At 47.6% G+C, this 144,179-nt stretch overlaps 2 protein-coding genes across 5 annotated transcripts; one reads left to right on the top strand and one right to left on the bottom strand.

Moving 5' to 3' along the window:
• Positions 1–35,722: 35,722 nt before the first annotated feature.
• RFX1 (regulatory factor X1) lies at positions 35,723–99,309 on the top strand. 4 transcript variants are annotated; one of them, XM_068274179.1, is made up of 21 exons: positions 35,723–36,031; positions 50,997–51,188; positions 54,365–54,471; positions 63,258–63,353; positions 69,662–69,727; positions 71,629–71,724; positions 74,316–74,573; positions 74,710–74,804; positions 75,880–76,192; positions 77,557–77,738; positions 80,781–80,900; positions 81,714–81,829; positions 81,910–82,028; positions 83,092–83,192; positions 83,339–83,490; positions 84,481–84,578; positions 85,834–85,983; positions 87,096–87,304; positions 88,070–88,223; positions 91,987–92,032; positions 97,478–99,309. In XM_068274179.1, the coding sequence occupies exons 2-21, from the start codon at positions 51,023–51,025 to the stop codon at positions 97,645–97,647; spliced, it is 2,814 nt and encodes a 937-aa protein (XP_068130280.1). In that variant the 5' UTR covers positions 35,723–36,031; positions 50,997–51,022; the 3' UTR covers positions 97,648–99,309. The 4 variants fall into 4 exon arrangements, with proteins under 4 accessions (XP_068130280.1, XP_068130281.1, XP_068130282.1 ...); XM_068274180.1 differs by lacking the exon at positions 69,662–69,727; XM_068274182.1 differs by lacking the exon at positions 74,316–74,573 and having other exon boundaries at positions 35,724–36,031.
• Positions 99,310–108,645: 9,336 nt separating this feature from the next.
• On the bottom strand, positions 108,646–143,665 carry DCAF15 (DDB1 and CUL4 associated factor 15). The gene is made up of 13 exons (XM_068272165.1): positions 143,506–143,665; positions 131,425–131,522; positions 127,958–128,093; positions 122,453–122,559; positions 122,249–122,370; positions 120,162–120,320; positions 117,971–118,399; positions 116,041–116,132; positions 115,822–115,950; positions 114,132–114,217; positions 113,950–114,054; positions 111,559–111,674; positions 108,646–109,158 (listed from the first exon to the last, which is right to left on the bottom strand). Exons 1-13 carry the CDS (start codon positions 143,650–143,652, stop codon positions 109,103–109,105), a joined length of 1,782 nt encoding a protein of 593 aa, XP_068128266.1. The 5' UTR covers positions 143,653–143,665; the 3' UTR covers positions 108,646–109,102.
• Positions 143,666–144,179: the final 514 nt, after the last annotated feature.

The following is a 144,179-nucleotide window of genomic DNA, read 5'->3' as shown; positions in this document are numbered from 1 at the left end:
GAAACTTGCTTGGTTTAATTATTACATTGTCACATGGTTTGGTTGAGAAAAAAAAGACATCCATCAATCAAGTTCAACCAGAAAAAAAAAAAAAAAATAATTGGTACATCGCTGTCCTGGACCCACACATAACCCAACTGATATGTGACAAGGAAGTCGAAAACCCCTTACAAGGCTTGGACCAATTAGCCTTAAAGGAGTTATCAGGCTAAAATGTCCAAAATGAGCTTTAATCACCTGGGGCTTTCTCCAGCACCTTGCAGCCGACTATCCCAGTAGTTCTGCTCCTGCGCAGTTCGCAGCAGCCCACGTGGCCATGATTGACAGCGGTGCTTCGCGCAGCCGCAGTAAGGCCGACCCCGCGGTCGGCCTGAACACCGAGCACGGAGACCGGGATAACGGCGGGGAGCGGAGAGGTCAGCGTGGGTCAGTCGGTTGTAAGGGGCTGGAGAAAGCCCCAGGTGAGTAAAGCTCATTTTGGACATTTTAGCCTGATAACTCCTTTAAAGAGAACCTGAGGTGGGCTTAAAAAAAAAAAAGTAGGCTACCTGATCCACAGGGCTGAGCGGATCAGGTAGCCGCTAAAACTGCCGCTCCCGTATGCCGCAAAAGCCCACTTTCACTTGCATGACCCCTGGGTCACGACGCTGCACTGAGAGACTGTGTGTCTCTCATAGCATGCAGGTAGGCCGGGGGAGCGGGAGGAGGTTAAAGCTGGAAGCTCGCTCCACAGTCTCTGCATTGATCATTAACAGTTAGTGATTGGTCTTTTTGACGGTCCCAAACTCCAGAATAATGTCTTCAGCCTTTTTTGTATTTAATAGCAGGTTATCAATATCACACCATGCAGTAGGTTCTTAACTTTTCCCCAGGAGCTGCTGTACACAAAGTATTCACAGCAGTGGCAGACACAAACGACCGAGTTTCAGTTAGGGTGTGCCAGGGGCTTTAGGGTCCTCTCACTCTCTTTTCTGTACAGGAATTAGGCTGTGTTCCCACTAGAGCAGAGAACAGACTTTTTTTGGTCCGTCCACTATGGCCTCAATTCACTAAGCTTTATCAAACACTTTATCAAACCAGGGCCGTTTCTTGGGCAGTGCGAGCAGGGTGACCGCCCTGGGTGCAGACCGGTAAGTAGTAGAAGGGGGGCGCAGGCAGAAGAACATAATCGCTAGGGAGCTGGTGATGTGCAGTGCAGCCAAATGGAAGAAGATTATCAACACGATCACCTTCCTTGACTCCTCCTAGGCTGCCTACGTCAGACGTCAAGTCATCATCACGTCACCACCGCATAATGATACCTGATGTCCTGTAGCAGTACTACAGGCTGTCAGTGCACGGCACCCATGTGTTTTCCCGGTCCCTGCTTACTCCTGAATGAGCTACTCCTGAATGAGCAGCTAGTCACTAGTAAAGAGTAAGGGTTTGTGAGTCCACGGGGGTGGGAAGGAAGGGGGCACAATTTTTACACTCTTGCCCTGGGTGCAATTTAGCCTAGAAACTGCCCTGTATCAAACGTTTGATAATCTCATGGGTAAAATAGAATTTTGAATTCACTAAGGTGTTACAGATTTATTGAATGTTTTATCAATAAAACATTTGATAAATATATAACACCTTAGTGAATTCAAAATTAGATTTTACCCCATGAGGTAAATTATCAAACGTTTGATAAAGTGTTTGATAAAGCTTAGTGAATTGAGGCCTATGACTGCACAAACATCTTCAACGTTTCTTTCAACGTACCACTGAAGTGATCAAAGATACCTCGGATTGGTCACGACATCACGTGATCGCGAGTCACCTACATTTTCTCACTGAGGGTCTCCATCAGGTCAGTCATGAAACTCCAAGGCCTGATCATTGAGTAACTCAACTAACTTGGCAGAAAACTCCCAACCATATGAAGGTTCTTAGCAGGCCATCATAGTTTCTTCATCCTCCTTCTCTGTTCTGAGGAACACTGCGGAGAAACCTTAACCACCCATTGGCAAATAACATAGAACCAACTGAAGCTGGTTATGTCTGCAACCATACCAGGGTGTTTGCATCATCCATATTGTGGTCTCACCAACCATGCCCCAGTGACCTCATAGAGGGACTTCATATATTCAACATCTGCCCCCTGGATTCAACAGTTACCTAAAACTTTTACCTTTCTGCTGATCAGATCCTCGCTACGCAGCTAATTTTCACTGAGCATGAAGAGGAGCATGGCCCGGATCTTACATAGGGTCCTGACACGCAGCGGCAGGGGTGAGGAAGACACGGGAAGCCTCCACAGGATTCAGAGGTTCCCCTCTTATGTAGGTATGTGTTTTTTGTTTTAGGCCCCTTGCGTTATCCTATTTTGCTGCCAAAGCCTGAGACTTCCACACTTACTGCAGTCCCTTGCGGTGCGCCAGAAGTATCCAAGCCGACACAAGGACAACAGCGAGCTACCGCAAGCACCGCATTTACCGCTTGATGCTTGGGGTAATGGTAGTCTATGGGTGACCCACGTTGCGTAGAGCACGGTGCATCGTGCATGCGCAGGCCCATGGGAATACCAGGGATGAACTTCCTGCCCAGCAGGGAGTACATCACTGAGCGGGACATGGCACTATACATATGACCCTGTCGGTGCACTCTGCTGCAGGGTCAAATGTTTGTCATTTTTTTACGTTTTTACGTTGTAGTGGGATGGGGCAAAAGCATCGTATCCCCACTCCAACACATACATGTAAAACCAGCCTTAAAAAAAAAAAAAACAGGCTTACCATGCAGACTATTGAAATAATTGCAAGTGTGCACTTACTATCGTTTGTGTTTTTAGGAAGCAGTTGCGGGTGGTTTCACCGGAGGAGGTTCAGCCACAAGACAATTCTAAGCAGTTGCCTAGGGCCAGGAGCGCGTTTAAGGGCCTGGCGGATACTAACCCCCACCAAATCTTACTTAAAAAAAAAAAAAGAGCTGGGTGACCATCAGTGGTGGGCAAAAACTGCTATCTTGCCCAGGGCTCCATTTCACTTTTGGGAGAGAGCTGCTTACTCTTCATCGGTCCCCTGGGGGTATAACTTGCGGGTGGTGGTCCCAGGCAGCATGAGCAGCACTTGGGACCCCACCTGTATCGCTTCCCAACGTTTAGGAACTGCAGATAAGTTAGTATAAGTGTCCTCAGATTTACACACCGCCAGACGCACCTATCGCTATGCGGCTGAACTTTATTAATCAGTGTTCCATTAGCCATGCCGCTGGTGACATACGGTAGACTTCTTTGTTTGGTATAATGTCACTGAGCGGACGATAAAATCTTACAGACGCAGATAGCTGCCTCGCCTTGCTCCGCGGCGACCTAACATTTCAATAACAAAGGCTGCTGCTGTCACCTCCGGGATCTGATCTATGATTCCTGCAGCCTCGCGCAGCAGGCGGATGTGTTAACCAGCGCTGCGGAATACAAAGCAGGACAACGCTCTCTTCTAAAGCTGGAGTCATCTTAACACACCGCGGTATGTGCGATATGTTTTACCTGCCAGTAGATATTAAGTGACAGGGATATGGAGGCTGCCATATTTATTTCCTTACAATGTGAGTTACCTGGCTGTCCTGCTGATCCTCTAATGCTGGGAATACACAATGAGATTTTTCAGCAGATTTGATGTCCGATCGATTTTCTGGTCATTTTTCTGATCCTTTTTCATTCACTTCTATGAGAAATCGACCAGAAAAACGATCGAAAATCAGACTGGACCTGTCGGAAATTATCAAACCATCTATCTGCCAAAAAATCTCATGGTGTATTCCCAGCATATTATTCGAGACCCTGAACAAGTATGCAGATCAGGTAATTCTGACTGAAGTCTGATTGGATTAGCCAGCCACATGCTTGTTTCAGGTGTGTGATTCAGACTCTACTGATGCATTAAGGATCATCAGGAAAACCAGGCAACTGGTATTGTTTAAAGGAAATAAATATGGCAGCCATCATACCCCTCTCAGTTTCAGTTCTCTTTAACCTCCCTGATAGTATGAGTATTTCTGAAATTTAGGGTGTTTACAGCACGTTTCAAACCCTAAAATTAGGAAAAAATCATGCAGCCAGAATGCCTGCAGCAGCCCCAGCAATCACTCACCTCCCTAGAATCCAGCGCTGCAATTTTCCCTCCGTCCTCCGGGAGGCGCTGTAAACCCAGAGTGAGATCACCAGCGGCCATCTCACTAGAGGAATCCAGAGCCTCCGAGGACAGGAAAGAGAATGGCTGCTGGCTTCTGCATCCCCTGGGAGATGAGTGAAACCACCTGCTGCGCGCCATTGCTCTGCATTGACCTCATGGCAGAGCACGACCAAGGTTAAAAATGAATAAATGAAATTCATTCATAGATCCAAGTACAGCATTTTGCTACTCCCTCCAATTCTGCATGGTTTATAAAAAAAAATTTTAAAAGCCCTTTTCCTGTTTACCATATTTTTCACCATATAAGGCACTCCAGCCTATAAGACACAAGTAGGTTTAAAGGGCAGAAACCAAGGGTATAAAAAATATTAACCTGGTGTGTCCAGGAGCTTCTTGTTGATGTTCTCCCTCAATTATCGTGTCCCCTTGTACCTCAGGTGTCGTCTTGTGTCCCCTTTTGTCCCCCACTCCCCCTGAATAAATGAAAGTAGTGGCAGCACGGCTCACCTAATCCATTGGAGCCCGCGGTGATCAGACACCTCTCCTCTCCCTCACTGCTCCCCTAGTGTCGGATGACGTGATCAGTAGAAGTGGCATTAGGGGAGCAGTGAGGTAGAGTAGAGGTTTCTGATCGCCACGGGCTCCGATGGAATAGGTGAGCTGTGCTGCCACTGCATACTATCACCAGCCTCTGTGTCTGTACTGTGCCCCCCCCCCTGCTCTGCTGTCCCCCATAAATAAGACCGCCATGCTAGCGACATGCACCATGTCGCTTGCTGGTTGTTTACCGTAATGCTGCCTGTCACCGCTGTCACATGCCCCCTAGTGGCCAGACCGCACAACATCTTCCAATCGGTTCCAGCACACAGACCATGCAATCTGTGGTCACAATCGGTGCGCAGAAACCACTGGAATTCTGGCAGCAGACAGGCTAGAAGGGAGCTTGTGAGTTACAGTAACACAAATTACACAGGGTATAGAGCTGCCACCACTCCTGCAGAAGGGCAGGAGATCTAACCTCACTGATACATTAGTATCAGTGAGGTTACCTACAAATAAAACGGTTAAAACACTCTATTTTGTCTAGCTATCAACAGTAGTAGCGACTCTTCGGAAGGCTAGGATTCGTTTTGTAGCAAAGAAATGAACAGCGCTACTTAAAAACAGATGAGTGCTTACCTGCAAGAAAGTGCACACCCCACTCATGGGATTCAAATACACAATGAGCATACACATGACCTGTCTACCACTTGGAGGATGTTAGTTTCCACTAACACCTTGCATGCAATTTGTTAGGTACTTGTCCCTCCCACTGTCGAAGAAGTCTTTCCTCCATGGGAGGGGACCTAACACTAACTAAATTCTACCTATGCATATGCATAGCCTGGGCGCGCTACCAGTAAAATTAAGAATTAAGAATTGCGCAAAAAAAGTGGGATCAGCGCATCACCAGGCCGCCTCTGAATGGCCTCAGCTCAGAGATGCGCTGAGCCCCCCCAGAAACTACAAACGCACCTTGAACCCAAACAGAGGCTCTGCATATACACCAAAGAAACACTATCAAGTGGGAGCAGCTGACCAGAAATAAATTAGGATTCGTTTTGTGTTGCTGAATAGTAGGGGTAGCCGAAAAATAAATGAGTTTTAGAAGTCTTTTATTATAAATGCAATATAAATAATTAATATATACAGAAAATCATTAAAATCGACAATTATGGAGACAATAGTAGCACAGTATAAAAATAAAAAGGGAAGAAAATACAAATACTTAGGTTCAGGTGAAAATATGTCCTTTCTGGGAAAACACGTGAAGTTCTTTTGTTTCCAGAGTAAAGTTCAGACAAGATGGCCGCTAACCACATGGTCCTCTGGCTAGCAGCAGCATGCTTTCGTGACGATGCAATTTGGAGGACTCAAGGGAGGAGTCCCTGTCGAGTTATTTTGAATGACCCATATTTTTGGGTGGGGTCTCAGGTTCAGCCCAGGGGCTGGACAGGGTGCGGTTAACCTTCTGGGTGGGTTTCTTGTGCCCACCAAATATGACATTTTCCATATCTCAGTTTACGCTTCCCGCACACACATAACAGTCACAGATTCAGAATCCTCAGAACATGACAGTACATATGACATTAAATGTGGTTGGTGTCGCAGGTTCTGTCACAAAGTAGCGGTATACTAATAATAATAAGACTGCAACTATACATGACCTAATAGAGCTCTCTGATTTGACCTTTTTGACAGAGACCTGGCTTGGGAAGCATGCAGGCCCAACTCTTGAAGCAACCGTGCCGGCCAATTATTCAATCTTGCACTGTGAGAGACAAGTCGGCAAGGGTGGGGGGGTTGCCATATGCTTCAGATCCTCCTTGAACATAAGGCCCCTGCCCATAGGCCCCACTGAAACCTTTGAATGTTTTGCAGCTCAACTGTCAGCAGAAGTAAACATCAACATATTGCTCATATACCGCCCCCCAAAAAATGGTCCAGCCTTTCTTAAGGAAATATCTGAACTCTTATCCTGCGTAACAGTGGAACACCCTAGATGGATCATCCTGGGAGACTTCAATGCATGGGTGGATGATCACGACTCCCAGCTAGGAAGTGAACTACTTCTCATAATGAATGAACTGGGTTTCTCTCAGGCTATCAACCTCCCCACCCATACGAAAGGGCACACTCTGGATCTTATATTTCATTCCGGACTTTTAATATCACACATGGATATAAACCCAGTGGTATGGTCAGACCACCACACCATCCACTTCTCTCTGACAGCACCAGCGATGAAACACAGAGGGAAAGAACTCATAAAATACCGTTCACTGAAAGATGTCTCACCCCAGCACGTTCAGAATATCCTCAACTTCGACGCATTAACCAATCATTGTGCAGACCCAGACTCCATGGTCCTGATATACAACCATGCAGTGTCATCTGCCTATGACGCCCTCGCTCCAGTTCGCATCAAACGGTCTACACCACTTCACCATGCACGGTGGTTTGACAGCTCACTAAAGGACCTAAAGAAAGAAGTGCGCAGACTAGAAAGGAAGTGGCGAAAATCTCAGAATTCAAAAGATAAACACACCCTTGTCTCTCACCGGGAAAGCTACCAAAATGCGATCACCAAGAAAAAATCCTCCTACCTATCACAGGAGATCGCAAAGGCCGCCAACAGACCAGCCCAACTATTCCGCACAGTTGATAGACTATGTAATCCATCCTGTCTAAAACCCACTATAACTCCCTCAAAGGAGCTATGTGAGAAATTTGCCTGCTACTTTGCTGACAAAGTATCTTCTATTCGGTCTCTCATTCAGTCCACAGCACCCAAGACTCATGCAACTAATGGAAATAGCTGCAAAAACAACATAACACCCTGGACTGATTTCAAAAGTATTAGTGAGGAAGAGATCTCAGACATCCTCTGTCGTCTCCGCCAGACAACCTGCGACCTGGACCAACTAAACATATGCTGAAATGCCCTGACCTGCTTGGTCCAGCATTTCACAAAATAGTAAATTGCTCTCTGCAAGCAGGGAGGTTTCCTACCTCTCTAAAAGAAGGAATCATCAAGCCCCTTCTTAAAAAACCTTCCATGGATCCAGATGCTATGAGCAGCTACAGACCTGTCTCCAACCTCCCCTTCTTAGGTAAAGTTATTGAAAAGGCTGTCTATCTGCAACTTGAAACCAGGCTGTCAGTAAACAACATCCTGGACCCTCTACAATCTGGCTTTAAGAAACACCACAGCTGCGAAACAGCCCTCATCCAAGTCTGCAACGATCTGCTCATGGCAAGGGACAGAGGGGAATGCTCCATCCTAATCCTGTTGGATCTCTCAGCTGCTTTTGATACAGTTGACCATGAAATCCTGCTTAACAGACTGCAGGAGTACTGTGGCATCAGTGGATCAGTCCTCCAGTGGTTCAGATCATTCCTGACTGACAGAACACAGAGAGTATCCCTAGGACCTATAATGTCCAAACCTGCACCTCTACAATTCGGAGTGCCACAAGGATCAATCCTATCCCCTCTGCTGTTTGCAATCTACATGTTGCCACTCGGTACACTTATCCAACGACATGGCCTGACGTACCACTGCTACGCCGATGACACACAGCTATACCTGTCCTTCAAACCTGGTGGAACAGACCCTACCCCAAAAATAAACTCTTGCTTAGCTGAGCTTCAGGCATGGATGAATGATAACTGGTTGAAACTGAATGCTGACAAAACTGAGGTCCTGTTTGTCCAAAGCCAGTGCTCGCCATCAAAACAGCTCTATCCTAAAGCAACACCAATCAGGATTGGGAATTCAGACATAAACAGCTCCAACCTTGTGCGCAGCCTTGGCGTACTAATCGATGGGGAATTGAGTTTCAGAAACCAAATTTCATCTGTAGTTAAATCTTCCTTCTTTCATCTGAAGAACATTGCAAAGAAAATAAACATCTGATTCCCCCAGAGGATCTTCAAACCCTAGTCCACGCCTTCATCACATCACGGCTGGACTACTGCAATGCCCTTTATGCTGGCCTCCCCAAAAAAGACCTGCGCCGCCTGCAATTAGTGCAGAATGCTGCTGCCAGATTGCTAACAAACCAGCCTCGCCACTGTCACATTACACCGATCCTTCGCTCACTGCACTGGCTACCAGTAGAATGGAGAATACTCTTCAAGATTGGACTGCTGGCATTCAAATCCCTGCACAATCTGGGCCCTGGATACATGAAGGACTTGCTGAAGCTGCACCACACCTCTCACAACCTCAGATCAGCAAGTTCTATAAACTTGGTCACTCCCAGAGTGCACCTCAAAAAATCTGGAGACAGAGCCTTCTGTCATGCTGCCCCTACTCTTTGGAACTCCCTACCACACCCAGTAAAGACAGCACCATCCCTGGAGCTATTCAAATCCAGACTGAAAAGCCACCTGTTTAGCCTGGCATTTCCAGATTTATAAAATTCTTCCCCTGTACCACGATGGTCTGAGCCATGCTTATGCGCTTTGAGTCCCACGGGAGAAAAGCGCTTTACAAATGTTATTTGTTGTTGTTGTTGTTATACCTCGGGTTCTGGGTATGTCAGTGGCATCAATTTAATATTAAAATATTCACCAGATCCGGACCAGCAGAATGATATAACTTTCATACCTCTCATATAAACAGCATTCCTTAAACAGGCTAAAATCATATTCTACATTTATGTTTAATGCTGATGGGATGGCTCCATCGTGGCTTGAGCACTGCTGTGTGGGAAGCTCGCTTTTGCTGGGGTCACCAAATGGCATCCTTTCAAAGGGCATGTTCACACTTGGGTGTCACTAGCCCATGAAAGAACTTCTTTTGATCAAGTTAATTACACTAAAGGTGGCCATACACTGGTCGCTTTGCCAACAGATTCGACCAACAGATAGATCCCTCTCTGATCGAATCTGATCAGAGGGGGATCGTATGGCCACCTTTACTGCGAACAGATTGTGAACCGATTTCAGCCTGAAACCGTTCACAATCTGTGGTGCTGGTGGTGCTGCTGCCGCCGCTCCCCCCCCCCCCCCCCCCCCCGCATACATTACCTGCTCCGCCGGCGCGAGTCCCGCTGTCTTTTCCACTCTGGTCTGGTCTCTGGCATGCTTCACTTCTTCCTGCCCGGCAAGAAGTTTAAACAGTTTAAAGAAGTTTAAACAGTAGAGCGTCCTCTACTGTTTAAACTTCCTGCCGGGCAGGAAGAAGTGAAGCATGCCAGAGACCAGACCAGAGTGGAAAAGACAGCGGTGACAGCGGGACTTGCGCCGGCGGAACAGGTAATGTATTGCTGCTGTATTGCGTCGGTCGTCGGGCATTCAAACGCCGCTATCGACGCACTCCCAACCCGAGAAAAATGTTACGCACGGATGGATCGTCAGCGGTGTGCGCGGCGCTTTCACAGCCGTTTCGATCACTGTGATCGAAACGGCTGTATATCGGCGGGAAAATCGTTTGGTGTATGGGCCCCTTTACAGGTCTTATCAGAGAGCATACTTGGCTCTCATGAAAAGAACTCTGCTAACAGCTATGAAAGGGCAGATTCCCAAAAGAAGACCCCCCAAGGCTCGGCAGCCTGCTATCCCTACAATCTGGGTTGTCAACGACAATCAGTGCAGAAAACCGATTGCATTTTCTCACGGCTCTTCTGTGACAACCGCCACTCCCCTGCCTCCTCTATAGTACCGCTCCACACCTGTGGCGGGGAGTGGCGCTATAGAGGAGGCAGGGGAGTGGCGATGACAGGCAGCATTAAGGTAAACAGCCTGCTAGCGACAAGGTGCATGTCGCTTGTGTGGCAAATTTATTTCTGGGGGACAGCAGAGCGCATGGGGGGGGGCCTGGGGGGACACAGTACAGACACAGAAGCTGGTGATAGTATGCAGAACCTGCCTCTGTGTCCTAATAGCATTCTTCAAACCCACCTCGGGTTTTCTTCGAGTAATGTTAAATTTAACAGTTGTAACAGTAATGCATTATGAAGAGTTTATCTCTATAGAGATAATGTGGAAGTGCGCAGTGAACTTGTGAAGAATATGGGCGTGAGAAAACACATTTTCAAGAAAGTTCTCATTTTTGCAAAAATATTTATCTCATTATATTTTTGCAAAATTTATGAGTAATTATGGAAACTATGCAAATATTTTTTTTCAGTGCAAAATTAGTTTACCGGTGGTTTGAAATCTTACATTGGGATTTTGCAATGTAACTGCGAATTTTGCGAAATTGGAGCACATCAGTAGTATGAACCTATTGTGAGGTGATTAAGTTTGAAAAGAAAAGCATCCATATAGCAAAAAGTAATATAATAAATACATGCAAAAAGCACCGTAAAGTATGAGCAATTTATTAGGGACTTGTCCCTTTAAAAGCAAGTAAAACACATAGTAGGGGATACAGGTCAGATGTCATGATGAGATGACTCATATAATAATGATCAACATCCCAATACAATACATAATCATGATATAATACATCAACTGGAAACCTGGGCAAGCTAAATATGACAACACCAATCTTTCAACACGGTATATATGACTACAGCGTCCTGTTTGTACAGCCACTGCTATACAAGTATATGCATCACCCAAAGAGTAAGGAGATTGGAAGAAAGAAAGGAGGAATGCTTACCACCAGACCAGTGCTGACACCCTACCTGTGCCCCCGCTAGACCTAGGTACCCGGAATCCCCCTCAGACCAGGGTCGGTGCAGTGTCTGGGGACAGGCACAAGTTGGGACACCAGAACATAGAGCAGCAGCATGTGTACAGAGCATGGAGCAGCAGTGAATGTACAGAGCATGGAGAAGCAGCATGTGTACAGAACATGGAGCAGCAGCGTGTGTAGTAAGGGTGGAGCAGCAGCATGTGTACAAAGCATGGAGCAGCAGCGTGTGTACGGAGCATGGAGCAGCAGCGTGTGTACGGAGCATGGAGCAGCAGCGTGTGTACGGAGCATGGAGCAGCAGCGTGTGTACGGAGCATGGAGCAGCAGCGTGTGTACGGAGCATGGAGCAGCAGCGTGTGTACGGAGCATGGAGCAGCAGCGTGTGTACGGAGCATGGATCAGCAGCGTGTGTACAGAGCATGGAGCAGCAGCGTGTGTACGGAGCATGGAGCAGCAGCGTGTGTACAAAGCACGGAGAAGCAGCGTGTGTACAGAGCATGGAAAAGCAGCGTGTGTACAGAGCATGGAGCAGCACTGTGTGTACAGAGTATGGAGCAGCAGCGTGTGTACAGAGCATGGGGCAGCAGCGTGTGTACAGAGCATGGGGCAGCAGCGTGTGTACAGAGCATGGGGCAGCAGCGTGTGTACAGAGCATGGGGCAGCAGCGTGTGTACAGAGCATGGGGCAGCAGCGTGTGTACAGAGCATGGAGCAGCAGTGAATGTACAGAGCATGGAGAAGCAGCATGTGTACAGAGCATGGAGCAGCAGCGTGTGTACAGAGCATGGAGCAGCAGTGTGTGTACAGAGCATGGAGCAGCAGTGTGTGTACAGAGCATGGAGCAGCAGTGTGTGTACAGAGCATGGAGCAGCAGTGTGTGTACAGAGCATGGAGCAGCAGTGTGTGTACAGAGCATGGAGCAGCAGTGTGTGTACAGAGCATGGAGCAGCAGCGTGTGTACAAAGCATGGAGCAGCAGCGTGTGTACAAAGCATGGAGCAGCAGCGTGTGTACGGAGCATGGAGCAGCAGCGTGTGTACAGAGCATGGAGCAGCAGCGTGTGTACAGAGCATGGAGCAGCAGTGTGTGTACAGAGCATGGAGCAGCAGTGTGTGTACAGAGCATGGAGCAGCAGCGTGTGTACAGAGCATGGAGCAGCAGCGTGTGTACAGAGTATGGAGCAGCTCTGGGGAACTTAATAGAGTCAGGTAGGAGCACAGCCCTGTACTCCTACTGGGTGAATGCTTCACTTTCGTTGGCTGTCCTTATTATCTGTATCCAAACTGATCCTGATTGATCCCGTTGTCGATTGGGAGCAGAGCGGACATTTAGGAAATAATCGTCAGATCCTGTCAGTCGGACTGGAAATTGCATTATGTGTACCCAGCATGATATCCTACCATAATATTATACTGTATTGTGTGTGGCTGAGGGAGACCTTTCAGGAATCTACCCCTTGAAAATCCTGGGTTTGCCCCTGCTTATTGGCTGCAGCTCTTGAGCGCTTTGAGTTTAACAGGAGAAAAGCGCTATACAAGTGTTAGGATTATTATTATAATAAATCAGATTGGTCGATCGGGTGCCAAGTTGCTACATGTATGGGTACCTTTACTTCTGTCTTTGTTAGATGCTTCACGCCATGATGTACAACAATAGCATACAAGGTCAGACTATCTACAGTCACAGCGCTCTTCTGTATTGATCGACACGCACAGCTGAATGCCTCATATTTTGGTTCAATTGATTTTCTGTTTTGGAAAATACAGAAAACCTAATTCGTGAGAAAATGAAGAGCCAATCAGCTTCTCACTACAAACACAAGAACTCCTAAGCCAGATGGTATCTTCTGCCTCTACCTCCATTCCCATTATATAAAGACATTGAGGTAAAATAGACCTAAATCTGTTCTGGTGCCTTCCCACCAAATGAAAAAATAAAATAAAAAAAATCTCAATTTAAAAAGGGGCACTATGATGAAAACTGTAAAATGTAAACTACATATAAGATAAGTACATTTGATCCAAAGTGAAATGCACTGTAAATTACTTTTTTTTGTAGCTGTGCCATTCAGTAGTCACCTCCCTGGCGTTTAATTGCAGCACAATTTTTGTACACAAAAAAAATAAATTTTTTAAAATATGCAATATAATTATAAAAAAATAAAAATATAATATTTGTTTTTTTTTTTACTTTAATGTTTTTTGTTTTTTTTTTACACTTACAATTTTTTATATTGAATCCAATAGAGATGTTTTCTATTGCATCCAATACAATTTTTTTTAACATGCAGCGTATGTCCGACACCAGGGTGCGCATGCGGCGTCATCACAGGAACACATCCCGGGATGTGATCGCCAAGGGACAGGAAGAGACGAAGGAGGAAGATCAGAGATCGCCACCGGGGATCGATGAGAAGACGTCAGGAATGCGCTCACAGGGAAGCTGCGAGGTGCCGAGGAGGGGAGAGTGAGGGTGGGGGAGCCCCAAGGTGAGGGAAGGGTGGGGGGGAAAGATGTCCCCCCTTCTCCACCGCTGTGTCCAACGCTCACCCCCCTGCACTGCCTCCCCTCCTGCTGGGGGACACAAACTCCTGGCTACCTATTCTGGGGTCATCTATACACTTGGCTATCTATTTTGGGGGCATCTATACACCTGGCTACCTATTCAGGGGACATCTATACACCTGGCCACCTATACACCTAGCTACCTATTCTGGGGACATCTATACACTTGGCTACCTATTTTGGGGACATCTATACACCTTGCTACCTATTCAGGGGACATCTATACACCTACATGCCTACTTATTCTGTGGACATCTATACACCTGGCTACCTATGGAACATCTATACACCTGGCTACCTATTCTATGGACATCTATACATCTGGCTACCTATGGAACATCTATACACCTGGCTACTTATTCTGTGGACATCTATACACCTGGCTACCTATGGAACATCTATACACCTGGCTACCTATTCTGTGGACATCTATACTCTATACATCTGGCTACCTATGGAACATCTATACACATGGCCACCTATTCTGGGGACATCTATACACCTGACCACCTATTCTGGGAACATCTCTACACTTGGCTACATATCTTGGGGACATCTATACACCTGGCTACCCAATCTGGGAACACTATACACCTTGCTACCTATTCTGGGGACATCTATACACCTGGCTACCTACCTATTCTGGGGACAACTATACACCTGGCTACCTATTCCGGGGACAACTATACACCTGGCTACCTATTCTGGGGACAACTATACTCATGGCTACTTATCCTGTGGACACCTATAGACCTGGCTACCTATGCTAGGGATACCTATTTTGGGGTACTGCTGTCAGATTATCTGTATTTTTGGGGAACCGCTGTTGACAGATTAAGTGTATTTTGGGGAACCGCTGTCAGATTACGTGTATGTTAGGGGAATGGCTGCTGCCAGATTACGTGTATTTTGGGGAACTGCTGCCAGATTGTGTATGTTTGGGGGACCACTGCTGCCAGATTACATGTATTTTGGGTGTTACGTGTATTTTGGGTGATCCGCTGCCAGGTTTCATGTATTTTGGGGAATTGCTTCCAGATTATGTGTATGTTGGGGGAACTGCTGCTGCTGCCAGATTGTCTATTTTGGGGGAACCACTGCCATATTATCTGCATTTTGGAGGAACTTCTGCCAGATTACGTGTCTTTTTGGTGAAATGCTGTCAGATTACATCTATTTTTGGGGGATACACTGCGGCAGAGCTCAAACATGTACAGTATATGTTCTGCTTGACCACACCCATTTTTTGGCTACGTGCGGCGCAGGGGTTTTTGGGGTGAGTCCACTCACCTCTTTTCCCAGGACTAGACCCCTGGTCAATATCTATGTGCACTGCCTGCTGGGTCTCCCCCTTCTATGCCCTGCCTCTTTCCTAGGCCGTGCAGAGTGAAGGGGCAGCAGATCTCCTCTCACCTGTTCTCCAGCGCTCCCTCCTGTGCCTTCTCTCCACCGTTGGGTTTTCTCCTAGTCTCTGCACTCCTGGGGAGCTATGCATCACTAGACAAACACTTGGAGCACCGTGGCACCTACCTTATGTGACCACTAAAGGCCTCTAGTGTTTGTCACGTGGCACACAGCTCCTCGGGGGTGAAGAGACAGAAAGAAGCCTGGGCGGTGGAGAGAAGACAATAGAGGAAGGGGGAGGGGGGGTCGGCACAAAGGTGGGAGTAGCTCTGCTGTCCAAAACTTGAAGTGTAATCACAAGGCAAAAGGTGACTAGTGCAGCGCTCACATGTAATAAAGTCATACGAGAAAGACTGCAAGCTATCTCACCATGTGTAGGTTCTGTCCTCGCTATGCGTCCCGATTGGTGAGCTCTAGCTGAGTAGCTGAAGAAAGGCAAGATATGCTATGCAAAGAAACCGAGAGCGCGCACCATCCAAAGCAAACCATGGGTTATTCGGACAATCCAGCATTGGTATCCAGATGCTTGATCAAAGGCCTTTGATCAAGCGTAATAAAGAGTCAAGGGAGGCGCGAAATGGCCATCGTAGGTCATATCGGTGCCCACCACCACGAATACGGCACAGTGATTCCAGTTTGTACCACAACCGATTTGTATTGCACATCTGCCTGGATACTAATACTGGATTGTCAATATAAACCACAGTTTGCATTGGATGGTGCCCCCTCTCTGTTTCTTTGAAGTGGCACATCTTTTCATCCATACATTAGTCCATGTATTTTTATGGAAAAACGTGTATGACCATGCAGGATGTGTGCTGGAGAAAGCACTATGCGTTTAATAGTGTGTACTAGACCTTTGTCTTTCTGCGTGTTTATTGCCCACCAGCGCCAGTTCTAGACTTCTTGCGACCTGAGGCAAATTTGTCAGTATGTGCTGCTGTCCTGACTGAGGAGCAGGCAATGGGCTCACGAGTCCAGAAGGACTCGAATTCGGTATTCAAATGAAGTCTAATGACTTCACCTGTGACCACAGGCAACGGGGGGTTAAATTACCCAGAAGTCTTCGTTCCCGTCTGCGTTTCATTACATGTCAAAGGCCTAATGAAAGCTGCGTTCCAAAACTCTCTACAACCGCGCTTCCTCCTTCAAGTCGGAAGCGTGTTAGTGAGTCCTGGAATGCGGCTTTCATTACGCCTATGACACGTAATGAAACATAGACGGGACCAAAGACTTCTGGGTAAGTTAACACCCCCCCATTGCCTGTGGTCACAGGTGACGTCATTAGACTTCATTTGAATACTGAAATCGAGTCCTTCTGGACTCGTGAGCCCATGCCTGCTCCTCAGTCAGAACAGTAGTGCCACCTCCTTCTGCTGGGCAAGTTAAATGAAACACTGCTGCTCTCCTGCCTCCCCCCTCACTGTCAGACTCCTCACACAGCACAACAAGCTGCTTTTCCCCAATGATGACCTCTTCACCTCGCTCTCCTATTGCTTCTCCTCTGAATGTATGCTGTTAGTGTAAACACAGTATAAAAATGTTGTCCCTATAATCTCTGCGCCTGATGCAAGTGCTTCACCTTGCTTTATAAGAAAACCGGCCCCGTTTCCCACTGCTGATGGTTCCCTGGCTTTTTTTAGTATGATTTGGTGGGCACTAGCATACACAAGGCCCCTAGACTCTCTCCAGGGCAGGCCCTGGGAATTTGCCTAAATTTGCCTTGTGGATGATCCGGCGCTGCCATTATCAGTTTTACCTGACTGGATTGGAAATGTACACCTTTCATGTGTGAACACAGCCATAGAAACTCATACTAAACTCATACTAAACTGACAGGACCGGAAATGTACAGATTTGTGTGTGATCACAAACATAGAAACACATGCAAAACTGATGTCAACTGTTAGAAACTGACAGGACAGGACTGGACACCTTTTTATGTGTGAGCCAAGCCTTACTGATGACTACTATGCATCTTCCTCATGTTTTTAGTTGTTTTTGGCCATGTTGACCACTCAGCTGCCAGATTCAGCATTCTGCCTTTCCTGTGAGGAGGGAAAAACAAGCATAAAACATTACCGCCCATTCCTGTTCCCTCTTCCGCTGTGTGCTGGAGCCGCGAACAGATTGCAGAATAATGACACCAAGACAGAGCAGGGAGATAGCCTATCTGCAGCATTCCAGTGTCCTTATTCCTGGAGTGACTCAGACATTTACTTTCATGCATTTTTTTACAAGGTGATTTCCACAAGGCACAAAAGGCAGCCATACACTGGTTGATTGCCACTAGATTGACCAACAGATAGATCCCTCTCTGATCGAATCTGATCATAGAGGGATCTAATTGCTGCCCATACACTGCACACAGATTTTGAATCGATTTCAGCATGAAATTGACACACAACCTGTGGAGCTGCCGTTGCCTCGCCGCCCCGATGATATTACCTGTCCGCCGGCGCGAGTCCCCGGGTCCCTGCTGTCTCTCACTTCTTCCGGCGTCCTCCTCCGTTTTCCCTTCACTGCTTGTCTCCAGTCCTGTGACAAGTGTAAGTTAAAACAGTAGAGGGCGCTCTACTGTTTGAACTTCGCCTTCTCACAGGACGAGACAGGAAGTGAAGATGGAGGAGTACGCCGGAAGACGTGGAGACTGCAGGGACCGTGGGCTCGCGCCGTGGATGGGTGATATTACTGCTGTGTTGGTCGTCACCATATCAAACGATGCCAACAATGTGCTCCCGACCCGCAGGTGATTCAGCAAAATTTGCCGCCTGGACAGATCGACTGAATGCATCAATTTCGGATGGAAATCGATCGGTCAACATCTGCGTTAACGATTTCCCAGCAGATTAGATCAAAGTGATCAAATCTGCTGTATTTCCATGGGAAATCGACGTAGAGTATGGGTACCAACACAGGTGGAGAATTCTTTCAGTGGGAATGCATCTATGATGCAACACCTGCGTAAATAACAGACGCAGATATAGATGGTCAGATATGGGGGTTCAAGTTCACCACCAGAAGACTTCTTTTAGGTAAAACTGATTGATTCGGTTGATCGCACTGGATGGAATATAGAGGAGAGAGCTGCCTACTCTGCATCTATTGAAAATCTGTGTACAGTGTATGGGGGGATTGCATCCGATAGAACCCTCTCTCATCAGATAATGATCAGAGAAGGATCTATCTGTTGGGCCTCATTGACCAGTGTATGGCCAGCTTTACAGTGAACAACGGGTCACCCAATCATGCTTGTCTATTTAGGCCTCTTTCAGACGAGAGGCTGACCTGCATGATTGCTGAGCCGTTCAGTCTCACCTGCCGCCTGCCAGTGCTATTCTGGTGCATTTTTCGATTGAGGCGAACATAGTGAAAAAAAAAATAAATCACAAAATATGAAATGCAAAACATATTTGCGATTGTGATTCACAATTTTTGGTGTGAATGAGCCCTCAGTGTGATGAAACACACACTTGTCTCAGTGGAAGAAGCAGCCTGCAGCACATGAGTAGAATTGTAAAAGCAGGTAAAGTTAGTGCTACAAATATTTAAAGAAAACCTGAGGCGGTGCGGCAGATGGGACACAGAGGCATGATCCCTGCCTCATGACATACTTCTGTGTCCTCCCCCACGCTGCTTTTTTCCCCCCTCCCCCCTGCATTATAAACCCCCTTAAATTGGCAACAATAATTGTCGCAATCTTGGAGGGTAAATAGAGGAGAGGGACTCCCTGCTCAAAACACCCACTGGGGGCGTTCCTGCAGACTTTCCAGAGCTGGCATTGGGCATCTGTCTCTCCCTGGCCGCGCCCCCTGCCTCTCCCCCACCTCCCTGCACACTGAGAGAGCAGCTCGCTCTATTTCCCGCGGTGTGATCCCAAAGATCACGAAGGTGAAAGAAAGGACATGCACGGAGAACGGAGGGTATGGCTGCTACCTGATTCACCCAACCCCCCAAATCAGGTAGCCTAGTTTTGTTTTGTTTTTTTAACCCCACATTGTGCTCTTTTTTTGAGGTGGGCTCAAACAATAAAAAAAAAAAAAAAAAAAGTAGGCTACCTGATCCGGGAGGCTGAGCGAATCAGGCAGCCAGAAAAACCACTGCTCCATGCCGCTCCTGTGGGCCACACTGGCCCACTTTCACAACCTATAGGTCACGACACTGAGATGAGAGATTCATTCTCTCATCCAGCATGCAGGGAGGCAGGGATGCGCAAGGGGGCAAGGCCAGGGAGAGAGCAGCCCAATGGCAGCTCTGGAAACTCTGTAAGAACCACCCTGGCAGGAGTTTTGAACAGGGAATCCCTCTCCATGTTTACCTCCAAAATGGGACATAGAGGCATGTTATGAGGCAGAGAACATGCCTCTGTGTCTCATCTGCCCACCTTGGGTTCTCTTTAACATTGCATTTGTTACTGTCTAAAGGGGATTTTTTTTAAAATATATTTTACAAGTATTTATCTTCAGACTACATGTGCTCAGGATGAGATTGAATGCGATGAACGGGGTGGGAAGATTAGGAGTTCAGTCTTTTTCGGGTTGACTTTCAAGAGAAACCTGAAGCATCAGGTGGCCGGCAGTGATTGGCAGGAGACCTGTGATCTGCTGCACAAGTTACTTTAAAGTACTACTGTGGGGGGCCACGGGGGAAAATGAGTTGAACTCACCCGGGGCTTCTAATGGTCCCTCGCAGACGTCATGTGCCTGCGCAGCCAGTCACCGATGCTCCGGTCCCCGCCAACGGTTCACTTCCGGAATTTCCGACTTTAAAGTCGGTAAACCACTCCGCCTGCACGGGCCTGTCCTCGCTCCTGCTGACGTCACCGGGAGTGTACGGCGCCTGCGCAGTACGTTCCTGGTGACGTCAGGGATAGAGAGGACGCGGTCACACAGGCGCAGTGGTTTTCCGACTTTCAAGTCGCAAATTCCAAAAGTGAACCAGAGGCGGGGGATCGGTGAGTGGCTGCGCAGGTACAGAATGTCTGCGGGGGACTATTAGAAGCCCCATGTATGTTCAACTCTTTTTTTCTCCCCTACAGTAGTCCGGAGAGAAAATGTGGGCAGCATGCTACAAACACAGAGCCCTAGTCAGACAATAGTGAGGTAACCGCCAGACGGCTTGCTAACCAGCAGGCCACCAGTTCCGATAATGCTCTGCTGATTTCGGGTTTGTGGTGTGCAGGTGGTTCCTGGCCTGCTTCTCACACATATGTAGGTGAAGTAGCTCAGAGATATGCCGTCTACCTTCCTGCACAGGAAGCACTCTTGGTTTGTGTGACAGTAAAACGAGCGGGCACTAACCGCCATTCTGCCTCAAGCTGACAGATTGGGTTAGTACTGTAGTCATCATGCAACTTGTGGGCAGGTGCACTAATAGATAAAGCAGTATGTAGCAGTCAAGCAAAGCAAAGTCTGCCCACAGCACAAACTAGGGATAATTGTCATTTGCACTTGTGGTGGGGCATACGAGGGATTGTGGCAGCGGAGGAACTTAAAGGACCACTCAAGTCAAGAACGTAAGCAGTTAAAATCTGACAGAACCGACAGCTTTTGGACTAGTCCATCTCCTCATGGGGGTTTCTCACGTTTTTCTTTGTTTTTAAAAGCATTTCCTGAATGGCAGTTGCTAAGTCTAACTGCCAAAATATTTCTGTCTGTCAGACTTGAACTGCTTACATTTTTGCTGGAGTGGTCGTCTAAAGTTTTGCCTAATCCAGCGTCGGACAACGCTGCACAGGGTCTATCCTCCAATCCTTTGTTCAGTGGCCGGAACTCGCTCTCGGTTTCACAAGCCTGCATGCTTCAGGGAAGATTGTTCTTTAAACACCTCCACTGCCACTACTCTATTAGGGGATGGGGGAGTCATTAGACCACCAGGGAAGCTACATGTGAAAGAGAGGAAGGTCACTAGACACCAGGGAATGCTATATACTGCAGTGATGGCTAACCTTGGCACTCCAGCTGTGGTGGAACTACAAGTCCCATGAGGCATTGCAATACACTGACAGCTCTAAGCATAACTCGGGGAGGCAGAGGCATGATGGGATTTGTAGTTTTGTCACATCTGGAGTGCCAAGGTTAGCCATCACTGCTATATAGGGAGGGAAGGGGGGCACTAGACACCAGAAAAATCATATGCTATGTAATATGTTGGCGCTTTATCAATACAATACAAATAAATAGGGGAGAGGGGGCATTCGACACCAGGTAATAGTATATAGGTGGGGCCTCTAGACATGGAATAAAATATAGGGAAGGAAGGCCACTAGACACCTGGTCTGGGAATGCTAAATGTGTGTGCGTGTGTAGGGTGGGGGACACTAGACACCAGGGAATGCTATATAGGGAAAGGGAGGGGGGATATTAGACACCATAAAATTCTGTACTGGGGAAGGAGGGAGGCATTAGACACTAGGGAATGCTATATAGAGGAGGGGGGCCACTATACAGCATGTAAAACTTTATAGAGGAGGGACAGCAATTACTACAATTACTATACATCAGGGAATGCTATAAAAAGGAGAGAAGGGGGCCACAAGACCAACAGGGAAAGCTAAATGGGGGATATAGGATTTCGTTCAGAATATTTTTATTCTAGTTTTCCATCCTCTAAAACAATTTTATGGTCAGGCGCGTCTTCAAGTGTAAAAGGTAAATACAGCGTGAAAATGGACCAATAATATACTGCAGCAACAGCATTTGACTGGCCTGTATTTTTTAAGTTGCTTAAATTAAACAATTATTTGTTCTGAAGATTCGTATCCCATCGCCCATTCCTAGTGCCTAATGAAACTGGAGGTGTATACTGCTAGTGAGTAGAGAAGTGAGACTACCAATCTGTGAGCACACTGGACTCCCATCATACTCGTGATGAAGTGGTAGTCAGCTGATGCTGGATATTCTTAATAGAGAATGTTTGTTGCTATAGTGTCATTGCCATGCAGAGCCGATTCACATACATAACAGATAAAGTTAGTCTATAGTACGAAAAAAACGCAAGGTATATGCTCTAGGGCAGCCTTTCTCAACCTTTCTACCCTGGAGGAACCCTGCAAATAACTTTGGGATATCAGGGAACCCCTGCAAACAATTTTTTGATCTCGAGGAACCCCTGCATTTATTTTGGAGGAGACATGGTCTTTAAAAGTATGTGTGGCTGTTTATTTCACTACCCCTATTACACTACCACGCATTATACTGTCTCCTGACCCCCCAGTTTAGTGCTTCTTGTTGAAGTATCACCTATTATAATGTGCTCTATTATACTACCCCCACGATAGGGGAAAATGCCAAGGAACCCTTGCAGAGTACTCGAGGAACCCTGGGGTTCCAGGGAACCCTGGTTGAGAAAGCCTGCTCTAGGGAATAGCAGAACAGCTCTCGACATTGGCCTCATTTTATGTTTTTTCAAGCACAGTATAATCTTGTTATAGTATATCTGGGATATAGTAGAACTTTGGGTATAATAAATTAAACATCCAGGTCATGGCCTAGCACCATTATAAGTATATGGGAATAACGCCTGGTATAGTAAACCCTGATATAATAAAACTTTGGTTATAGTAAACCTGTTTTTTGGCCCCTGCGGTATTCTGTATCTGGCTATAGTGGAAAGTGGGCGGGACCATGTGTCATACGTTGGAGACCCATAAGCCGTGGTTGGCGGGCGGGCAGGCAGCCACTTGTAGCCTATTTGCTGACTGCACACTACTCTGGACCAGCATGGATCTCCTCAAAAGCACTGGCCAGTGAGACCTAGGTTTCCCTTTTAAATTTTTTTGACAGATTACTAAGGGAATTGCCTGTGACTTGCTTGTGCATGGCTGCAAGGCTACAGTATCATCCAGGCTGCACAAAAATGTGGACAGAGGCAGTGGCGTGGCTAAGGAGCTCTCGGCCGCAAGGCAGTGGCTCCCTATGTCAGATGGCTTTTTTTCTATTTGGCACTGTTATTGGCCTGATGAAGCAGGCTCAGACCCGCAAAACGCGTTGCCTGTGCCAATAAAAATTCTTTGTTCACACAAAGATCTTGTTACAAAGGTAAGCCACCGAATGTTCTCAATTTGATCTGTTTTTAATAGTTTTATCAACATCAGGGTGCCTCTTTCTCACATTTGTGTTTTATACTCCCCCCCCCCCCCCCAGTGTTTGTTGGAGGGGTCCTGGCAGACAAGTGATCTCGACCACAGTGGAAACCTGTTAGCTTTTACCAAGGAGAGCAACTGCAACCTGGTCCGTTTAGGCCACCCCGAGTGGAGTCTGGTGCATGGTCTCCACCTGCTTCCTGTGGTCGGTTGCTCCTCTGCAACCCACCTTTGTGAGTAGAACATTCTTTATACAGCTATTTTTGTTTTCAACATTCTGCACTACTGGACTCCCGTTTTTGTCTTCTGTACTCTTTTTAGGGTGTCAGGACACCCACATCTCTTCAGGTGCAAGAAGGGAATGGGTAACAGTTTGTTAAAGAGGAACTCCAGTGAAAATAATGTAATAAAAAAGTGCTTCAGTTTTACGATAAATTATGTATAAATGATTTAGTCAGTGTTGGCCCATTGTAAAATCTTCCGTTTCCCTGATTTACATTCTGACATTTATCACAAGGTGACATTTTTATTTACTGCTAGCAGCATCTCCTTCAGTGGAAGGAGATGCTGCTTGCTGTTTTGGCAGTTGGAAACAGCTGTAAACAGCTGTTATTTCCCACAATGCAACAAGGCTCACAGACACTGAGGCTCACTGCCTATGGAGCACTGTGCATTGTGATCTAGCTTTGACGCTGCCTGTGCTCGCATGCTGAAGCTTTAAAAGAAAAAATGACTCCCAATTATTAACTGAACAATGATACAGCACAACGGTATACTTTATGACAATTTCTGATATGGTAAACCACTTGGCCCAGTCCCTTGGCATCTACAATAACAGGGTTTCACTGTACCACTTTAAATTAGAAAAAGAAGCACTGGGCATAGCAATATAACAAAAAATGGAATTTTCTTGCGGAGGTAAAGCTGTGACATTTCCCTTCTTGGATTGCGGGGAGGACGGTCATACAGAAAGTGGAATATCTTCACTCCTTGGACATCTGCAATTCTAAGTAAACTGTCAATAAGTATAACAACCCACGTACACCATAAGGAACGGTATTATACATGATGGACGCTTGCGATCCCGCAGAGGATTTACACGAGCAACGTTTCGTGTTGCTGGAAAGGGCAAGTATCTCCCAGGCCTCGCCAGGGACGTCAGTAGTGCGGGGATACTCTTCTAGGTCTGTCAAGCCTTTGCCACGGAGGAATCAGGATATTCTGCATCGCTAGACGTAGGTGTAAAGCCACTTTTCAAGGTGGTTATACACAAGCTAGCGATTTTGCAGGCTGATTGACCATACCCCATAACTTAATAGAATCAGATGAAAATCGCCACCGCAAAGTCTGACGAATTGATGATTCGATCTGTGGGTCAAATGAATCGAATGCATCTATCGGACATGCTGGAGAATCTTGGTCACATGTGGTTGATGCAGACATTACTGCAGCCAAATAGACCAACAGGGTTGCCAGGCAACTGGTATTGCTTAAAACAAAATTTGAAAATATAGCTTCAGTTGTCCTTCAAAGGGAACCTTAACTGAGAGGGATATGGGTGTTTCCTTTTAAACAATACCAGTTGCTTGTCAGCTCTGCTGATCTCTTTGGCTGCAGCAGTGGCTGAATCACACACCTGAAACAAGCATGCAGCTAATCCAGTCTGACTTCAGTCAGAGCACCTGATCTGCATGCTTGTTAAGGGGCTGTGGCTAAAAGTATTAGAGACACAGGATCAGCAGGAGAGTCAGGCAACTGGTATTATTTTACCCTGCCTGGCGTTCTGATTCCATGGGAACGTTTTTTGCACATTTTTTTTTTTATTTATCATGTAGCTAGCCTAGCGCTAGCTACATGATTCCCCCCTCCCTGCGGCGTCCCTTCCTGTTCTCCGATCGCCGCAATCACCCCTCCGGAAATCCTGTTCTGAACGGGATTTCCAGGAGGGCTCCCCCCGTCGCCATGGCGACGAACGTCGTGACGTCATGACGTCACGGAGTCCCGATCCACCCCTCAGTGCTGCCTGGCACTGATTGGCCAGGCAGCGCACGAAGTCTGGGGGGGTTAGGCCCTGCATCGCTGCGGGTAGCGGCGATCAGGTACAACACGCAGCAAGCAAAGTGCTTGCTGCGTGTTTAAAAAAAAAAAAAAAAAAAATTGTTCAAAGCCAGAACGCCAGGGAGGTTAAAAGGAAAAATCCATATCCTTCTCAGTTTAGGCTCCCTTTAAAACCAAGTTAACATCAGGGGCTTGATTCACAAAGAAGTGCTAACTGTTAGCACGCCTGTGAAAACCCCCTTAGCACGTCTAAACAAGCTTTTCGCGCACAAAACTTTACGCACGCACTGCACAGAGCTAGTGTTGGGCGAACAGTGTTCGCCATTGTTCGGGTTGTGCAGAACATCACCCTGTTCGGGTGATGTTCGAGTTCGGCCGAACACCTGATGGTGTTCGGCCAAACTGTTCGGCCATATGGCCGAACTAAGAGCGCATGGCCGAACGTTACCCGAACGTTCGGCTAGCGCTGTGATTTGCCGAACGGGTCACGTGGTTCGGACCCGAACGCGCTCTGATTGGCCGAACGGGTCACGTGGTTCGGGTAAATAAATACCCGATCCACGTCATTTCTCCGCCATTTGTCTGTGGGTTTAGCTTTGGGTAGGCAGGCAGGGTAGTTTTCTCTCCAGCCAGGCTAGCCAGGGTCCCCCGGTCATTGTGTCGCTGCTGGGAATAGTAGTACACCGCTCACCCACACTATATAGCATTGTGTTTACTACCACTCTGTCTCTCTGCTGGGAACAGTAGTACACCGCTCACCCTGTATAGCATTGTGCTCTGTGTCGCTGCTGGGAACAGTAGTACACCGCTCACCCACACTATATAGCATTGTGTTTACTGCCACTCTGTGTCTCTGCTGGGGATAGTAGTACACCGCTTACCCACCACTGTATAGCATTGTGCTCTGTGTCGCTGCTGGGAACAGTAGTACACCGCTCACCCACACTATATAGCATTGTGTTTACTGCCACTCTGTGTCTCTGCTGGGAACAGTAGTACACCGCTCACCCACCACTGTATAGCATTGTGCTCTGTATCGCTGCTGGGAACAGTAGTACACCACTCACCCACCACTGTATACCATTGTGCTCTGTGTCGCTGCTGGGAACAGTAGTACACCACTCAGCCACCACTGTATAGCATTGTGTTTACTGCCACTCTGTGTCTCTGCTGGGAACAGTAGTACACCGCTCACCCACCACTGTATAGCATTGTGCGCTGTGTCGCTGCTGGGAACAGTAGTACACCACTCAGCCACACTATATAGCATTGTGTTTACTGCCACTCTGTGTCTCTGCTGGGAACAGTAGTACACCGCTCACCCACCACTGTATAGCATTGTGCTCTGTATCGCTGCTGGGAACAGTAGTACACCACTCACCCACCACTGTATACCATTGTGCTCTGTGTCGCTGCTGGGAACAGTAGTACACCGCTCAGCCACCACTGTATAGCATTGTGGAGACTTTAGAGAGGAGATTGACATCCTCCCCCTCCTCTAGCCAGTTGTACGCCGACAGACTGACTTCCGCAAACCCAGGACGACCAGGACGGCAGCAAACAACACAAGCCGCAGCTAGTGCCCAAAAGGGAATGGTATCGGCAGTGTGCTTGGAGTGGGAACATTTTCTGACACCCATGCAGCAGCCCACAGAACAGCAAGCGTGCAGATCCACCTCCAACACCGATCGCCTGGAGAAGATGGTCAAGGACTACATGTCAGATGGCGTAGCTGTGTTGAACAATCCATCTGCACCCTTCAACTATTGGGTATCGAAGCTAGACACCTGGCACGAACTGGCAATGTACGCAATAGAGGTGCTGGCTTGCCCGGCAGCCAGCGTTATGTCGGAACGCTGTTTCAGTGCTGCCGGAGGCATCATCACAGATCGGCGTATCCGCCTCTCCACAGAAAATGCAGACCGTCTGACTCAAATTAAAATGAATCAATCCTGGATTGGAAACGACTATGCAACACTCCTGGACCCCAACCAAGTAACATAAACAATGACCATCTGTGATGGGTTAGCGTTTCTGGTCCCTGTTTATTGAACCTCTTATCTGTCTTACATTTATGACTGCATGGCGGTAAAAAGCATGCTATCCACACGCTTCTTGTCCTCATGCAAGGCCTGGGTTGTTGTGTCTCAAAGCATGGCCTTCTCCTCCTGCGCCTCCTCCTGTTCCATCACGTGTGCTGCTGCTGGGTTAGCGTTGCCGGTCCCTGTTTATGGAACCTCTTATCTTTATTACATTTATGACTGCATGGCGGCAAAATGCATGCTATACGCACGCTTCTTGTCCTCATGCAAGGCCTGGGTTGTTGTGTCTGAAAGCGTGGCCTTCTCCTCCTGCGCCTCCTCCTGTTCCATCACGTGTGCTGCTGCTGGGTTAGCGTTGCCGGTCCCTGTTTATGGAACCTCTTATCTTTATTACATTTATGACTGCATGGCGGCAAAATGCATGCTATCCGCACGCTTCTTGTCCTCATGCAAGGCCTGGGTTGTTGTGTCTCAAAGCGTGGCCTTCTCCTCCTGCGCCTCCTCCTGTTCCATCACGTGTGCTGCTGCTGGGTTAGCGTTGCCGGTCCCTGTTTATGGAACCTCTTATCTTTATTACATTTATGACTGCATGGCGGCAAAATGCATGCTACCTGTGCAAAGAAAACAGACATTTCCCGCATTTAAAAGACAGTTTTCCCTTTGAAACTTTAAAATCGATTTTCTCAAAAACTATAAGCTCTTTTTGCTAAATTTTTTTCCCTCTTGTACCCACTCCCAAGGTGCACATACCCTGTAAATTTGGGGTATGTAGCATGTAAGGAGGCTTTACAAAGCACGAAAGTTCGGGTCCCCATTGACTTCCATTATGTTCGGAGTTCGGCGCGAACACCCGAACATCGCAGCCATGTTCGGCGAACGTTTGTGAACTCGAACATCCAGGTGTTCGCCCAACACTACACAGAGTGCAGGGCGCACCGTGCGAAGTGCCCATTAAAGCCTATGGGACTTAGCGCGCGCATAGGACTTTGCGCGCGCAAAACTTTGCACGCGGCACTTAGCGCACGATCTGATTGAGAAAACCGGTACTAACCTACTTAGCACCCTGATTAGCGCGCCTAAAGACTTTAGACGTGCTAAGTAGGTTAGCACCGCATAGTGAATCAAGCCCCATGTTAGTTGTGTAACATACATTCTACAACGCTGGCATAAGGCAAAGCACACTGTGCGCCTTATAACGTGCATGTTATTCTTGTAGCATAGAGAATTGCTATGTTACATGCACGGCCCACACCACGCTGTCCACATGTACAGCCTATGTCAGTGGTTCCCAACCATTTCGAAGTTGTGACTAGGGATGATCAATGAGATGCAAATTTTTTCGAAATTATGCAAATTTGTATGCAAATGTATGCAGTTTGAAAACGGACCGATCCATTTAAACCCAGGTTTAAATGGATTGGTCCATTTTCAATATGCATATATTTGCATACAAACTTGCACCAACTTGGAAAAATTTGCATATCATCCCTAGTTGTGACTTCACACCACTTAGATCTCCGTGACACATCACACCCCAACGATTTGAAATGTTCGCACAGCGACGACAATTTGCACTGCACATTTTTAGCCACGGTGCATGCCCCCCCCCCTCCCGAATAGTACCCTCACTATAGGTAGGCCAAGCATAGGTGACCCCCGTATAGGAAGTCAGATGTAGGTGCCCTCAGTATAGGTATGTAGGGTGCCATAGGTAGCCAAGCATAGGCGTCCCCCGTATAGGAAGTCAGATGTAGGTGCCCTCAGTATAGGTATGTAGGGTGCCATAGGTAGCCAAGCATAGGCGTCCCCAGTTTAGGAAGTCAGGTGTAGGTTGCCAAGCATAGGTGCCCGGTGCCCCACCAAGTAGCATGAGCAGGCTCACTCACCCAGCTCCATGGATTCCAGCGATGATGTCTCTTCAGCGCCCCGCTCTGTCTCCGCTCCATGTAGAATTATAGCAGGGCTACAACAAAATGGTTGCCGACACCCACGGCTGTGGGCATCTGCGGCCATTTTCTTGTAGCCCTGCTCTAATTACATGGAGAGCAGGTGGAGGGAGAGAGAGCGGGGCGGCGACACATACCCGAGGCTGCCACGACACATGAATGTTGCACATGGGTTGGGAAAGGCTGGCCTATGGTGTCCCCACTGCTGGCACTGACGACCCATTCATGCCTTTGTATAGCATCACACATAGCCATTATCTGACACCAGTCTACAATGGAAGTAAAGCCCCGCAGGATCAGATATTTTTTGATGAGAAGAGTAAGGACAATCCACATACTCTCTTTGCATGATAATATTTATGGCTGCCTGTTAATACATTGATGTCTAGGTTTACACTGAGCCTACAAGCGTTCCCCTAGAGTTCTTACTGGTAACATTGCAGTGGGCTGCCTGCGCACGCCAAATGTACCACAGCTATATATATATATATATATATATATATATATATATATATAGCTGTAAGGTAAAAACCAGCCCCTATGGGGTGCTTACTTCAGGATCCCAATGAGGCTTCCCCCTTCCTTTTTAGCCTGGAGGATCCTGTGCTGGTTCCCCTGAAAATTTCCCCGACAAGCACTGCGCAGGTGCAACAGTATTTACCTACCCCGCCTCCAGCACAGGCAGAGTAGCGGCTTTCTGATGGGCTCAGGCATAAACAGACGATCGGGTCCGCTCTACTGCACAGGCGAGCAGAGGGTTTTTTTTATTTTCTTATAGATTTGCTTTAAAGGCTGCATTGTTTTTATCTTGATTATGTGAAAGTCATAATCCTGCATCAACTCAGAATTATTTGCAGATCATCTTGACTGCTATAGTCATCAATTTTCATCTATAGTCTAGGGTTAAAACTCATACGCTACACACATTTAGCTGCCATAGCACATTGTAAACAAGACAGAAAAGCATCTGCTGTATCCAATGTTTCATCGTTACTTCTCCAGGAGTACCACATTTTTCGACATACTGTATAAGATGCACTGTTTACTCCCCCCAAAAAGGGGAGAAAAGTCCCTGCGTCTTATATGCCAAATACAGGGAATCTCCAACTTACAAATGCCCACCGATACGAATCGCCACGATGTCGGGGATTCCCTGCATTGTCCTGTCTACCCTCCGCGTGTATAGTTACAAGCAACGGCAGCACCGGCTCACCTGATCCATCATGATCACAGACCTCTCCTCTCCTGCACTGCTCCCCTAGTGTTGGCTTCTGCTGATGATGCGATCAGCAGAAGCTGGCACTAGGGGAACAGTGAGGGAGAGAAGTTTGTATTTTAGCATCAATGTAATGTTTAGGAGAGTTGACTTCTCTGATCTGACTCCAGAGATCGAGCAATGGATATTTCATACCCGATGCGTTGCGATAGGTCGGAAGTTTCGTATCTGATGCAAAAGCATCAGTGCATTATGGATCAACTTCCGCGGTGACGTGTGTTAAGCGGAAATTATGCAAGTCAGTGGCGACGCAGAGATTTTACAAGAAAGAGAGAGAGGAGAGAGAAAGAAAGAGAGAGAGGAGAGAGAAAGAAAGAGAGAGAGAACGCAAAGAAACACAGATCGGCCACGAACAGATATACATAAAAAAAAAAACCAAAAACTTATAGCAACACACACAGCAGACAGAAAGAGAGAGTACAAGAGAGTCCACATAAAAGAACAAGTAGGGAGGAAAACAAAGACATCCACAGGATAAACAGAGATAGAACCAGAAGGGGAAAATAGAGAGGACAAGGGAACCGAACCCATTGAGACACAGACTATAAGAAGACACACAGAGGTGGAGACAGATTTTTCTCCCCATAATAAGCCCTTCTATTAAAAATATTTATTTGCTATACAGACACATGTGGTCTGGTTTGGGGGAAAAACAAACAAAAACAAACACTACAATGATTGCAACAAAGAAATAAACATTTAGGCTTCTTGCACACCAAGACGTTGCATTAGGTGGCACGTTAAGGTCGCATAACGTGCACCTAACACAACGTTTGGTGCTGCAAGAGCCGACGGTAGAGTGAGCCGCGTTAGGCGGCTCGAGTCCTATAATGTCTCCCAGAGTGGCGCTGATTGGCCAGCGGGACCACGTGATGCGGAGCGAGACACTCCGCATCACGTGGTCCCGCCGGCCAATCAGCGCCCGCCAGTGCAGTGAATATTAAGTAGCCATGTGCGCGGCTACTGTAGCTGGCTCTCCCCGCCTCCTCCCCCCCCCCACTGAGCATGTGCAAACAGTCTAACGCGGCTATAGCCGCTCCAACGCCGTAGCATGCTGCACAGAACGTGCAGCGTTACATGTAACGCAACGTGGGCTGTGTGAACAGCCCACTTGTGTTACATTGCTGTGCGTTGGGGGAGCGTTACAGGCGCACTAACGTGCGCCTGTAACGTCTTGGTGTGTAAGCAGCCTAAATGTTCAACCATATTATTTTTAACAATACAAATAAAGATATAAACTGAAAGATTTCTAACAATTTAAAGAGACTCTGAAGCGAGAATAAATCCCGCTTCAGAGCTCATAGTTAGCAGGGGCACGTGTGCCCCTACTAAAACGCCGCAATAGCGCCGCTAAACGGGGGTCCCTTCACCCCCAACCCCCCCACTGCGACACTTGGTCTTAGACTTGGTCGCTCCTGGAGGCAGGGCTAACGGCTGCAGCCCTGCCTCCAGTCACGTCTATCAGCGGCGCATCGCCGCCTCTCCCCCGCCCCTCTCAGTGAAGGAAGACTGAGAGGGGCGGGGGAGAGGCGGAGATATGCGCTGACAGACGCGCGTGGGGCAGGGCTGCGGCGGTTAGCCCTGCCCCAACCAGGAAGCGCTCCCCCGCTGAAACGAGGGGATTTGGGGGGGGGGGGGGGATCAGGGACCCCCGTTAAGCCGCGGGATAGCGGCGGTTTAGCAGGGGCACACGTGCCCCTGCTATCTATGAGGTCTGAAGCGAGATTTATTCTCGCTTCAGACTCTCTTTAAATCTAATCAGATTTTTCTCAAAAACACGGGATAATCATTCGAATTTCTTGATCTAAAAAAAAAAAAAAAAAAAAGTAATGTTCTAGAAGGACCTTTGCCCATATCGTCTTATTTTTTTCCCCATCTTATATATTATGTATGTTTGAATTTCAAATTTTATTCACCCTTGTGATACGGTCACAATTTGATGCACTTTCAATAGAAGTTTTGAAACTTAAAAATATGATACGGTATTTTAACCCATTGATAAAGGGGGGAAAAAAAAAAACACCACACGAAACACAAATGCATGAAAAATTTATGAAATACACAAACGCATACAAAAACGTAACAAAAAAAACGAAAAACCGCACAATGCAGTGTGCTCCTAGCCTCATGGGTCCCTCCCGTTCCCAAGTCCTCTAAGGGCTCTTTCACACGACAGGCAGTGGTAAAAGGCTAAAATGCTGCGTTTTGACACCAACACATTACTATCAATTGTAATGAGAAACGCCGCGGTCAGCCCTAAAAAAAGCTCCTGGGAGCTTCAAAACGCAACGTTGTGTGAAAGGTAAAATGAAAGTCTATGGACTTTCATTTTACCTTGGAAAACGCCAACTATGGCCGTGGCGTTAAAACGCCGAAAAAGCCCTCTAGTGTGAAAGGGCCCTTAGTTGGGATCCTTCACTAACTTTTCCATGAGATTACCCCAAGTGGCGCTGCAATGACTCAGGACTGCACAAGCGCCAGCTGCACACCACACGTAATCAGCGAAAGTAAAGCAAATTGTCCATGAATGCTTTTTCTCACTGTGGATGGTGCATCTCCAGTTCGGAACTCGCACATGGGGCTTGATTCACTAAACCGTGATAACTCAAATATTACACCTTATCAAAGATATCACACCTTATGAAAAGATATCACACCTTATCAAAGTTAAAGAGAATCTGTATTGTTAAAATCGCACAAAAGTAAACATACCAGTGCGTTAGGGGACATCTCCTATTACCCTCTGTCACAATTTCGCTGCTCCCCGCCGCATTAAACGTGGTTAAAAACAGTTTTAAAAAGTTTGTTTATAAACAAACAAAATGGCCACCAAAACAGGAAGTAAGTTGATGTACAGTATGTCCACACATAGAAAATACAGCCATACACAAGCAGGCTGTATACAGCCTTCCTTTTGAATCTCAAGAGATCATTTGTGTGTTTCTTTCCCCCCTGAGGGGGGAGTGCATAGCAGAACCACAACACTGAAGAACTTGGCAGCCTTCCAGACACAGGCTGACAAGTCTGACAAGGGAAAGATACATTGATTTATTACAGAGACTGTGATAGTACAAAGTGCTGCAGTAAGCCAGAACACATTAGAATAGCTTTTGGAACTTATAGGATGATAAAAAACAGGATGCATTTTTTGTTACGGAGTCTCTTTAACACGCCTAATCAGAGTAGCATAGCATGTGCTACGAACCCGCAGGGGCTCAGGGCAGGACAAGTGCCATTGCCAATTAGCAGGCATAAGTTCGTAGCGCTTGCTAGCTACTCTGATAAGGCGTGTTAACTTTGATAAGGTGTGATATCTTTTCATAAGGTGTGATATTTGAGTTGTCACGGTTTAGTGAATCAAGCCCATGATGCGCAGCTCAGAGTGAACTTCTGGAAGGCTTGGGAGGGACCCCCAAGGACAGCAAGCAGCATCTGTACCGCAATCAGCGGTAACCATTCTACACTGTAGCCTTGACAACGATTTGTTGGTCTTTGGAATGGTTGTGTCACGATTATTGAATAAATAAGACTTGGTAGAAACCGTGACCAAGAATTTAACTTCATTCCAATCAGTAGCTGATATCCCATTTTACTTGAGAAATCTATCCCTTTTCACAAATGGGTCATTAGGGGGCTGTGTATGGCTGATATTGTGGTGAAGCCCCCCCCCCCCCCCCCCCCCAAAGGAGACTGTGGGGACCATTTTCCTGTCTGTGAACCTCATTACATTGTGGGAAATAACAGTTTACAGCTGTTTCCAACTGCCAAAAAAGCGAGCAGCAGCTACTTCCAGTGACATCACCTGCCAGCAGTAAAAATGTCGCCAAGTGATAAATGTCAGAATGTAAATCAGTGAGAGGAACGCTTTTACAATGGGCAAACACTGACTAAATCGTTTATACATAATTATAAAAATGAAGCACTTTTTTTTTTTATTATATTATTTTCACTGGGGTTCCTCTTTAAGAGTGTGCGGACCCTCTGGAATTTCTTTGATTACAATATTGGTCCTGCACCTAATCCGTGGTGGGCGACTCCTTTCTCTGTGTATTCAGCTCCACCACATGACCGACCACACGACCAATCGATTATACGATTTTTATTTTTCACGCAACAATCAAATGAACATCCAGATCATTTGCATACTGTTAGCGCAAGCGGAATGACGGACTGCACGATGTGGCCGCATTCAAAACAAGCACTAGTCTTTCAAACAACGTTGTACACACCCGGCCAACTGCACGATATCAGCCCAACAGCCATGTGAGTTGATCCACTGGTTGGATCGGGCAAACTGCCTGTTATCAGTTGCTGGTCTAGTCGCGTACATTCGCCCAACCAAGTTTGGATGATAGTTGGGCGAAATAGTTGCAAAAGCCTTTTGACTTGGGAAACAGTTTTTACTTCTATGCACTGCACATAAAGAATGATCATTAGCAGCATAAAATCAATGAAAAGCTAACAAGATGAATAAAGGAGGCACCCTATTGGGCTTTGCTGCGGTTGAAACCTCTGCATCCCCTACTGCCACTCCACTGCTTGGCGTTGAAGGGAATATTCACTATAATAACTGATCTAGCTGGAGGCCACAGGTGAGGGTGTTTCCTTTGCACCTGTCCTGTCACATTAGCTGTACTTGAGAAATGAGAAGGCATACGTGGACGACGTGAACCACAACGCCAGAAATTCCTCACGCATGCGCAGTACTGACAGAGCTAAGTGGCAGCTCTCCTCGCCCAGTCACAAGCTGACAGGAATCCAGCACAGGCCTATCAACAACTCAAAGGGTGGCAACAGTTACCATGGAAACACCAGAGGCAAAGCCCAGCACCCATCGATCCAATCAGCAGCGCCCGGCCTTTTACAGACACGGCTGTCGCCAATGAGAACACGAGAAGCGCATGGAGTCCCGCCCACCGTGCTCCAGCTGCCACGCCCTCCTTTACCAGCTAGCCCGCTGTGCTTTGACTGACGCGACCTTCAGCCAATAGGATGCGCTCTTTGGTCTCCCTCCGTTGACGACAAGGAAGAAGGGGGAGGGACGTTAGCAACAGTTGCCCGGGTGAGGGACGGAGCGGCCATAGCCACGGTAGTCGTGGCGACAAGAACCCCGGCAACAGGAATCAACAACAACAACACCGACCTCTCCGGGTCCGGGCCCCCCGCCGCCCCGAGCGGCCCTTTGCGTTACCTGTTGGGTGGGGCCGGTGTCACCCTCCCCCGGCGGCCCCAGTGGTTCAGCCCTGGAGTGAAGCCGGGAGCGCGCGCGGACTGACAGGACACGGCTGTGCCGCGAGGGAGGCGCCGCTAGGTAAGTGCCTAGAGCAGTGTTGGACGCACCGAATAACCGGGCGGCGTTCGGTCGTTATGACGACGTCAAACGGTTCTGTCACCCCTCCCCTTTTTAAAATGGCGGCGCCTGCTGCGAGCGGGAGAGGTGCAGGCCGCGCGTCGCCATAGAAACCTGAGAAGGGAAGGGCGTGACCACACCGGGGAGATGCGTTCTACGGTTCCAGATTGGTGGTCGCTGCTGGGGAGGCGGGACTTCGGGTCTTATCAAGTTGGAGCCTGAGGAGGTGGACGAAACCAACACAAGCATGTGTGGGAATTCCCATGTAGATGCTTGTCAGGGTGGAGACTAGTGAGCCGCTCTGAGGAGACATACGAGCCAGCCTGGAGTGTGAGGGAGGAGACTGACTAACATATGGGAGACGCATTACTACTGGTCCCCTGACTGTTACTACTAGTTATCTGTCTGTTACTACTAGTTAATTGTCTGTTACTAATATTCACCTGGGAATTACTATTAGTTAACTGACTGTTACCTCTGGTCACAAGAGTGTTACTACTACTAGTTATCTGTCTGTTACTACTAGTCACCTGAGTATTACTATCAGTTACCTGACTGTTACTTCTGGGCACAAGCGTGTTACTACTAGTTATCTGTCTGTTACTACTAGTCACCTGGAAATTACTATTAGTTACCTGACTGTTACTTGTCACAAGAGTGTTACTAGAGATGGGAAGTTCGGATCTTTTCAATGATCCGGATGATTCGAATCGGATCATTGATCCGAATCTCGGAGTATTTGACTACGGAAGCATTTCGGGGATGAAATGACTAGCAGGGCAGGAGAAGGAGAGGGGGGTGGACACGCAGAGAAGGGGAGAAGATGGACAGAGGGCAGGGAGTGGACAGAGAAGGGAGGAGCAGAGAGCAGAAATGTTTGTTTGCACACAATACCCACATGCTGCAATCATATGCTTTACATACATTACACCTATATGCTCAAATGTGTACTTTGCATGCAAACGTCGCACAGTGAAAGAAAGCATTCCCCAAAGTAAAGTGCAGCTGTTTAGGAGGATCATATTGCGCTGCAATCACAGTGCCTGCAAAGTTACTGAGCTGTGCTGAGCTGAGCCAAAAGTTTCCAATGTGTTCACTGTGCACAACTACGTAACAGCCAGCCTATAATGGGCAGCACATTGCAGCCAGTATGTGTGCTCTACACATATCTAGCAGTGGCACCCATGTCCCCTCTCTCTCATCTACCTGTCTCCCTGCAAGGCTGCCTCCCATCCAACAGAGCGATCCATCTCTGCTCTGCTTCCAGGACCCCGCTGCCCGCTGAGAGGGGGCGTGTCGCTCCTGGCCCGCCCCTTTTGCGATCCGAATCACTCATTTTGATGATTCGGATGATGCGACTCACAAAATAGATTCGGATCAAAGATCCGAATCGTTCATGATCCGGACAACACTAAGTGTTACTACTAGTCATATGGGTATTACTATTAGGTACCTGACTGTTACTTCTGGTCACAAGAGTGTTACTACTAGTTATCTGTCTGTTACTACTAGTTATCTGTCTGTTATTACTATTCACCTGGGAATTACTATTATAAGTTAACTGACTTACTTCTGGTCACAAAAGTGTTACTACTAGTTATCTGTCTGTTACTACAAGTCACCTGGGTATTGCTATTAGTTACTATTTTGGTCATAAAAGTTTTACTACTAGTTATCTGACTGTTACTACTAGTGTCGAGTGTTTATACTAGTCACCTGGGTATTATTACTAATTATTATGGATTTTTAAAAGTGTCAACATATTCTGTGGCGCTGTACTAAGTAAGAAACAAACATGAGGTACATTATACAAACAATGCTATATAAAAAACAATATACAAAATACAGAACTGGTACAAAATACAGGCGGTAGGGTTGTATACAATAATCATACCTAGATAGCCAACTGTTGCTACTAGTCACCTGGGTATTACTACTAACAACAGCAAAACATTTGTAAACTACTTGTCTCACGTAGGACCAAAAGTTACCTGACTGTTACTAACAGTCACTAGAGCAGTGATGGCTAACCTTGGCACTTCAGCTGTGGTAGAACTACAGTACAGACCAAAAGTTTGGACACGCCTACTTATTCAAAGAGTTTGTAGATTCACACTGAAGGCATCCAAACTATGAATTAACATGTGGAAGTAAAGTACATAACCAAAAAGTGTGAAACAACTGAAAATATGTCATATTCTAGGTTCTTCACAGTAGCCACCTTTTGCTTTGATTACTGCTTTGCACACTTTTGGCATTCTCTTGATGAGCTTCAAGAGGTAGTCACCTGAAATGGTTTTCACTTCACGTGTGCCCTGTCAGGTTTAATAAGTGGGATTTCTTGCCTTATAAATGGGGTTGGGACCATCAATTGCATTGTGGAGAAGTCAGGTGGATACACAGCTGATAGTCCTACTGAATGGACTGTTAGAATTTGTATTATGGCAAGAAAAAAGCAGCGAAGTAAAGAAACAGGAGTGGCAATCATTATTTTAAGAAATGAAGGTCAGTCAGTCCGAAAAATTGGGAAAACTATGAAAGTGTCCCCAAGTGCAGTCTCAAAAACCATCAAATGCTACAAAGAAACTGGCTCACATGCGGACCGCCCCAGGAAAGGAAGACCAAGAGTCACCTCTGCTGCGGAGGATAAGTTCATCCGAGTCACCAGCCTCAGAAATCTCAGGTTAACAGCAGCTCAGATTAGAGACCAGGTCAATGCCACACAGAGTTCTAGCAGCAGACACATCTCTAGGAGACTGTGTGAATCAGGCCTTCATGGTAGAATATGTGCTAGGAAACCACTGATAAGGACAGGCAACAAGCAGAAGAGACTTGTTTGGGCTAAAGAACACAAGGAATGGACATTAGAACAGTGGAAATCTGTACTTTGGTCTGATGAGTCCAAATTTGAGATTTTTGGTTCCAACCACCGGGTCTTTGTGCAACGCAGAAAAAGTGAACGGATGGCCTCTACATGCCTGGTTCCCACTGTGAAGCATGGAGGAGTAGGTGTGATGGTGTTTTGCTGGTGACACTATTGGGGATGTATTCAAAATTGAAGACATACTGAACCGGCATGGCTACCACAGCATCTTGCAGCGGCATGCTATTCCATCTGGTTTGCATTTAGTTGGACCATCATTTATTTTTTAACAGGACAATGACCCCAAACACACCTCCAGGCTGTGTAAGGGCTATTTGACCAGGAAGGAGAGTGATGGGGTGCTGCGCCAGATGACCTGGCCTTCACAGTCACAAGACCTGAACCCAATCGAGATGGTTTGGCGTGAGCTGGACCACAGAGTGAAGGCAAAAGGGCCAACAAGTGCTAAGCATCTCTGGGAACTCCTTCAAGACTGTTGGAAGACCATTTCAGGTGACTACCTCTTGAAGCTCATCAAGAGAATGCCAAGAGTGTGCAAAGCACTAATCAAAGCAAAAGGTGGCTACTTTGAAGAACCTAGAATATGACATATTTTCAGTTGTTTCACACTTTTTTGGTTATGTGCTATACTTCCACATGTGTTACTTCATAGTTTGGATGCATTCAGTGAGAATCTACAATGTTCATAGTCATGAAAATAAAGAAAACTCTTTAAATGAGAAGGTGTGTCCAAACTTTTGATCTGTACTGTACAAGTCCCATGAGGCTTTGCAATACTCTGACAGCTCTAAGCATAACGCAGGGAGGCAGAGGCATGATGGGATTTGTAGTTTTGTCACAGTTTATTTGCCAAGGTTAGCCACCACTGCACTAGTTTTACTATTGGTCACAACAGTGTATGTACATTGAGTGGCCAAACTGCTAGACACACCGTACACGTTAGTTTGGGTGGGTTTGTCAGTGATGCAGGATGACATAACACCACTGAATAAGGAAGGGTTCACACTTGTTAAAATTGCAGGTGTTTTGCTGGAGTTTTATGCAATTCTGTATAGCGGTAAAAATCAATCCTGCCTACTTTTTCGCGCAAAACAGGTGATTCCTCATGGAAATTCACTGGCTACTGTAAAAAAAAAACACCTGGGTTCATTCGCAGACAAAGACACATATCAGGTGGAAAAAGGCAAGGAATCGTCTGAAGTTTCTGCAGACATAAGTGTGATCCCTGCTCCATGTGTATGGCTCAGAACATAGAGAGCAGCCTATCACAGCAGTTATCCCCAACGCCTACCTATGATTCAGCCGCCGGGAGATTTGGACGCAGGGTAAAGCCGATAAATGGCTCACCCTGCTCCTCCACAAGTCCTGGCGGCGTTAATTACTATTCCCCCTCCAGGCTGCTATGGATAGTGGGGAAAGATGTAATTTGGCTTCCAGCACTTGCTGGCGGACAATTTACAGTGTTTTTATTGTAATTTGTGATCCATTTTTTGACGGCGTCCAAATTACTCACCGAGTGTCGCTATTGCCATAATTCTTTCTGCAGCCTATGGTGCCGCTGGCTGCGCCCAAATCTCCTGCGCTGTTTTTACAGCGCTCGATCCCCCGACATGCAGAAAGCAGGGGAATTTAGGCGGGAAGCACACTTGTTAGATTCGTGGCAAAACACACTTGGCCGTTGATGTGCAATTCCCGCTTGGAAATTGCTCATTCGTGTTTATTTGCGTTACTTAAAATTTAGTTGCGTTAGATTTAAAATTGGCCAGCCCTCTTCTTTTTCCCACGAGGTGTGCGCATTCCCAATTTAAATGTAGTGGCATCTGAAAAATTGTGAATGTATGCGTTAAAATTGCATGTGGAAAATGTGAATGCAGAAAATGCCTGCAAAATTCCCACAAATTTGCCCCCTGCCTAAATGATTTTGTAATGGGCAACGTCAGTATTTTTCAATTATAGTGACTGGAACACATAGTCATCAGCCACAGATGTAAAAGCTCCGAAAATAATGAACTGTCTTCCATATTGGTTTTGGGCTGTAGGAAACTATCAGGTGTGCCTTAGCAATCCTAGAGTGACTGCAAAGTGCCCTTCCTGTGTCCCAGGAGCATTGCAAATTGGTCACTTGATGAGTGGAAAATGGCGCAAGCAGCACCATGAACCTGCTTAGCCAAGTGTGAGCACTACAAGTGTGGTGGAGAAATAATAGTCTGGGGAATGCTCTCCTGGGACATACTTCATCCTCTGATAGCCCTGGAAACATCTTTTGAAGTGTAACCGAAGCAAGGTGGGAAAAAAATAGATACTTAAGAAGTGAGAAGCCTCCGGATCCTCCTGACCCCATTGTTGCTGTGTGCGGACCCCTGGTACATATCCGACAAGAGATTGTTGGACATGTTACGTGGCCTCGCTCTTCGTGCACGAGCGAGTACAGACACACCTGTGCAGTTGTCCACAAGTGGCGCCATGCTACTGAGCAGACGTGGCCATGCTCACGCGGGGGTTCCAGGCTGCAGCAGTGGTCTCCAGGAGGACAAGGGAAGCCTCTGGATGATTTAGAACCTTCTCTCTTCTTAGGGAAGCATCTCATTTTTTTCCTTTAGATTGGCTTCTGGGTCTTTTTAAAGAACAACTGTAATGAGAGGCATATGGAGGCTGCTATATTTATTTCCAATTAAACAATCCCAGTTGTCTGGCTGCCCTGCTGATCTATTTGGCTGCAGTAGTGTCTGAATAACACCAGAAACAAGCATGCAGCTCATCTTGTCAGATCTGGCAATAATGTCAGAAACACCTGATATGCTGCATGCTTGTTCAGGGTCTATGGCTAAAAGTATTAGAGGCAGAGGATCAGCAGGACAGCCAGGCAACTGGTATTGATTAAGAGGAAATAAATATGGCAATCTCAAGATCTCTCTCCATTTGAGGTGTCTTTTAAGATTAACTTGTTTATAGATACACTGTTCCCCAACACGGGATGACCACTTTAAACAGGACAATGCACCCTGTCACAGCTCAGCTGCCTTCAGAACACTTGTTTCATTGGCCAGCTTAAAGCAAACCTGAGGTTCTCGTACTGCGTCTGCACGAACGAGGACGCACGCAGCCAGGGCCGCAGACTTGCAAGTCGGCAATTACGAAACTTATCCGCATCGGGAGACCGGAGGATCGTTCTGCGCGGGCGCAGGGTGGCTGCAAGGGGCTGGCGGAAGCCCCAGGTAAGTGAAACTTTTTTTTTTTAAGTTACTTCTGGTTTCCTTTCAGGTGCTTACACACATCCAATCTTGATTGACTAATTTAACCACTTCCATGTAGTATGAAGGGTTTTGTATACTATTCACAGATTGAGTAGGCAAGCTCTCATACTACAGGTAACAGTGATTTAATTGACCAGTGAAGAATGGATGTGTTTTCTGACCCAAAGTCATTTGATCTCCGCCTCATCAAATATTTGTGGGTCGAGGTGAAGAGATACATCTGAAGCCCGGAAATGACACCGTCAGATTTGTACTAACTGAGGGCATGTGTCTTGCAGGAGGCAGGCCAACACTTGAAGTGATGCGAGCATGCATGGCTAGGGATTCGGGTGCGTGGTGCAGAAATCTGAAGCATGCGGCCCAGAATCACAACACAGTGCGAATCGGACGGCAAACAATTGGAAATATAGGCAGCGTTTCTCCGCCCCGACTCAAGTGCGGGGAAACGCTGCAGATTCGGGCCGCATTTGCCCCTGGTGGAAGCAGGCCCCAATGCTAGGTACACGCCATGAGAATTTCTGGCAGATGTACTGGCAGATCGATTATTTCCTACATGTCAGATCTGATTTATGATCGATTTCCCATAGAAGTGAAAGGAAAATAGCAGGGCTGTGGAGTCAGAGCAAATTTGTGTACCTGGAGTCAGAGTCAGGAAAAAATGCACCGAATCCTAATGAATTTAAACTGTAATTAAAATAAACAATATGATAAAATATTCTATTTCTCAGATAATAGTCATCATAAATAATTTATACATACAGTAATAGCTATGCTTAGCCCACAAAAATGAAATAAACCAATCAAAATTAGTTACTTGTGCTGCAGTGCCCGTATTTTTAAAGTCAGATATACATATCTGATTGTGACTGTATATATGATGTGTACACAGAAATCTCTTATATATACTAAATATCATCTATGCTGTAAGAATAAAGCCTGATGTGTAGCTGTGTCACTAATAGAGATGGTCAATGAGATGGAAATAATTCTGCGTTGATGCTGGTTTATGCAAATGTACACAATCCCTTTGCTCATGAAATCTAATAATTTGATATGTTGGTAAAATTTGGTTTGGTGACTACGAATTAAAGGGTACCTGAGACGGGTGAAAAGAAAGTTGTTTTTTATTTATTTATTTTTCTTTTTTTTATACACACCTAGGGCTTCCTCCAGCCCCCTTCAGGCTAATCAGTTCCTTGCTGTCCTCCTCCACCACCTGGATCTTCTGCTATGAGTCCAGGTAAATCAGCCAGTCAGAGCAGTCCGGCCGCATGCCGCTCCCACAGCCAGGAACATTCTGCACCTGCACAATAGTGCTGCACAGGTGTAGTATGCTCCCGGCGGCGGAGTGTGTGCACGCGCACTACGCCAGACTGGCTCAAGTACCTGGACTCATAGCAGAAAATCCAGGTGGAGGAGGACAGCGAGGGACTGATTAGCCTGAAGGGGGCTGGAGGAAGCCCCAGGTATGTGTAAAACTTTCATCTGTCTCAGGTTTACTTTGTTACACAGTAGCACTATACTCTCCATATGCACTCCCCACAGAGCTGCAGGGAATCCACTGAGAATGTTGTGCACATTGAACACAGAGGTGTTGTCTATCACCCATAAACCTGGTTCAGATTGTGCATGAAGACTGTGTAATAGAGGAAGAATCCCCTCATTCCCTTACAGAGTACCTGCACATCATTCTTACATGTACCCACAGTTACATTGCCTAGGGCCTGATAGATGTTCTTTGTTCCGGTCTGTACCTTTTACAAGTACTCTTACCAAGGACTAGTTTTAGTCTACGACTAAAAGTACTAGAGGCAGAAGATCAGCCAAATAGCCAGGTAACTGGTATTGTTTAAAAGGGAATAAATATGGCAGCCTCCATATCCCTCTCACTTCAGTCGTCTTTTAAAATTCCTAAGCGTTGGCAGTTAAGAGATGAATTTTATGTTACATACTTTCAATCAACAAGATTGTAATATGCAAATTCGAGGAGTCGGAGTCTGTGGAATCCTAAACTGAGGAGTCGGAGTCGAGGAGTCTGAGTCGGTGGAATCCTAAACTGAGGAGTCGGTGGATTTTTGTACCGACCCCACAGCCCTGAAAAATAGTCGGAAATCAGATCGGACATGTTGGAAATAATCAATCTGACAAATTCTCATTGTGTGTGTACCTGGCATTAGGGCTGCTATTATGTCAACATTCCTGCGCAGTTGTTCCAACACTTTGTAGAATCTTCCTAGAAGAATCATGTCTGGAGAAGGACCAACTGATTGTTTGAATATGTAAACAAGTCTATACACAACTCCACATCTGTCCTGTATAGCCATTTATCTGAAGCAACACGAGCAGATCTCAATTATAATAGCTGACATTCAAACAGAGCATAAACCAAGCATGATTGGTTTATTGATATTATTACAGGTCTTCCACACCTGAGACAAGCATGCAGCTAATCCAGTCAGACATCTGATGTGCTTGCTTGTTCAGGTTCTGTGGCTAAACGTTGCAGGACAGCCAGGCAACTGCTGGTATTGCTTAAAGTGGGATTGTCAGCAGTTGCCCCCCTTGCCTATAATGCAAGCGCCAGCCCTGCCAGTTGCCTGGCCGTCCTGCAACTTTTAACCTACATACACACGGGGGACAATTGTCCTCCGTTGCATGGCTACAAGGGACCAGGGAGCGACAGCTATCCACACGTCTCGGCAAAAAGGCAGAGACGCAGCGGAAGCTGTCTGTGAATGGAGCATCCCCCGGCCGGATGCTCCATTCACTTGCATTGTGTTTCCTGTCGCTAGTCCGCTAGCAACAGTTGCGGCAACAGCTGTAGCCGGCGATTGAACATGTCAATCGCCTGGCGACAGCTCCGCCGGGCGACGGTTCGGGGCGCGCGCGTCATACACACGGGCGACCTGTCGCCGCAACACGCGCGTGCCACGTGGTTGCGGCGACAGCCGTACCCCGTGTGTATGAGCCATTAGCCATAGTACAAGCTGAACAAGCAAGCACATCAGATGTCTGACTGGATTAGCTGCATGCTTGTCTCAGGTGTGGGATTCAGTCACTACTAGTGTGGCAAACCTGTAATATTATTATACTATGTCTTGTACATAAAATCAAATTCCATTTACCCACTGCTCAGTATGATCTGCATTCCTATATAATCATAAATGTATCTCAGTCAGCCTGGCTCTATTCTGGTACATTACTGGGGAGCGAGAAGCTTGTAATCTCCCATCCCACATTCCAACTCCTTACTGATTGGGTGAGGGCAGTTTAGTGTTTCAAGAGGCTGAGAAGGGAACTACACCTCACCCTTCTGCAGAAGCTGCTGAAATATGATCGATGCTGTGCTCACATGTGTTTATAAAGCAAGCTAGATATGACAGTGAAGTTTTTAGTACAAAACTCAGTGGGGAGAAGGGCGGGCAACGCATACACCATTTCAAGCAGAGGAGAAAAAAAGAGGCAGGAAATGACATCGGAATTGGCTTCAGTCCGAGGCGGTAACAATGGAAAATGCCTGGAACAGTTTTCTCATTATTTACGTTATGAAATTCACTCAAATCAAAAGGGGACAGTACAGTACATCTGTTATGTAATTAGAACATGTATTTATCTACTTATACATGTTTTTATTTCCCTGGGATAGTATGGCTGTCCCTGCTGTTTTCAATGGAAATAAATATAGTAGCCTCCAGATCTCTTTCACGTCAGGTATACTATGACTCCCACTGATCACTAATAACAAGCCAAAAAAACTCTTGCCTGACAGAGATCAACTTTTGAGTTAAAGGGATGCTTAAAGAGGAACTCCAGGGAAAATAATGTAATAAAAAAAATGCTTCATTTTTACAATCATTATGTGTAAATGATTTAGTCAGTGTTTGCCCATTGTAAAATCTTTTAAATCCCTGATTTACATTCTGACATTTATTACATGGTGACATTTTTACTGCTGGCAGGTGATGTAGCTGCTGCATGCTTTTTTGGCAGTTGGAAACTGTAAACAGCTATTTCCCACAATGCAACACGGTTCACAGACAGGAAATTGCCAGGAGTACCACGGTCCTCAGAGTTTCTTGTGGGAGGGGTTTCACCACATTATCAGTCATACTGCGCCCCCTGAAGGTCTGTTTGTGAAAAGGAATAGATTTCTCATGTAAAAGGGGACATCAGCTACTGATTCGGACTCACCTAGGGCTTCTACCAGCCCCCTGCAGCCTTCCTGTGCCCTCACGTCTGCTTCTTTGCATTCCTGGCAGCAATAGCAGGATAGAGGGCGCTATTACGGACAGGAACGCGACGAAGCAGATGCGTGGCCAGGCCTGTCGCCAAATACAAAAGCTGGCGGCGGGGGACAGGAGGATCCGATTGAGACCGCGAGGGCTGCAGGCGGCTTGTAGAAGCCCCAGGTGAGTAAAACTCTTTTTTTTTTTTTTCCCCAGACTTAAGTGTCACTTTAAGGGAATAAATAGTCAAACTGTTTTTGGATTGTTTCTCCAGAACGCCAAGACACGTGGCGGTACTTCCCTGTTGAGTGAGTACGCAGCCAAATCCTGGAAGCTGTGCCATGCATGGCTATGGGATTCGCTGCCACTCACATGGAAAAATGCTGCAATGTTGGCCCAATCGCTATTGCAAGCGTTTCGGATGGCGGCAGCATTATCCCCTATGGCAGATATTCCCCACGCAATTTGCCTGCAGGGAAACTCTGCTTATTTGCCCAGAATTTCCGCTGTAGTGAAAACGGGCTCTAAAAGACAGTCATTCAGCTGAGATAATAAAAACATTAATAATAATGCCAACTTGTGTATAGCGCTTTTCTCCTGTTGGTCTCAAAGTGCTTGAGAGCTGCAGCCACTAAGGGTGCTCCCTGCAGGGGGAGTCTTGCCCAAGGACTCCTTATTAAATAGGTCCTGGCTTACTGACCAGTACCAGGCTAGATTTTACAGTGATTTGAATGCAAGTCAATGGGAGAGTGTTTTTAAATACAAAAATGGATTGAAAAGCGCTCTGTAGTTTGCCTTTGTTCTCAGAGGCAGTGCCCTTAACCAGTACACGGTACCTTTTTAGCCTTTAAACACAAAATTAAACTGAAATTCTGAAAAAAGTCATTTTTAGGAGTAAAGGGGCACATGCACTGCTCAATTTTATCAATCAAATTGATTGATTGGCAGCAAATCGATGCATGATCGATCGATTTGTGTCCGACATCGATTTGAATGTATTTGATCTATCTGACAGGATGGAAAATCTAGGTCGATCTGCTGCTGGCAGCAGAGCGATGGCCCATAGAGTTGCATTGGATCTAAAGCGCCATCTACACCATACAATTTTTTTGTTCCGATTTGATTCAATCCAACATGTCAGATCGGGATTAGATTTGATTCAATTTGCCATTGCAAAACAATGGTGAATTGAATCAAATCCCGATCGGACATGTCAGATTGAATCAAATCGAATCAATGAATCTGATCGCACAAAAAGTGTAGATGGGGCTTAATAGTACAGTAATGCCTTTAGATCGAGATTCAATACAGTGGGTTGCAAAAGAATTCGGCCCCCTTGAAGTTTAAAATCAAATACAGCTGCTCTGTGAGGGCCTCAGAGGTTGTCTAAGAGAATATTGGGAGCAACAACACTGTGAAGTCCAAAGAACACACAAGACAGGTCAGGGATTAAGTTATTGAGAAATTTAAAGCAGGCTTAGGCTACAAAAAGATTTCCAAAGCCTTGAACATCCCAAGGAGCACTGTTCAAGCGATCATTCAGAAATTGAAGGAGTATGGCACAACTGTAAACCTACCAAGACAAGGCCGTCCACCTAAACTCACAGGCCGAACAAGCAAAAGCGCTAATCAGAAATGCAGTCAAGAGGCCCATGGTTACTCTGGACGAGCTGCAGAGATCTACAGCTCAGGTGGGAGACTCTGTCCATAGGACAACTATTAGTCATGCACTGTACAAAGTTGGCCTTTATGGAAGAGTGGCAAAAAGAAAGGCGTTGTTAACAGAAAGCATAAGAAGTCCCGTTTGCAGTTTGCCGTTTGCCACAAGCCATGTGGGGGACACAGCAACCATGTGGAAGAAGATGCTCTGGTCAGATGAGACCAAAATGCAAAACGCTATGTGTGGCAGAAAACTAACACTGCACATCACTCTGAACACACCATCCCCACTGTCAAATATGGTGGCGGCAGCATCATGCTCGGGGGGGGGTGCATCTCTTCAGCAGGGACAGGGAAGATGGGTGGAGCCAAATACAGGGCAAACTTGGAAGAAAACCTCTTGGAGACTGCGAAAGACTTTAGACTGGGGCGGAGGTTCACCTTCCAGCAGGACAATGACCCTAAACATAAAGCCAGGGCAACAATGGAATGGTTTAAAACAAAACATATCCATGTGTTAGAATGGCCCAGTCAAAGTCCAGATCTAAATCCAATCGAGAATCTGTGGCAAGATCTGAAAACTGCTGTTCACAAACGCTGTCCATCTAATCTGACTGAGCTGGAGCTGTTTTGCAAAGCAGAATGGGCAAGGATTTCAGTCTCTAGATGTGCAAAGCTGGTAGAGACATACCCTAAAAGACTGGCAGCTGTAATTGCAGCAAAAGGTGGTTCTACAAAGTATTGACTCAGGGGGCCGAATAATTACGCACACCCCACTTTGCAGTTATTTATTTGTAAAAAATGTTTGGAATGATGTATGATTTTCGACCCACTTCTCACATGTACACCACTGTGTATTGGTCTTTCACGTGGAATTCCAATAAAATTGATGCAAGTTTGTGGCAGTAATGTGACTAAATGTGGAAAACTTCAAGGGGGCCGAATACTTTTGCAACCCACTGTATATTTCCAATAGATTTTACTCTGAAATCTATTGGAAATCTGTTCCTAGTGTGTGGCACACATCAGGTAGATTCCTGTCAGATTCCACTTGACTGGCATCTGACAGAAATCTATCTGACGGTCGAATCTCTGGTGCAAATCTATCAGTGTATGGCCACAAAATCCACAGCCCTGGTAAGTATTAGACTAAGGAGTCGGAGTCGAGGAGTCTGAGCCATTTTGGGTAACAGGAGTCGGAGTCAGCGGTTTCATAAACTTAAAACATAAATTTTTGTACCGACTCCACAGCCCTACTGGAAGCTACATGTAGCGTCCAGGGTCGCCTCAAGCCCAGGGGAAATTCAGGATCAGAACGCCGCTTTCGCACAAACGCTGGTAATCACCCGGTACAAACGCACCCATTCACTTGAATGGGGGCGTTTAACCTCGAGTCCCTAACGCCGGCGGTAAATGCGGAGCGGGTGTCCGTGTGAACCAGCCCTTAGGGCCTATACACATTGCTGTGCTTGCGCTGCCTTTTTAAAATCGCAAAGCCTTCATGAAAATAGAAAGATCGCATTGCGCCAGTGTGTACAGGTCTTCGCGATTTTCATAATTTTTCAAAAGACCTTGCAATTAAAAAGCGCAGCAGTGTGTACAGGCCCTTAAGCTGCTAGCTAATCATTCACTCATATTCTGATAAGCTCTGTCCCGACAAATATACGCCCAATCAGTCTGCTAGTATGTGTCGAGCAGTAAGCTAGGTAACACATTTCCACCGTTTGCCACAAAAAAATAACCTTTTACTGAACTTTTACCTCCTTGGAAGTTCCTGCAAGAACAAAAACACACGTGGCAAGGCATCCTGTGCCGAAGAGGTGCGCAGTGACTTTGGAGAGAGTTCTCTAGTGTCTACATAAGTCTGTATGTTATGCCCATCCTTTCTGCTTTCTGTAGGCGATGCTCCCAGTACAGGTTAGGAGCCACTTGGATGACTGCTGTGCTGCCTTTTGCACCTCTGCACATACAAAGGGCCCAAGTAGAGGATAAAAAATGAGGTTTTGTCAGGGTAGGTTAGTGGAAGGGGAAGTTCAGTTATGAGGCTAACACTGGCTGCTTCCATATTTCTTCTAATGCAGGTTTAATGCATTCCTTAAAGCGGAGCTGAACTCAGAAATTTCTCTCTGCTCTAAAAGATGCGCAACAGCATAATAACCTTTAAAGAAAAACATTTCTTTGTTACTGCTGATACAAATCCGGCAATAAATCTGCAGTGTGTCTACTTTCTGCCTTCATGGAAGCAGACATAGGGTTAACCTCCTGTGTTTACTGATTAGCTCTCCGGTGGCAGCAAATAGTCAAAGCTGAGAGATCAAATAACACTTGTGATTAGTCACATATGAGGGTAAATTAGACAAGCTAAACTCTCTAAATACATACAGCAGTGGTCCTCAAACTAAGGTCCGTGGGCCGAATGCGGCTCCCTGAGGCTTTTTTTACTGGCCCCCACACAGAAAATGTATTACTTATAGATGCGGTCAGCTACATCTTTAAATATTGGTGGTCCACATATAGAATAGCAGTGCTGGCACCACATATCCACATGGAAGCCAGAAAGCAGTCATTCGCTGGCTTCCAATCAAATACTACATCAGGTGATACTGCTGTCCAATTGGACTGCAGGTTGTCATCTGGGGATGCTTCACTGTCTGGCCCGCAAAGACATAATTTTATGTGTACTCCGGCCTCCCACCAGTCTGAAGTATTTTGACCCCGCCCTCAACCCAAAACGCTTGGGGACCCCCTGACATACAGGGTGCTTTTCTATAGGTTTTCCTTCTATCCTGTTCAAGAGTTCAGTTCCACGCTTCAGTGCTTTCTTCGAATGAATAGGTCTTGTGTGGTAATGACTTTACATATGTGCAGTTACATGGTGTTTTGGTTTTCTCCATCTCCTGCAGGGTTGGAGCACTGTCCACCAATCACTATGGCAACCCAGGCCTATGTAACAGAACTACAGGCCACTCCAGCTGCCTCGGGCCAGGGTACCACCCAGCAGTATGTGGCTGAGCTGCAAGTGCCCACATCCTCCACTCAGACAAGCGGCCCACAGACGCCAGCCCCCCAGCAGTATATTGTGGTCACGGTTTCTGGTGAGTAACAGCTGCGTACAAACATGGTGGCATGTAGTTGCTTCTTCCTGGAATTATAATTGCATGCAAATTTATGCAGTTTAAACAATGGACCTGCTGCGTTTGTTTGGTCCATTTCCAAACTGTATACAATTGCATAAATTGACCATAACATTTGCACTATTAGCATTGACCGGGAGCATCCAACAAAACAATGATGCACTACATATATAAATATTCGTAGTTAAAGGCGATGCAGGAATGTAAAACTCCTCCCACTCCCCTCCCCCTTCCCCAATTGCACTTACCGGGAACCTTGAGTGTTCCAGTAATGATTTTATGCTGGAGCTTCTGCCAAACGCCCCATTGCCCATCTCCCCTTCTGTTTTCAGTGGAGAGTCCCCTTATCATCACAAAGTAACCAAGCAGCTCTTGGCTTTTGGGGCATAAAGAGATAATTTGCATATTCAGTGGCGGTGCATTGTGGGTAACCACAGATGTTCACTTTAACCACTTGCCGACCGCACGCTTATACCGTGCGTCGGCAAAGTGGCAGCTGCAGGACCAGCGACGCAGTATTGCGTCGCCAGCTGCAGCCTAATTAATCAGGAAGCAGCCGCTCGTACGAGCGGCTGCTTCCTGTCAATTCACGGCGGGGGGCTCCGTGCATAGCCTGCGGGCCGCCGATGGCGGCTCGCAGGCTAAATGTAAACACAAGCGGAAATAATCCGCTTTGTTTACATTTGTACGGCGCTGCTGCGCAGCAGCGCCGTAAGGCAGATCGGCGATCCCCGGCCAATCAGCGGCCGGGGATCGCCGCCATGTGACAGGGGACGTCCTGTCACAGGCTGCACAGGACGGATAGCGTCCTGTGCAGCCCAGATCTCCCGGGGGTGGCAGGTAGGAGAGGGAGGGGGAGGATTTCGCCGCGGAGGGGGGCTTTGAGGTTCCCCCCCCCGCAAAATGCCAGCCAGGAGGAGCGATCAGACCCCCCCTGCACATCATCCCCCTAGTGGGGAAAAAAGGGGGGCGATCTGATCGCTCTGAGTGCCCTTTGATCTGTGCTGGGGGCTGCAGAGCCCACCCAGCACAGATCACCTAAATCAGCGCTGGTCCTTAGGGGGGTAAAGGGTGGGTCCTCAAGTGGTTAAAGGGGACCTAAACTGAGAAGGATATGGATTTTTCCTTTTAAAATAATACCAGTTGCCTGACTTTCCTGCTGATCCTGTGACTCTAAAGGTGGCCATACACTGGTCGATTTGCCATCAGATCGACCAACAGATAGATCCCTCTCTGATTGAATCTGATCAGAGAGGGATCGTATGGCTGCCTTTACTGCAAACAGATTGTGAATCGATTTCAGCCTGAAACCGATCACAATCTGTGGTGGTGCCGCCGCTGCCTTCCCACCCCGCATACATTACCTGCTCCGGCCGGCGCGTGTCCCTGCTGTCACAGATGTCTTCTTCTTCACTGGGTTCCGCGTTCCGGTCTGGCTGGCTTCACTTCTTTCTGTCTGTGGAAGTTTAAACAGTAGAGGGCGCTCTACTGTTTAAACTTCCTGCCGGGACAGGAAGTGAAGCCAGCCGGACCGGAATGCGGAACCCAGCGGAGAAGAAGACATCTGTGACAGCAGGGACACGCGCCGGCCGGAGCAGGTAATGTATTGCCGCTGTATTGCATCGGTCGTCGGGCATTCGAACGCTGATATCGACGCACTCCCGACCCGCCGGCGATCGAGAAAAATCTTCCGCACGGACGGCTCGACGGGAACGAATGATTTTGGACGGAAATCAATCGTTTGCTTTTGCGCAACGATTTCACAGCAGATTTGATCACGCTTTGATCCCGACTATCGGCGGGAAAATCGTTAGGCGTGTGGGCCCCTTAATACTTTTAGCCACATCCCCCCAACAAGCATGCAGATCCGGTGCTCTGATTGAAGTCAGACTGGATTAGCTGCATGCTTGTTTCAGGTGTGTGATTCAGCCACTACTGCAGCCAAAGAGATCAGCAGGACTGCCAGACAACTGGTATTGTTTAAAAGGAAACATCCATATTCCTTTCAATTAAGGTTCCCTTTAAGCTGAATTATCATAAATTCATTCTGTTTTAAGAAGGCAAAGCCCATTTATCATCACAGTGACCCAGCCTGACACTGTTATAAGCACTACTTCCACTTTCCCTGGATTCTCGTCACATGATGCTCCCAGAGCTCCCTGCTGTGAGGAAAGATTTCTTTGAAGCACACCTGAAGTGAGAGGTACAGTATATGGAGGCTGCCATATTTATTTCCTTTTAAACAATACCAGTTGTCTGGCAGTCCTGCTGATCCTCTCCCTCTAAGATGTTTAGTCATAGACCTTGAACAAGCACGCAGGTCAGATGTTTCTTACTGAAGTCTGACTGTATTTGACGCATGCTTGTTTGATTCAGACACTAGTGATGTCAGAAAGATCAGCAGGACAGCCAGGCATTGTTTAAAAGAAAATAAATGTCAGCCTCTCACTTCAGGAGCCCTTCAAAGCACTAGTTCACCCTCTTAGGTGAACGTTTAATGTTAGAGAAGGTGAATAGTAGACTTTGTCATTACCCACACAATGTCCTTGTCTGATGCAGCTGTTTAAGGGAAACTCCCTTTGGAAAAGTCAGTCACATGACCGAGAGATCTGCGCACAAAGTATAGAGCTGCCCAGAGCCATCGCTGGACTCCACCCATCTCCTCCCTCTGCTTTCTCCTGTGGTGACAGTACCATCTTGATTGAAACAACAGCTTGCAGCGGTGTCTTGCCTAGATGGTTTTCTGCTAGCATGTAGAAGAGCATTTGCCAACCTTTGGCGGCATTCAACAAATATGTGGCGGTTTCACCCCCGCGGGGGTACACGAATGCGCCGCAGCTCATCCAGGATGAAGGGAAACAACGGGTTGAGCGCGGCATGTGCGCAAATGATGGTTAATGATCGTGGCAGTGGCTGTCCTTTCACTTGATTGGACAGTGCTTGAACACCTGCTTTCCAGACATTCGTATGAACCAGCCCTAACTGAGAATTGAAAATTTGCCTTCTGTCCCAGCCCACCCTCCCTCTCCATATTGTATCATTGCAGAGCAGAGCTGAAGAACTTACTTCCCTTTTTATATAATGGATATATTGTACTGAAACTGTTTTCCTGACAGTAACTCTTTCCTCTCCTACAGAAGGGGCCATAAGAGCCAGCGACGGAGAGATGAGTCCCGGGGGGTCCTCTGGCTCACAGGCCGCCGTGCCCACACAGGTAGTGCAGCAAGTGCAGGCAGCACAGCAGGTAAGGAGCCACAGACGAACCCCACGCTGATTGTTAGAGTGTGTCAGGTTTTACCTCATGCACAGTATGGAGCAGTTATTGGGCAGCATTAGTCACAGGATGTATTGCCCTTTTCAGGCTACTTCACGGCTGTATTTTAGATCCCTAAGCTTAACCTGTGTTATCGTATTGCTGCCTAACGTGTGACAGGCAGACAGTGAGATGCATGTGCAGGTATGCGTGTGCATGTAGATGGTATCATGCTGACAGTGGGCTCCAGCCCTGAACCAAGGAATTGAGAAGGTGACATCATTCAGTCATGAGTTATTTCTGTCCTTTTCCATCATTAGGGACCTTACGTTGAGCAGTAATGCTGTATAATTATATCCAGGGGATGTCTGCAGTGTGGCTAAATAGCAATAATGGCCTTATCATTTTTTTTTTTATTATTTATTAAGTACTTTTTTTTTCCCAAAGCTAATGGGAAGCCGACAACCCCCCCCCCCCCCCCCCCCCACAAACAGATTTAAAAAAAAAAAAGATACTTACGGATTCGGTAGTTTCTCTCGTTCGCTCACGCATGCGCAGGACGGAGCCAACTGTGTTCAGGAGTACTCGGTCTCCTGAATTACTTCCGAAGCCTCCCGCGGTGGGGGATTCAAATGGAGGAGGCAGCACTGGAATGTGGAGACCGTGAGAAGAGCGGGAAGGCTCTATAAGACCCAGAGACTTCCCTCTCCTTAGATAAGTATCTGCTTTTTTTTTTGGGGGGGGGGGGGGGTGCTTCCCATTAGCATTAAATAGTAACTGTCGCGAAAATCTTAAAATTTAAAACACATACAAATAAGAAGTATGTTTCTTCCAGGGTAAAATGAGCGATAAATTACCTCTCTCCTATGTTGCTGTCACTTACAGTCTGACATTACCGACAGGTTTTGGACTAGCCCATCTCTCCATAGGGGATTCTCAGCATGACCTTTTATTCTTTATAAAGACACTCCTTGAAAAAGATTTAAACAAAGATGCTGACCAGCCTCCCTGCTCACCGCACACTTCTTTGGCAGTTGGACGGAGCAACTGCCATTCATTAAGTGCATCTTGAAAATAAAGAAATACCTGTGAACCCCCCCATGAGGAGATGGGCTAGTCCAAAACCTGTTGGTAATGTCAGATTTCTACTGCTTACTGTAAGTGACAGCAACATAGGAGAAAAGTAATTTATGGATCATTTTACTCTGGAAGAAATGTACTTCTTAATTGTATATGTTTACATATATTTAAAATTTTAAGATTTTCGCAACAGTGGTCCTTTAACCTCCTTAGCGGTAACCCCGTGTGTGACACGGGGTAAGCCACCGGAGGTTGCCGCTCAGGCCCTGCTGGGCCGATTTTAATAATTTTTTTTTTTTGCTGGACGCAGCTAGCACTTTGCTAGCTGCGCCAGCACCCCGATCGCCGCCGCGCGCCCGATCGCCGCTATCCGGTGCGGCACGCGGCCCCCCCCCCCCAGACCCCTGCGCTGCCTGGCCAATCAGTGCCAGGCAGCGCCAAGGGGTGGATCGGGTCTCCCAATGACGTCCCGACGTCGCTGACGTCGGTGACGTCATCCCGCCCCGTCGGGATTTCCTGATCGGAGATCGCCGAAGGCGATCGAAGCGGGCGGGGGGATGCCGCAGAGCAGCGGCTATCATGTAGCGAGCCCTGGGCTCGCTACATGATTTAAAAAAAAAAAAATTTAAAAAAACTGCTGCGCTGCCCCCTGGCGGTATTTTTCATACCGCCAAGGGGGTTAAGCACTTTTTGTTCAAGTGCCCCAAATGGGTACTTACCTTAGTAGAGGGAAGCCTCTGGATAACCCAGAGGCTTCCACTGTCCCCCTCCTCTTTGCCGTTCCTGTTCTGGGACCCATCCTTACCCATCCCACCCCCCCCCCTCCCCTGCCTAGCCCGACTGGCGGATCCATGTTACCACGTAGGCACGCACTGTCTGTTTACATACGGGAGCGTCGTCCCAGCACTGGATCTCTGGTCAGGAGGATAATGTGGGAAGGTTCCAGAGGCTTCCCTCTAGGTGAGTATTAACCACTTAATGACAACCAGACTTCCTGCTAGAGCCTCTTAATGGCTCCAGGACATTTTATAAGTCAAACAGTGCTGCTGCTGCTGTTGTGCGTTCCCGCGCGTGCACTTGTGTGCGCGCTCCCATGCGTGCACGTGTGCGCTCCTGCACGTGCATTCCCATGCACGTGCACATGAGATTAGTGAGAAAAAAAAATTAGAAAAAATACATCTTTATTTCCAAATAATATATTGTCACCATACTTTGTACTAGGGACATAATTAAAATGTTGTGATAACCAGGACAAATAGGCAGATACAATGTGTGGGTTTTATGTACAGTAGCAGTGTTTATATTAAAAATATTGGAGATAAAATTGGTGAAATAGTGTATTTTTTCATTTTTTCTTTGCTTTCACTTTTAAAATGCATAGAAAATAAAGTAATTACTTGAAACAAATATCAACCCCAAAAAGCCTAATTGGTGGTGAAAAAAAACAAGATATAGAACATTGTGATTTGTAATGATTAAACTATTGGCAAATGAAAGGGATGAGCACTGAAAGGTGAAAATTGCTCTTGTCCGTTAGAGTAAAAACTGCTTTGGGGTGAAGTGGTTAAGATTTGTGACCTGTTGATTTCACAGGTTTGCTTTAACCTCCTTAGCGGTAACCCCGTGCTGGATATGCCGATTTGCATAATTTTTTTTATACACGCAGCTAGCACTTTGCTAGCTGCGTGTTACCTTCGATCGTCGCCGCCGATTCGCCGCTACCCGCCGCGTCAGAGGGTGCCCCCCCCCGAGACCCCGTTTGCTGCCTGGCCAATCAGTGCCAGGCAGCGCTGAGGGGAGGATCGGGACTCCCTCTGATGTCGGTGACGTCATTGTGCCCGTCGCCATGGCAACGGGGAAAGCCCTCATGGAAATCCCGTTCAGAACGGGTTTTCCTGACTGGCCTGATCGCTGGAGGTGATCGAAGAGGGTAGGGGGATGCTGCTGCTCTGCTCTATCATGTAGCTAGCGCTAGGCTAGCTACATGATTTAAAAAAAAAATTAAAAAGATAGTGCTGCGCTGCCCCCTGGCGGATTTCATTGACCGCCAGGGAGGTTAAAGAACAAGCGACACCCATGCTAACCTAGAAATAAAAAACACATATATAAGTAGATAAATACTACTTCTGCTTACTTAACAGATGTATTGTGCTATCCATGTAATGATTCCTGTGAATTTTATAAAGGAAAAGCAGAAAATCCTATTGCAGGCAGTGGCCATCTTGCCATGCTAATGCTGACATCATATCCTCCCTGACTCTTGTTTCCCCCCTCCCTTCTTTTGCTCATTGTGTATTCATTAGCTGTTCTCCTCCCAGAGTCTTCAGACACTCCCACTGAGGTGTATACTAACAACTGCACTGTCTTTTTTATTTATTTACACATCCAATTGCTGAGTCACCTCAGCCTTGCTTGTAAACACAAGTGATCAGAGGGTGTTTCTGATAAGCAGCTAGGCAGGGAAATAAACGGAAGAGGAGGAATATATTATAGATAAAAAAAACCTCCCAGCATTCAACTCTTTGGCACTGTTTGGCACTAGGGCCAGTGCTCCTAAAGTATGTGATAACTCCAAACCATAACAGCAGAAAAAGTTTTGCAAGTTTTGAATGCAGGCTTAGCATCTTTATCATTTAATACACTCAGACCAGTTGCTGTTGAAATTTGATTTTTATGGTGACAATCCTGCTTTAAAGTAGTCATATCAAGCTTTGTGCACAAGAGACAGGAATTTATACCTGTGAGTTATTAACCGCTCAGTTGAAAAGAAAACCCATACACAATTACTTCAATAAACTGTATGATATTTGAATGAATTACATGTATACTCATAACAAAGTCATCCTTTTCTTTGCTTACAATTTTATATGGGAAAGTAACTTGAATATAGGGCATTATTGTGGTCTTCAGCTGTGGCATGCTTTTATGTTTCCTCCTGTGTGTCACCTGCCCTGTCCTGCCACTAACACTGACCTCTACCTTTACACTGCAGAGACTGCTGGTACAAGCCAGGGTCCAGCCCAAAGTCACTGCAGTGTCCCCTCTGCAGCTGGCCGGAGCAGCTGTCTCCCAGCAAGTATGTCACCGTTCTCCATCCACTGCAACAACAGCCATTTTCTCCATCTACTGCGTTTATAGCCACCTACTGCATCCGCATTGTCCACAGCCACCTTCTCCATCCACTGTGTCCACAGCCACCTTCTGCATCCACTGTGTCCACAGCCACCTTCTCCATCCACTGTGTCCACAGCCACCTTCTTCATGCACTGTGTCCACAGACACCTACTTCATCCACTGTGTCCACAGCCACCTTCTTCATTCACTGTGTCCACAGACACCTACTTCATCCACTGTGTCCACAGCCACCTTCTTCATCCACTGTGTCCACAGACACCTACTTCATCCACTGCGACCACAGCCACCTTCTTCATCCACTGTGTCCACAGCCACCTTCTCCATCCACTGTGTCCACAGCCACCTTCTCCATCCACTGTGTCCACAGCCACCTTCTTCATCCACTGTGTCCACAGCCACCTTCTCCATCCACTGTGTCCACAGCCACCTTCTCCATCCACTGTGTCCACAGCCACCATCTCCATCCACTGCGTCCACAGACACCTACTTCATCCACTGTGTCCACTGCCACCTTCTCCATCCACTGTGTCCACAGCCACCTTCTTCATGCACTGTGTCCACAGACACCTACTTCATCCACTGTGTCCACTGCCACCTTCTCCATCCACTGTGTCCACAGCCACCTTCTTCATCCACTGTGTCCACAGACACCTACTTCATCCACTGTGTCCACAGCCACCTTCTCCATCCACTGTGTCCACAGCCACCTTCTCCATCCACTGTGTCCACAGCCACCTTCTCCATCCACTGTGTCCACAGCCACCTTCTCCATCCACTGTGTCCACAGCCACCTTCTTCATGCACTGTGTCCACAGACACCTACTTCATCCACTGTGTCCACAGCCACCTTCTTCATTCACTGTGTCCACAGACACCTACTTCATCCACTGTGTCCACAGCCACCTTCTTCATCCACTGTGTCCACAGACACCTACTTCATCCACTGTGTCCACAGCCACCTTCTCCATCCACTGTGTCCACAGCCACCTTCTTCATCCACTGTGTCCACAGACACCTACTTCATCCACTGTGTCCACAGCCACCTTCTCCATCCACTGTGTCCACAGCCACCTTCTCCATCCACTGTGTCCACAGCCACCTTCTCCATCCACTGTGTCCACAGCCACCTTCTCCATCCACTGTGTCCACAGCCACCTTCTCCATCCACTGTGTCCACAGCCACCTTCTTCATGCACTGTGTCCACAGACACCTACTTCATCCACTGTGTCCACAGCCACCTTCTTCATTCACTGTGTCCACAGACACCTACTTCATCCACTGTGTCCACAGCCACCTTCTTCATCCACTGTGTCCACAGACACCTACTTCATCCACTGTGTCCACAGCCACCTTCTCCATCCACTGTGTCCACAGCCACCTTCTTCATCCACTGTGTCCACAGACACCTACTTCATCCACTGTGTCCACAGCCACCTTCTCCATCCACTGTGTCCACAGCCACCTTCTTCATCCACTGTGTCCACAGACACCTACTTCATCCACTGCGACCACAGCCACCTTCTTCATCCACTGTGTCCACAGCCACCTTCTCCATCCACTGTGTCCACAGCCACCTTCTCCATCCACTGTGTCCACAGCCACCTTCTTCATTCACTGTGTCCACAGACACCTTCTCCATCCACTGTGTCCACAGCCACCTTCTTCATCCACTGTGTCCACAGACACCTACTTCATCCACTGCGACCACAGCCACCTTCTTCATCCACTGTGTCCACAGCCACCTTCTCCATCCACTGTGTCCACAGCCACCTTCTTCATCCACTGTGTCCACAGCCACCTTCTTCATCCACTGTGTCCACAGACACCTACTTCATCCACTGTGTCCACAGCCACCTTCTTCATCCACTGTGTCCTCAGCCACCTTTTCCATCCACTGCGTCCACAGCCACCTTCTCCATCCACTGCGACCACAGCCACCTTCTCCATCCACTGTGTCCTCAGCCACCTTCTGCATCCACTGTGTCCACAGCCACCTTCTCCATCCACTGCGTCCACAGCCACCTTCTCCATCCACTGTGTCCTCAGCCACCTTCTTCATCCACTGTGTCCACAGCCACCTTCTCCATCCACTGTGTCCACAGCCACCTTCTGCATCCACTGTGTCCTCAGCCACCTTCTTCATCCACTGTGTCCACAGCCACCTTCTCCATCCACTGTGTCCACAGCCACCTTCTGCATCCACTGTGTCCTCAGCCACCTTCTCCATCCACTGTGTCCTCAGCCACCTTCTGCATCCACTGTGTCCACAGCCACCTTCTGCATCCACTGCGTCCACAGCCACCTTCTCCATCCACTGCGTCCACAGCCACCTTCTCCATCCACTGTGTCCTCAGCCACCTTCTCCATCCACTGCGTCCACAGCCACCTTCTCCATCCACTGCGTCCACAGCCACCTTCTCCATCCACTGTGTCCTCAGCCACCTTCTCCATCCACTGCGTCCACAGCCACCTTCTCCATCCACTGTGTCCTCAGCCACCTTCTTCATCCACTGTGTCCACAGGCACCTACTTTATCCACTGCGACCACAGCCACCTTCTGCATCCACTGCGTCCACAGCCACCTTCTCCATCCACTGCGTCCACAGCCACCTTCTCCATCCACTGTGTCCACAGCCACCTTCTCCATCCACTGTGTCCACAGCCACCTTCTTCATCCACTGTGTCCACAGACACCTACTTCATCCACTGTGTCCACAGCCACCTTCTTCATCCACTGTGTCCTCAGCCACCTTTTCCATCCACTGCGTCCACAGCCACCTTCTCCATCCACTGCGACCACAGCCACCTTCTCCATCCACTGTGTCCTCAGCCACCTTCTGCATCCACTGTGTCCACAGCCACCTTCTCCATCCACTGCGTCCACAGCCACCTTCTCCATCCACTGTGTCCTCAGCCACCTTCTTCATCCACTGTGTCCACAGCCACCTTCTCCATCCACTGTGTCCACAGCCACCTTCTGCATCCACTGTGTCCTCAGCCACCTTCTTCATCCACTGTGTCCACAGCCACCTTCTCCATCCACTGTGTCCACAGCCACCTTCTGCATCCACTGTGTCCTCAGCCACCTTCTCCATCCACTGTGTCCTCAGCCACCTTCTGCATCCACTGTGTCCACAGCCACCTTCTGCATCCACTGCGTCCACAGCCACCTTCTCCATCCACTGCGTCCACAGCCACCTTCTCCATCCACTGTGTCCTCAGCCACCTTCTCCATCCACTGCGTCCACAGCCACCTTCTCCATCCACTGCGTCCACAGCCACCTTCTCCATCCACTGTGTCCTCAGCCACCTTCTCCATCCACTGCGTCCACAGCCACCTTCTCCATCCACTGTGTCCTCAGCCACCTTCTTCATCCACTGTGTCCACAGGCACCTACTTTATCCACTGCGACCACAGCCACCTTCTGCATCCACTGCGTCCACAGCCACCTTCTCCATCCACTGCGTCCACAGCCACCTTCTCCATCCACTGTGTCCACAGCCACCTTCTCCATCCACTGTGTCCACAGCCACCTTCTCCATCCACTGCTTCCACAGCCACCTTCTCCATCCACTGTGTCCACAGCCACCTTCTCCATCCACTGTGTCCACAGCCATCTTCTCCATCCACTGCGTCCACAGCCACCTTCTCCATCCACTGCGTCCACAGCCACCTTCTCCATCCACTGCGTCCACAGCCACCTTCTCCATCTACTGCGTCCACAGCCACCTTCTCCATCCACTGCGTCCACAGCCACCTTCTTCATCCACTGCGTCCACAGCCACCATCTCCATCCACTGCGTCCACAGCCACCATCTCCATCCACTGCGTCCACAGCCACCTTCTCCATCCACTGCGTCCACAGCCACCTTCTCCATCCACTGCGTCCACAGCCATCTTCTCCATCCACTGCGTCCACAGCCACCTTCTCCATCCACTGCGTCCACAGCCACCTTCTCCATCCACTGCGTCCACAGCCACCATCTTCATCCACTGTGTCCACAGCCACCATCTCCATCCACTGCGTCCACAGCCACCTTCTCCATCCACTGCATCCACAGCCACCATCTCCATCCACTGCGTCCACAGCCACCTTCTTCATCCACTATGTCCACAGCCACCTTCTGCATCCACTGTGTCCACAGCCACCTTCTCCATCCACTGTGTCCACAGCCAACTAGTGGTTGGTGGGAGGGCATAGACTGCAGAGGCTAAACCCCTTGAGATCTGTAAAAGTGCTACTTTTTTATTGTTATTGGTGATGCACATCCATGAGTTGATATGGGTAGTATCCTTTATAGGTAGACGTACCTTTAAGCCAGGTTGTCTATTGGCTCTTCTCATCCAGCTTTCATGCTAAATAATTCTCATATCACTAATCATTCTGAAACAGAAGGTGGACATTTCCATGATTCTGGCATGTAGACTCTCATTAGTATGACTTTGTACCCAGCATGCATTCTGTTTATAGCATTTTCTCATCCGCTAGACTCATGGGTAGGTTTTGCATGGCGTCATTCCTGTTAGGAGTATAATGGAGTCTCTCTCTCCCCATGTTAGCGGCTGGTGGTGCAGAGCACTGCGCAGGGCACGAAGGCGGCACAGGTCTCTCTCACGGTTCACACGGTGCCGCAGGCGGCACACTCTCCTCCGGAGGTAGGTGCAGATTGCTGAATGACTTATACAGGTTTACACATTGTGTTGTCCTCAGGACCTGAAGTGAGAGGGAAACGGGCAGATCAGGTTAATTGGGCACAAGTTGCGGCAGGTGTCTCATAGACACCAATGCAAATGCCAGATGACAGGCTTCCAGTTGGTCATGTGGGCACATGGTGCCCTTGATAATGTATGGACGGTAGATAGATGCCCTTGACAATATAAGGCCAATACAATAGATATTATAGAGTGTAGCTTATTTAGATGATTAGCTACTTGTAGTCCATTGTCTACTAGTCTGTATAACCAATCGGCTCCTAATAGCTCATTGTCTACTTTGATATCGGTTCTTTAAGTGCCGGAGTTTATTGGAAGTGAATAGGAGGGGAGGTTAGTGTTAGGTACTAGGAGGAGGTTAGGCATCAAGCAGGTAGGCACTAGGAGGGGGCGGGGTTAAGGGGCACTAGGGTGAAAAATAGGCTACTAGGATATCCCTGGTAGCATATACAGTACTTACAGATAACCTGAACTGAAAATAAAGAGTCAAAATAACCATACACAGGTCATACTTACCTCCTGTGTAGTCTACTCCTCAACCTCTTTCTCCTCTCCTGTGTTCCATTTGTCCACTGTGAGCAATGGAGTTCTCTGTCCTCCATTTTAAAAATGGCCATTATCCCATAACAGCTTCCTGGTCAGCACACTGTTAAACTCTAATATCACTTCACTTGAGCTGTAGGAAAACATGGACATTACCTTGCACATTCAGTTGTAACTGACAGCTGCTGATATATAACTGACAGCAACTGGTATATTTCAGTTCTTACAAAGTATTGTCAGAACTGGGAGGGATCACTGTAAGAAGAAAATGGTGAGCTTCTAAGAGGAACTGACGGTGAGGTTAGTATGTAATATTAATTTGCAGCTACGTCATGTGTTTGTTTTAAATCATTTTACTCGCTTCAGGTTCCCTTTAATATTAGAAGAATCAGACACTAAGTATTTTAAATGTCTGCTTGAAAGGTTAGAGGCCCAGTGCACACCAAAAACCTCTAGCAGATCTGCAAAACGCTAGAGGTTTTTGAGAGCAGATTTCAGAGCGATTCTAGACATGATTAGAGAGGTTTTCTAAACATGCCCAGCGTTTTTTTGCAGCGTTTTTGTGTAGCAGATTTCATATATTGCTACAGTAAAGCTGTTACTGAACAGCTTCTGTAACAAAAACGCCTGGAAACCCGCACTGATCTAGCGTTTTTCAGAGCAGTTTTTCTACTTTCCTATACTTTAACATTGAGGCAGAAACACCTCAGAAATCTAAAAAATGCTGCAGCCCCTGAGTTTGCGTTTGTAGAAAAAACGAGCCGCTCTGGTGTGCACCATCCCATTCACTTTCATTAGCCAAGCGGTTTTCCCCCTGCAAGAGTTTTAAAAAACGCTTCAGAACCACACTGGTGTGCACCATCCCATAGACAGCATATGTAGAGATCCTGCCTGTCCTCCCTCTCTGTTGACTCGGGCTGCACTGTAATAGCTAATTGCTCCTCTCCTGTCTCCCAGCTGAAGACATAGGAATACAGGCTGGTCAGCGAGTGCTGTGAATGATAAACAAATAAGCAAGAAAAATGACTTGGCTCCTTCTGCATCCAGTGCTATGATCTTCCCTGGCACTCTCTGAGCAGTCTATATGTCCCGAACAGTTTGAACAGCGAGAAAGGAAAGGATAAATCAGTTGTAACAGCCCTGAGAGGGGAGCAAGTCACATTTATTTATTATTTTATTATTTATTTTATTTATTGTATTTATAAAGCGCCAACATATTACGCAGCGCTGGATATTAGTTTAGGTTACAGACAATATTTAGGGGTAACATACAGCAAAATGACAATACAGGAATACAAGAAAGACCAGATCATGCAGCACAATATGAGTACAAGGTAATGCTTAGGGCTCGTTTCCACTATCGCGAATCCGCATGCGTCCAACGCATGCGGATTCACACTTGTAATGCAAGTGGATGGGCCTGTTTCCACTGTAGCGTTGTTGAGGAGCGTTTTTTTTTCAGAGGTGAAAAAACGCACAAAAGAGCCGCAGAATTCGCCTGCGAGTGGAATGCATGCGAATCGCAGGCAATGTATTTAATAGGGAAATCGCATGTGTTTTTCTTACGCGTTTTTTACGCGATTACGTGTGCGATTCCGCATAAGAACCAATGTAAATTAACACAGGCAGTGACATGGTTAAAAACGCATATAGCCTAACCTATGCGAAATCGCATGCGTAATCGCATAAAATAACGCGTAAAAAACGCACCTGCATGCGATTTCATCAGCGGTGGAATCCAGGCGATTCCGCACCGCAATAGTGGAAACGAGCCATCAGTCACTGGAGGGGAGCAAGGAGATTAGGCAAGTTAGGTTCACTCAGATGCATAGCATGGGTTCACAGTAATGAAGGTGCATGATCAGGTAGGACACAAAAGGAGGAGGACCCTGCCCAAAGGCTTATAATCTAGAGGGAGTGGTAAGGACACGAAAGGTAGGGGACCAGATTTCAGCTGTGGGTTTAGAGCACTTGTGAGGGGGAGGTAGGCCAGAGTGAAAAGGTGAGTTTTGAGGGCTTTCTTGAAGATGTTGAAGGAGGGGGCTGCCCTAATGGGTGGAGGTAGGGGGTTCCATAGTGTTGGAGCAGCTCTTGAGAAGTCCTGGAGGTGTGCATGGGACTGGGTGATGCGGGAGGCGGTTATGCGAAGTTCATTGGATGAGCGGAGTGAGCGGCTAGTTGTGTACCTCTAGCTAGTCACATAGCTTGAAAGAACAAAGGACAAGATCTCTTCATAATGCTATCTAAAGCTGGGTCAACACGCTCTGATGTGTCTTATCAATCGAGCCGCTGATGCAGCTCGATTGATAAGATCCGACAGGTCCGATCTCGCCACCGCCGATTCCCTGCTCGTTCCCCACGAGCGGACAATGGCAGGGAATCGAGCGGAAGATAAGCGGCACCGGCGGGGACGAGCGGGTATCGGAACCGACGCACGTGCGGACGAGCCGGGACGCGGCGGGGATGCGGAATAGTCGATCCGGCGGCTAAACGAGCTGCCGGATCGCTCCGTCTAGATGGGGCTTAAAACCTTTCAAGTCCACATTAAAAAAAAAAAAAGGTTTAGTAGGTTTAGTAACGGATGCTCCTAATATTAGGCACATGCTACCAGGTTACCCTAGTAGCCTAATTTTTGCCATAGTGCCCCTTTAGTGTGAGAAATGGGCTGGGTAAATCTATAGTAAAATATCTGTAATATTACATTACCAATATTATAACTATTGGCACTGTCCGATAGAAGCAGCGGTTGCTCAATATGTACTCGGCCACAGAGGCTGCCATCTTCATTCCCTTATGAACAATACCAGTTACCTGGCTGCCATGCTGAACTTTGGGCTTTAGTTGTGTTTGAGTCACACCTGCAACAAGCACGCAGCCAGCAGAGTCACACCAGAGTTGCAGCATCTGACCTGCTGCTCATTCTGGGTCTGTGACTTACAGTATTAGAGGCGGAGCATCAGCACAGAAGCCAGGCAATTGTCATTGTATATTAGGGAATCAATGGCAGCCTCCGTATTCCTCTCACTTCAGGTTCCCATTAAATGAAGCTGAATAGTTAAGGGGGAAAATAAGGCCATACATAGGTGAGGACATGTATGACCTATGTTCAGAATTTCCCATAGCTTTCTGTTTCTTTTAACACACTCTAACATGATCAGTACCACTAACCTGTCACTGCTTTCAAGTTGCCAGAACAGTGATCAGTGCAAACTATCTATAACAAGTAATTTGTCTATATATCTTATCTGAAGTTTAGATAGTTTACACAGCATATCGAGCTGCAAACAGCTTCAAAATGTTTGATTATTTATTCCTGTGATACAATGAGGGCAGCCATGTTCTGTTTGTCACATTGTCACAGGCTGAGGGCTGGAGATGCTATCAGCTTGCCTGTGTGTAAATTCAGTCCCCTCTCCTCCTCCCTCCTCCCCTTTGCCTCTGAAATCAATGGCTAGTAACCTCCTCCTCCTCCTGCCCAGACTGAGCTCCCATAAGCCCTTGCGACAGTGCAAAGGCACAAAAGGAGCTGTGGGCGAAGCTTGTTTAGTTTATAGGGAATAAGAGTATTAAAACAAAACAAAAAAAAGTATTTGGCTTGAGGAATGCTCTATAAACTATATGAACGGAACACAATTATGCAATGAGTAAAAGTTTATCTCGCATCCACTTTAAAAAAAATCAAGTTTCTCACCCAGTTTTCATGATTGACTGTAGACAGCAGTGTGTTGTCAGGCTTGCTGTGCTGCTGCATTTGTTTTCCCCGTTCAGCTTACATTCAATGCACCAGCATGTTCATCTAAGAAGCTTCCTTCCATGAGCCTCTGCACACACCCTGTAATCTCGTGCATGCACAGCCGGCATCACACAACACGCTCTCTCCTCTGATGTCTGGCTATTTCTCCTGTCATTTCAGCGGCAGTGTTCCTCTGAGAGCTCACCGGTGGAATGCCAGGTGTTGCTGTCCGTCGCGTGTTGCTGCTACATCAGCACATTTATTCACAAGCATGCGCAGCAGGATCCTTTTTTCTCCTGCTGTCTGTGTTGCTGCGCGCCATCACACACACGTGCCGTGTATTTTTAATTGCAGTTCACCCTAAATTTGTTAACTTGTAGTCCTCTTACACACCCTACACACTCCAGATTTTGAGGATATGGAGTGGGCCCTCCAATGTAGCTCTATGCAAATTTGTAGCCCCCGAGCCCTGCTAGTTCCAGAGATGAGGCATAGAAATTTATCTTGTGATCTAGCAGGGCTCAGGGGCAGCAAATTTACACAGAGGTAGACCTCCCCCCCCCCCCCCCCATACCCTCAAAATGTGTTGGGGGGGGAGAATAGGCCAACAATTTAAAAAATTTAGAGCGAACTGTGATTGAGAATGCACTGTACATGCGTGTGATGACACACAGCGCAGTCAGGGCTGGTTCAGATGGACGTCTGCGTGACGTCGCGTCTGGGGGCGTTGCGGCGGCTGCGCGGTCAGGCTTTCAGTAGCCTTCGGTCGCATCGTGATGCGGTCGCGTTTTTTTCTTCCCCTAGGGGAACATTAGCCGTCGCGGTTGGCCGCTCCCTGGAAGCAACATGTCACTTCCAGGGGCAGCCCGAACGCTCGCGAAAATCGGGACCCGAACGCCGCGTTCGGGTAAAAGCGCGCAAAAGCTCGGTGTAAACGCTCCCATTCACTTGAATGGGAGCGTTTACCGCGACGTTCCGAACGCTTGCGGTAAACGCTCCGCAAGCGTCCGTCTGAACCAGCCCTAACATAGGCTGTAGGGCAACAAGCCCTGTCATTGCCATTGCTCCAGCTTATATAGTCATGTGGACACGTGCCTGGGATTTCTCTAGCTGTAGCACGCAGTTCAACCCTTCCCGCCCCCACACCCAAAAAGAGTTGTGTTACAGCAGTAAAATTATGGGTAAGGATTAGTACAGAACAGTTTTAAAAACCATGCTCGGCTAGCATCATCTATGATGTTACTTCTGACAATAGAGGGCACCAATGAGCTGGCATTATACCACAGCGTATCAGCATTTAAGTATGTAAAAGGTACTGGTGTCATCAAAGTCAGGCCTTGCTCACTCTAGGGATGTTTCTGTACATTTTTCACAGCGCATTGAGAAGCGCACAGCTATGCAAGTGAATGGGTGTGCTGTGAAGCGCACAGCTATGCAAGTGAATGGATGCGCTGTGAAGCGCACAGCTATGCAAGTGAATGGATGTGCTGTGAAGCGCACAGCTATGCAAGTGAATGGGTGTGCTGAGAAGTACATAGTAATGCAAGTGAATGGGTGTGCTGAGAAGTACATAGTAATGCAAGTGAATGGGTGTGCTGAGAAGTACATAGTAATGCAAGTGAATGGGTGTGCTGAGAAGTACATAGTAATGCAAGTGAATGGGTGCGCTTTTTTTAGTGCATAGAAGCACATAGCAATGCGCTTTTGAGATTAGTTTTTTAATTCCTTTCTCAAGGGATTAAGCAGCTTCTAGGGAGTAATAAGCAAAACACATGCCAAACAAAAACGCGTTTAAGAGCATGTACAACGCATGGATCCACTTAAAAAACTGCACTCCAGCGCACTGAAATGCATTATAAAGCTTGCATCAAGACATGCGGTTTTTATCATGCGCTTAAATACGTTTCTGAACACACCCGAAGTGAACAAGCCAGTATATGGCTGTTAATGTGACATTGCACTGTATTTATTGCAGAGTGCCGGCTCTCCTCTGAAGACAAATCCAAGTCAGCCAATACAAGTACATGGCTCTTCCCAAGAGGTAGGCATCTGTTATAGCTGTTTGCTTCTGAAACTGCACCAGTCACAAATCAGAGCAATGGGAACTGAGCATATGGCAAACACACCTGTAACTCGAGGCTACTGCATGTAGTAATGATTGTAAGCCAAATGATCAGTTATACAAGAACTAGTAAGAAGGCCCGCCCGTTAAAAAAACGGGCGCTAGGCCGCGGCCGCTAAAGCCCGGCAACACGCGTAACAACGTGTCCCGCACAACCATCCCCCACTGCTGTCCGAAGTATATGCACACAGTGAGATGTGGCTTACTTGGCTGTTGGCTGTGATTTCCCACAATGCAATGAGGTTCTCAGAGAGCAAACTGTCAAGTCTGGAAGCAGGGACACACACACAGGGACAGGACACAGAGACGCAGGGGTTTTATTATATAGGATGTCTCCTGCAAGGACATGATCAGACGATTGGTTCCCACTGCAGCCTATCAGAGAATTTCAAACCGGAAGGACTGTGCACTTTCCCCAAGGCATTGGGATATTAGGCATAGTGTTGATATGTCTTACAGTGTTTTATAGAGCCTAGATTCTCAACACATAGTGCATGTAAGTTTTGAGATTATGAAAGTAATACATTGTCAATAAATAAACATGTATTAGTATTTGTAGTTAAAGGAGATACACTACCAAAAAAATGTGTAATGTAGTACATACTTTTTGTTAGTAATGGCACCCATTAGCTGGCTGTGTCCTCCGTTTCCTACTGTCCGCCTCCATTTGTCTATTATAAGTCCTGTTAGTAGACCCCCCAACTACTCCTAGTCAGGACCTTTCAACAGGAAATAATGGGCTTCGCTCATGCACAGTAGCCTGTCCATAGTCATGAATGCTGGGAGCGCAGACAGCGCTTTCAGAGTGACTATGGTGGAGGATACTGTGCATGAGCAAGGGTAGTTTCTTCCGGTTCCAAGGTCCTGGCTAGTACTAGTCGGGCCCTACTAATGGGACTCACAGACAAAAGGAGGCGGGCGGGGGGGGGTTGAGTGGAGGACACAGCCTTCCAAAGGATGCCATTAGTAACAAAAGTATGTACTCCATTACACATTGTTTATTGGTCTTGGATGTCCTTTATCCTCCCTGGTGGTAACCCTGAGTCAGGCTCAGGCTGAAAATCCGCTGCTCAGAGCGGTAACTCTGAGTCTGACTCATGGTAACCAGGGCAGTGGAGTCGGAGTCAAGGAGTCGGAGCCATTTTGGGTACCTGGAGTCGGAGGTTTCATAAACTGAGGAGTCGGATGATTTTTGTACCAAATCCACTGCCTGGGTAAGTATCAGACTAAGGAGTCGGAGTCGAGGAGACAAGTTGGAGCCATTTTGGGTACCTGGAGTCGGAGGTTTCATAAACTGAGGAGTTGGAGTCGGTGGTTTCATAAACTGAGGAGTCGGAGTTGGAGTGATTTTTGTACCGACTCCAGAGCCCTGATGGTAACTGCCGGGACGTCTGAGCAGGTGTTTGAACTTGATCTCCCCCGGGATCCAGACGCCGGCAGCCATTCTCCTTTATGTCCTCGAAGGCTCTGCAACCCTTTGGTGAGATTGCAGTTTGTTGTCATGATGCCAGACGGCAATCATACTACAGTATGTATTACAGCTCCACCTGCAGGACGGAGGGAGAATTGCGGCGATGTATAAAGTTATCTAAGTTATCTCAGATTAGTGGTACGCTTGGCCTGTTTAGCTGATATTCCTATGTCCAAATGTTCAGCCTTTGCAGGTGCTCCAAGCTCTGTCCAGACAGTTGTTGCAGATTTAGGTAGTCCCTAAGGTAGTATAATCTATTCTTACCTTGCCATGGGTTGGAAAGTGAAAGGTGCACTTTATCTGCAGCAATATTAGCTGACTCTCTTCTCCATCTTGTCCCTTCTCTCAGCGCTCTGTAGTCCAGACAACTTCCCAAGCCCAGAAGTCTTCTCCAGTGCACCAGCTCAATGTCCAGACCCTGCAGCATGTCCAGGGAACTTCTGAGGTATGTTCTTAAAGGAAGATGGGATAGAAGATGAATGGGAGGGGTTTCAGTTACCTGTTATATGCCAAATCTGACCTTGAAGACAGGTCCATATTACAGTACAAAAGAAAAATGTAAACAGTAGAGGCACATATGACCAGCCCTGTCAGGCTTCCAAGGACCCTGATCCTTGTTTTGTGTACACCCCAGGCATTTCTCTCCCAGGAAACTGTGGTAGAAAAAACGGAAAAAAACACAGAGACACCGGGAGCCCCTATAGTGTATTATCTTAGTAAAACGGTCTAGGTGTAAGTAAAATACTACTCACAAGCATGGGTTGCTGACAGGCAACCACTGTAGTAGGCATATGGGGAAATCCCATCCCCACTCGGTCTTTTTGATGAATGGTCGCAGCTCCTTGGAAAAATTCCTTTTTACCACAGAGTGGCAAAAATAACACTCCCACAATGTGGGATGTTAGACAGTAATAGTAAAAACAATAGGAGGCGCCCTTTATCAGTCGTATTTGTAAAAGACAGCGTATATAATAAGTAGCATAAATCGCCTACCTTATGAAAACAAATCCACTGAGTAGGGAAGATGATAAACATTTATTGTGAAGAAGCACTCTGGACTACGCGTTTCGCGCCATAAACCGCTTCATCAGGTCAAAATATGGTGCTGTAATGCTGGTCTAGAGGTCTGGGCGCCAAACTGTGAGGTGTCCACACACATGCCTGTTTTTGCTTTGATGCTAGGACAGTGGAGTGTTTTAAAGCACTCCTGAACTGAGAGGGATATGGATGCTCACATTTATTTCCTTTTAAACAATGCAGATTGCCTGGCTGTCCTGCTGAGCCTCTGTCTCTAATATGTTTATCCATAGACCCTGAACAAGCATGCAGATCAGATGTTTCTGACTTGATTGGCCACATGCTTGCTTCAGGTGTGTGCCAGGCAACTGGTATTGTTTAAAAAGGAATCAAAATGGCAGCCTCCATATCTCTATCAGTTTAGGTGTAGTTTAAGAAAGAAGAAAATACACGGAAATCGCCACACCCGATCAGGTTCTCATTTGATGACAGACAGGCTGCCTCCTACACCTGGAGCTTGACTGATGAAGCTCTGGCTCCTGTGCCCCTCCATATGTCTTAATAGAACAGGGAGCTTAGTGGCACACCTCTTCCATAGATGTGGTTGGGAGAGTAGCAGCTCAGCCACGCCCCCTCAGCTTAGCCACACCTCCTCCATAGATGTGGTTAGTAGAGTAGCAGCTCAGCCATTCCTCTTCAGCCACGCCTCCTCCATAGATGTGGTTGGGATAGTAGCAGCTCAGCCACGCCTCCTCCATACATGGGAATGGGAGAGTAGCAGCTCAGCCATGCCTCCTTAGCTCAGCCACGCCTCCTCCATAGATGTAAATGGGAGAGTAGAAGCTCAGCCACACCTTCTCCATAGATGTGAATGGTAGAGTAGCAACTCAGCTACGCCTCCTTCATAGATATGAATGGGAGAATAGCAGCTCAGCCACGCCTCCTCCATAGATGTGGTTGGGATAGTAGCAGCTCAGCCACGCCTCCTCCATACATGGGAATGGGAGAGTAGCAGCTCAGCCATGCCTCCTTAGCTCAGCCACGCCTCCTCCATAGATGTGAATGGGAGAGTAGAAGCTCAGCCACACCTTCTCCATAGATGTGAATGGTAGAGTAGCAACTCAGCTACGCCTCCTTCATAGATATGAATGGGAGAATAGCAGCTCAGCCACGCCTCCTCCATAGATGTGAACAGAAGGGTAGCAGCTCAGCCACGCCTCCTCCATGGATGTGAATGGGAGAGTAGCAGCTCAGCCATGCCTCCTTAGCTCAGCTACGCCTCCTCCGTAGATGTGAATGGGAGAGTAGAAGCTCAGCCACACCTCCTCCATAGATGTGAATGGTAGAGTAGCAACTCAGCTACGCCTCCTTCATAGATATCAATTGGGAGAATAGCAGCTCAGCCACGCCTCCTCCATAGATGTGAATGGGAGAGTAGAAGGTCAGCCACACCTCGTCCATAGATGTGAATGGTAGAGTAGCAACTCAGCTACGCCTCCTTCATAGATGTGAACGGGAGAGTAGCAGCTCAGCCACGCCTCCTCCATGGATGAGAATGGGAGAGTAGCAGCTCAGCCACGCCTCCTCCATGGATGGGAATGGGAAAGTAGCAGCTCAGCCACGGCTCCTCCATGGATGGGATCGGGAGAGTAGCAGCTCAGCCACACCTCCTCCATGGATGAGAATGGGAGAGTAGCAGCTTAGCCACGCCTTTTCCGTATATGTGAACAGGAGAGTAGCAGCTCAGCCACACCTCCTCCATAGATATGAACAGAAGTATAGCAGCTCAGCCACACCTCCTCCATACCGAGGGGGGTTGGTGGGTGGAGCTTGAGAAGCAAGACTGAAATAGAAGAGATGTTTTGTAAAATCAAGATGTAAAACAAAATGGGTGTTGTGTAATGTAATAAAAATGCCAAACAGTACTGTATTCATACAAGTTGACACGTGTATAGCTTTGTATGAGATATATATTTGCTGCCAGTTTAGTCACTGTGTACCTGTGTGTTTATCCTCCAGAGCTCAGTCAGAGAGTACTTCTGTAGTGCAGCTGAGGATCAGGCATGTCAGCAGTATAGAGACAGCAGTTACACCTTCCAGGCTCTGCACACATCAGCTCAGAACGTCCTCTACTTGGAGTCCTGGGAGGAGTGGCCGGAGTACTTCCGCATCAGGCCTCCAATCAGCTCCTCCTCCACGTTGAAAGATGGCCCTCATCAGAGAGTCACAGTGCAGAGGGTTCCTCATGTGCTGTTGTTGGGCGTCACCGCTCTGAAAGTAGGTGCCAGGGAGACCAGGCTGTGATCAGGGTTAGGAGTTGGTGACGGAGAGCTGAGGAAGAGGGTTGGAGACCCTCCGTGAGTTGCTCAGACCCGTGTTTCCTGTGTGTCTGACTTGTGTCTCTCCCTCGCAGGTTCAGCAGCTGCAGCAAGTATCTGTACAGCACGTGTATCCCGGGCAGGTCCAGTATGTGGAGGAAGGAGAGAATAACTATACAGCAAGCACCATGTAAGCATGTTTCTCCTATGTTTATTAGAGGCCACTTTTACACGTGGGCACTTTTTTTGCGTTGCATTGCTTTTTCTGCACGCAGGGTAACGCAACAGCAAAGAAAGTGTATGGGGCTTAGTACACTGACTGTGTCATGTTGCGCCTGAAGCTTCTGATTTGTCGCGACCCACCACAAAGTCGAAACTGACGCATTTCCGCGGCAACCGAATGCATGTAAGTGAATGGGCGATGCAGAAACTTTAAAGGAAACCAGAGATGAACGCTTTGGCATAAAATAAACATATCTCCCAATCGATTTTACAAAATAAATATTATACCTGGTATTTTCGCCGCTCTGGTGTGTCATTTTTTATGTTTCTTTTTTAATAAAACTCCATGCAAAACACATTTCATCAGAAAAGCATATTATTTAGTGGGCTGCGTGCAAAATGAAATCACCATTTCTAAAAACCTCTTATGACTAACAAATCTAGATAAAAAAAACAAACGTTTTTTCAATATACCCTTACATTAACAACATCTCAGATCTCATCACAGCTCTCTGTGATGGTGCAAATGTAGAGTACAGGAAAGCAGAGCCAGAAGGGGGCAGGCTTGGGCTTGAAACGACATCAGAGAAGACAGACTCAGCTATAATGATTCCTGAGCAAAGCCAGACTGAATGCTCAGTCAGGGATTTTATCAGGGCTGATAACAAGCAGGCTGAGCAGTGAAAGATGAAACAGAGAGCAGGGTAGGTGTTTTCTCTAATGTTCCCACTGATATATATGGTAAAATATATGAGGGTGCTTTATCTCTGGTTCACTTTAAATACATTGGTGGCAGTGTGGCAAATAGGAGGGGGATGTCGGGAATCCCAGTGGTGTACTTCCTGTCCAGCAGGAAGTGCGTCACTGGGTGAGGGGTGTCGAAAGGCGTGCGGGGGGAAGCGCTATGCATAGGACCCTGTTGGCGCATTCTACCGCAGGGTCATATGAATTGATTTTTTTGGGGGCGATGAGAGTGGGTGGAGCATCGCACCGCAACACTCTCCACAAGTATAAAACTTTTATATTGTCTTGTTTCTCTGCAGCCGCTCTGGTACCTATTCCTACAGCGAGACCCCTCTTTACAGCCAGGCCACAGGATCCACTTACTACGAGTCTCAGAGTGGCAGCGACCAGGTCAGCTCTCCCACCTCCTCACCCACGGTGGCCAGCAGCCCCTCGGTACCCATATATGTATCAGGGGGTCAGATCCTTGCTACCGCCACCCCTTCCGGGTCTTCTGGAGGATCTGCGGCCAGCGGAGGGACCGGAGCCGGAACTTACGTCATACAGGGCGGATTCATCATGGGCAACTCCACGCAGCCCTATTCTCACACCACACGTGCCTCGCCTGCCACAGTAAGTAGGCCTGCTTTGTGTTTGAAACCTTTCTCAAAGTGGCCATTTGCTGGTCAATATCAGGCAATTCGCTCAATGCTGCAAACTATTCACCAAGCGATTTTTGGCCAAAATCAATCATTCTCGTTGATTGTGCTGGATGGAAGGTTTTGATCGGCGGTGGGTTAGGAGCGCGTTGCTAACGGCTTTCTGCGCCAGGTGATGTGTGGGTGTAGGCAGTGAAGCTTATATTCACCTGTGTGCTGGTACTTCTTCCTATGTCTTCACGCCATCGCTGGATCACTATAATTCTGGTCTTTAACCACTTGAGGACCACAGTGCTAACCCCCCCTAAAGACCAGGCCATATTTAGTGTAATAGGCCACTGCAGCTTTAAGGCCTCACTGCAGGGCCGCACAACTCGGCACACAAGTGATCTCCCCCCCCCCCTTTTCTCCCCACCAACAGAGCTCTCTGTTGGTGGGGTCTGATCGCCCCCTAGTGTTTTATTTTTTTAAAATAAATATTTGTTTCTTTTTTTTTATTATTATTTTTTACTATTTATTATTCTTTTTTTTTTGTAAACCTTTCCCTCCCCCCAGCCAGCCAATCCTCTCTTGTGTCCCCAGTACAGCGCTGCTGCTGATCGCAGCGCTGTACTAACTGAAAAGACGGTAAAATCGCGATCGCTGCTCGGAGACTGAAGCCGGCAGAACAAGCAGCCTGTGCGCGATCTGCAGTAGCCGGCCCCAGGACTTGAAGCCGATTGGCGTGGGGCGGTCTTTAGGTAGTTAAAGTGGACCTGGACTCTGGCACAGGAGACAAGAAGACCACAGAGAAATCCACGCTGTGTGTGTTTAAATGCCCAACCGGTTCCTCCCTCTCTGCGTCATAAGGGGTTTCTGACCTCTGACGAAGCCGAAATTGTGAAACCAGTCGGATTTACACAGAATTACTATCCAGACATAAGCCTAGTACAGATGCCTCGCTGAGGGATCTGGAGTAGCGGATCACCTTGGCCGAGCGTATCATTCTCCTCCTTGCTCCTCCTGATGGAATATGCTCTGTTGTTTGCGCTGCTGTCTTCCCTCCTCCCCCACTTTTTGAGCATTTGCTATATTCTGATATGGTTCTGGCTAGGTTTTCAAAGTTTTGCCACATAAAAACAGACGAATCTTAAAAAAAACAACTCGGACTAGGTTTGCTGGATCATGATATTCAAGCTTATATTCAGCTGCTGTGTTTCTCTGTTGAATGCACAGTGCTTCCGCAGGGGCATTTCAATCCACCCCTTGGATAACATTTGTTTTCTTCTTATGTCATTCAGTCCATGTGATTTCATGGTACACGCCCTGCTTATATTTCCTCCTCCTCTCTCGCTCTAGGTACAGTGGCTGCTGGACAATTACGAGACTGCAGAAGGGGTGAGTCTTCCCCGTAGCACCCTTTACTGCCACTATCTCCTGCACTGCCAGGAACAGAAGCTGGAGCCAGTCAATGCCGCTTCCTTCGGAAAACTCATCCGCTCGGTCTTCATGGGATTGCGCACTCGGCGGCTGGGAACCAGGTACAGGCCTAGAAACTAAACCGAGTGTAGAATTCTGTGTACGATAACTTATACAGAGAGCGCAGACCTGTGCCGTGAACTGTACAGGAATTGCAGACCTGTGCTGTGACCTGTATAGAGAGTGCAGTCCTGTGCTGTGACCTGTATAGAGAGTGCAGACCTGTGCTGTGACCTGTATAGAGAGTGCAGTCCTGTGCTGTGACCTGTATAGAGAGTGCAGTCCTGTGCGGTGACCTGTATAGAGAGTGCAGTCCTGTGCTGTGACCTGTATAGAGAGTGCAGTCCTGTGCTGTGACCTGTATAGAGAGTGCAGACCTGTGCTGTGACCTGTATAGAGAGTGCAGACCTGTGCTGTGACCTGTACAGGAATTGCAGACCTGTGCTGTGACCTGTATAAGGAGTGCAGACCTGTGCTGTGACCTGTATAGAGAGTGCAGACCTGTGCTGTGACCTGTATAGAGAGTGCAGTCCTGTGCTGTGACCTGCATAGAGAGTGCAGACCTGTGCTGTGACCTGTATAAGGAGTGCAGACCTGTGCTGTGACCTGCATAGAGAGCGCAGTCCTGTGCTGTGACCTGTATAAGGAGTGCAGACCTGTGCTGTGAACTGTATAGAGAGTGCAGTCCAGTGCTGTGACCTGTATAGAGAATGCAATCCTGTGCTGTGACCTGTATGGAGAGTGCAGACCTGTGTTGTGACCTGTATAGAGAGTGCAGTCCTGTGCTGTGACCTGTATGGAGAGTGCAGTCCTGTGCTGTGACCTGTATGGAGAGTGCAGACCTGTGCTGTGACCTGTATGGAGAGTGCAGTCCTGTGCTGTGACCTGTATAAGGAATGCAGTCATGTGCTGTGACCTGTATGGAGAGTGCAGACCTGTGCTGTGACCTGTATGGAGAGTGCAGACCTGTGCTGTGACCTGTATAGAGAGTGCAGTCCTGTACTGTGACCTGTATAAGGAGTGCAGTCATGTGCTGTGACCTGTATGCAGAGTGCAGACCTGTGCTTTGACCTGTATGGAGAGTGCAGACCTGTGCTGTGACCTGTATAAGGAGTGCAGACCTGTGCTGTGACCTGTATGGAGAGTGCAGTCCTGTGCTGTGACCTGTATAGAGAGTGCAGTCCTGTGCTGTGACCTGTATGCAGAGTGCAGACCTGTGCTGTGGCCTGTATGGAGAGTGCAGTCCTGTGCTGTGACCTGTATAGAGAGTGCAGACCTGTGCTGTGACCTGTATGCAGAGTGCAGACCTGTGCTGTGGCCTGTATGGAGAGTGCAGTCCTGTGCTGTGACCTGCATAGAGAGTGCAGACCTGTGCTGTGACCTGTATAAGAGAGTGCAGACCTGTGCTGTGACCTGTATAAGGAGTAGTATATTGCTTTTAGAAAAGGACTCATATAAAGGTGCAATCTCAAAATTACAAAAATTTCCTTATAAAAAAGACTTTATTGACACATATACAAAAAAGTGTATCCAAAAATAGTAAAAGTCAATAGAGATGGATAAAGCTGGAAGTATAACTAAAGAGAAGCAGCTAGGCATATCAAATACAAGCTCTGGAACTTACCTTCCCAACAGCGAAGAAGACGCTAAAACGTGGGAACCCAGATAATAATGGCTGCTATGCACATTTAAATATCCCACAAGGCCCCGCTCTCCAAAGGATTAGCCAATGAGAAGCTGGCTATGGCAAGGCTGCATCAGAGCACGTCTTGTGATCCTTTTTTTGATCATATTTTGTGCGGAAATGTGTTTTGCGATTCCTAATGTGATGTTGTTGTTTCTTTTTATAGAATTGGGTATCTTGGCCTGATGAAGGGCATATACATATTTACACAGCCCGAAACGAACATGTGTCGTTGCCTTGAAAACGAATACCCGTTATAACTGCAACTGTTTACCAAGCTAAATCAAATATCGCTTTTTTGTCTTTGGCTCTAAGAGGACCCACTATCTGATATTTAAGAACTGTGCTTTTATATATTTACTATTTTTGGATACACTTTTTTGTATATGTGTCAATAAAGTCTTTTTTATAAGGAAATTTTTGTAATTTTGAGATTGCACCTTTATATGAGTCCTTTTCTAAAAGCAATATACTAGTCACGGTGGGCAAGGTGGATTGCCCCTAAAGAGGACTGTGTTTTGATCCTTCACAACATAAAGGACCTTACCCAATAATATTTTTTCATAAAACCTGTATAAGGAGTGCAGACCTGTGCTGTAAACCTGTATGGAGAGTGCAGACCTGTGCTGTAACTTGTATAGAGAGTGCAGACTTGTGCTGTGACCTGTATAGAGAGTGCAGTCCTGTGCCGTGACCTGTATGGAGAGTGCAGACCTGTGCTGTGACCTGTATAAGAGAGTGCAGACCTGTGCTGTGACCTGTATAAGAGAGTGCAGACCTGTGCTGTGACCTGTATAAGGAGTGCAGACCTGTGCTGTAAACCTGTATGGAGAGTGCAGACCTGTGCTGTGACCTGTATAGAGAGTGCAGACCTGTGCTGTGACCTGTATAGAGAGTGCAGTCCTGTGCCGTGACCTGTATAGAGAGTGCAGACCTGTGCTGTGACCTGTATGGAGAGTGCAGTCCTGTGCCGTGACCTGTATGGAGAGTGCAGACCTGTGCTGTGACCTGTATGGAGAGTGCAGACCTGTGCTGTGACCTGTATAGAGAGTGCAGACCTGTGCTGTGACCTGTATGGAGAGTGCAGACCTGTGCTGTGACCTGTATGGAGAGTGCAGACCTGTGCTGTGACCTGTATGGAGAGTGCATACCTGTGCTGTGACGTGTATGGAGAGTGCAGACCTGTGCTGTGACCTGTATGGAGAGTGCATACCTGTGCTGTGACGTGTATGGAGAGTGCAGACCTGTGCTGTGACCTGTATATAGAGTGCAGTCCTATGCTGTGACCTGTACAGGAATTGCAGACCTGTGCTGTGACCTGTATATAGAGTGCAGTCCTGTGCTGTGACCTGTATAGGGATTGCAGAATTATGCATACAAGTTCAGACTGATATTGTTTTTATCTGTTTCTTTCCCCCAGAGGAAACTCAAAGTATCACTATTACGGTCTCCGTATAAAAGCCAGCTCTCCGCTGATACGTCTCATGGAGGATCAGCAGCACCTTGCTATGCGCCAGCAGCCGTTCTCCCAGAAGCAGAGGTAACCACCTTCCTGCCACAGACTAACCAGCAAGCTCATGGTGACCCAGAACTCATTGGAGTGTGTAAGGGACTACAATGGTCCTAAAAGCCCCCTTACTAAGATGTTAAGAAAAACAAAAGTTTGCTTTCCTAAAACAGAAAGAACTTGCGATAATTCAGGTTGGAGTGAGCTTGAGATGTCTCCCAGAGCAACACTGCTGAATATATGCAAATTAACCATTGTCACCCTTAGAAGCTAAACACACCTCCAGAACCGCTGGAATGCAATGATGTGTCAGCTTGTTAATTTGTACAGAGCCATAATAATCCAACATGCATACATACTGTTTCGGATTGTTTGATCCTCAGCAGTGCATGGCATGGATTAATTTGGCTCTATGGAGTAGGGCTTGTGAATCCGAGAGGCACAGACTAACCAGCAAGCTCATGCCACACACTCTTCTACCCACAGTGTACACAGGCGCGAATCTTAGCAGAACCATACTGTGCAGGGGCGAGTGTTAGGGGAATGATAGTGCGCAGGCACAAGTCTTATGGGAATTGCAGTATGAAATTGTGAGTCTTAGGGGAATAGTAGTGCACAGGGACAAGTCTTGGGGGATTTGTAGTGCGCATGCAGGGCAGCATAGGATGAAGGGCAGCACTAAAGGCTACCACACTGGGGCTATAATAATTTACCCCTTAAATGTCCTCTTGAGTGTTTGGATACAGCCCTGTCCTCACCTCTCACTTCCTCCTATGCAGTAGGCCTGTAAAAGATTCCAGGTAAGCTAATATGATTAATGCTTTATCCCCTTGTATTTGGTGCCAGGATGAAGCCCATTCAGAAAATGGAAGGAATGAGTAATGGGGTAGGAGGATCTCAGCAGTCTGCCTCCGGCCTATCAGATATCAGCTCCCAGGTCCAGCAGTACCAGCAGTTCTTAGGTAGGTCCATTTGTCCGGTGGGGAGTCCTGCACTGTGTCCAGAGATTGCAGCTTCCTCATGTTTTCCATCTTCTGTGCAGATGCTTCCCGGACATTACCTGAGTTCTCAGACATAGACCTGCAGGGGAAACCGCTTCCTGACGGAGTCACTGTGACAGATGTCAAGGCCTTCCAGCTGCTGTACAGAGAGCACTGCGAGGTAACCTCCTCCCTTCTATATCCCTTATTCATTCGAAGGGGTTAGGTCTTGTCCTCCACAAATAACACATTAATAACCTACGGGGTACCCACTTTAGAAGGGGAAAGCCTCTAGATCAGTGATCTGCAAACTTGGCTCTCCAGCTGTTAAGGAACTACAAGTCCCACAATGCATTGCGGGAGTCTGACAGCCACAGTCATGATTCATAAAGGCAAATGCATTGTGGGACTTGTAGTTCCTTAACAGCTGGAGAGCCAAGTTTGCAGATCACTGCGAGTCTAGATCGATCCTGAAGAGGCTTCCCCCATCCTCCTCCACTGGCCTGTTCCAGCCCTGAGACCTCTGAAATGCTTGTTAAGTGTCTATAGCTAATAGTCTAAAAGTATTAGAGGCAGAGGATCAGCCAGGCAACTGGCATTGCGTAAAAGGAAATAATTATGGCAGCCTCAGTATCCCTCTCGCTTCAGTTGTCCTTTACAGCAATACTGTAAAAAATGAGTTAGATACCCATTAAAGGAAGGAGCTGGATCCCATAGAATCTTCCCTGTCCTCTGTCCGTCCCCTCATTTCACTGCTGTCCCTTGGTGAATTGCCACACCTTCGGGACTCCTCGCAGGTTTTGGAAGCACTCGCAACCCCATATGTGTCTGAAGATGGGCGCATGTGCAAGCCTGGACTCTCGCTTGTGCAGTGTGGATCTGCACATCTTCTGAAGAGCCTAAGAGGTATTTTACCAAGCTGGTTGAAAACCTTCACTGGGGCCCGGTGGTGGAATGAGGAGACAGAGAGAACCAAGAAGGTTCCATGGGATCCAGAGCCTTCCCCCTCCACAGATGAGTATCTAACTAATTTTTTGCAGCTCGTTTCAGTATTGACTGATACAATCAGTATTCTGTCACACTGCCATAGTGGCACAAGTTGTGTCCAGATGGAATTACACTTCTTGTCTGGTGACCAGTCACAGCTCAACTATACCCAGGCCCAGTTGTTCCTCTGAAAGCCTGTTGACAGAATTGCCTTTTTAATGAATGACTCCTATTGGTGTCTCCCTTGTATGTTCTAGGCCATAGTGGATGTGGTGGTAAACCTTCAGTTCACCCTGGTGGAGACTCTATGGAAAACATTTTGGAGGTTCAACCAGACCCAGCATAGCGACAGCACTGTGTGAGTATCAGCACACTCAAGTCATTTCATCTATACACCACTGTGCAAACTTAGTGTCCTCCCATAACGTCACCACAGCCTTCATAGTCTTCTCAGAGCCCATCTTCTCCCCCTCCAGCCGTAATTCCTCCTGTCTCACCCCACAGAGACGACGAAGCAGAGAAACGATTGCCAAAAGATAGCTTAGTTCTTCTATCAAAGTACGATCCTTTATTGCGGTGGAGCCGGGACTGCGATCACTTGCTATACCAGGGTCTGGTGGAGACCCTCATCCCTGATGTGCTGCGCCCAATACCCAGTGAGTCTCTCCTCAAACATCTGGCAGAAATAGTGTTTCAAATGTATCCAGCAGAAATATGTTCATGCTACAGAGAAAACCTGATAAACTGTTCAGGATTAGGAGTGTTATGAGGGTTAGCTACTTCGCAATGCTGGGGAACAGAGTCTAGTGAGTTGTGTCCATTGGTTATGGGCTTTCCTATGTCCTCCAATCATCCAGCACCTACAGAGCAGTGTGTACTGTAGATAAGGCGGGGTTTGTGATGCTTCCCATATGGTGGAAAGGAATGTAGTGCCACCCCAGTGTTGGGAGAGCTGTCAGTGACCAATACTGAAGACACACCCCGTGTTGCTTTCCTGGACCATCAGGGGGCAATTGGACCCAACAGTAAGAAAGTTGGGTGGTCACACAGGTTACCCGGTCACAGCAGTTGAGTTCCGGCAGTTAGTAGCTGGCCCATCAGTGGAGTGTCCAGACACAGCTATTACTTTTAGCAATGTTGTTGTTGCATACTCTGAGCGGTTACATATGACGTTTCAGGCTACGTGCCCTTTATCAAGTGAAGCACATTATAAAGGGCATTTAGCCTGAAACGTCCTGCTGGTTGTTTGCTATGTAACCACTGAAAGCATGCAACAATAATATTGAAAATTCGCTCATAAAGGTTGAGTTTGGTTGGAGCTGCTTTTTTTTCAAGCAAAACTATCTGAGCTTGTGACAGATATTTTGGTGGGCAAAGCTAGCATGGAGTGACTAATAGGGAAGACTTGGGGATGTTGGAGGCCGGGGTAGAGTATACGTTTACAGGAAGATTTGAGATTTGCAGGTTACTACATGAGCCTGTATCTTTGAAACAATTTATTGCTTTGACGCAAGGTTTTCAGTGATGGTGAGCATTGGTGAGCATAATTCTGATTTCAGACATCTGTCTCTCCAGCTGTTGTGCCTTGTTTGTCCCAGCATGCTTTGCACTCAGTTCACCTCCCACCCGTAACTCCTTTTCCTCAGGTGCCCTAACGCAAGCCATCCGAAACTTTGCCAAGAGTCTGGAGAGCTGGTTGACAAGTGCAATGATGAATATTCCGGAAGAGATGGTCCGGATTAAGGTAAGATGGACCAGGTGCTTTCTTATTACAGGCATTGAACACAGCTCTGTAGCTTAGTTTCGTGGGCTGATGGGTTTTTGTACATGGTACTTCTGTATCTGTTACATCCTTGTTTGTAACACTGTATGAAGTGTACTGCAATATGGAACAATGGCATAAAGCCACATATCACATATCAACATTTTCTAAGTGCACCTCCCACTGGGAAACTCTCCAAAAGATATTTTTAGACTGGTACTACACGCCCACAAAACTCTCCAAATTCCACAAGGGTGTTTCTGACCAGTGCTGGAGAAACTGTGGAGAGACAGGCTCTCTATATCATATCCTATGGCAATGCCCTAAAACAGCCCAAATATGGACTCACATATTCACAGAGATTTCCAATCCTATATATATGGACTATATGCCCATCTCCACAATTAGCACTATTACATATTGACCTACAAGATATCCCTCCCAATCTGAGACTAACAACCACCCACCTTCTACAGTGCAACTAGGCAAGCCATAATCCACAACTGGAAAGACTCATCACCACCTCTATTAGAAGATATCGAAAGACAAGCATCCCGAAATATAGATATGGAACATAGGCTAAGAGGCTTGAGGAAAACTTATAACCAATAACCCAAACTTTGAAAGTAAAACCTCTAAATATTCAGACGTATTCTAGCGAAGAGTATAAATCTAATGTGATGTGATGTTAACGTATTCTTTAGAATCTAAAGTTTAGATCATGATATGGTTTGGGAGCCTGTTGAGTTATTTAGTAGTTATAAGTTTCCTTTATACTTATTGTTTCTAATGTTAACCCTTTTTATATTGTCCAACATGTTTATAAGATTTCTATTATGCCGGATTAGTAATAACTTTTGATCCAACATATTGAATGTATGTTACGCTGGCTCAACATACAAATGTTTGTAACATTTTTCTTGAAAAGCTCAACAAAATATTAAAGTTTAAAAAAAAAGTGTACTGCAATATGACGGAAATATTGAATTATGGAGTCAGTGCAAAAGTAATTTGACTACGACTCTGACTCCAGGTACCCAAAATTGCTCAGACACCTTGACTCCTTAGTCTAATATTTACCAGGGCTGTGGTGTCGGTACAAAAATCACCCGTATCTGACTCCTCAGTTTATGAAACCACCGACTCCAACTCCGGGTACCCCAAAATTACTGTGACTCTTCGTCACCACAGCCCGTGTAGTGATAGCTTTCCTGTATGTCGTCTCCTGTGCCTGCAGGTTGGTGCTGCAAGTGCCTTTGCCCAAACGCTGCGGCGTTACACATCGCTGAATCACCTGGCTCAGGCTGCGCGGGCCGTGCTGCAGAATACAGCTCAGATCAACCAGATGCTGAGCGACCTGAACCGTGTGGATTTCACCAATGTGCAGGTAAGCAGGTTCCTGTCCTATCCCCGGCCTCTGCTATCTCTTACCTCTCTTCTGTGTGTCACTCCCATTACTTCCATATCCTCCTTCCAGGCCTCTGATCACTGCATCCCCGGCCTCTGCTACCTCTTTTCTCTCCTCTGTCTGTCACTCCCATTACTTCCATATCCTCCTTCCAGGTCTCTGATCACTGCATCCCCGGCTTCTGCTATCTCTTCCCTCTCCTCTGTGTGTCACTCCCATTACTTCCATATCCTCCTTCCATGTCTCTGATCACTGCATCCCCAGCCTCTGCTTCCTCTTCCCTCTCCTCTGTCTGTCACTCCCATTACTTCCATATCCTCCTTCCATGCATCCCTGGCCTGTGCTACCTCTTCCTTCTCCTCTGTCTGTCATTCCCATTACTTTCATATCCTCCTTCCATGTCTCTGATCACTGCATCCCCGGCCTCTGCTACCTCTTCCCTCTCTTCTGTATGTCACTCCCATTACTTCCTTATCCTCCTTTCATGCATATTGGCCTCTGCTACCTCTTCCGTCTCCTCTGTATGTCACTCCCATTACTTTCATATCCTCCTTCCATACATATCCGGCCTCTGCTACCTCTTCCCTCTCCTCTGTATGTCACTCCCCTTACTTCCATATCCTCCTTCCATGCATATCGACCTCTGCTACCTCTTCCCTCTCCTCTGTATGTCACTCCCATATCCTCCTTCCATACATATCCGGCCTCTGCTACCTCTTCCCTCTCCTCTGTATGTCACTCCCATATCCTCCTTCCATACATATCCGGCCTCTGCTACCTCTTCCCTCTCCTCTGTATGTCACTCCCATATCCTCCTTCCATACATATCCGGCCTCTGCTACCTCTTCCCTCTCCTCTGTATGTCACTCCCATATCCTCCTTCCATACATATCCGGCCTCTGCTACCTCTTCCCTCTCCTCTATATGCCACTCCCATATCCTCCTTCCATACATCCCCGGCCTCTGCTAACTCTTCCCTCTCCTCTGTATGTCACTCCCATTACTTCCATGTCCTTCTTCCACGCATATCCGGCCTCTGCTACCTCTTCCCTCTCTTCTGAGTGCCATTCCCCATTACTTCCTCTCCTCAGGAGCAGGCTTCCTGGGTGTGCCGCTGTGCAGATCGGGTGGTCCAGCGGTTGGAGCAGGACTTTAAGATGACGTTACAGCAGCAGAGCTCCCTGGAGCAGTGGGCAGAGTGGCTGGACAGCGTCGTCTCTCAGGTGCTCAAACCTCATCAAGGCTCTCCTGGCTTCTCCAAGGCTGCCAAACTCTTCCTTCTCAGGTGGTCCTTCTACAGGTAGGATTAATGGACAATGGAGGAAGTGACTGGGGACAATTTTCAGGCAGACGCCATCACACTTCAAGCATAGGTAGAGGTTGCTAATCTCCCTCCCAACTCCTTTTCCCCTTCAGATCTCTGTTCAGGCACCAGCATATCGTCTAGGGATGATCTTCCGAATTCCGTGGAATTCTGATTTATTTCTGAGTTTCTGATCGGAAATCAGCTTTTTGCGTTGAAAATTAGTATGCAGAATACAGCATTACCTAGACTCAAAATTTTTAGGCCAGTCACAAGACTCGGACGTATTAGGTCAATAAGAGGATTCAGAAGTGTACCGCAGTTGCCAATTGGAAATTACGCATAATATCATACATCCGCAAAATATAGCGGATTCCGCAAAGCAAATTTTTTTTTAACTTAATTGATAAATATAGGGAAAAAAACGTTCTTTAGAAATAGGAAATACCAAATTATTCAGAAATCCTCAATATTGTCCTCGTGTTAAATTATGAAAAGGTTCCTATGAGGTTTTGTTGCCTCTGAGGCATATTAAACTCACACTCACAGCAGACCCGTTTCCAGCAGAAGGCGACCTAGGCATGACCTTGTGATGTTACATGCATTTGAAATGCAACAGAGACCTCTATTTAATGTAGCTTAGAGATCGATGCATCCAGTCCTCTCAATCACTAGATATTAAGTGATTTCACAGCTACCACTACTGTCCTGTGTGTATACAGACAAGTCACATGACATATACTTCTCTCTTCTCCTTCCCAGCTCTATGGTGATAAGGGATCTCACTCTTCGCAGTGCAGCCAGCTTCGGCTCCTTCCATCTCATCCGTCTGTTATATGATGAGTACATGTACTACTTGATAGAGCACAGAGTGGCTCAAGCCCGGGGAGAGACCCCTATTGCCGTCATGGGAGAGGTGAGTGCTACCTGTTTGCATAAGGTAGTTTATAGAGTGACTGCTGCTATAGAGCAGAGAGGCCCAGCCTATGTCCTCTCAGGAGCCTGACTGCTGCTATAGAGCAGAGAGGCCGAGCCTGTGTCATCTCAGGAGCCTGACTGCTGCTATAGAGCAGAGAGGCCCAGCCTGTGTCATCTCAGGAGCCTGACTGCTGCTATAGAGTGGAGAGGCCCAGCCTGTGTCCTCTCAGGATCCTGACTGCTGCTATAGAGCACAGAGGCCCAGCCTGTGTCATCTCAGGAGCCTGACTGCTGCTATAGAGCAGAGAGGCTCAGCCTGTGTCATCTCAGGAGCCTGACTGCTGCTATAGAGCAGAGAGGCCCAGCCTGTGTCATCTCAGGATCCTGACTGCTGCTATAGAGCACAGAGGCCCAGCCTGTGTCATCTCAGGAGCCTGGCTGCTGCTATAGAGCATAGAAGCCGAGCTTGTGTCATCTCAGGAGCCTGACTGCTGTTATAGAGTGGATAGGCCCAGCCTGTGTCATCTCAGGAGCCTGACTGCTGCTATACAGCATAGAAGCCGAGCTTGTGTCATCTCAGGGTCCTGACTGCCGCTATAGAGTGGAGAGGCCCAGCCTGTGTCATCTCAGGAGCCTGACTGCTGCTATAGAGCAGAGAGGCCCAGCCTGTGTCATCTCAGGAGCCTGACTGCTGCTATAGAGCATAGAAGCCAAGCCTGTGTCATCTCAGGAGCCTGACTGCTGCTGTAGAGCAGAGAGGCTCAGCCTGTGTCATCTCAGGAGCCTGACTGCTGCTATAGAGCAGCGCTGCGTAATATGTTGGCGCTTTATAAATACAATAAATAATAATAGAGCAGAGAGGCCCAGCCTGTGTCATCTCAGGATCCTGACTGCTGCTATAGAGTGGAGAGGCCCAGCCTGTGTCATCTCAGGATCCTGACTGCTGCTATAGAGCAGAGAGGCTCAGCCTGTGTAATCTCAGGAGCCTTACTGCTGCTATAGAGCAGCGCTGCGTAATATGTTGGCGCTTTATAAATACAATAAATAATAATAGAGCAGAGAGGCCCAGCCTGTTTCATCTCAGGATCCTGACTGCTGCTATAGAGTGGAGAGGCCCAGCCTGTGTCATCTCAGGATCCTGACTGCTGCTATATAGTAGAGAGGCCCAGCCTGTGTCATCTCAGGAGCCTGACTGCTGCTATAGAGCAGAGAGGCCGAGCCTGTGTCATCTCAGGAGCCTGACTGCTGCTATAGAGCAGAGAGGCCGAGCCTGTGTCATCTCAGGAGCCTGACTGCTGCTATAGAGCAGAGAGGCCCAGCCTGTGTCATCTCAGGAGCCTGACTGCTGCTATAGAGCATAGAAGCCGAGCCTGTGTCATCTCAGGAGCCTGACTGCTGCTATAGAGCATAGAAGCAGAGCCTGTGTCATCTCAGGAGCCTGACTGCTGCTGTAGAGCAGAGAGGCTCAGCCTGTGTCATCTCAGGAGCCTGACTGCTGCTATAGAGCAGCGCTGCGTAATATGTTGGCGCTTTATAAATACAATAAATAATAATAATAGAGCAGAGAGGCCCAGCCTGTGTCATCTCAGGATCCTGACTACTGCTATATAGCAGAGAGGCCCATCCTGTATCATCTCAGGATCTTGACTGCTGCTATACAGCAGAGAGGCCCAGCCTGTGTCATCTCAGGAGCCTGACTGCTGCTATAGAGTGTAGAGGCCCAGCCTGTGTCATCTCAGGAGCCTGACTGCTGCTATAGAGTGGAGAGGCCCAGCCTGTGTCATCTCAGGATCCTGACTGCTGCAATATAGCAGAGAGGCCCAGCCTGTGTCATCTCAGGAGCCTGACTGCTGCTATAGAGCATAGAAGCCAAACTTGTGTCATCTCAGGATCCTGACTGCTGCTATAGAGTGGAGAGGCCCAGCCTGTGTCATCTCAGGAGCCTGACTGCTGCTATAGAGCATAGAAGCTGAGCCTGTGTCATCTCCCAACCACTTAATATATTAATAAAAAGCAACAAGAAGCTCTCTCCATGATCAACCTAATTGTTGCTATATTGCTCTTTTCACAACCCCACCAAGATGACACTATACTTTAAATAGTACTTTAAAAACGCTCTTTTGTGCCGTTGTGTCCCTTGAAAAACTCTCCAACTGGACCAGTCATGGGCTACTGCAACACAGAATGCTCCTAGCCAGGGCAGTGCAACTGAGAAGGGGTGTGGCCCGGATCGCGCATGCACAGTAGTAAGGGGGGAGGGGAAGAGGTCCCAGGAAAGTAAAATAGAGCTTGTTCCCCGTCTCAGTCTAGGTTCATAGTGGTCAGTTGCATAACTCACACGTAATTGTGTGTGAACTGCAATGGAGGCTGGAGATAGACTTTAACACAAAGCCTGCATGCAGCGAGTTATAATAATGCTATCCGTTACTGTAAACAGGCCCATATCATTGTATTGGGCGGGCGGGGGTGTTTAACCCATTCACGTTCCGTTGTTTTCACTTGAGAAATGTTCACCTCCCATTCATTAGCCTATAACTTTATCACTACTTATCACAATGAATTGATCTATATCTTGTTTTTTCCGCCACCAATTAGGCTTTCTTTGGGGGGTACATTTTGCTAAGAGCCACTTTACTGTAAATGCATTTTAACAGGAAGAATAAGAAAAAAACTGAAAAAATGCATTATTTCTCAGTTTTCAGCCATTATAGTTTTAAAATAATACACGCCTCCATAATAAAAACTCACTTATTGTATTTGCCCATATGTCCCGGTTATTACACCGTTAAAATTATGTCCCTATCACAATGTATGGCGACAATATTTTATTTGGAAATAAAGGTGCATTTTTTTCCGTTTTGCATCAATCACTATTTAGAAGTTTAAAATAAAAAAAAAATATAGAAATATTTCATCTTTACATTGATATTTAAAAAGTTTAGACCCTTAGGTAAATATATTACATTTTTTTTTTTATTGTAATTTTTTTCTTTATACTCAACATTTTATTTGGGTATTTTTGGGAGGGTGGGATGTAAACAATAGTTTTATAATGTAAATGTGTCTTGAGTTTTATTTTTTTTACTTTTAGTTGTAGTTTTACTTTTTGGCCACAAGATGGTGGCCATGAGTTTGTTTACATGACGTCACTCTAAGCGTAACATACGCTTAGAGAGACGCATGGGGGAGGTAACAGCCAGAAAAAGCGCAGCTTCCGATAGAAGCTGTCGCTTTTTCAGCGGGGGAGAGGAATCAGTGATCGGGCACCATAGCCCGATTCACTGTTTGCCTGGCTAACGAACCGCAGGCCGGGAGCGCGCGTGCACGCGCGCGATCGGCCGCGGGAGCGCATGGTTCCTGAACGTAGTTTCTACGTCCAGGAACTAAAATAGGTTAAGAAGACGAATAGTGCTTGCTCCCGCATGCGTCATCGAGAGCTTACTGCACACTTTTTTAATGACATTTTCACTGGAGTTCCTCTTTAAGTAACAGCTGGTCACATGAGCAATATGTCCATCTGAGCCCTTCTGACCTGATAACTACATTTATTAGGCGTTTGAATGGTTATACTAAGGATCTGCAATCTGTAGCTTCTGTTAGTCTCATTTACAATTGCTAATAAGGTACTTGTAAGACAAAAAAGAACTTTTATGCATTTACTGCCATATTGATTTACCTGTATTATGCACTGAACTTTCTTTTTAAAACTTTTGAAACTGATAAATGTAATAAGAAAGTTGACACAATGTGTTGTCTTTTAGTTTGCCAATGTGAACAGTGCATCGCAGCCCATGGATCAAGACAAGGGTGAGTGTGTCACATGTCCTGCTGCAGAGGAGGCGTGGGGACTGTGCCCTGGGGGGCAGGTGGATTTGCATTGTGGAATCCGCATAAGAAATGTGTTCAATGTTACTGGATGGGAGGGACAGCTTCCATTCACTGAGTTTCTTTCATGCAGATCAGTTTAAAAAACAAAAATAAACGGCACAGCCTGGCTGAATTTTGTCGCACCAGGAAATGATGTTCCGGTATGCTTAGTGTTTGTATTTTTTATAGAATCAGTAAACATCTATCTGCATTCCAAGCAACAGGGGCGTAACTAGAAATCACGTGGCCCACACAGGGCCGGATTTGGACTTCCCAGTGCCCTAGGCACGGTACCACCAACCGCCCCAACCACACGCACGCACGCACACACACACACACACCTGGAGATAGAACAGGATGTACACAAGACTCTGCTGCACACTGAACAGGGACGGTCTACAGATCTTTGTCTGCAAAACTTTGTATGATTCCTTATTAGTGGCTGAGCAAAGAGCAGAACGTTTTTTTCTCTCCTTGCCCTTAGTTGTCAGGATGGGCCCCCCCTGCTGCTGCATCCCTTGCAGGGTTTATTGTTACGCCCCTGCCGAGCAAGCAGGCAGGTTCCAGACTGGGAGGGGAGAAGAATGTTACTTCCCACATCTTCCAGCTCCCCACTCCTCCTGTGTGTTGTGAGATTCTTCTCCCCCAGCTGCTGTATCAGTCCACTATTCCATTATTGCTGACCCAGTGATGAGCAAAACATTCTCCTAACATGCAAGTATCTGCCGACCCAGAAAAATAAGCTGATTGAGCCTATCAAAGCCAGCAGCTGCTAGCCAATTACCTGGCAGCAGGATAACTAACTAGTAGTTAGAGGATTTTATTGGCTTAAAGCGGACCTGAACCTCTTGCAGAGGAGACAAGGAAAACACACAGAAATCCCCCTGAGTGGGTTTCTATAGAACAGCTTGTCTGATTCTCCCTTCTCAGCAATAGAAATGGCCCGAACAGTTCGCCGGCAATCAGTATCCTGCGAACATCGCCTGTTCGCATTCACGCGAAACAGCGAATATTTGGCGTGTTCGATTTGTCCCCTATACGTTATCATTGAGCTAAACTTTGACCCCTTACCTCACAGTCAGCAGACACATGGCAGCCAAACAGCTAGCACCCCTTCCTGGACCCCTCACCCCCCCCCCCCCCCCCCTATCAAAAAGCAGTTCCGGTGGCCATATTGGATTCATTCTCTGCTGGTTGGTGACTGTTAGTGAGAGCAGGGTCAGACTTGCTGCAGATAGGTAGGGAAAGCATTAGCTAGGCCTGAATTCTTGTTCCTCATTTGCTGTGAAAGCACTCCAAACAGCCCTTTTGAGGACCAGCACATTGGCCTCCTGTGTTTTTTTGGTGTGTGACACTCCACAGCCCAATGACACCTAGAGCTGTGTGCACACTACTGCTATTGCCTCATTAACTTGCAGGCACAGAACCACTCCAGTGCATTATTATTTCACTGTATTCTGATAGTACTATTGCATTTCTCTGTCTGTGACACTCCACAGCCCACTGACACCCAGAGCTGTGTATAATGTGATTTCTGCCCTTTAGGGATTAAAACCCGACTTTGCGTCAACTCTCTCATTTTTGGCAAGACTTTTGGCATGGATCCCCCTGTGGCATGCCACAGTCCAGGTGTTAGACCCCTTGAAACAACTTTTTCATCACTTTTGTGGCCAGAAACAGTTTTAAAATTCACCTGCCCATTGAAGTCTATGGTCAGTTCGCCAGATTCGCCTGTTTACGAACATTTGCGGAAGTTCGCATTCGCAAACGGAAAATTCTATGTTTCGCGACATCTCTACGCAGCAAGTAATGAGCCAGTGTAATTTGAGCTGTCAGCTCTCTGCTGAATTTTGAGCTAATATGTAAACACAGGTTAACACTTCCTGTGCTCCCAGGATACGAGGAAGTAACCACTCTGTAGCATCTCTGTAGGAGTTCTATAAGCTGTAAGAAGGAAATGTTTTTCTTAAAGGTTATTATGATGTTGCTTATTTTTTTTAGAACAGAGAGGAAGTTCTGAGTTCAGGTTCGCTTTAATTTAAAGCCAATGGGAATCAATTTTTTTTTTTTAAATATGGATGTGTTACAAATCAAAATGAATCCTACATTAATTGATTTTCGCCACTCCCCCTCCCCTGGATCGGTAAATTTTGCCCGTAGAATGATGCCTCGTTATTCAAAGATGGCTGCCGACCTTAACTTCGTCTTCCGGGTCGGCAGCCTCTTCCCTTGTAAAATCTCTCACTCTTCTCAAGCGTCGATAAATTAGCGCGAGAGTAAGAGCTTTCTGGAGCGAGGCCGTGAACACGTGCGCATGTATAGAAGATCGCATGCGCACAGGCAAAAGAGCAGCCGGCTACCTACGAAAAGCCTCACTGCGCTCTGTGTAATAGCAGCATTAGAATGTGCCTTTGGCGCTGTTTGTCTGTGCGCGCTCTGACTAAAGAGCAGGGAGCCGGGCATCACCGAGAACGCACGTAGAGGGGAGGAGAAAGGGGAGGAGATGGCCGCGCATGACGGAGGAGTGACAGAGCAGGGGAAGTAAGCTCCGCCTCCTCTCCTGTGTCAGTATATTCGACCGAAGTGGTCAAATTTTTACAATGCAGATTTTGGCTGCCAGGCTGCAGCCAGACCAGCGAAAAGGGGACAGAGCATCAGAGGACAATGATAGGGAATTTGTCCTCTATAGAAAAAAACATAAAAAAAACTATTCCCATTGACTTTAACTATCTCTGAGTCTGAGTGTAAAGTGTAACTGTAGCAAGAGGGCTTTGGAGGCTGTCATATTTATTTCCTTCTAAGCAATACCAGTTGCCTGGCAGCCCTGCTGATCCTCTGCCTCTCATACTTGCCATAGAACCTGAACAAACATGCAGCAGATCAGATGTTTCTGACATTATTGTCAGATCTTACAAGATTAGCCGCATGCTTGTTTCTAGTGTTATTCACACACTATTGAAACCAAATAGACAAGTGTGGCTGCCAGGCAACTGGTATTGTGTAACAGGAAATAAATATGTCAGCCTCCACATTCTTCTCACTACAGTTGTCTTTTAACCTCCTGGGCGTTACGAATGAGCTCAGCTCGTCCAGTAACGCCGCAGTGCACTGCTCAGGCCCTGGTGGGGCAATTTGCACAATTTTTTTTTTCAAACACTTTGCTAGCTGCTACCCGCCGTGAAAGAGGCCCCCCCCCCGCAGACCCCTTGCACAGCCTGGCCAATCACCGCCAGGCTGCACTATGGGGTGGATTGGAATCCCCCCTGGCGTCACGACATCGATGACGTCATCGCGATCGTCACCGTGGCAACGGGGGAAGCACATACAGGAAATCCCGTTCAGAATGGGATTTCCTGTTGGGTATTTGCGGCGACGGCGGCGGCGATCGGAGAGGTGGGCGGGATAGTGAAGGGAGGGGGGAAGCATGTAGGCTAGCTACATATTAAAAAAAAAAAAAAAAAAAAAAATTAGCTTCAAAAAACCCTCCCGCGGGCGTGCGCCGCCATAAATCAGAACGCCAGGGAGGTTAAGGTGGTTTGTTTGTTAGCAGAAGATTTTTTCATCGCTAGTCAGATAAGGGGTGTGAATCTATTTCAAACAAGAGGTCAGCGCTCACAGTTTAACCCCCAACCCTCTATCACCTGTTCGCCTCCTCTTAAGAGTAAAAAATGTGTGTCACAAGAGGTAGCGCTCACGGTATGCGATCAACCCACCCTGATAATTAGGGACTCGACAGAATACCCTTACATGCAAACCAGGATTAAGAACATTACAACCATAAAAATTACAATCCTCTCAAATGCAAAAAGACCAATTAAGTCCTCTTAGGTCTCAGTAGATATCATTAATGTCCAATATATTCCTTGATATGCTAAAAACTGGACCATATGAATATGATCCTATGCAGTTGAAAGTCCAAGTTTTCAGGACCTAAAATCTACTAAGCTTATATTAGACATTAAACCAGGCTAGAATCAACATATAGGTCTAGTGAACGACAGTCTTCACATATAAATCCCTCAGGACCATATGGGTGTGCTCCTATGCGATTGAAAGTCCAAGTTTCCAGGACCTAAAATCTACTCAGCTTAAATTAAACATTAAAACAGGCTAGAATCAACATATAGATCGAGTGAAAAACAGTCTTCGCATAAATTCCCTCAGGAGCGGCAGTCATTGGCTTCCAGCAGTATCAAAACAGGTCACCTCCACCAGCACCCTTTGTGTGCCACTCACCCCTGTCCTAGACCAACCAATGGTCTATATGAGCCTTGGGACCGTTCAGACCTAGAACGGTCCCAAGGCTCATATAGACCATTGGTTGGTCTAGGACAGGGGTGAGTGGCACACAAAGGGTGCTGGTGGAGGTGACCTGTTTTGATACTGCTGGAAGCCAATGACTGCCGCTCCTGAGGGAATTTATGCGAAGACTGTTTTTCACTCGATCTATATGTTGATTCTAGCCTGTTTTAATGTTTAATTTAAGCTGAGTAGATTTTAGGTCCTGGAAACTTGGACTTTCAATCGCATAGGAGCACACCCATATGGTCCTGAGGGATTTATATGTGAAGACTGTCGTTCACTAGACCTATATGTTGATTCTAGCCTGGTTTAATGTCTAATATAAGCTTAGTAGATTTTAGGTCCTGAAAACTTGGACTTTCAACTGCATAGGATCATATTCATATGGTCCAGTTTTTAGCATATCAAGGAATATATTGGACATTAATGATATCTACTGAGACCTAAGAGGACTTAATTGGTCTTTTTGCATTTGAGAGGATTGTAATTTTTATGGTTGTAATGTTCTTAATCCTGGTTTGCATGTAAGGGTATTCTGTCGAGTCCCTAATTATCAGGGTGGGTTGATCGCATACCGTGAGCGCTACCTCTTGTGACACACAGATAAGGGGTGTGAGTTCAATAATCGGGGGCCATTTCTCTAACATTGTAATTCACTGGCTATGGTAGGAGCTGTTGGGGTCAAACAATATAATACAGACCTTATACAGATTTTGGACAATCATAGCGGAATATAATAAAAATAGGCACTTGTCCTAATAAGCTTTTGGATGTCAATCAGACCACACTGATAGCTGTTAGCATTGCCTGTGAGTAACAGAACTTGTCACAGACTACATGATCAGTTTGATCAGGAGATACATTTGTAAGGTTCTGATTTGCTGGTAATGATCATGTGATAAAGCAGGAAGTGATCTCAGCAAATCAGAGCCTTGTAAATCTATCACCTGATCAAATGGACCAAATGTACGCTTTATGAGATCTGCTGCACACCAGCAACTCTACCTCTTCCAACACTAAGTCGGCCCATTTGTCTGGCTAGATAAATAATAAAGTTATTTCTATTTGGATGTTTTGGTTCAGATGAGGAGGAGGAAGAGGACGACGAGAGCGACGAGGAACTGACTCACGAACTGCCATTAAACGTCAGTGATTCCTCCAATGCCCTGGAATCCGACTCCCTGGAGCCGCCGAGCAAGCTGCCACGTACGGAGAACCAGGGGATATTCGTGCAGGTCTCGCCCACCACCTAACCCGCTTCTCATTGGCCAACTCCACACCAAAGCCTTCTGGGGGCAGCATGGAGGAGACAGTGAGGGTGGAAGGGGTAGGTGACGCATGAAGCAAGAAGCCCACAATGCACTAGTTACCTACAAGGGAAAAGACTTGTACAAGTGAGACCTGGCTGTGTCCCCGATTCACTTCACCCATGACCACTATCAGATGTATGTATATATTCATCTATATACAGTATATACATATAGTCTTATAAGCACAGACTGCGAGGAAGACGTGTGTGTGTGCGTGCGTGTGTGTGTCTGCGTGCGTCCTATAATGTGCATTCATCAGAAAGCCGTGTACATAACTCAGCGAGGTCCATGCAGTCCCGATCTTCTGTGTGTTTATATGTATATACATATTCTATATATAGATTACATGTATTTTATCGCAGAGCCCAGACCTTTTTTCATCCTGAAGGATGAAGAAAAAAATGAAATTTATAGCAGTCTATAGAGATCAATTAAAAGACGTACCCCCACCCCCCTCCCTTTGTGCCAGTTGGCTAACGTTCCGTGCCATGAAACCATACAGGGCGGTCCGAATTTAAACGCCACTGTTCAGCGTGTTCTGGAAAAGGAACAATTAGTCACTTAACCTATGGATAGTTCTATTCATTAATCAAGAGGTTGATGTGCTCTTGTCGCACCTGTGAGTTTTACAACCCAGCGTGCTTGTTTATATTCCTGTACAAGAGATGATCCAGACCACCCACCACTAGAGGGCAGTGTAGACAAAGTGAAGACAGGCTTCTCAATAGCCTGGTGTTTCCTGCTTATCAGCTGCATCCCTAGTGTAAGCCAGGATCAGCTGATCTATGGAAAGGATGGGTTGTGAACACTGCAGGAAGCTGCATGCCATCAGGTGTGACTCTCATCTCTTCTGTCCTGGGTATGCTGTGTCCCATGGCAAAAAGAGGTTAAACACTGGGGCAGCGTCTGCACGTACCGTACTTTACGTGACCACTAGAGGCCCCCAGTGTTTGGGTATTACCTCTTAGACCGCACCTCCCTGAATGAGTTCACTGGGATTCTGACCGCCCTGTATTACCTGTATATGTGAAACAGCTGCTAGTCCTATGGCCAAACTTCCCCTCCAGCGCTGACATTCATAAACTGTAGCTATGACTGAAATCAGTGCCGAGCTTCCCTGCTCCTTGCAGAACTGACCCATCAGGGCATGCTGGGATATGAAGTTGCACAGGGCCTGGAGGGTCCAGCAAGTGGCCTATCTCTGATCAAGTCTACATGTCTGGAGTCTACTGCCTTAAAGTCCCCCGTCGCCACCAGAGCTCCTCCCACCTCTGGCTGCTTCCTGCCGCTTCTGTCTGTGCATAACTGATGGTTAATCTTCTGGATATTGTGTTGTTGCTGTGGGAAGCCCTGTGCTTGTCCCCACATTATGGCCTTACCCGTCTCTTATTTGTCGATCCTGTGCTGACGTGTGTGTGCGAGAGGGGAGATGTATTTTGTATTACTGAGATCTCGTGTGTTCTAAGTTTTGTCCGGACATCCTGGGGGAGGGGAGGAGGGGCGAGCTGCAGAGGACGGACGGAGAAAGAGCAAGCAAAAACATTTTCTAACATTTTGTAGAATTTCTTAAATTGACAATAAATTTTTGCTGTGTTCTGTAAGTCACCTACAAGCTTGGTCATTGCAATTTATGATTTTTTTTTTTTGTTAATAAATAAATGTGACTAGAAAGACTAAAAAAAAAAGCTGTAGGGTGAGAAAAAAAAAAACTAAAACAAGGAAAGAGGATGAATCTACAGGAAGTGGGCGGCATATTGGATCGTTTGTACGTCCTTCCCATGCTTGCCTGGGTTATCTACCACGCTCTAAAGCACAGGTGTGGAACTCCAGGCCTGGAGGGCCAGATCCATGCCAGTGTTTAGGATGGACTGAGAAAGAAAGGAATGTGTTCTACCTGATGGACCACACCTTTCCTGATTCAGACCCATCCATTCATTTGTGCTGTATCAAAAATGTGTGAGGATCTCGGCCCTCGTAGGACCAGTTTGACATACCTGCTCTAAAGGTTATCTATAGATTAATTGGTTCCTCTCGAATTGGGCTTAAAGGACCACTATCGCAAAAATCATAAAATGTAAAATACATGTAAAACTATACAGATAAAAAGTGCATTTCTTTCAGAATAAAATGAGCCTTAAATTACTTTTTTCCTATGTTGCTGTCACTTACAGTAGTTAGTAGAAATCTGACAGAACCGACAGGTTTTGGAGCAGCCCATCTCCTCATGGGGGATACTCCAGGTTTTGTTTACTTTCAAAAGCAGTTTGTGAATGCCAGTTGCTCTGTACAACTGCCAAGCAAGTGTGCAGTGAGCAGGGAGGCTGGCCAGCATCCTTGTATAAATCATTTTCAGAGAATGTCTTTTATAAAGAAGTAGGCGACCTAAGCCCTTTTAAAAACGTACTGTGGGTCTGTCACTGCCGCATGTCAGCGTGCACACGCCCGCCCCTCCTGGCCCCATCCTCCCCTGCAAGCCGCGCGTTATTCCCCTTCAGTGTCTCTGCGTCCCTGCACATGCGGACTGCGAAAAAACACATACAGGGACATGGGACACAGGATTTATAAGGTAGGATAAAACCCTTGCTGAGAATCCCCCTTGAAGAGATGGACTAGTTCAAAACCTGTCACTTCTGTCAGATTTCTAATACCTACTGTAAGTGACAGCAACATAGGAGAAAGGTTATTTCTGGCTGATTCTACCCTGGGAGAAACATACTCCTTATTTGTATGTGTTCACGTGTATTTAAAATTTTTCACAATAGTGGTCCTTTAAAGAGTACCCGAGGCAAACAGTGGGACGTAAACAGATACTAAAGAACAGGGAAGCCTCTGGATCCTGCAGGGGCTTCCCACGCCGTCATTAGACCACCGTTGCCGCTCAGGGACCGCCAAAAAACAAGAACTTGTTGGATATCTGATTGCGCGCGCTCCTCCTCATGTACAAGAGCGGCCGTACTGCACCTGCGCAGGAAGCGGGAGCCACTCGTGCAGGACGAGGGTTGCGATCTTCAGGAGGGTCCCAGGCAGCCGCGGTGGTCTCCTGGACATGGGAAGTCTCAGGATCCAGAGACTTCCCCCTTCTTAGGTAAGTATGTTATTTCACCTGATGTTCACTTTAACCTCTTGAGGACCATGGGCTTAAACCCGCCTAGTGACCAGGCTATTTTGTTAAAAATTGGTCACTGCAGCTTCAAGGCCAAGCTGCAGGGCCGCACAACATAGCACATAAGTGATTCCCCCCTCCTTTTGTCCCCACCAACAGAGTTTTCTATTGGTGGGGTCTGATCGCCCCTGCAGTGTTCGTTTGTTTTTATATAGTTTTTTTTTTTTATTATTAAAAGTGTGTATTTCCCCCCCCCCCCCCCTTCGTCCCTCCCACCCCCCAGGCAGCCAATAACGGTGATCGGCTGTCATAGGCTTCTGGGGGACAGTACAATCAAGCGGCGGTTTCACCATTACAGTAGACTGAAGGCGGAGCTCCGCTCCGCCCACCAAGCAGGGGATGCGCGCGATCTCCCGCAAATGTAAGCCCCAGGACTTTACGCCAATTGGCGTTAGGCGGCCCTGGGGCTGCCGCCACGGCCACGCCCATTGGTGTGACGCAGTCGGCAACTGGTTAAGGCCGGTTTTACACTTGTGGATTGCGGTGCTGGAAACCAGCCTACATATGACGCTGCACCACTGTGCGGCAACAGGGTCATATGCATAGCTCCGCCCCCGCTCAGTGACGAATTCCCCGCTGGACAGGAAGTACGTCAGTCTGCACATGCGTGCTGCACTGTGCTCCCATCGTTTACAATTACCGTGTCGCCCATTGAATTGCATTGTTGGGTTTGGATACTTCTGGTACACCACGTTAAATGTGTCCATAGACTCGCATGGCCCTTGGGACGGGGAAGCCTAATGTGGGGCGATGCAGGCCACAAGTGTAAAAAGTGGCCTAAAGCAAAGCTGTGAGGGTTGTCAAATTTGAGTAACTGTCAGGCATAAAATCAATTCTATATTTTTATCTGGTAAACATGAGGATGCTAATCAGGCAATCCAAAAGTTAAAATATTTTACTTTTCTTGTTTATAAATGATCATTCCCCAGTTTACCTGATTCTTATTTGGTACGTTGCCGCACAAAGGAAGTTGCAGGGCATGCTGGGTTTTTCTTTTTTTGCTTCTGTGCATTGCTTAAGTATGAGGGGAAATAAAGAAGCAAAAAAAGACAAACCAGCATGCCCTGCTACTTCTTTGTGCGGCAACGTACCAAATAAGAGTCAGGTAAACTGGGGAATTGATTGATTTTATGCCCGACAGTTACACTTTAAAGGATACCCGATGTGACATGACGAGATAGACGTGTCTGTACAGTGCCTAGCACACAAACAACAATGCCGGTTTCCTTTTTTTTCTTTCTCTGCCTGAAAGAGTTAAATATCAGGTATGTAAGTGGCTGACTCAGTCCTGACTCAGACAGGAAGTGACTACAGTGTGACCCTCACGGATAAGAAATTCCAACTATAAAACACTTTCCTAGCAGAAAATGGCTTCTGAGAGCAAGAAAGAGATAAAAAGGGAAATGTGTGCTAGGCACTGTACAGACACATGTCTATTTCATCATGTCACTTCGGGTATCCTTTAAAGAGAAACTCCGACCAAGAATTTAACTTTATCCCAATCAGTAGCTGATACCCACTTTTACATGAGAAAAATAATGATTTTCACAAACAGACCATCAGGGGGCGCTGTATGACTGATTTTGTGCTGAAACCCCTCCCACAAGAGGCTCTGGTACCGTAAGGTACTCTGGGCAAACTGCCACAATGTTCAGACAGGAAATAGCTGCTTACAGCTGTCTGTTAAAGCCAGACCAGCTACATAATCTGCCCACAGTAACAATGTCACCATGTAAAACATGTCAGAATGTGAATCTGGGAGAGGAAAGATTTTACAATGAGCAAACACTGACTAAATCATGTATACATAACTATTGTAAAAATGAAGCACTTTTTTTATTACATTATTTTCACTGGAGTTCCTCTTTAAAGTGGATCTGAGATACGTTTACTCATTGCATAATTGTGTTGCTTTCATATAGTTTATAGGGCATTCCTCAAGCCAAATACTTTGTTTTAATACCCTAATTCCCTATAAACTAAACAAGCCTTGCCCACAGCTCTTCAAGCGCCTATAGGCACTCTGAGACCCATGTAGCAAGGGGTTATGGGAGCTCTGTCTGGGCAGGAGGAGGTGTTACTAGCCAGAGATTTCAGAGGCAGAGGAGAGTGAAGTTTTCACAGGCAGAGGGCAGCTTGCCTGTGTGTAATGATCACAAGCAGAACATGGCTGCTCTCGTATCACAGGAAGAAATAATCATATACTGTTGAAGCTGTTTGCAGCTAGATTTGCTGTGTTAAATATCTAAACTTTAGATAAGATATACAGGATCTTCTCAAAATATTAGCATATTGTGAAAAAGTTCATTATTTTCTGTAATGTACTGATAAACATTAGACTTTCATATATTTTAGATTCAAATACACACAACTGATGTAGTTCAAGCCTTTTATTGTTTTAATATTGATGATTTTGGCATACAGCTCATGAAAACCCAAATTTCCTATCTCAAAAAATTAGCATATTTCATCCGACCAATAAAAGAAAAGTGTTTTTAAAACAAAAAAAGTCAACCTTCAAATAATTATGTTCAGTTATGCACTCAATACTTGGTCGGGAATCCTTTTGCAAAAATGACTGCTTCAGTGCGGCGTGGCATGGAGGCAATCAGCCTGTGGCACTGCTCAGGTGTTATGGAGGCCCAGGATGCTTCGATAGCGGCCTTAAGCTCATCCAGAGTGTTGGGTCTTGCGTCTCTCAACTTTCTCTTCACAATATCCCACAGATTCTCTATGGGGTTCAGGTCAGGAGAGTTGGCAGGCCAATTGCGCACAGTAATACCATGGTCAGTAAACCATTTACCAGTGGTTTTGGCACTGTGAGCAGGTGCCAGGTCATGCTGAAAAATGAAATCTTCATCTCCATAAAGCTTTTCAGCAGATGGAAGCATGAACCCACTTTTGAACCAGAAACAGCGGCAGAAGCGCCTGACCTGGGCTACAGAGAAGCAGCACTGGACTGTTGCTCAGTGGTCCAAAGTACTTTTTTTGGATGAAAGCAACTTTTGCATGTCATTCGGAAATCAAGGTGCCAGAGTCTGGAGGAAGACTGGGGAGAGGGAAATGCCAAAATGCCTGAAGTCCAGTGTCAAGTACCCACATTCAGCGATGGTCTGGGGTGCCATGTCAGCTGCTGGTGTTGGTCTGCTGTGTTTTATCAAGGGCAGGGTCAATGCAGCTAGCAATCAGGAGATTTTGGAGCACTTCATGCTTCCATCTGCTGAAAAGCTTTGGGGGAGATGATTTCATTTTTCAGCACGACCTGGCACCTGCTCACAGTGCCAAAACCACTGGTAAATGGTTTACTGACCATGGTATTACTGTGCTCAATTGGCCTGCCAACTCTCCTGACCTGAACCCCATAGAGAATCTGTGGGATATTGTGAAGAGAAAGTTGAGAGACGCAAGACCCAACACTCTGGATGAGCTTAAGGCCACTATCGAAGCATCCTGGGCCTCCAGAACACCTGAGCAGTGCCACAGGCTGATTGCCTCCATGCCACGCCGCATTGAAGCAGTCATTTCTGCAAAAGGATTCCCGACCAAGTATTGAGTGCATAACTGAACATAATTATTTGAAGGTTGACTTTTTTTGTTTTAAAAACACTTTTCTTTTATTGGTCAGATGAAATATGCTAATTTTTTGAGATAGGAAATTTGGGTTTTCATGAGCTGTATGCCAAAATCATCAATATTAAAAGAATAAAAGGCTTGAACTACTTCAGTTGTGTGTATTTGAATCTAAAATATATGAAAGTCTAATATTTATCAGTACATTACAGAAAATAATGAACTTTATCACAATATGCTAATTTTTTGAGAAGATCCTGTATAGATAAGTTACTTGTTATAGTTTTTCATCTCGGATCCGCTTTAACTCAGCAGTGGGAAGCCTCTGGACTCTTCCCAGATCCTCGAGCCCACCGGTCCTGCACAGGACAGTGTATGGTCCACCAATACTCAGTATAACCGTTTCCCTCCATGCATAAGTGGCTTTGTTGTACTGGGCATGCACGTTCTTTACTCGCACATGCCCAGTCGGGATACTCTCATCCAATGCCGGAGCGCTGCCACAAGAAGCCTATTCCACAAGCTGCTAATAGGTATGGAGGAATTCAGCACTGGAAGGGTAACCACTACATGGATCCACAAAGCCTCTGGACTACCCAGAGGCTTCCCACCACTGAGGCAAGTTCTTTTTGTACATTTTGTTGACCTATCACCAAATATGTTTCCTGATCACTCCGGGTAACGTCATCCACAAACAACATGCAGATGAGCTCCTCTTATCTGACTGGGGGGGCAGGAGGGGTATCGTAGTTCAGTGGTGGCCAGCCATGTGTGATGTAGCTTAGCATGTTGCTGAAGGGGACACGGCCAACAATGGGGGCAATTAGAATATCACCTGAAACGATCACAAAAGACAAAACAAAGAACATGTAAACTGCATCATCCTCCTGATGGACTCGAAGCGCCAGAGCTGCAGCCACTAGGGTGCGCTCAATAAGCAGCAGCAGTGTTAGGGAGTCTTGCCCAATGTCTCCTTACTGAACAGGAAGAGCCAAGAATTGACCCCTTGTCTCTGTTGGAGGCAGAGCATTTTTATTGGGATGATCTGCTGTGTGACTTTTAGGGTCCTGGGCCCGCTCACACTATGCCCTGCATTCTGATAGAGCAGACATCGGATGCAATAAGGACCGATCAAAGACTGCAGTGATTTCATATGAGCCAGTTCACTTGTATGTGTTCTGTTCATTGTAGCAGAACCCAGCAATGCTCACTTTTCTGGACAGCAGGTAGAGTTACAACTCAATGAATTGCTGTGGCTGAATGTTGCTCAGCTATACTATAGTGGTGCGCCTGTTTACATATCACTGCTAGCTATAGCCACCACTAGCAGGAAATAGACTATACAAAAAAAGCAAACTCCAGTGCATCAATTACACACTCGCACTGCCATAGCCACAAATTAAGGTTATTCAAGCAGGAGGTGGAGTGGATAGGTACAGCACTAGACTCAGTAGGGGGGCTTTGCAAGGCTGGGGGAGCACAAGAGTTGGAAGAGGTGGCACAGAAAGGCACTGGGGGCAAAGGAACAGAGGGGGACACTGGAAGCACAGAGGTACTGGGGGCAAAGGAACAGAGGGGGGCACTGGAAGCACAGAGGTACTGGGGGCAAAGGAACAGAGGGGGGCACTGGAAGCACAGAGGTACTGGGGGCAAAGGAACAGAGGGGGACACTGGAAGCACAGAGGTACTGGGGGGCAAAGGAACAGAGGGGGACACTGGAAGCACAGAGATGTATTGGGGGCAAAGGAACAGAGGGGGACACTGGAAGCACAGAGAGGTATTGGGGGCAAAGGAACAGGGGGGGGGGGGGCACTGGAAGCACAGAGAGGCACTGGGGGCAAAGGAACAGAGGGGGGGGGGGGGGAGACACTGGAAGCACAGAGAGGCACTGGGGGCAAAGGAACAGAGGGGGACATTGGAAGCACAGAGGTACTGGGGGGCAAAGGAACAGAGGGGGACACTGGAAGTACAGAGGTACTGGGGGCAAAGGAACAGAGGGGGACACTGGAAGTACAGAGGTACTGTGGGGGCAAAAGGACAGAGGGGGACACTGGAAGCACAGAGGTACTGGGGGCAAAGCTACAGAGGGGGGAACTGGAAGCACAGAGGTACGGGAGGAAAGGAACAGAGGAGGGAACTGGAAGCACAGAGGCACTGGGGAAAACAGAGGACATTGGAAGCACAAAGGTACTGGGGACAAAGGAACAGAGGGGGACACTGGAAGCACAGAGGTACTGGGGGCAAAGGGACAGAGGGGGACACTGGAAGTACAGAGGTACTGGGGGACAAAGGAACAGAGGGGGACACTGGAAGCACAGAGGTACTGGGGGCAAAGGGACAGAGGGGGACACTGGAAGCACAGAGGTACTGGGGGCAAAGGAACAGAGGGGGACACTGGAAGCACAGAGGTACTGGGGGCAAAGGAACAGAGGGGGACACTGGAAGCACAGAGAGGCACTGGGGGCAAAGGAACAGAGGGGGACAGAGGAAGAGGGGCACTGGAAGCAAAGGGGGACACAGTGGAGCAGAAGTGGCACAGACAGGGAAACTGAAGGTACAGGGGGACACAGTGAAAGCACAGGAGAAGAGGACACTGGTGCCAATGGGCTTAGAAAAGGTACAGGGGACAAAGGTGGAAGTTTTCTGATTTACAAACAGATTCAGGTTTAAGAAAACCTAAAGCGAGAAGGATATAGGAGGTTACCATATTTATTTCCTTTCTAAAATTACCACTTGATTGGCTGCCCTGCTGATCCCTCTGCCTCTAATGCTGGGCATACACAGTTAGATAGTTCTTATCAATCGAGCCGCTGATGGCTCGATTGATAAGATCCAACCTGTCCGATCCCCGCGGGCGGACAATAGAAAAAAACGAAGCGCTGATAAGCGCCTGTGGGGACGAGCGGGAATCGATCCGCGCGGATGAGCGGTGATGCGCCGGCAACGAGCTGCTGGCTCGATACCGGTGCATAAACGAACCGTGTATGCCTAGCATAATACTTTTAGCCATAGACCCTAAACAAGCATGCAGATCAGATGTTTCTGACTGAAGTCTGACTGGATTAGCTGCATGCTTGTTTCAGGTGTGTGATCCAGACTCTGATGCCAGAATGATCATCAGGATAGCCAGGCAACTGGTAATGCTTAAAGGGACACTTAAGTCAAACAAAAAAAATGAGTTTTACTCACCTGGGGCTTCCAATAGCCCCCTGCAGCTGTCCGGTGCCCTTGCCATCTCCCTCTGATCCTCCTGGCCCCGCCAGCAGCCACTTCCTGTTTCGGTGACAGGAGCTGACAGGCTGGGGACACAAGTGATTCTTCGCGTTCCTGGCCACAATAGCGCCATCTATGCTGCTATAGCATATATCATATACCATATAGCAGCATAGAGGGTGCTAATGTGTCTGAGAATGCGAAGAATCACTCGCGTCCCCAGCCTGTCAGCTCCTGTCACCGAAACAGGAAGTGGCTGCCGGAGGGGCCAGGGGGATCGGAGGGAGACGACGAGGGCACCGGAGAGCTGCAGGTGAGTAAAAATCATTTTTTTTTTTTTTTTACTTAAGTGTCCCTTTAAGGCTGCATTTCCACTTGTGCGGTGCGAATCGCCGCGGTAAAAATTCGCATGCGGGTCTATGCGAATTTTCATGCAAATTCGCATAGAAATTCACATGGATGACGATGTATGCAAATTTAACCATGGCAGTGCTGGTGTGCTTTTCCATTGTTTCTATGCGACTTCGCATGAAAATTCGCATACCCAAATCTCATGCGAATTTCCTATTAAATACATTGTATGCGATTTGCATAGCGGTATGCGAATTCTGATGGCTCTGCCATGCAAATTTTTTCTGCACAGAAAAACGCAAAGGAATCCTGACAAGTGGAAATAGTCCCATTCACTTGTATTGCTATGCGAATTTGCATGCGAAAACCGCATGCGAATTCGCGATAGTAGAAATGGGCCTTCAAAGGAAATAAATATGGAACCCTCGCTTTAGGTTCTCTTTAAGAACAAACCTAAAATCCTTATCTCCTGGACTACCTGTAATCCTAATAATCATTATAGCTGGCTTTGTTGATTATTCAAATATCTCAATAAAGAATGTTTGAAGAACAACCCGTCCAATTTGGTTTGTTGCAGAGCTAGACAGAGTGGGTGGGGCTTCTGTTTGTTTCTAACCAGAACACAGAGAGACCAGCCAATGATCTTTTATTACCTGTAAACAGAAATACTGATTTATTTGCATGAGGGGGACACATACACAGAATGAAAAAAGTCAAGGGATACACTTTATATACACATATACATACACATGCTCATAAAAAATAACTGATCCTGTCCGGAGAGGCAAAAACAATAAAAGATATAAATGGATGCCGGGGCGAGGTGCAGCCTGCGTGAGGAGGAACGCCGCTCGCCTCAGCGGGGAATGCCACTGTCTGCTATGGTGCAAGTCCACCTATCCTGCTACAGGACTTGGTCAGTTTCTTCATACTAGGTGCAAAAACAAAAGCAGCTCCACCCCCAACGTACAGTGTCCTGCCAGGAGTGGCCACTAGATGGCAGCATAACAACACTTCTAAGAAGTTCCTGCCACAGGGTCCCTTTCTCCAGGTGCACAGAGACATGTGCTGAGGTAGTGTTCATGTGCTGGAGGAGCCTCGTTACAGCACTATCCACGTGTACCGAACACTGTCAGCCAAAACCTTCAGAGAGAAGCCTGTGGAGACACAAGTACAACCGGTCAACAATGGGCATAAAATCACTGCAGTGACTAAGCCCCACCCCTCCAGAACAGATACTTTATAAAATCTGACTCCTAGGGCTTAAAGGACACCCCAGGCGAAAATAAACTAATGAAAAACGTTTGTATCCATCTTCCTTCTCCTAAAAATGACTTTTTAAGATATTCCACATCTTTTATGTTTAAATCTACTTTTTAAGTTTCAGCTGTTTTGTTTTTGCTCAATGACACATTCATTGAAGTATGTCAGAGCTAAAATGTATGAACTATTAACCCTTTTTATCTCTTTCCTGCCCTCAGAAACCATTTTCTGCCAGTAAAGTGTTTTATAGTTGGAATTTCTTATCAGTGAGGGTCACACTGTAGTCGCTTCCTGTCTGAGTCAGGACTGAGTCAGCCACTTACATACCTGATATTTAAATCTTTCAGGTAGAGAAAGAAAAAAAGGGGTGTGTGTGTGGGGGGGGGGGGAGGGGCTAGGGTGCAGTGGCATAGCTAGCATAGTTGCCCCAGTATGGCTAGTATAGTGACCCAGTATAGCTAGTATAGTGACCCAGTATAGTGCCCAGTATAGCTAGTATAGTGCCCAGTATAGCTAGTATAGTGCCCAGTATAGCTAGTATAATGCTCAGTATAGGTAGGTAGTGCCCCAGTATAGCTAGTATAGTGCCCCAGTATAGCTAGTATAGTGCCCAGTATGGGTAGGTAGAGCCCCAGTATAGTGCCCAGTATAGCTAGAATAGTGCTCAGTGTAGGTAGTGCCCAGTACAGCCACTATAGTGCCCCAGTATAGCCAATATACTGCCCCAGTATAGCTAGTATAGTGCCCAGTATGGGTAGGTAGAGCCCCAGTATAGTGCCCAGTATATCTAGAATAGTGCTCAGTGTAGGTAGTGCCCAGTATAGCCACTATAGTGCCCCAGTATAGCTAGTATAGCGCCCCAGTATAGCCAGTATAGTGCCCCAGTATAGCCAGTATAGTGCCCCAGTATGGGTAGGTGGTGCCCCCCGCCCGTCCCTGCCGCTGTTATTACCTTAACAGCGGCCGCTCTCCCCTCTCCAGCGCGTGTACTTATTCCAGCAGCGTATCTCCCGGCTGCTGTCTGTGATGCGGCAGGAAGCAGGGCAGCGGCTTCCTGTAGCGGCGATGCGTATCGCCGTTACTATGGGAACCAAGCCCTGCTTCCTGCCGCATCACACACAGCAGCTGGGAGATACGCTGCTGGAATAAGTAAAGTACACGCGTATAAGTAAGTGGCCGCTGCTAAAGTAATAACAGCGGTGAGCGCGGGGACGGCATGGGGGGGGGAAGAGGACAGTCCTGCGGCCCAACTGGAAACGTCCCACGTCCAGTGGGCCGCGGACCACAGGTTGGGGACCCCCGCTTTAAACCCACTAGCAGCCTATTCTAAGCGCTAGTGATTTAAAAAGCTCTTGCTAATGCAATGCTATGGGGGATGTGATTTTATAACATCACATCGCTCAAGTGGGATCACACCAATAGCATTACATTAGCAGGAGCTTTTCAGATCACTAGCGCTTAGAATAGCTTAGTAATGTACTGCTAGTGGGTTCCAGGCCTGATCCTGGGTCACATTCGGATTGCCAACCTTGCAGCAAAAAATTTCGGCTATAGTGCATTGTGTTTACCGTTCAAGAATCGCATAACGATCATCACCAAAATGCTGCATGCAGCGCTTCAGTAAAGGTGTCCATACATGGTACAATTTTTTTTTTTCGATTATATAATTTCGTTCGATTATTCCGTTAGATCGAATATAAAGATTTTTCCAGCATGTCCGATCAGATATTTTTCTCGAAAGGGATAATAGTTTCTTGATCGAAAAAAAAAAAATATTTTCAACTTTCATTCGATTATTTAGATCGAATAAACAAGAAAATCGAACGTTTTTATTGTATCGTGTATGGGCACCATAAGAATAATCCCATAGGATTTGTCACAGTGCTTTTCTGATCGCCAGCAATTAGCAAAGTGCTGATTCTTTAGACCTGAGGGGTTCACCAGCCGGCTCTGGGGGACAACCCAATACTATCCCGGGGCTGGAGGAAGCACTGCAGGGGCCACCTAATGCCACTTCCGGGGCAGTGCAGTGGGGGGCCTCTGTAATTTTTGCCCAGGCCTCCATTGTGGCTGGAACCGGCCTTGATTACAGGTGGGTACTTCCACTAACAAAGTAACATGCCCATCTTACATCAATCCTGTATGCAGCCATACCAATAAAATGCCCTCTCAACACCGCAGTGGCACTGGTTGCCGTCACTATCATACCCCCCAAATCTGCTGTGCTTCCTGCATCACCAGCTCCTATCACCACACCTCTTCCTGCAGTGGCCACGCCCCCAATGCTCCGGTACCTTTGTGTAATGCCTCGTTTGTCACACGGTTCACATATCGCACACTATTTTCTGGGACCAACCACTTCATAACTGCGTCCACACAGCTCTTCCGATAGGAGCTCCAGACGCTGCCACTGGGGGAAGAAGAAGTGATGTCATCAGATAGTAGGAAGAGGAAGGTGAGAGACTTTCATGCATTACAAGGGGAGGAGGGGAGGAGGCGGGAAGAGGAAGGTGAGAGACTTTCATGCATTCCAAGGGGAGGAGGCGGGAAGAGGAAGGCGAGAGACTTTCATGCATTCCAAGGGGAGGGCGTGGGAAGAGGAAGGTGAGAGACTTTCATGCATTCCAAGGGGAGGAGGCGGGAAGAGGAAGGTGAGAGACTTTCATGCATTCCAAGGGGAGGAGGCGGGAAGAGGAAGGTGAGAGACTTTCATGCATTCCAAGGGGTGGAGGCGGGAAGAGGAAGGCAAGAGACTTTCATGCATTACAAGGGTAGGAAGGCGAGAGACTTTCATGCATTCCAAGGGGAGGAGGCGGGAAGAGGAAGGTGAGAGACTTTCATGCATTCCAAGGGGAGGAGGCGGGAAGAGGAAGGTGAGAGACTTTCATGCATTCCAAGGGGAGGAGGCGGGAAGAGGAAGGCGAGAGACTCATGCATTCCAAGGGGAGGGCGTGGGAAGAGGAAGGTGAGAGACTTTCATGCATTACAAGGGGTGGAGGCGGGAAGAGGAAGGCAAGAGACTTTCATGCATTACAAGGGTAGGAAGGCGAGAGACTTTCATGCATTCCAAGGGGAGGAGGCGGGAAGAGGAAGGTGAGAGACTTTCATGCATTCCAAGGGGTGGAGGCGGGAAGAGGAAGGTGAGAGACTTTCATGCATTACAAGGGGTGGAGGCGGGAAGAGGAAGGCAAGAGACTTTCATGCATTACAAGGGTAGGAAGGCGAGAGACTTTCATGCATTCCAAGGGGAGGAGGCGGGAAGAGGAAGGTGAGAGACTTTCATGCATTCCAAGGGGAGGAGGCGGGAAGAGGAAGGCGAGAGACTCATGCATTCCAAGGGGAGGGCGTGGGAAGAGGAAGGTGAGAGACTTTCATGCATTACAAGGGGTGGAGGCGGGAAGAGGAAGGCAAGAGACTTTCATGCATTACAAGGGTAGGAAGGCGAGAGACTTTCATGCATTCCAAGGGGAGGAGGCGGGAAGAGGAAGGTGAGAGACTTTCATGCATTCCAAGGGGAGGAGGGGAGGAGGCGGGAAGAGGAAGGTGAGAGACTTTCATGCATTCCAAGGGGAGGGCGTGGGAAGAGGAAGGCGAGAGACTTTCATGCATTCCAAGGGGAGGGCGTGGGAAGAGGAAGGTGAGAGACTTTCATGCATTACAAGGGGAGGAGGCGGGAAGAGGAAGGTGAGAGACTTTCATGCATTACAAGGGGTGGAGGCGGGAAGAGGAAGGCAAGAGACTTTCATGCATTACAAGGGTAGGAAGGCGAGAGACTTTCATGCATTCCAAGGGGAGGAGGCGGGAAGAGGAAGGTGAGAGACTTTCATGCATTACAAGGGTAGGAAGGCGAGAGACTTTCATGCATTCCAAGGGGAGGAGGCGGGAAGAGGAAGGTGAGAGACTTTCATGCATTCCAAGGGGAGGAGGGGAGGAGGCGGGAAGAGGAAGGTGAGAGACTTTCATGCATTCCAAGGGGTGGAGGTGGGAAGAGGAAGGTGAGAGACTTTCATGCATTACAAGGGGTGGAGGCGGGAAGAGGAAGGCAAGAGACTTACATGCATTACAAGGGTAGGAAGGCGAGAGACTTTCATGCATTCCAAGGGGAGGAGGCGGAGACTTTTATGCATTCCAAGGGGAGGAGGCGGGAAGAGGAAGGTGAGAGACTTTCATGCATTCCAAGGGGAGGAGGCGGGAAGAGGAAGGCGAGAGACTTTCATGCATTCCAAGGGGAGGGCGTGGGAAGAGGAAGGCAAGAGACTTTCATGCATTACAAGGGTAGGAAGGCGAGAGACTTTCATGCATTCCAAGGGGAGGAGGCGGGAAGAGGAAGGTGAGAGACTTTCATGCATTCCAAGGGGAGGAGGCGGGAAGAGGAAGGTGAGAGACTTTCATGCATTCCAAGGGGAGGAGGCGGAAAGAGGAAGGCGAGAGACTTTCATGCATTCCAAGGGGAGGGCGTGGGAAGAGGAAGGTGAGAGACTTTCATGCATTACAAGGGGAGGAGGCGGGAAGAGGAAGGTGAGAGACTTTCATGCATTACAAGGGGTGGAGGCGGGAAGAGGAAGGCAAGAGACTTTCATGCATTACAAGGGTAGGAAGGCGAGAGACTTTCATGCATTCCAAGGGGAGGAGGCGGGAAGAGGAAGGTGAGAGACTTTCATGCATTACAAGGGGAGGACACTTGCCTGGTTTGACCTTTGACCTCGGTGAGGTCATCCACACTCAGTGTCCTGAAGATGCCGGTGTCCAGGTCCCAGGCCACTTTCAGGCTTGTGTGATGTGCCTTGGGCCTGCGAGGAGACAGGCGGCTCTAAGTGAGAGCAAGCAAACATACAGGCAGCCGGGAGAACAGTATGGAATCACGTACCTGAGCTGGGTATCCTCCTGTGGAGCTGGGAAAGCTAAGAGGAGGAGGCCAATGTTCATGATCACCTGGTTTGTCTCTGGGCACATCTGATGGATAGAAAGAAAATAGAAAGAGATGAACTGTACTGTGGGGTGCAAACAAGACCAAACTCAGGCAGATTTATTCAGTTGTAACAGGAACAGGGTTGACTGCATGTTTGTCACATTTGTGGCACAAAGGGAGAACCTTGTAGCAGCAGCAACTCTGGCCTTCCAATCAGAGCTCACCCAACATTCCCGTGGTTTGTGGCACTCCAGTGGTTTTCAGTACAGTCCAAGGACTGACATGTATGTTCTAGATCACGGGGTCAACCAAGGCCAGTGGGCCGAATGCAGCCCTCCGTGCCATTTTATGCGGCCCTTGAAAGCTTCGAATGACAGCACACTGCTTTCCCGTCCAGAAGAGCACACTGATGACAGTGTTTCTGGTTAAAACATAGTATGAGCTGGGGTGCAGAATTAACCCACGGGAACCCCCCCAAGTAATCTCTCCCCATATTGCAGAGTAGTGCAATATATACGAGGCATGCTCTTCCTGGAAGTCGCACGTTCTTTGCTTCCACACCTCCTTCTCCCAATCACGTGACATGCTTCAGGAGCTTCCTGTTCAGGAAGCAGCACTGGACCTGGTAAATATTAACTAGTTCACCACTAAGGGGGTTTTCCTCTTATGGATCAGAGCAATTTTCACATTTCAGCGCTCCTCCCTTTCATTCACCAATAACTATTACTACTTACCACAAGAAAATGATCTAGATTTTGTTTTTTTTAATGCCACCAATTAGGCTTTCTTTGGGTTATACACTTTGCTAAGAATTATTTTATTCTAAATCAAATTTTAACAGGAATAATAAGCAAAACAAATTTAAAATTATTTCTCAGTTTTCAGCCATTATAGTTTTAAAATAATACATGCTACTGTAATTAAAACCCACACATTCTATTTGCCCAGTTGTCCTGGTAATTACACTGTTTAAATTACATCCCTATCACTAGGTATAGCAACAATATTTTATTTGGAAATAAAGGTGTATTTTTTCAGTTTCGCGTCAGACACTTATTACAAGCTCTTACGAACGGCATGGATTCTCTGTTTCCATGGGAACAAGCCAAAACATTTTTTTTCAAATCGGAATTGTAGTTTTTGAGAAAATCGATTCAAAAAAATTCAAAGAAAAAAATGGCTTTTAAACTTGTATAAGCAGGTACAGAGGGCAGAGGTGACACAGAGGGGGACACTGGAGGCACAGAGGAAGTACAGGGGACAGAGATGGAACGGACCTACAGTCCCTATCTCATTTGTGAACCGGGGACTACCTGTATTTACAAACTATATTTTTTAAAAGTGTTTTATTTTAGTAACTATGGGAGGGGAGGTAAGAGGTAAATTAATGAGGTATTTTATGTATTTTTATTTATTGTAATGTATGAAGGTGTCATTTTACTATTTGGCCACTAGATGTCCCCCTGCTTTATCCTCCTGGGTACTGTGAACAGTACACTGGAAGTAATGCATGTATGCTCTACTTTCACTTTTGTCAATGACCACCAGTATCCCACTGATGCTGGTGATCACTGATCGCAGGCACTTTGTTCGGTGAATGAGAACATGGGAACCCCCCGTCCCTCATAAGCATGAGTAAGTTGCTCACCTCCAGGATGACAATGTCGTAGTCACTGAAGGAGCAGAACTGGTGGTACCAGGAGGCATCGTGCCGAATCACCTCATTTATCACATACTCAAAGTCCAGCGTCAGCTGCTCCACACACAGGTGTTGGCCCTGCAGAGGGGAGAGAAGAAAGGGTATAAGGAAAGATGTAAAGCCGTGCTGTGATTGGACGTGCCAACCGACAGGAGGGGGTGTGGTCACCTGGAAAGAGGCTTTGTCATGCAGCGGCTTCAGGTGCTGTCCCTTTAGGTCAGTGACCAGGAGAGGCAGAGACATCTTGTCATCTTCATATTCTGTGGGGAAGCCAAAAAAAAAAAAAAGTGTCCCGACTGACTCAGATCACAAATCACTCTGCTTCAACTTCAAGGACACCTGAAGCGAGAGGGAGAAATGGAGGCTGCTATATGCATTTCCTTTTAAGCAATACCAGTTGCCTGGCTGTCCTGCTGATCCTCTGCCTCTAATTCTATTTGCCATAGACCCTCAACAAGCTTGCAGATTAGCCGCATACTTGTTTCAAGTGTGTGATTCAGACACTACTGAAACAAGCTTGAGTGTATAAGAACTTAACAAGGATTGCCAGTCAACTGGTATTGTATAAAAGTAAATAAATATGGCAGCCTCCATTTGCCCCACACTTCAGGTCTCCTTTTAAAAAAACTTTTTCACCGAAATAAGTTACCTGTCAAATGTGTTAAGTATATTGGTAAGCTGAACTATTTTCTCACCTCTTTCTGTCACTACTTCATTCAGGTAAACACCATCTTACCTTTTAAACTGTTTTTAATAATGTTATGTCCTTTTTTTGGGGGGCGCCTCCTCCCGTAGTTCATATACGTTTGTTAGATTTAGTACTTACATCTAATATCTAACGTCCAATTTATGTTAACCACTTCAGGATTCTGCGTACGCTTAACTACGCCCCTGAATCCTGAAGTGTTTTCCATGGAAACGGCCATTCCATGTCAGTTCACGGAGGGTGACTCCGTGAACACCCTGTGAGCCTCTGATCGCGGCTCGCAGGGTAAATGTAAACACGCGGGGAAGATCTTCCCCGGTGTTTACATATATACGGCGCTGCTGCGCAGCAGCGCCGTAGAGTAGATCGGCGATCCCCGGCCTCTGATTGGCCGGGGATCGCCGGCATCTGATAGGCTAAAGCCTATCCTATCCGGCGCAGGACGGCTTTCCGTCCTGCGCCGCACACAGGGGACGGGAGAGGGAGGGAAGGCGGCAGAGGGAGGACTAGCGCTGCGGAGGGGGGCTTTGAGGAGCCCCCCCCCCCCGCTAGGCACAGCAGCGCGGCGGCGATCAGACCCCCCCAGCAGGACATCCCCCTAGTGGGGAAAAAAGGGGGGAGGTCTGATCGCCCTGCCTGATTTCTGATCTGTGCTGCGGGCTATGCAGAGTGTAGGCAGCAGCAGAGCTTACACTCACCTATCCACCGGCGTGTTTTCTCTCCATAGCCGCTCCGTTCCTTCTCTCCCAGGTGCCTGTGTCACATGACCAACGCAAGAGGCCAAACACTAGAGGCTCTGTGGCATGTACCTTACGTGACCAGTAGAGACCTTTAGTGTTCGGCCTCTAGCGTTTGTCACATGCTCCCTGGGACCTAGAGCAGCGCTAGCAGCTATGGAAAGAAGACACAGGAAGTGCACAGGTGGACAGGTGAGTGTAAGCTCTGTTGCCTACACTGTGCTTCCTTTGAAATCAAATGCTACTACTGCTGCACTCCCCACCATTATCTTCCATCTGGAGCAATCAACCGATTTGATCTATTTCTGCCGAAAAATCAATCAACTGGGCATCGAATCAGCTGACCAGCGACAGAAAAAAATTGACTGGGGTATGGCCACCATTAGGTGACCTCAACAGAACATTTAAGGGGATGCCCACATTTCACAGGTGAGGACAGAGGCAGACCGCCTCCCCCAGCCACAGCCGTCTCTATAGTGTACACAGAAGCAATAAGTGCAGCCCTGCAAGTTTATGGACATGAAACAACTGGGCAGGGAGGGTAATATTTTACTTTTATCACAAAGGCACATGTATTTCCCCTCTCCATCCTGCGATTGGTCACCTTTTCAGCCACACTCTCTTGCTTCCCATGCCCCTCCCCCGATGTGCTCACCATTCTCTTGGTCATGTTCGGTCACCTCCCCCAGGACGTATCGCAGTCTAGTGTAGTTGACGTAGCTGGGCTCCTCAGTGCGGCTGTTTTGTCTGGCGGATCCTTCGCTGGAGGGCCTGTGCCACACCGGGGAACCTGGCTCAGATGGCTGCGGAGGGCTCTGTCGGCTTGGCCCGGCCTTTTCAGCTTTGTCCTGCTGCTCCACGCCAGAGGCTTCCCGGGCCCGCCGGAATATTCCGGCCACAAACTCTCGAGCACGGGTGACAGCTGGAGGAGTACCGGGGGGATTGGAGGAGCCGGGGTCAGCGGCCGGAGGGGAGTGAAGGCTGGAGGCAGCAGCAGAGGGGCTGAGGGAGCAGGGGGAGGAGTTTGGGGGCGTGTTGTGGCGGCTCTGCTTGCTGTACAGGATCCGTCTGGGTTCTGTGTCACCTTTAAAAGAACAAATATTAGAGTGCTTGTCCAATCACGCAAAGGAACGTGTTACAAAGTGCTGGAGAACCCAGTGACACCAGCTATTAAAGGGGAAGCCAGGGACTGTCACTGAGTCTGCTGTTCAATGAAAACATTCATAAATAAGTAATACAAGTTCAACTCCACATTCTGTAAAAAGTTCTATAAACATACAATAAAGGACACCTGAAGTGAGAGGAATATGGAGGCTGACATCTTTAATTCCTTTAAAACAATGCAGATCGCTCAGCTATCCTGCTAACCCTCTGCCTCTAATACTTTTAGCCACAGACCAAGCATGCTGCAGATCAGGTGCTCTGACTGAAGTCTGACTGGATTAGCTGCATGCTTATTACAGGTGTGTGATTCAGCCATTACTGCAGCCAAAGAAATCAGCAGGAAAGCCAGGCAACTGGTATTGTCTAACAGGAATTAAATATGGAGGCCTCGCTTTAGGTTCCTTATTTCCTTTTAAAGAGACTCTGTAACAAAATTATGAGCCTTATTTCTTCTATCCTATATGTTCCTATAGCTGTTCTAATGTGGTCTGTGTTACTGCAGCCTTTCCTATTTGCACAGTGGCTGTAATATCTCTGTTATATGATCTAATCTCTCCTCTGTCGGCTCTGTCTGGCTGAGGCAGTCAGGCTGGAATGTGCTGTGCTGCTTGTGATTGGATAGAAGCTATACACACCCTCTCCAGGCCCCCTGCACACTCTGTATGACTCACACACTGAGCTACTCTCAGCGTATCACTTGCTATGTCTATTGTTTGTTAACACTGCATAAAAATGGCAATTACAAGCCAGGATTGCAGCAGGGAGAGGCAGAAACAGCACAGAGGGGCCCAGGAGAACATAATGAATAGAATAGTATGCTTTTTATTGTAAGAATTTTACAGTACAGATTCTCTTTAAACAATACCAGTTGCCTGGAAGTCCTGTTGATCGTCTGGTATCCGTAGTGTCAGAGTCGCAACCTTGAAACAAGCATGCAGCTAATCCAGTCAGACTTCAGTCAGAGCACCTGATCTGCATGCTTATTTAGTGCAGGAGGCACTTGCAGCGGGAAGGCGGAGAAGAGTATGCGTGGCCGGAGGCCGACTCCCACTCGGCCGAAAACAAAACTAACCCACAGCGGGGACCAGAGGAAACTTGGAAACTAGCAAGGGCACAGGAGGCTACAGGGGGCTTGGGGAAGCCCTGGGTAAGTAAAACTTTTTTTTATCTGCCAGGGCTAAGAATCACTTTAAAACTGTGTATGCACAGACCACTCCGGGCAATGTGAGCGCAATTAAGGAGGCACGTGCTTCTTGCACATCTCTTAGAGGGAGCAGCGGCACACTGAAGTGGATCGGAAGCAAAAGCAGGGGACCTGATAAGACTGGAGGGGGTTGGAAACAGCCCCAGGTAAGTTAAACAGAATGACTTACCCTCAGCTTGGGTGTTCTTTAATGTTCCTATCTTCTATAACAGTAAAATGCACAACATTTCGGGCTGCAGGCCTTTGTGATGTGCTGACCCACCCACAGATTACAACCAATTTATCACATTTAATTAACATAACACACCTCCTCTCCACCGCTGCAACAGCATCATGGGAGGGGGGGATATCAAATCACAATTTGGGATGGAGTCAGAGATGAGGGGGAATTAGACAAGCTAAACTCTCTAAATACATACAGGGTGCATTTCTCTAGATTTTACTTCTTCCACTTTAAGAGGCCAGAGGCGCTCCTTACCTGCCGGGTGCACGGTTATGGCACAGGCCACCAGGGAATAGCTGGTATTCAGAAGGACAACATGGTCTTTCTTCAGCTGGAAAGCTGGCTGGAAGGTTGGGAATGGATAAACCACCTGATACTTAGTGTGGAGCATGAAGCTGTGCCGCAGACACGGACCTGAAGACAGAGAAGAGATATGATGCAGCCACATACAATATACAAATTACACAGGAAACAGATCTTCTACCTTCCACTGAAATATCACTGGCCTTCATCCTACTTTAAAATGTATCCATAAAACACAGTATAGATCATCTGTCCCACTCTCTGCTAGCCTCAAGGATGGGTACCCCTCTGAACATGCGTGTCTTCCAGTTGCTCCGCCCATACAGAAAGTACATCATGATGACATTATGCCACACCTTCAAATGATTCCTGCCCTCAGGGAATAGCCCTGTGCACACGGATGCTTGCCAGGTAAAAACTGCCTGTGGCGCTCGTCATTAACCACCCTGGCGTTCTGATTAAATCGCCAGGGTGGCTGCGGGAGGGTTTTTTTTAAATAAAAAAAAAACTATTTCATGCAGCCAACTGAAAGTTGGCTGCATGAAAGCCCACTAGAGGGCGCTCCGGAGGCGATCTTCCGATCGCCTCCGGCGCCCAGAATAAACAAGGAAGGCCGCAATGAGCGGCCTTCCTTGTTTTGCTTATATCGTCGCCATAGCGACGAGCGGAGTGACGTCATCGACGTCAGCCGACGTCCTGACGTCAGCCGCCTCCGATCCAGCCCTTAGCGCTGGCCGGAACTTTTTGTTCCGGCTACGCTGGGCTCAGGCGGCTGGGGGGACCCTCTTTCGCCGCTACTCGCGGCGAATCGCCGCAGAGCGGCGGCGATCAGGCAGCACACGCGGCTGGCAAAGTGCCGGCTGCGTGTGCTGCTTTTTATTTCATTAAAATCGGCCCAGCAGGGCCTGAGCGGCAGCCGCTGGCGGTGTTGGACGAGCTGAGCTCGTCCAGACCGCTCAGCTGGTTAAAGAGACTCTGAAGTCTCAATTATTACCAGTTTTTTTAAAATGTAATCTTGGTAAGTATTATAGCCTTACTTGAAATCGCCACAAAATAAGTGTTTATTTTCAGAGAAAAAGCGCAGTAAAGCTCCCGGGCTCACAGGGCTTTACTTCCTTGAAGAGGCAAAGCTTTAGGATGTAGCTCTGCCTCCTCCACAATCAATCTCTGCCAATCGCCTCCTCCTCCCGCCCCTCTCAGTCTTCTTTCACTGAGGGGGGGGGGGGGGGGGGGGGGTCAGAGATTGATTGCGGAGAGGCAGACCTACAGCTCAAAGCTCTGCCTCTTCAAGGAAGTAAAGCCCTGCGACTTGCAAAGTCGTGGAACTTTGCAAGCCGTTTTCTCGATGAAAAAACACTCGTTGTGCGTCGATTCAAGTAAGGCTATAATGCTTAACAAGATTACATTAAAAAAAAAACCTGGTAAAAAATGAGACTTCAGAGTCTCTTTAAAGGAGTTGGCAGGCATCGGCAAGTAAAATAAGGGCTACTTACCCAGGGCTTCGTCCAGCCCCAAGCTCCTAGCACGTCCCTCACCGCAGCTCTACGGTGAGCCGTTTGCCGCCGCTGCCTCTTGGTCCCCAGCGATGACGTCAGGCCGACGTGGAGGTCGGCCTGTACTGCGCAGGCGGCGCTCTCAATCACCACCACATGGACTGGAGCGTACTGCACCTGTGCAGTATGTTCTGGAGAACGGCTGCTGGCAGAGCTGCGGCGAGGGACATGCTGGGAGCTTGGGGCTGGACGAAGCCCCAGGTAAGTAGCCCTTATTTTACTTGCTAATGCCTGATAACTCCTTTAACTCTGCCCATTCAAGGGAACACTGCCCCGGCCAACCCTAACCATCCCACTCCCTACTCCTAACCTTAACCAACTTCCGCCGCTAATCTGCCGCAATTACAATAATGTTAGGGCACCACCATAGGTGCCATAAATAGTGGTTATGGAGTGAAATGTGGGTGCCTGGGAAGCCTGATACATTACGCCCACACACTGATTTCCGCTAGCGCCCCCTTCTGCATGGCTGTGTATTATACATACCGGATTGTGACTCCCGGCAGTCCACGCAGGGTGATGTCGGAGGTGCGGACACAGTGCTGATATAGATATCTCTGTGGTTCTCGTCACTCATCATGTTCATGATCATCCCATTGCCAGAAGTGCTGAGGGGTACAGAGACAGCCGTTATAACACACAGGTCACTGAAGGAGTTACAGAGTGCAGGAGAAGGGGGCGGAGACTTACTTAAAGCCAAACACAATGACCTTGGAGCTGTCGCTGGGCCACTCACACACGGTGAGGAACAGGTCACTGTAGATCTCCTCATCCTGGAACAGACGCACCTGCTGGATCTGGCAACAAGGGAAAATAGATTACACACAGACCAGTCATTAGACCCACACTGGACATAGCTTCATAATTTATTATATAATTTTTTTTCGCTTTAGTGTCTCTTTAAAGAGAAACCTTGACCAAGAATTTAACCTCATCCCAATCAGTAGCTGATACCCCCTTTTACATAAGAAATCTATTTTTTTTTTCACAAACAGATCATCAGGGGGCTCTGTATGGCAGATATTGTGGTGAAACCTCTTCCACAGTGTGATGTCAGGACCATGGTCCTGGCAGTTTCCTGTCTGTGAACCTCATTGCATTGTGGGAAATGGCTGTTTACAGCGGTTTCTGACTGCCAAAAAAGCAAGCAGCAGCTACATCACCTGCCAGCAGTAAAAATGTCACCACGTGATAAATATCAGAATGTAAATCAGGGAGAGGAAAACTTTTACAATGGGCAAACACTGACTAAATCATTTATACATAATTATTGTAAAAATGAAGCACTTTTTTATTACAGTATTTTCACTGTAGTTCCTCTTTAAGGTGGCCATACACAGATTTTCAGCAGATTCGACCATCAGCTAGATTTCTGGCAGATGCCTGTCATATCAAATCTGACAGGAATCTATCTGATGTGTGCCACACACTAGGAACAGATTTCCAATAGATTTCAGGATGATTGGAAATCGATCTACTGTAAATGTGTTATTGGACCATTAGATCCAATGCAACTCTATGGGCCATCAATCTGCCAGCAGCAGATCGACCTAGATTTTCCATCCACATTTAAATTGGCCGCAAATCGATCGACTGATTCGATAGAGTCGGTTTCATATCGATGGCTGAAATCGAACAGTGTATGGGCCCTTTAGACTTGTACATTATCTTAAAGGACTTACGAGGCCAAGTCCATCAAAAAAAATAAAAAAAAGTTAGCTACCTTGCTCAGCTTGTAAGGCACGGAGGACGCCGTCCGCGCCCTCCGTGCCGTTCCGCTTGGTCCCCGCCGCTGCACAGCCCCCCGAACGGTCCCCGACCGCGCGGCCCGGGTCGGGCTCCCCAGCCCTTACCAAGATGGTCGGCGGAGCTGGCCGCGGCTGCGCAGTCCGCATAGCCACCAGTGCGGCTGCGCAGCTCTAAGGCCAACCCCCCGATCCACGCAACAGTAGCGTGGATCGGGGGGTTGGCCTTAGAGCTGCGCAGCCGCACTCGCGGCTATGCGGACTGCGCAGCCGCGGCCAGCTCCGCCGGCCATCTTGGTACAGGCTGGGGAGCCCGACCCGGGCCGCGCGGTCGGGGACCGTTCGGGGGGCTGTGCAGCGGCGGGGACCAAGCGGAACGGCACGGAGGGCGCGGACGGCGTCCTCCGTGCCTTACAAGCTGAGCAAGGTAGCTATTTTTTTTTTTATTTTTTTTGATGGACTTGGCCTCGTAAGTCCTTTAATAAACAATGGAAAGAGAAAAAAAACTTTAACCATCTCTTTTCTTTCCTCCAGTCCCCCCCCCCCCCCTCCCACGGTTTAGAGCTGGTACAGACGGACTTTAACCTATGCATTTTCGGTAGGCGACAATAGCGATGTTTAAAAGAATCTAGCACCATTTTTAAAACAGTCACCTACTTTCGCTGGTTACATGTCCCTAGTGGGCTCAAAACGCAATGTGATGACAAAACACCAGTAGTAACCAATGCATAGAGCTTCTATGCTCATTTGCAGAGAAGCTTCTAACATCTGCAGAGCGAGCTGCCGCCAGAAGCCTGTATGAACTGGCCCTAACCTGGTGGGTGGGTGGGTGTGTAGCTTTTTTTGGAGTGGGTGGAATATAGTCTGAAAAGTGGTGGCCAGTGAGGCGCTCAGGATGAAGTCTGGTACTTCAGACATATGCTTTCGCACATTTTCCATATAAAGTCAGAATGTGTTCCTGACCTGTCACTGCGTTGCTTATACAAGATGAATGCATTCCACAGAGATTTTTCCAGCAGATGACAAAAAAAAATTTGTAGTTTTTTTTATGCTGTTTGCGTACTTCAGGCTAGTAGTTCATCGCCTGGTCAGCTCAGTCCACCCCCCCATTGTATGGTTGTAGTCCAGGATGACTTGCGGCTTGTCCAGGACTTTCCCTCCTCGCGTTGTGGTGGTGGCAGATGATGCATCATGGGCAGTGCTGAGCACACACGTCCTTGTCACGCCAGCGGAGTGCCAACATTTTTCCTTTCTGCCAAGCCACAATGTCCCCAGATTTGAGCTTTTGCTTGGCGAAAGTAGTTGGCATTTCTCGCCGGTTAGGACGAACGGTGCTGTAGGCATCAGTTTTGTTGCTGATGAGTATTTCAAAAAGTTCAGGTGAACTGTAAAAATTGTGTGTGATCACACAGTACCCCTTATTCAACAAAGCTTCACCAAAGACAGCACGGATGAAGTCGCCAGGCCGTAGCTGTTGAAAGCAGCGTTAAATTGTGTCCCTTTCCCGGTGTACAGTATGCTGTTCCAGATGTAGCCCGTTGATGCCTCGCATAACATGTAGGACAGTGTTTCTCAACATTTTACTGGTGTGTACCCCTTTTAAAACCCTGTACTCACCAAGTACCCCCTAGCATAGTAACCATTATCACAAGTACCCCTTGACCAATATATATTTAATCATAGTACATGATAATTGGTTCTAAACAATTTCCAAGCATTTAGGCTGGTTTCACAGTGGGACGTTACAGGCGCACGTTAGAGCAGCCTGTAACGCAGCCCACCGCACAGTAATGAAAAATCAATGGGGCTGTTCACAGTGCCCACGTTGTGTTACATTGTAACGCTGCGTCACGAGACAACGTACTGCATGCAGTACTTTAGACGTGGCTGAGCCACGTTAGACTGTGCACATGCTCAGTAATCTTGTGGAGGAGCGGAGAGCGGCCAGGCACATGGCTAATTAATATGCACTGCACGTTGTGACGTGCAGTGTTTACTTCCTGGAGCGGCCGCTCTGTGCGGCGATTGGCCGGCGGGACCACGTGATGCCGCATGCGCACAAGAGTGCGCATCACTGACGCCAGAGTGAGCTGCACAACGCGGCTCACTCTGACGTCCAGATCCAGCACCACCAGGCGTTCCGTTAGGGGGACGTTATGCGACCTTAACGCCCCCTCTAACGCAACGTCCTGGTGTGAAATTAGCCTTACTGCTGCTTTTAATTAGCTAATACACTAATTTGGTGTTGTTTAAATAAGGTTTACAATTTTCTTAAACTTTAAATTTGTTATTCTTGGTAAAGTATATCAAGCCTGAGTACCCCCTGGAGCCATCAGAAGTACCCCCTGGGGTACGCGTACCACATGTTGAGAACCTAGGATGTAGGACTTCACTCCAAACCGGGCCCTCTTGGACGCGATGTATTGTATCCAGGACAGTCGGCCTTTGTACGCCATCAAGCTTTCATCCACACCTATGTCCCTCTGGGGTACATAAGTGTTGCGGAAGTTTTCCATCACCAGCTGAAAAACCTTCCAGATCTTTTTCAGCTTTGGCGCTGGGTGGGCGGACTCATCGAAGGCGGTGTTGTCTGCAAAGTGCAAAAACTTGATGAGTCCAAAACGGTACTTCGACATTACCGTGCCAAAGAAGGGGGTAGCGATTATTTTGTTCGTCAACCAGTAACATTTCTGAAGGGGCTTCCCCATCACCCCCTGCAGAATAATTAGTCCAAGAAACAGCCACAAGTCCTCCTTGGGGATAGGCTGCCACATCCTGCTCCTGGAAAAGGGCCCACGTGGAGCAGCCATTTCTTGCACGGCGTAGCGGTTCGTCTTCACCACGATTTTATCAATAACAGCGTCACTGAAGAACAGCTGCAGGTAGGCCAGGGGGCAGTGATCACATTCAACCTTCAGGCCGGGCTCCCCAGTAAAAGGGAAACGGGGGGTGGGGCGGTGGTGGCGCCTGAGTGGTGTTGATTGGGCACCAAACACGTGCATCACTAACCTCCTCCGTGTCGCTGGTGATGGAGTCGCTGTCGCTCTAAGAATCAGGCGACAGGTTGCCAGGCGCATCACTGTCACTGGAGTCCTCCAGCGACTGCAAATCCGGATCGCTGTCCTCGAACTGCATCAGCGCTTCCGCTGTGAGACGCTTCGAGGATGAAGCCATAGCAGGTGACAGGAGAAGAGCGTAGGTCAGAATCCAGGCAGAGGTCAGTACACAGAAATCCAATATGAGGCAGAATCAGAAGGCAAAAAGGTAGTCAAAAATCCAGGCAGAGGTCGGTACACAAATCCAAAAATCAGTAGGCAGATCAGAGATCACAGCACAGCTCACAGCTCAGAACCAAATGGCAACAGTGTATTGGATACACATGTATTTGATTCATGTGTATCCAAATACAATGCACTTTGCAGCCAATGAAATTAATTTTTCAAATTCCCGCCCCACCGCTCCGCTCCCGATTGGCAGACAAACACCGCTGCTGCTGGGGGGAGAGAGGCAGGAGTCCCTGGAGAGCGCCGATCGCGCAGGGACTCCTGCAACACAGGTATATTTGCCACCGCCGCTCCGATCACATGGCCGCCGGGTCCCCGCAAGATTACCGGGGATATGGGGATCCCGGCGGCCGCACAACAGTGGCAAACTTTGGGGGACAGATGCAGGAGTCCCGCTGAGCAGCGCCAATCGGTGCGTGGGACTCCTGCACGCAGGCGCAGCAGTTTTTTCACTGCCCTGACCTGAGCTCGGGCTTACCTATAACAGCTGCTTTTTCTTACCCCGGGCTCAGGTCGGGGATACCGCCAGGAGGGTTAAAATAAACACATGATCTACCTGTAAATTAATAGGACATACTTATCTCACCATTAGATCCTCTCAGAAGCTCAGCATTTGCTTCTAAGGACGATTCCTTCCAGTTCTGACAAGAGTTTGCCAGAAATGAAATATATCAGTTGCTGTCAGTTATAACTGAAAGGACAACTGATGTGCAAGGTAATGTCCATGTTTCCATATGACTCAAGTGGGCGATAATACAGTTTAACGTGTGCTGACAAGGAAGCTGTTATGGGGTAACGGCCATTTTCAAAATGGAGGACGGAAAATTCCATTGATCACAGTGAATAGAACGCGGGAGAGGAGAAAGAGATTGATGAGTAGACTACACAGGAGGTAAGTATGACGTGTGTATGTGTATTTTGACATTTTTAGTTCAGGTTTGCCGTAACTTGGGTCTCTTTGGGGTGACAACCCTGAGGGTTAACAGGTATATTTGTATTTGACTACAGTTCTAACTACAAAACTAGCAGTGGCAGCTGTTCAGTTAGATTTCTCTTGAAACTGAGCGGTGCAAAGTGGAAAAACAGACGTCCAATCAGGGAGACAGGCGTTGCTGGAGGAAAGCTGCATAGTCAGCATTAGAGGATGTCAGGATTGCTGCTCTTACCAGACGTAGCTTGCTGTGCACCTGAAACTGCCACCAGTACAGTTGGTAGGAGTAGAAGGAAAAGTCATCGTCCAGGATATCGCTGGTGTAGGACAACACAAAACGGCCACACTTAGAGAATCCCAAAAAGATGTGCCTGCAGAGAGAGAGAGGAACACACAGAAACTCAGCACAATACAGTGGGGGACATTCATCAAGAGCGTCTGAGACAAAATATTGGTTGGTTTTGGTGCAGAACTGTCTCAGGCATATTAAGAAATCACTAGATAGTGCTGTTTCCTTCTAAAACTGTTGTAAAATAGGAGTTAGGAAGGTCTCTCAGACAGTGCAGTGTGTGAGGGAAATAGCTGTTGCCGAGGTAAACAACACATCTGCTGTATTGATACGTGGGCAGGCTGTGAGTGAGGGATTCAGCAGGGGGGAGGAGCCTTCCACAATTGTGCCTAGGCTACACTATCTGTAGAACTGCTATTAAGCACTTCTTAATCTGGGCAGTTTAGGAATGGATTTGCACTTTTCTTAACTTTAGTGCAGCTCTAGAAATCCACGCTAAACCGTCGTTTTTACGTAGGACTTAAAGGGACACTTAAGTCAAACAAAAAAAATGAGTTTTACTCACCTGGGGCTTCCAATAGACCGCTGCAGCTGTCCGGTGCCCTCGCCATCTCCCTCCGATCCACCTGGCCCCGCCAGCAGCCACTTCCTGTTTCGGTGACAGGAGCTGACAGGCTGGGGACGCGAGTGATTCTTCGCGTTCCTGGCCACAATAGCGCCATCTATGCTGCTATAGCATATATCATATACCATATAGCAGCATAGAGGGTGATAATGTGTCTGGGAACACGAAGAATCACTCGCGTCCCCAGCCTGTCAGCTCCTGTCACCGAAACAGGAAGTGGCTGCTGGCGGGGCCAGGCGGATCGAAGGGAGACGGCGAGGGCACCGGACAGCTGCAGGGGGCTATTGGAAGCCCTAGGTGAGTAAAACTCATTTTTTTTGTTTGACTTAAGTGTCCCTTTAACCTCCCTGGCGTTCTATTAAAATCGCCAGGGAGGCTGCGGGAGGGTTTTTTTTAAATTAAAAAAAAAGTATTTCATGCAGCCAACTGAAAGTTGGCTGCATGAAAGCCCACTAGAGGGCGCTCCGGAGGCGTACTTTCGATCGCCTCCGGCAATCGAAAGTAACAAGATAGGCCGCAATGAGCGGCCTATCTTGTTTCGCTTTCCTCGTCGCCATGGCGACGAGCGGAGTGACGTCATGGACGTCAGTCGACGTCCTGACGTCAGAGCCGCCCGATCCAGCCCCTAGCGCCGGCCGGAACTGTTTGTTCCGGCTGCGCTGGGCTCGGGCGGCTGGGGGGACCCTCTTTCGCCGCTGCACGCGGCGGATCGCCGCGGAGCGGCGGCGATCGGGCAGCACACGCGGCTGGCAAAGTGCCGGCTGCGTGTGCTGCATTTTACAGAATCAAAATCGGCCCAGCAGGGCCTGAGCGGCGACCTCCGGCGGCATACCCCGAGCTCAGCTCGGGATTACCGCCAAGGGGGTTAAGAAGTTTCTTTTCATCATGCAGAACAGTCCCTCTGCTGGTTAGAACAGTTTAACCTCTAAATGTCCACGTAACGCCAATGGGCATGAACGTGGCGGCATCCCCAGGATTACCTAATTAGTAACCACCGAACAGGACACCGCTAATTGGTGTGAAGTCCTGGGGGAGGGGTTTTGCAGGAGATCGCACGCACCGATAGGCTCTGTACAGCACTGCCATCTAAGGCAGCGCTGTACCAGGGACAGCCTATTGCTGTAATTGGGTAGCAGGGAGAGGGAGGGCGGGCATAAGAAAAGTAATAATAAAAATAGCAAAATGTATTTAAAAAATAAACAAAGAAATATTTGTACAAAAATAAAGAAACAGAACAGGAGCGATCACAGCCCAACAGAAAGCTCTGTTGGGCAGAAAAGAAGGGGGGGGGGGGGGGGGAAATCACTTGTATGTTGCGTTGTACGGCCCTGCAGCGAGGCCTTAAAGCTGCAGTGGCCTAATTAGTGAAAAATAACCTGGTCACTAGGGTGGTGTAAGCCTATGGTCCTGAAGAAAAAACTGTTGGTAAAGGTTTGATAAATCTGGCCCACAGAGTGGAAGGAAAATGGAAAGCCTACAGAGGAGGGGGCTGTGCTAATGGGTGACAGAGAGAACCTGAAGCGGCATAAAATAAAAATAGATACCCAAGAAGAGGGAAGTCTCTGGATCTTGCAGAGGCTCCCCACAGTGTCCTCCAGACCACCGCCGCTGCCCAGAACCATCATGAAGGCCGCGTTCTCTTCATGGACGAGAACGGCAGTACTGCGCCCACGAGAGTATCACACTAAGCCACTTGTATACAAGCAGCTTTGGCAACGTGCGCAGGCGCAGCTGTACTCTCGCATGAACTGATGCACTCGGGCACTAAGAGGAGCGCAGCCAAGCAAACATATCCATTAAACACACTGCTTCTGACCTCAGTCGGCAGAACTTGTGCTGTAAATTGTTGGATTGCTTTATGTCTCTCTGCTAGCAGAAAATGCAGAAACTGAAAGCAGAAGTCCTCTGTTCTTGTCTCACACTGCCTCCTAGTGACAAGTGGCCAGTAATACACATTACAGCAGTGCTATTTAGTAGCAACAAAATGTAACAAATTAGAAATAATAAAAAAAAAATGTGCTAACACAAATTGGCCTAGAGCATTTGCAAGCCTCTAAATAAATGCTAAAGGGTTAAAGTAAACCTGAGATGAGAGTAATATGGAAGTTGCCATATTTGTTTCCCTTTAAACAATGCCTACTGCCTGGCATCCCTGCTGATCTATCTGGCTGCAGCAGTGTCTGAATAACACCAGAAACAAGCATGCAGCTAATCTGGTCAGATCTGACAATGATGTCAGTAACACCTGATGTGCTGCATGCTTGTTCAGGGGCTATGGCTAAAAGTATTAGAGGCAGAGGATCAGCACTGCTGCTAGCCAAAAGGGAATAAATATGGCAACCTCCATATAACTCTACACTCGGGTTCACTTTAAAGTGGACCTAAACTCTTGCACAGGACAGAAGGAAAACATAGAGAAATGCCCCCTGTATGTATTTACAGAGTTCAGCCCGTCTAATTCCCTCTCATTTGTGTCTAATCACAAGCTGTAATTTGATATCTCCCGTCACCTGACTTCCACGGCAGATAAGCTCATTTGAAAGCAAAGGCTGTTGACAATATGCTTCCCTGAAGCAGGAAGTAGTGCAGATTTATTGCAGGATTTCTACCAGCTGTGCCAAAGAGATGTTTTTTGTTTGAAGGGTATTATACTGTTACTAGTGACCTAAGCCCGTTTAAAAATGGGCTCTAGGGGGAGTTCTGGAGTCAGGTCCGCTTTAAGGATATCTGTTATATTACACTCCCATTGAATTCTATATATTGTTCTTGTTGAGGTCACTCTATTTACCCTTTCTGTAGGAACTCCTCGTCTACGATATTGCGCAGAGACACGCACAGCCGTGGCGGTAGCTTCCGGAACAGGCGGGGGGACAGCTGACCCGTGATCTGCAGAAGATAAAGCAGTTAAAAAAAATCTGCAATTCACATAGAATAAAAGAATAAATATTAAGGTGAAGAAACAGAAAAAAAAACCCCATAAAACTGGACCATTAATTTGCCTTTGATAAAAGTTATGTATTTATGATATTGGGAATCTCCCCTTCCACTTTTGGTCAGGCATAAGTCTTAAAAGATGTGTAATTTATGAAAACACTGCAGCAGGTGTGAAGCTCAGGCCTATGTTAGTGGGCTGTCCTCCAATCAGTTACTCTCACCTGATAGTTTGGATACCACTATAGGCCGCTGTAGCAACTGTGACTATGGCAACGCCGGGGAGGTAATTTGGGCACCGGGTGAATTGCGGCTATATACTATAGTGTAACTCTGGCTTTGAATCTTAGCAGTGGAAGCATGGAGTGTGTATGATTTCCCCATATCTGTGTGGGAATCCTCCCACAACATGGAAACATACTGGTCAGTTCACTAGATTTATCCCCAAATGGCCAGAGCCTATCATAGGACTTCAGACTAAAGCCCCATCTAATGCTTTTCTGATCGATTTCCATTCACTTCTATGAGAAATCGCTCAGAAAATCGATCAGCAGCACGGTGGCGTAGTGGTTAGCTCTCTCGCCTTGCAGCGCTGGGTCCCTGGTTCGAATCCCAGCCAGGGCACTATCTGCAAAGAGTTTGTATGTTCTCTCCGTGTCTGCATGGGTTTCCTCCGGGCACTCCGGTTTCCTCCCACATTCCAAAAACATACGGATAAGTTAATTGGCTCCCACTAAAAAATTGGCCCTAGACTACAGTACTTACACTACATAATATAGGCATATGGCAATGGTAGGGATTAGATTGTGAGCTCCTTTGAGGGACAGTTAGTGACAAGATATATATATATATATATATATATATATATATATACACTGTACAGCGCTGCGTAATATGTCGGCGCTATATAAATACTAAATAATAATAATAATAATCAGCAAAAGACACAGCACACTTTCTGGTTGAAGCATTGCCAGTTTAAACCCACGGGGCCCCCAGTGAAATGGGCATGTGGCCCCCTCCTGGGATCCTAACTACTCCTCCCCTCTGTGTGGCTGGCAAAAAAGATGCAGAGCTTTCCTCCTGGCACCCTCTCCCCAGACTGCAGAGTAGCACAGCAGAGCAGTGTAATATTTACTGTACCTTCTCCAGCACTGCGTTGGGTCTCTTCTGTTCCTTCTGGCAGCCGAACGCTCTATGCTTGCAAACCTTAACCTTCCTGGCGGTAACTCCGAACGTAGTTCGGGGTAAGCCGCACAGGAGGTTTTCTCAGGCCCTGCTGGGCCGATTTGCATAATTTTTTTAGCTGCGTGAGCACACCGATCGCCGCCGCCCCGCGCTCGATCGCCGCTATCCGCCACGCCCCCCCGTGCGCTCTCTGGCCACTCCGTGCCAGGCAGCGCTGAGCGGTGGATCGGGACCCCCAATGATGTCACGACGTCATCCCGCCCCGTCGCCATGGCGACGGGGGAAACCCTCCAGGAAATCCCGTTCTTTGAACGGGATTTCCTGATCAGAGATTGCCGAAGGCTATCAAAGCGGGCGGGGGGATGCTGCTGCACAGCGGCTATCATGTAGCGAGCCCTGGGCTCACTACATGATTTAAAAAAAAAAAAAAAAAAAAAAAAAAACACTGCTGCGCTGCCTCCTGGCGGAATTTAATAGACCGCCAGGAGGGTTAAGCTTCCAGTCATGTGATGCGTATTGGAAGCCAGCCATACTGCTTCGCTGCACTACTCTGTAGAAGGGGGAGAAGGAGCAGGCTCTCACAGCGAACACTGCCGTTCCAGCGCAGGAGACTTGGGCGCAGCAGTGAGTAACTTCAGCGCCGTCAGAAGACTGGGCTGAAGTTCCTTATAAAACACTATAATTCGGCCTCCTGCAATTGCTGGTAGCTGAATTATTTCATTCCCTCTCCATGACGGCCTGGAGGGGGAATAGTATTTAATACGGCCGGGACTTGTGCAGAAGCAGGATCAGTTATATACCGGCTGTATCCTGCTCCGATTTCAGATGTATGCTCCCCGGACAGCTCCGCTCTTCTCTATGGGGAGGATCGTACATGACGTCAGACCTGATCCTCCCCATAGAGAAGACCGGAGCTGTGCAGGGAGGCTGCGTCCATCACTGGAGCCAGGCTGGGTAATGTATAAGCGGGGGGATTCTGGGCAATCGGGCGGTGCCAGCCACATATACTAGCTAGCCTAGTGCAGGCTAACCACTTATTTATCAGTACAAACGGAAAGTTTTATAGCGGCAAACTCCTGGGGCCAGCAAAAGCCCTGAAGCGGCACGCCCGACAGTGCCAGGCATACCGCTCAGGAGGTTAAAGGTTATTATGCTGTTGTGTATCTTTTAGGCTGCTTTCAGAGTGGGACGTTACAGGCGCACGTTACAGCAGCATGCAGCCCAACTTACAGTAATGAAAATTCATAGGGCTGTTCACAGTGCCCATATTGCGTTACATTGTAACGCTGGACGTTCAAAGAAAGTGCAGCATGCTGTGCATTATAGGTGGTTTTCGCTGCGTTAGACTGTTTGCACATGCTCAGTAAGGGGAGAGTCCGCATTTGTTTCTAGCCACATGGCTAATTAATATTCACTGCACAGTAGTGTTGTCCAGATCATGAACAATTCGGATCTTTGGATCTTTTTTGTGAGTCGAATCATCCGGATCATCACAATGAAGGATTCGGTTCACAGTGGATGTCTGGAAGATACAGGAACTGCAGCTCCTGTGCACAAGCACAATCTTCCTGCTGCATCTCTCCCTTCCCCATTAGCACCCTCATTCTCCTGCACCTCTCACTCTGCTGCAGTCCCGCTTCCCTAGTAAAATGATTCAAAGATTCGGTTCAAAGATCCGCATCTTTTCAATGATCCGAATCATTGAAAAGATCCGGACTTCCCAGGATAGCACCAAGAGCCCCATAACGCGGCTCAATCTGATGTCCAACTTCAATACCACCATGCATTGCGTTAGGGGCACGTTATGCGACCTTAACGTCCCCTAAAACGCAACGTCTTGGTGTGAAGGAGGCCTAAAGCAGAGTTCCCCAACCCTGTCCTCAAGGCCCACCAACAGTACATGTTTTGCAGGATACCACAAACATGCACAGGTGAGGTAATTAGTGTCTCAGCAGAGCTAATTACCTACCTCTGTGGATTTGCACAAAACATGCACTGTTGTTGGGCCTTGAGGACAGGGTTGGGGAACACTCCAAAGGGAAAAAAATATGGCAGCCTCCTTAACCTGCTGAGCGGTCTGGACGAGCTCAGCTCGTCCAACACCGCCAGAGGCTGCCGCTCAGGCCCTGCTGGGCCGATTTACATCAAATAAAAAGCAGCACACGCAGCCGGCACTTTGCCAGCCGCGTGTGCTGCCTGATCGCCGCCGCTCTGCGGCGATTCGCTGCGAGCAGCGGCGAAAGAGGGCCCCCCTAGCCGCCTGAGCCCTGCGCAGCCGGAACAAAAAGTTCCGGCCAGCGCTAAGGGCTGGATCGGAGGCGGCTGACGTCAGGACGTCGGCTGACGTCGATGACGTCACTCCGCTCGTCGCTATGGCGACGATATAAGCAAAACAAGGAAGGCCGCTCATTGCGGCCTTCCTTGTTTATTCTGGGCGCCGGAGGCGATCGGAAGAACGCCTCCGGAGCGCCCTCTAGTGGGCTTTCATGCAGCCAACTTTCAGTTGGCTGCATGAAATAGTTTTTTTTTTATTTAAACCCTCCCGCAGCCACCCTGGCGATTTAATCAGAACGCCAGGGTGGTTAAACCTTTTGTTTCAGGTTCACTTTAAAACTCAGGCATGCGTTTCAACCTATAATCAGGTGGCAGCAGGATTACTTTAATATATGTATATAGTCAGTACACTTAAATCACAGATGCTTGGTTTTTAATAGATATATATGTACTGTATACACACAACACACCCCATTTGTTTTCCTATCTGTGGATCATATGCCCTTCTGAAGTGGTGAGCTGAGAATTTAGATCAGGTTTGAAGGTTTCAAAGATAGGAGAGTGTTGAATAGGGACGATCAAGGAGATGGAAATAATTAATGCATGACTGCAAATGTACGCAGCTTGGAACTGGCCCAAAGAAATGCACTTCTTGCTGATTAAGCAAGGAGGAGGTACAGAGTGACACACATTACTCAGTATCCTAGGTGCATAACCAAGGTGGTAGGCCACACCACCAAACACAACAGCCCAAAGCAAGTACATCATCTTCCTTGGGAAGTCTGTTTATTCAAAACATCAGCAGTCTGCAAAATAATAACGGACAATTGTTGCAGGGCCACTGAGGGCCCCAATAATCAGAGCTGATGAGGAGAGGAGTAGCTCCAAGTGAGATGATCTCTGCATATTGGTGCCAGGGTGCACGGAGGGTGTAGACTGGAGCAGTGAGTTATGGCTGGAGAAAGGCACTGAGTAGATGTGGTCATCAGGGGGCCCCAGGGGGGATACAATACAATACAATACAGTAACATTTCTATAGCGCTTTTCTCCTATAGGACTCAAAGCGCTTAGGCTCTCTCAGATTCAGTAATTAGTAGGATGAAGTATTCACACAACAAAAGTTATATTTCTGCAAATGCCAAACTGAACAGGTGGGTTTTCAGTCTGGATTTAAACACGTCCAGGGATGGAGCTGTCCTGATCTGTTGAGGTAAGGAGTTCCAAAACGTAGGGGCAGCATGACAGAAGGCTCTGGGACCAAAAGTTTCCAAGTGGACTCTGGGTATGACTAGATTATTAGAACCTGTTGATCTGAGAATGCGGGGATTGCTACGCAGCTGCAACATATCTTTCATGTATCCAGGGCCTAAATTATTCAGGGATTTAAATGTCAGTAGGCCGATCTTGAATAGGACCCTCCATTCTATAGGTAGCCAGTGAAGGGAGTGCAGGACTGGCGTTATGTGGCAGTGACGGGGTTGGTTGGTTAGCAGTCTGGCAGCAGTATTCTGTATCAGCTGTAGTCGGTACAAGACCTTTTTTGGAAGGCCAGTGTAGAGAGCATTGCAGTAGTCCAGTCGGGATGTGATGAAGGCGTGGACTAAGGTTGGCAGATCTTCTGGGGGTATGAGGTGCTTGATTTTTGCAATGTTCTTCAGGTGAAAATAGGATGATTTCACCACAGCAGAGATTTGAGTTCTGAAGTTTAAATCCCAATCAATTAGAACTCCCAGGCTACGCACATGATCAGAGCTGCGCAGATCCGTGCCTCCTATTCCCAGTGGTGAAGACTGCAAGTTAAGTTGTTTTGTTATCATGCTCTGCCCTCCTATCAGAAGGACTTCAGTTTTGTCTGCATTTAGTTTCAGCCAGTTGTCATTCATCCATTGCTGTAGTTCACGTAAGCAGGCTTTTATAGTTAGTTAGAGTTGGGTCTGTCACACCAGGCTTGAAGGAAAGATATAGTTGGGTGTCGTCTGCATAGCAGTGGTATGTCAGGCCATGTTTTTGGATTAGTTTTCCCAGCGGTAACATGTAAATCGTGAAAAGCAAGGGAGAGAGGATTGAGCCCTGGGGCACCCCATACTTAAGTGATACAGGGGTGGACAGGAAGGGCCCCATAGACACTTTGTGGGTTCTGCCACTCAAGAAGGATTGGAACCACTGAAGAACTATGCCATCAATGCCGCAGTATTCCTGTAGCCTGTTTATCAAGATGTCATGGTCAACTGTATCAAAGGCTGCAGAAAGGTCTAGCAGTATGAGGATGGAGCACTCTCCTCTGTCTCTTGCCATGAGCAGGTGGTTGCATATTTGGATGAGGGCAGTTTCAGTGCTGTGGTGTTTCCTGAAGCCAGACTGGAATGGGTCATAACTGTTGTTTTGTAGGATTTTGGCTTCTAGCTGGAGGTAAACAGCTTTTTCAATTAGCTTGCCCAGAAAGGGGAGGTTAGAGACAGGTCTGTAGCTGGTCATTGCATCTGGGTCCAGGGAGGGTTTTTTGAGGAGAGGCCTGATGATTGCTTCCTTCAGTAAAGCAGGAAATATCCCTGATTTTAAGGAACAGTTAACAATTTTTAGGAATACCGGTACGAACAGGTCGGGGAAGTTCAACATGAACTGTGTTGGGCCAGGATCTAGGTCACAGGTAGTTAGGCGGACGTGAAGGAGGATGCTTGATGTGACTTCTTCATCAATTTCTTTGAAGTTTGACCAAGGCGTTACATTGTCTCTGCTAATGGTCTTCAGCGCTATATTAGGCTCAGATGCTGTAAGTTGGATGGCAGACCTTATAGCGGAGACTTTGTCTGTGAAGAAATGGGCAAATTGGTCACAGAGGTCCTTTGAAGACTCGATGTTAAGTTTTAGACATGCCGGGTTGCAGAGTTTTTCCACTGTGCGGAACAGTTGGGCTGGTTTGTTAACTGCATTTGCAATCTCTTGTGATAGAAAGGATGATTTTTTTCCCGTGATTACCTTTTGGTAGCTCTTCAAGTGGAGGATTAAGGCATGTTTGTCTTCTGGGGACTGAGATTTGCGCCACAGTCTCTCAAGTTTTCGGCCTTGTCTTTTCAGCTCTTTTATAGCGTTATCAAACCACTGTGCATGATGGTGTGGAGTAAGATATTTGGTGCGCAGAGGAGCAATGGTCTCAAAGGTGGAGGACACACATTTGTTGTATTTAAACACCAGAGTATCAGGGTCCAAGCTGGAGTCAGTCAATTCATCAAAGCTAAGGTTATCTCGGATATGTTGAGGTGTTAGCCCTTTTAAGCGGCGATATTTTATTTGATTCTTGACCTGGTGTTTGACAGCTGGTATTGAGAGGGAGAAGTGGATAGTGTGATGGTCTGACCAGGCAACAGGATTAATTTCCACATTGGCTATTGACAGCCCAGTGTGGAATATAAGGTCCAGAGTGTGGCCTTTCCTGTGAGTAGCAGAGCTGATTGATTGGAGGAAGCCCAGTTCATGTAAGGCACGAGGTAGCTCTATTCCAAGTTTTGAAGAGGAGTCATCCACCCATGTATTGAAATCTCCAAGAACAATCCATCTGGGGTGTTCCAGTGTTAGGTTGCATAGGAGGTCTACAAGTTCCTTAAGGAAGTCTGAGTGTTTTTCTGGTGGGCGGTAGATCAGCAATATGTTAATGTTTTTCTCAGCTGAAAGTTGCACCCCCAAGCATTCAAACGAGTTGGTAGGACCTACAGTAAGTGGTCTGATTTTCAAAGCTGATCTAAAGCAAAGTGCAACCCCTCCTCCCCTGCGTTCTTTCCTGTTGCAGTATATCACGGAATAGTTTGTTGGCACGGCAGCCTCCAGGGTGGGGCCAACTGGTTCAGAAAGCCAGGTTTCAGTCAGGCAGGCCAGATCAGAAGACTCTATCAGATCATGTATGATTGCTGTTTTGTTGTTTATCGATCTGACATTACAGAGGACAGCCTTGATGGGGCTACCCTGGGAGCTAGGGTCTGAGATTGATGACTCCAAGACAGAACAGTCTCCAGATGTGTGGCTGTCATCTCTGCTGGATTGTGCTGGAGCTATTAGGGTTGTTGGCTGGGTGTACTCTGTAGATTTTGTCACAGAGTTATTTTGGTTCTGTGGTGAAGAATATCTTTTCCCACGTCCTCTCGAGCCTCTCTTTGTCTTTCTGAAGATTCCAACAGACTTCAGTAGAATTATTGTGGATTTGTCAATTGGATAGATATTTCTTGGTTGGTATACAGCTAGAAGTCTCTCTGCTGAATATTGATGTTTACACATTAGGATGAACAAGAGACAGCTCAGGGCTCCTGCTGAGATAGGTCTTATTTAGAGTCAAGGTGTGAATTTTGTCAGCTGTGGCTGGTATCCTGCAGCGATCAAAGGGCCTGTATAGACTGAATTGTCCTTACACAGAGATGTATGGATGGACAGCATGGATTTGAAAACACAGTTCTTTGTTTAGGAATTTGAAGATATAATGTATAATATATGTAGAAAAATATAGTCTATTGAGCATAGATGCTGTAGATAATCGATGAAAGTTACTCACAGGATGGGAGAGGGCAGGCACAAAGAGGCAGAAAGTCTTTAAGGTCTCAAGGTCAATTCCAAGGAAGGTGTGCAGTGTTCAGCCGTGTGTGATACCAAGGAAGATCCAATCCAGCTTAAATCTTTGCCATCCCAAGTAATCCAGGTGTTCTGAAAGGTTATAGGTGTTGCTGGAGAAGTGCTACATTAGAATCCACTGAAATTTCGGTCCAGTCTTTTCATTAAGAGGTTTAAAGTATCAGAAATGAGATGTAATGTCTGGAGCAGCCTTAGAGAGCAGCAGCACCAGTCTGGGCGCGCTCAGTAGTATCTGCATGGAGGGTGCAGACTGGAGTGGTGAGTTGTGGCTGTAAGGAGGGGAGCATTAAGTAAATGAGGTCATCAGGGCGCTCAGGTGGGATGGTCTCTGCATGTTGGTGCCTGGATGTATGGAGGGTGCAAACTGGAGTAGCGAGTTGTAGATAGAGGAGGGAGTACTGAGCAGATGTGGTCATCAGGAAGTCCATGTGAAATGGTCTCTGCATATTGGTTCTAGTGTGTATGGAAGGTGCAGACTGGAGCCGTTAGTTGCAGATAGAGGAGGGTGGCACTGAGTGGATGTGGTTATCAGGTGGGATGGTCTCTGCATATCGATGCCAGGAAGGTGCACTCTGGGTGCGGACTGGATTAGTGAGTTGCAGATTGGGGAGGGTGTAGTGAAAATGTTTGCAATGTTATCAGATTTTCCAACCAGTTGCAATTATTTACAACTCCTACATTGTAAATCCAGGTGCATTAATGCTATTACCATCATAAAATGAAACCTAACCCTATTCTCACACAGAACCCTGTACTCCTCTACTGATGCCTATCCCTTATTAACCCCCTACCGAAACCCAATATTAACCACCCCTTCTGTCAATGCCAAACCACCCCCCTGCCGATGCCTAAACACCGCCACCACCTAACCTTAACTGCCGCAGCCCAACCAAAAAACAAACTGAAACAGCAGTTGGTTGCAAAATAATTACTGCCGGGATTCTGAAAAGAAGCAGTGCATGCGCAGTCGGTACAGCACACATGCGCTGTACGGGAATTTGTAGAACCTTATAGGTTGCAAAATTTTTCGCTACAGGGCAATTGAGTGGATGTGGTCATCAGGAGGCCTCAGGTGGGTGGTCTCTGCATATTAGTGACAGGATGTATGGAGGGTGCAGACTAGAGCAGTGAGTTGTGGCTGGATGGGGGTGCACTGAGTGGATGTGGTCATCAGGGACACAGGTCAGATGGGCTGCATATTGGTACCAGAATGTATGGAGGGTGCAGACTGGAACAGTGAGTTGTGGCTGGAGGGAGAGGGTCTCAGGGGGGATGGTCTCTGTATATTGGTGCAAGGATGTATGAAGGGTGCAGGCTGGAGTTGTGGAAGGGGGGCACTGAGTAGATGTGGTCTTCAGGGGGGCTCAGGTGGGATGGCCTCTGCATGTTGGTGCCAGGATGTATGGAGGTTGCAGACAGGAGAAGTGAGTTGTGGCTGGAGGTGGTTGCATTGAGTGGATGTGGACCTCAGAGGTGATTGCTGTAAAAACAGCGCAGGAAATTTGAGCGCAGCCAGCGCCAGCACAGGCAGTAATAGGAATACAACTATAGTGGCGCTTAGTGAGAAATTTGGGTGCAGTCAAAGACGGAGCACAAATTACAACAAAAACACTAATTCAGCGGCCAGCAATAGCTGGAAGCCGAATTACATCGTTCCCATTACAACCTGGGGGGGGGGAATAGTAATTTGTGCCGCCGGGGCTTGTGCAGGAGCAGGGTGAGGCGTTTATCGGCTTTACCATGTGCCGAAAGGGAGTGGTCTCTGCATGTTGGTTTCAGGATGTAAGGCCAAGTTCACATTAGAAATATTGAGCCAAACGGACTCGGTGAGCGGATCCGGTCTCCGCTTCACCGGATCTGGATGGCTCTGTGCATATTGGCAAACTGATCTGATCACCGATGGATTGGTTTTCACTCCGTTTGCCAGCAAATACATACCTAATGGCAGCAGCAGAGGCTTCCTCTTCTTGCACTATGATTACACAGCGTGTCATGTGACTAGTGACATGACGCAGAAGACGACAGAAGCCTCTACCACCGGCCTTTAGGTACGTATTTAAGGCCCGGTTACCCTCACTCACCCACCCGGCTGCTGCACCCTCCCGCCGCTCAGGTTCGCGTCCCCACATCTCCAGTGAAACGGTCCATTTCTTCACTAGTGTGAAAAAAACGTTCCGTTTTTCCAATGCAGCAGCATTTTTTTTTGTCTAGTTCCGTTCCGTTGGGCAGAACAGTCCGAAAAATAAGGAGGGTGCAGACTGGAGTAATGAGTTGCAGATAGAAGAGGGGGGTGCTGAGTGGATTGTGGTCACCAGAAGGCCCAGGTGGGTTGGTCTCAGTATGTTCCTGCCAGGATGTATGGAGGGTTCAGGAGTAGTGAGTTGTGCCTGGAGAATGAAATGCATTGAGTTGATGTGGTCATTAGGAGGGTGCACTGAGTGTATGTGGTCATTAGGGGGGCCCAGGTGGGATGGCCTCTGCATGTTGGTGTCAGTATGTATAGAGGTTGGAGACTGGAGCAGTGAGTTGTGGCTGGAAGGGGTGCATAGAGTACATGAGGTGATCAGGGGGCTCAGGTGGGATGGTCTCTGCATATTAGTGCCTGGAGGCATAGATGGTGCAGACTGGAGAAGTGAGTTGCAGATAGAGGATGGGGCTCAGGTGGGATGGTCCCTGCATATTAGTGCCTGGAGGCATAGATGGTGCAGACTGGAGAAGTGAGTTGCAGATAGAGGATGGGGCTCAGGTGGGATGGTCCCTGCATATTAGTGACTGGAGGCATAGATGGTGCAGACTGGAGCAGTGAGTTGCAGATAGAGGAGGGGGCTCAGGTGGGATGGTCCCTGCATATTAGTGACTGGAGGCATAGATGGTGCAGACTGGAGCAGTGAGTTGCAGATAGAGGAGGGGGGCTCAGGTGGGATGGTCCCTGCATATTAGTGCCTGGAGGCATAGATGGTGCAGACTGGAGAAGTGAGTTGCAGATAGAGGATGGGGCTCAGGTGGGATGGTCCCTGCATATTAGTGCCTGGAGGCATAGATGGTGCAGACTGGAGAAGTGAGTTGCAGATAGAGGAGGGGGCTCAGGTGGGATGGTCCCTGCATATTAGTGACTGGAGGCATAGATGGTGCAGACTGGAGCAGTGAGTTGCAGATAGAGGAGGGGGCTCAGGTGGGATGGTCCCTGCATATTAGTGACTGGAGGCATAGATGGTGCAGACTGGAGCAGTGAGTTGCAGATAGAGGAGGGGGGCTCAGGTGGGATGGTCCCTGCATATTAGTGCCTGGAGGCATAGATGGTGCAGACTGGAGAAGTGAGTTGCAGATAGAGGGGGGCTCGGGTGGGATGGTCCCTGCATATTAGTGCCTGAAGGCATAGATGGTGCAGACTGGAGGAGTTGCAGATAGAGGAGGGGGGGTCAGGTGGGATGGTCCCTGCATATTAGTGCCTGGAGGCATAGATGGTGCAGACTGGAGAAGTGAGTTGCAGATAGAGGGGGGCTCGGGTGGGATGGTCCCTGCATATTAGTGCCTGAAGGCATAGATGGTGCAGACTGGAGGAGTTGCAGATAGAGGAGGGGGGGTCAGGTGGGATGGTCCCTGCATGCTGGTGCCAGGCTGTATGGAGACTGTAAGCAGCTTCCCACAATGCACTGCAATGTCTGGCAGGCCTGTGCTGGATGCAGAGTCTTGGGAGAGGAGTAGAGATGACAGCTCCCCACATACCATTATTGTTATGTAAGTGTATAATAGACAGTGTGAAGCTGGCGCAGGAAGCCGTCTCTCGGCACCTCCCCCCGCTGCTCCCCAGGCACACCCCCTCCCCTCAGGGGCACGGGCCCCGCATCTCCCCGCCGGCTACCTTCACTCGGTCCAGCTGTCGGATCACGTGGTCCCGAGGGCCCCATTTCCGGCTAGCTCCCCGGTCAGATTTCGAGCTCGGCGCCATTTCCCCGCCGGTGCTTTCGCTTCCGGCCGCAACCCCCGCCCTCCTTTCCTGCGACGTCATGACCCGGCGCCGTGATTGGCGACAGCGGAGCTTGAACTTCCCGCCGTGTGAAGGACGCTGCGCTGCGTTCCTGCGGGGGATCCCGGCCAATCAGGGCGCGGGGGAGGGAGGAGTTGCTATGGGAACGCTGCAGCAGAGCCGGGAGAGGAGGATAGTGTGGGGAGGATGCTGGGGCTGCAGAGATGAGGCTCTGGGGATCATCTTAGCTGTCCTTCCTATTATATGGAGTTCGGAGGATAAACGGGGTCCGCAGACTTCCATCTGTTTGCAGTAGAGTAGCTTAGGACCTCTGGGCCCCAGTGCAAGTTTTACAATGGGCCCCCTCAAGGGCTTTATACATAACAATTGATATGGAGCTCCAAAACCTGTGCCAAGGAAAGCTGCAGTGTCATAGGGGTGTGATCGGGTGGGTGGAAAAGAACAGTCTATAAATGGTTCCAACTAATCAAAGCACATCTAGAGGTGATCGTTATCAGCATTTATTATTATAGAGCACTGACATCTTCCACAGTGCTGTACAGAGTATA

This window comes from Hyperolius riggenbachi, chromosome 3, assembly GCF_040937935.1.
Source record: "Hyperolius riggenbachi isolate aHypRig1 chromosome 3, aHypRig1.pri, whole genome shotgun sequence".
In the NCBI taxonomy this organism is placed as follows: domain Eukaryota; kingdom Metazoa; phylum Chordata; class Amphibia; order Anura; family Hyperoliidae; genus Hyperolius; species Hyperolius riggenbachi.
This window is presented reverse-complemented; position numbering and strand designations above follow the sequence as displayed.

Excerpts from the sequence above, each read along its gene's own strand:
- RFX1 (XM_068274179.1), top strand. The coding sequence starts at position 51,023 with ATGGCAACCCAGGCCTATGTAACAGAACTACAGGCCACTCCAGCTGCC. Across the intron at positions 74,574-74,709 it reads TGGGCGTCACCGCTCTGAAA|GTTCAGCAGCTGCAGCAAGT; the intron begins GTAGGTGCCAGG and ends TCTCCCTCGCAG. Across the intron at positions 87,305-88,069 it reads CTCAGGTGGTCCTTCTACAG|CTCTATGGTGATAAGGGATC; the intron begins GTAGGATTAATG and ends TCTCCTTCCCAG.
- DCAF15 (XM_068272165.1), bottom strand. The coding sequence starts at position 143,652 with ATGACGTCGCAGGAAAGGAGGGCGGGGGTTGCGGCCGGAAGCGAAAGC. Across the intron at positions 131,523-143,505 it reads GACAGCTGGACCGAGTGAAG|ATCACGGGTCAGCTGTCCCC; the intron begins GTAGCCGGCGGG and ends TATCTTCTGCAG. Across the intron at positions 120,321-122,248 it reads CTGCCGGGAGTCACAATCCG|GTCCGTGTCTGCGGCACAGC; the intron begins GTATGTATAATA and ends CTCTGTCTTCAG.